We start from the raw sequence: 144,179 nt of genomic DNA on the forward strand, positions 1-144,179 counted from the left end.
CCAATTGCTCAAGATACCCAGATCCATAGAGTGAAATCTTGTCTCCATTGAAGTTAAAAGGAGCTTTGCCATTGACGTCAGTGAAGCCAGAATTTCACCTGGAGATTTTTAAGGCCAGAAGGGCCATTATGATCATCTAGTCTTACCTTCTGCATCCCACAGGCCATAATTTCACCCAATAATTTGTAGATGGCCAGAGCTAATATCTTTCAAAAGCAAAATCACAGAAGCAGATTTGCACACAGCCTTCCAGAGCTGCATTGGACAATGACCCTCAGGCTGAGAGCTTAGGAATTTTAAAGCATGCTATAAAACACACTAGATCAGTGCCTGCTGCCACCCTGAATCACATGAGCTGGGAAAACTCTTTCTCCAGACATTATCAAGGTAATTACTCAGGTGTGACACTGAGTCATTGGGTAGCACACTTTGTTATTGTTCTACCCCTCGATCCCTCCAATAACCATTCCCAGGAGCCCAACTCAGTTGCTTTGTTAGTCTCAGACCAACCTTCTCCTCGGTTTCCACCCCAAGCAACAAAGCAGCTGGAGTTGGAACCAGAAAAAATAGTAGAAAGCAGTGGCTGTAGAAGAGGAAAGGTTGATCCTGACCAAGGAATATTAGCTGGAAATGACAGGGCAGGTTTTTGTGCTACGGCCAATGTGACTGAGAGCCCTGTAAATCGGTTATTGTCTGAAAAGGATCAAGTGTTACCAGAGCCTGAAACTTTAGAAAGACCATCTGTGAAAGAAACTTGTGAGGAAATGGTTTTGCCCTCCCAGCTGCGGAGGATTTGTTTGCAGCATTGGGCAATACACACAACAAACAGATTCTGTTCGAGACAGTACTTCCCAGGTGAGGATTTTACTAAGAAAGAAATAGGAAACTTCCTGGGAGACTTGATTTGCAGAATTGTTTACAGGGAGCAGACAGGAGCATTGCAGATGTACTCCAGCAATTCAAGGGTTATGTGATTCTCCACTTATATGCACAGGAGCTAAACTAAAATCCATGTGAGCTCCTGTACTACTGTTGGCTAGAAGTGCACAGTAAAATGTGACATACTGTTGCAACTACTGTTATATCCTGTCCCGTGTTTGATTAATTTGCAGACAGAAGCTAGGCCGGAGAGCAACTGGAGAACAGTTAGTGAGAAGTGTGCTAGCTTCCAAACTGCCTCAGTCACTGTTTGCTCTCTCACTCTTGGAACTTCTTTCAGAAAAGTGAAGGTTTTTTTTTAAAGGAAGTGTCAAGTACCAATGCCTCCTGATTTTTCAGTACACACAGGCAACAGACAGTCTGCCCCTGCAGCCAGGCTTTGGCTGTAATGAAGTGAAGGGGCAGGGATGCTATTTCCTTCCTAGGGTGCATTTAGGAAGGTATCCCTAGAGTCTGCAGCCTGTAGCACTGAGCTACAACTGGGCTAATCTCAACCAGGGATACGCATACCCCTGGGGGTACATCAACTCATCTAGATAGTTGTCTATTTTTACAACAGGCTACATAAAAAGCACTAGGAAAGTCAGTACAAACCAAAATTTCACCCAGGCAATGACTTGTTTATAGTGCTCTAGATACTGTATGTACACTGACATGTAAATACAATGTTTATATTCCAATGGATTAATTTAATAATTATATGGCAAAAATGAAGAAAATCAGCTATTTTTCAGTAGTAGTGAGCTGTGACACTTACGTGGTTTTATGTCTGATTTTGTAAGCAGGTAGTTTTTAAGTGAGGGGGAACTTGGGGATATGCAAGACAAACCAGACCTTTGAAAGGGGTACAGCAGTCTGGAAAGGTTGAGAGCCTGTGGGCTAGTCCAGGGGTCTCAAACACACGGCCTGCGAGGATATTTCCTGCGGCCCGCAGAGCGGCCCACCCCTGCCCCCCGGCCTACCTCCAGGCCAAGGGTGGACAAACTCCAGCCCCAGGATTGCCCCCCTCGAGCCCTGCGCCGCTCCCTGAAGCAGCTGGCATCACAGCCGTACGGCCAGGGCACGGGACGCGGGGGAAGCAGACGGCTCCCTCAGTGTGTTGCCCTGGCTTCCAGGCACCGCCCTGCCCCAGCTCTCACTGGCCGGGAACGGGGAACCGCGGCCAATGGGAGTTTCAGGGGCGGTACCTGGAGGCGCAGCAAGCAGCATGCGGAGCTCTGCGTCCCGCTCCCCCAGGGACCGCAGGGACGTGGTTCCAGCTACTTCCCGGAGCGGAGCGAAGTGGAACCGGAGCTGGCAGCCTGCCCTGGGCCTGGTGTGCGCCGCTGCCATCCAGGAGCCTGAAGCCCTCCTGCACCCCTCCCCCCAACTCCCCGCCCTGAGCCCCCTGCCTACACCTCAACTCCCTGCCCTGAGACCCCTCCTGCATCCCACACCCCAACTCCGTGCCCTGAACCCCCTGCTGCATCCCATACCCCTTCTGCACCCCAGTCCCCTGCCCTGAGCCCCCTGCTGCATCCCATACCCCTTCTGCACCCCAGTCCCCTGCCCTGAGCCCCCTGCCTGCACCCCAACCCCTTGCTGCACCCCAGTCCCCTGCCCTGAGCCCCCTGCTGCATCCCATACCCCTTCTGCACCCCAGTCCCCTGCCCTGAGCCCCCTGCTGCATCCCATACCCCTTCTGCACCCCAGTCCCCTGCCCTGAGCCCCCTGCCTGCATCCCATACCCCTTCTGCACCCCAGTCCCCTGCCCTGAGCCCCCTGCCTGCACCCCAACCCCTTGCTGCACCCCAACCCCCTGCTGCACCCCACACCCCAATCCCCTGCCCTGAGCCCTCTGCTGCATCCCACACCACTTCTGCACCCTGAGCCCTCTGCCTGCACCCCACACCCCAACCCCATGCCCTGAGCCCCCTGCTGCATCCCACACCCCTTCTGCACCCCAACCCCCTGACCTGAGCCCCCCTGCTGAATCCCACACCCCAAATCCCTGCCCTGAGCCCTCTGCTGCATCACACACCCCTTCTGCACCCTGAGCCCCCTGCCTGCACCCCAACCCCTTGCTGCACCCCAACCCCCTGCTGCACCCCACACCCCAATCCCCTGCCCTGAGCCCTCTGCTGCATCCCACACCACTTCTGCACCCTGAGCCCTCTGCCTGCACCCCACACCCCAACCCCATGCCCTGAGCCCCCTGCTGCATCCCACACCCCTTCTGCACCCCAACCCCCTGACCTGAGCCCCCCTGCTGAATCCCACACCCCAAATCCCTGCCCTGAGCCCTCTGCTGCATCACACACCCCTTCTGCACCCTGAGCCTTCTGCCTGCACCCCAACCCCCTGCTGCACCCCAACTCCCTGCCCTGAGCCCTCTGCTGCATTCCACACCCCTTCTGCAACCCAACCCCCTGCCCTGAGCCCACTGCTGCTTCCCACACCCCTTTTGCACTCTGAGCCCCCTGCTTGCACCCTAATCTCCTGCTGCACCTCAACTTCCTGCCCTGAGCCCCCCGCCACACCCTTCATGCACCCTCTGGCGGCAGGGAGGGGGTGGAGTTGGGGTGGAGACTTTAGGAAAGGGGTTGAATGGGGGCAGGGAAGGGGTGGGAAGAGGCAGGGCCTCATAGAAGGGGTGGAGTGGGGGCAGGGCTGGGGGCAGCGGGGGGGCGGGGTGTCAGTGATGTGGCCCTCGGATCAATGAACTAGCCCTCATGGTCATTTGAATTTGAGACCCCTGGGCTAGTCCATAACAGGGCTCCCTCTAGATATCTTGTTTGAAATTTATTTATTCATATATTTGCCTTATCCTGTTTTCAACAAAGCATTCGCAAGAACATGGCTTTTCACTTATCAGGGGGCAGCCGTGTTAGTCTGTATCCACAAAAACAACAAGGAGTCCAGTGGCACCTTAAAGACTAACAGATTTATTTGGGAATAAGCTGTCATGGCTAAAAAACCTCAGATGCCCAAATAAATGTGTTTGTCTGTAAGGTGCCGCTGGACTCCTTGTTGTTTTTGTGGCTTTTCACTGTGGCTTAACTGAGGTTTGAGTCCTGGGGAGCTGCACAAAAGCTCCTGCTCCCAGGTTTGGTTTTACTGTGTAATTCCTAGCAGTTTCCAGAGATTATGGGCATCTCCATCTCTTTGCTGAGATCTGGCAGCAGCCAATGGAAGCCAGAGGTTTGCTGCTGTCACTGCTTATGCTGGCCCAGACTCAGAGTTTGTTGGAAACAGATAACCAGGCAGGCCCAAGAGTAACTGCTGCTGTCGCTATGCAGCCCATTGCAGCAATCTCTCATGCAGTCTAGCCAGGTATTGCCCTTTAAGGGAGCTGTGAATCTGGAACATCATGGAAATCTCTCACAGTCAGGCTCTGCCCATGGGAACGACACAGTCCCCACTCATGCAGCATATCCAGAACGCTGCCTTTCCAGGATCCCTCTCCAGGGGGTGATGAGCCATCTGTCTCCTGCTATCAGACCCAGGAGGCACAGGAGGCTGTCTGACAAAAACATTGTATACCTGAGCAAGGGGCGCATGTTGACGCAGTTCTGGGTACCTCCAGCTAACCCGGGAATGCTTGCATAGCGAAATCAACACCATTCCAGTGGCCAACAGGTACCAAGGAGAAAGGTGCTGGCTACTACTGGAGCTGGGTTACCAGTCTGGAGGCGTCTGATGAGGGATGGCAAATGTTATGTTCTTTTAAGTACACAGACATACATTAATAACTCATCAGTGCCTTTGCACAGGGAAAGCCCAGGCTTAAAGGGAAACAGCTGCAATAAAAACATTGCTAATAACAGCTCTGATTAGTAATAATGGAAGGAATTTAAAGAAATGAACATACTTTTCTCCTGGTGCACTCATACATTCCTTTTGTACTTTGCTTACATGAGACTGATTGGTTTCACTTCCTATTCACGCGCCATTTCTCAGCCACATGCACTAGCCTAGATGCAGAAAAGAAAAGTTGGTTTTCAGGACGTTTTGCAAATCATGAAAATATTTCTCTTATTCTGTTAGGTTTCGGATTAAGCAGCTGACGCGTGCTGGGGCCTTTGACGGAGGGTTATATAAGCATTTCTGGCATCATTTAGTGTAAATTCCTTTTCTACAACACCAAAAATCTGGGCCTAGATGTGAACCTCTATGAGACAGGGACTGTATGTTCTGTGTTTGTGCAGCACCTGACCCAGTGGGGTGCTGGTCTGGGACTAGGGCTCCGAGGTGCTACTGCAATAAATAATTACAATAATAATACTTAGCAATGGCCCTTTCAATAGAATGGCTGATTCTAACTCAGTCCTCTGTGCTCTGGCTTGCGAGCTGTTGCTGTTGAGAGGTGTTTGGACAGCACCTGGGCCTACTGCAATACAAGTGATAAGTTTATGGTTAACACTTTGTTATAGCAACTTGGAAATATGGGCGACTACATAATACATTGTGACTATGTAATACGCTGGTTTAGTGTATTTGATCATGTTTTCTTCCACTGGCTGGCTTCTGGAAGGATATGACCGGGCTGCTCACTGATCTTGAGTGGAGTGGATCCCATAAGTCACATGCTACAGGCTTATATTTTTGGTGCTAAAAGGTTCTGGATTCAGTTTCCGTACATCTGTATGTATACACCCCAGGTGGGGCTTGGACCCCAATGCACAGCAGAGAGGCCCCACCAGCATATCATGTAGGGAGAATATGTAGTGTCCGTACTAAGAGTATGTGACTGTGTTTCCCTCGAGTGCAGCGGTTTTCAGACTTTCTGAGCTGAGCCCCCACTTTGAGTTGCACCCCCGCAATCAGGACAAAAATAGACACATGCAGAAGTATCCTTGACAGCCTGTTCAGAAACCTAGCGGAGACCTTAGCACAGCTTTAATTACATTACCTCCACCTGGATGTTTCAAATGCACAGATATTGACCAATGGCCCAGCCAAGGCTTCCTCCACAGCGGACTGCTTCTACTTTGCAGCCAGGCTGCACCGCTGAGGCAGGGCCAATACCAGCCCTTCTGTCCTTCCCCACTCGGGTTTTCAGGTGGCAGAAGGCATGTGCGACAGTCTCTGGAGGCGGAAACAGCGCTGGGTGCAGAAGCTGCTGGGAGCGGAAATCAATGCAGCCACAGCAGATGTTGACCCTGACAGACCCACAGGCTGGGTGGCCTGCTAAGGTGAGTCAGGGATGGAGGTGGCGCTCTCTCCTGGCCCCCCACAGGGGCTGGCTCAAGCCGCCTGGCATCACCATTTGCCCGCCTGCCAAAACATTCCTCCACGTCCCCGGGAGGGTGCGCCTCATAGTTTGAAAACCTCTGCGCTACCCGTTAGTTTGAGCCAGGATACAAGCCAGCTACGGACTGGATGCCAAGAAAGTTGCTCCATTACTTCAAGCGACTTGTACTTTTGGTGCTGCGGATCCCATATTTGAGCCCTGCTTTCGCCCATTGTGCCGGTCTGTCACAACACATTGATTTTTAATGTTTTTTCTCTTGCCACAATGGCTGCAGATCACTGCTCTAGGCCAAAAGAAAAGCCTAGCAAAGGGCAGGCTAAAAACTGGCATGTGACGAGTCTATTTCTATACATCCCCTCATACTGTCTCCACAGGGTTTGGCAGCTATGGCGGAGTGAATCAATCAGACTGCTCATGTAAATGAGCACATCCCAAGTTAGATAAGTTCAGTGCAGGTTTTGCTTTGCCTCTGATGAGTTATAACCAGACTGCCGAAGACTACCACTGCAACAGGGCATGCAGTAGGTCGGGAGTGCCTTGTAAGGTACTAGCCCAAAGACAGAGTGCCTGTAACCACTGGAGACTAGCCTGTCTTTGCATCTGCTAGCATGGCTTGTTGCTATTTGAGTATGGCTCTTTTACTGTAAGTGTGACTTCAAAAAATCATGAGTTCTGCAGCTTTTCCTTCCGCTGTGCCTGTGACCCTAGTTGATGGAAAATGGAAAACAGCAGAGAAGAGGCTCTGGATCCCTCTTCTCTACCACTGTAGGCCCGGTTCAAAATCACTCCCTCCCCTCGCAAACCTGCCACACCGGTTATCCATGTCACAGGGACAGCTTGAGCGACTTTAAGTGGACTGGGACCTGGTTCAGAGGTGACAGTTCAGCGACAGGATCCCGTTTGGCCGGCCAGCTCTAGCAATCTGAGTCACGCTGGATTTGGGGGGGCCGCGATGAGAAAGAATTTATATTTCAATTCACAAGTTGCCTCCGCTGCTCAGATGTAACCCAGTGGAGCAAAACTGAGATGTTGCTACCTTAACAATAGGAAGTTGCTACTCACAAGAGTAGGATGTTTGCTCGTGTTCCACACTGAATCTCCCAGACGTGCTACTTCACCTGCCTTTGAGTTCCATTTCTCCTGCTTGTTGGGAAGAGCATGAGGACTGGCTGTTTGCAGAGCAGGTGCATTCACTGGATTTTGTTTAGTCTCACACGCCCTCTGCTGCCTAAATCACAAATTGAGCCAGAGCTGGGTGAGTTTGATGAGGGTTTGGGGTTATAGGGAGTTTTCAGTTTGTGATTCATCGTCCATTCACGGCTTAGGGGATTTTTTATCATTCTGGAGTCTGCACATTCATAGAACTTACTCAACACAACTAGATCATTGGTTTCAGTCCCGCATCCTGCCTTTGTGATACTTCTGTGAAAGGCAACCCCCACCCTCAACATGATGCATGTGGCAACCCCCACCCTCAACATGATGTATGTGTAATCACTTTGTGCCCAGATGCATGAGAGTTGATGAGCTATGTCTAACATGTAATATAACTACCAGTGTTATTGTTGCTCACCAGCTGGCCAGCCCTTCTGAACTCCAGTAACACCATCAGGGTGAGTTCTATAGCATGACTACATGCTGGGGGAGACATATTTCCTTTTGTTTGTTCTATTTTAATCAGCCACTAGCTTCATGGACTGACACCTTGTAGAACTGCAGAGTGCCAAATAGACATCAATCCTTTGCCCTCAGAGAGAACCTTTCATCAGAAGATTGAAAAGTACACAGGAGCTACTTCCAAACAAGGCAAATTCCCGACTCCCACTGATTTCCTGGGAGGTCTGTTAGACCATGGACCATAGTGTTTGGCCCAGCTAGAGCAATGCAGGTGGATCTAAGCAATGTCAGGAATCCTGGGCATATTGTCTCCCCTGCCACTATGATTCCATGCACTGCACCACTTATCTCTGATTCCAAATGCTGACATGATGTGAATTACACACATTGCTTAGTGCATTCTACCCCTGGGTATGTCCCTTACACTCACCTACACCGGTGTGTAAGTTACAAGCCCAATTACCTGGCCACTGAATTGGTGCCAAGGACCTTTTAATTAGACTTAAATTGCCACTTACTGAGTTGCTGGTGAAGCAAGGAAAGTTGCTCATCAGCCCTTTTTTAGATCCCCCATTATTCCACAGGGCCCCCAATCAAACTAAGATATTGGTATGCAAACTCAATGGAAATTGCATCTCCTGGGATGAATGGGTCTGGAAAGCTTTTAAAGATACCAGGGCTCACTTTGCTCCTCTCGGGGATGTTTCTGAGACACAGTGCAGGTGAAGACGTGGTATAGTCCGCGCAGCCACGCTCAGCCTTCTCCTTCTCAGCATCACAGGAAATGAAACAGGAGCCAACTACATCTGGAGAATCGTCTTTAATCCTCAAACAATTGGTGCTGGAATCACCCCTCTTCCCCTTGCAGCCAAATCCAGGAGGGACATTTAGTGACAGCGGGAGGCAGTGCTGCGTGAGTTGGCTGATCCCAGCCCTGTCTGCCGGCAGCACATTGAAAGTGCTGTGGACCCCTCATTGCTGATCAGTGTGACCCATAGGTAGCTCTGATCTGACCCTGTTACAACTTGGTGTGGTGTCACATGCACAGCAAAGGCAGAATTAGCTCTGCTACTGTGCTATGAACCCTAATGGGCAGCAAGGAAAGAAGCTGGCAAGCTTTTGCCTTTATATTTACAAAGCAAAGTTGGTGCCAGCTATACAGCAGTCACCACAGCCCCAGGGGGCATGCCCACCTGCCCCGAGGGAACATGCCCATCAAAGCTAGGCAGTCTTCAATCTCACCAACCCGTTGTTCTTCTTGCTGCTTTCCCCTACCCCCTTCTTCAAACCCTCGTGCCAGCCAAAATGCCAGCTGAACAATGAGCCCTGTTAGAGGCCTCTAGGAAGAAATCCAGCCAGGGATCCCAAGCATGACAGCAAGAAAGGCCAGCTCCCCGCTATGTACTACCAGCACCAGTCGTGTACAGAGACACGCATGATCTGGTATGCCCTGCTCTTGTGGCTGTGGTGTGACCCTGCCTCCTCTCACTTGCAGTGCAGCTGTCACTTGAAGATATGTCTGCACTGAGCCTGGACTCTGACGCAGGTCTCTGCCCAGCTTCCCTCCCAGCCCCATACAAGTCAGCTCAGCAAGCATTCAGGGCCTTGCTAGGGGGATGGGTCAAGTCCTAAGTCCCGTTGTGACCCAGGTCCAAGCCCTGTCAGTTCGCAGTGTGGACGCAGCTCAAGCCACAAACCCAAATCAGAAGGTCTGCCCAGCGCAGAACGGCTGCGTTAGCACAGCTGTGACTCCCAGGTCCAGCACCTGTAAGCCCAGGTTCACAATGCAGTGTGGATGCTCAAGCAGGGGCTTGGAAACACCCAGTCCACAAGCCCAGGTCCTGCAGACCTGGGTTTACAATGCAGCCTACATGTACTCTACCAGCCTGTGCAGCATGTTCCAGGGGGAGACCCCGGCCTAGGTCTGGCACTTCTGAGAGCTAGCACAGCTGGAAGCAACCCTGGCTTTGGTCCCCTCAGTCAGCTCCATCTGCGGGGAGATTTACCAGCTCCCTGACCTGGGGAGGTGTGTTATATGTTCTACTTTATACAGGTGAAGGGAGACGGCATTGCCAATGCAACATCAGGAGGCCCAGGCAGGCTTTCTCATCTACCGATATTGGAGGCAAGAGGGAACACTTAGCCTTTTCTCTGGGGGAGTTCTGGACAGAGCTCTGAGAAGCAGGAGCAGTCACGAGTGGTACACAGACTGTTGCACTGATGCTCATTGGAAAGAAGGCAGGTAAGTGACTGGAAAGAAGATCTTTGCACTGAAATGTTCTGCGTTGCGCCCTGTGTGCGCAGAGATCTCATTCATGTCTCTTGCTCACCTGGTTAATAGGAATGCTTAGCTCCACTCAGAAAGTCCGAGTGCTGTACACAGACAGCCACTCTCATTATCTGAAGGTAACAGACTTCAGACATATAAAAGGCTGCTCTAAAGACGATGCTGATTGATTGTTCTCCAGGGCCACTGAAGGCAGGACAAGAGGTAACAAGCTTAATCTGCAGCAAGGGAGATTCAGGTTAGATTTAGGGAAAACTTTCTAATGAAGGATAGTTAAGCCCAGGAAGTGATTACCTAAGGAGGCTATGGAATCCCCATCACTGGAGGTTGAACAAACACCAACAAACCATCCATGTGGCTAGGCAGAGTTGTACCCATAAGTCCATGATGCAGTGGCACCAAAGGTCACGTGTTGGATGGATGGAGGAGTGCACTGTACATCTGCAAGGAAGAGTGCAGCTGTTTCCGAGAGCAAAGCTAGTAACAAATATGTTGTTCAGTACATGAAACAAGGATGTTGTCTGTTTCTTTGGGAAGCTCTAGCACCCCCGTGCTTTGGAGCAGGGACTTGACATTTGGCAGGGAGGTGGCCTTTGTGTCAGTGAAGTGCCCTTTGCCAGCTCTGTGAAAATTCACCCAAATTTGGCCCAGTTATAAGCCTTTGAAAAATATCCCAGTTCACACATGGTTCGTGGGGACACGCTAGAGCGTTGTAGCTAAATTCCCCAAATGTTCCAAATGCACTGGACATGCTCCAGCCTTGGGCTGAGCAGGACTTTCCCTACATTTGCAGTTCTAGGCTGAGGCAGGCTGGGTGGGGGCCAGACACTGGAATTGAGAGCAGGGAATTTGGCCCCCCCGAGATCTCAATGTCCCTGTGCTACACCAAGGCGGCATGGAGGAGGAAGTTTCCCTGAGTCAAATGCAGAGGGTACAAGGAGCCTGCTGGGAGGAGATTGGGACTGGAGTGGAGACGGAAACGGGCTGGGAGTTGGACGGGGGCAGCTCAGGACTGGCTGGGCAGGGAGCCCGGAAGCCAGGGAGGAGAATGGAGGGGGAGGCCTGGGACCCAGTGGGAATGTGACTGAGATGGGGTGATAAACTGGGAGAAGAGACTGAGACTGGCTGGGCAAAGGTACTGGGAGAAGGAGGGGTGAAGGGGGGCACTGAGATCCACTGAGGAGCCCAGGGAGGGAGACTGGGAAGGCCATGGAGCAAGGGGGGGAGAGATCGGACAAGGCACTGGGATTGGCTGGGCAAGGAGACTAGGGACAAGGAGTCTGGGCAGGAAGGGAATGGCAGGACAAGGAGATTGGGACTGGTGCAGGGGGTGGCAGAGACTGGGACTGGGATGAAGAGTCCTGAGGGGTGAGACGGCAAGGTGAGGAGAACAGGACGAGGAGTCGGGCTTGGGGAAGAGACAGGACAGGGGCAGGTTGGAGTGTGGGGCAAAAGGTCTGAGTTCCACCATTCCTGTGCTGTGAAACCCACTGACAAAATGTCCAGGCCCCCTGTAATCCAAAGAGAGGCTGACAACCTACTACTGCCATCAGTTACTTTGTTAGCTCAAGTTGCAGAAGTCCGTGCAGTGGATTTAAAGGTGACATCCCTGCTGATGACAGTGGGATTTCTGTTTAAAAACAAAGAAACTAGGAAACACACATATAAAACTGTGTTTAAAAACATTAAGACTGCGAAGTCAAGCACTTAGAAGTTGGGAAATGCCTGAACTAAGGTAGCCTGTGCAGCCTTAATTCGGCCTGCTTGTGCATATAACTTGTGGTACTGTCTTTAATTACATGGTCACGTGTGATTTTTTCCAGTTACGAAGGATGGTGATGGGAAGGGATTAGTCCAATCTCTGAATTTCCTGCCTTTGATGGCTCTGTAGCGTCCAGGATCATCTACCTCATGGGTTAATTTCCCAGTGCAACACAAAGAGATTCATGAATAAACCACCAGAGTTGCTGATAGCAAAACCTCACACCTGCACATTCTAATTGGTCTGGAAGGGAGAGAAGGAGAGAAGATGGGTCAGCATAATTGGTGCCCTCTAGACACTGCAAGCCGGGAATTAAGGACTTGGCTGGCAGGAGGTTCCGCAATGAGCCAGAACTGGGCCGTACAGACCTGACAGCAGAAAAAGAGGCTGAATCAGTCACTTGACTCTGGCCCAGCCATCGGCACGCCAGGTAGAAAGAAATCGGAAAGGAGAAGGAACATATCCCTTACTCTTTCCCCTTCTACAGAGAATGTCAGGGGCGAGATTCTGGTGCAATCCTGGTGTGGCTCCACTGAGTTCATGGAAATTACTCAGGGGTTCTCTGGGTTACGGAGATCAGCCCTTGATCCAGAGCTAGGGAACCTCAGCATGACAGAGATAACATTGTCCCAGTGAAGAGTTCTAATAAGGAGTGAAATTCCCACCCATCCGCCTCTGCAGTCTCAGCCTTAATTTCTCATTGCATGGGTGGGAGGGTTAGGAGCACACCTCCCATTGACAATCATGGTGATTCTTGTCTTAAAGTCCTCAGATGCCTTTAAACTCACCTCACCTTGTTCTGAGTATTAGTTATCATTGGTATTGTGGTAGTGCCTAGAGGCCAGGGCCACACTGTGCTAGGCGATGTACAGACATGGACCCTGCCCCAAAGCACTCAAACTTTAAGGGTACATCTCCACTGTTCTAAGCCCATGTCTGAGCATCCTCACCACATTGTAAACCTGAGTTTACAGATGCTGGGCTTAGGTTTCACAGCCGTGCTAATGTGTCCATACAGTGCTGCGCAGACCATCTGACTCAGGGCTGCAGCTTGAGCTGCGTCCACACTGCCAAAGGGACACAGCTGGCCCAGTCCCCGGCAGTCACTGCATGCCCATGTGCCAGGGCTTCTGGAGAATATTGCTTGGGCATGTCACACTGCTCTGATCAGTGTCCTATAGCAAGGGAGCAGTTAGCTGGGAGCCACCTGGCCCCTGCATGTGAAACCCCAAAGTCGCTGCGTGGATCTGAACGAGCCAGTCACACCAAATGTGCCCTCTCCATAGCCAGGCACATTGTGCCCTGGCCTGGTGTCACCAGGCAGGGGCCCAAGGGGGGCGGGTGGCTTAGATGCTGCCTCTTCCCTGCTAGCTCATCCCGGCCTGAAACAGAACTGTCCCATGAGCACTGGGTGAGCCTGCCCTTGCACTCTCCTGCCAAATTGATGGCTGCACTGCCACCATGTGGCTGGCTTTTTCATTACACACAGTCAAAACTACAGCAGCTTTCTGTTCGATTTCAAGCAATGTTTCTCCCTCCCAGAGTCCCAGCCAGCATGTTTTAGATTTTAGCAGTAGTGAGCCCATAGCTTGGTGCATCTCTTCAATCTAGCAGAGAAAGGTATAAATAACACCATGCAACAGCTGGAAGCTGAAGCCAGACAAATTCAGATGGGTAAATTTTTAACAGTGAACGTAATTAACCATTGGATCAATTTACTAAGGGGCAGGGTGAATTCTCGCTCACTAACAATTTTCCAGTCACGACTGGATGTTTTTCTAAAAGATCTGCTCTAGGAATTGTTTGGAAGCAGTTCTCTGGTTGTGTTATACAGGAGGTCAGACTAGCTGATTGCAATGGTCTCATTTGGCCTTAGAATCTATGAATCTATGGTGACTCCCCTTTTGTTTTTTATATGAAAGAGAGAAAAAGAGGCTACAGATGCATATGCTCCCATGCCCCACCTTCCTTCTTCCAACTAACCATGCTTGACAGCCCCATTAATTCCCAGAGAGCAAGAACGAGCACTCTTTTGCCTCACTGGGTTTGAAGGTCCCTCTTGAATTTCACATTTGATCTATTCAGCACTTTATTTAAGTGCTGCCCAAAGTGTGGTTATTTGCAGTCCATGGAGTTTGAGTTTATTTGTAAAATGTTCACACACACACACACACACACACACACACACACACACACACACACACACACACACACACACACACACACACACACACACACTCTCTCTCTCTCCCTGGTGGTCAAGGTGTTGTGCAAAACACAGACTAGATTTTCAGGACTGTGCATGCAAAAATGATGCATACATTTCCACCTGTGATCCACAAGCACCATCATCACGATTGCATATGTGAATTGCAATAACTACACAAGCAACTGGCCTTCCAGATGTCTTCCTGGTCATTTGCACGTGCATTTAATGCAATGGCACGCCCCAGCACAGTCACTGCAGGTGTAAAGTAGGCTCCCAATGCATATGCACAATTACATGTGTAACTGTAAATCTTGGCCATAAAAATACAAATCTGTAGTTAAAACTATTATAAAGTACAATAAAATAGTTGCTTTTAAAATTATTCCACTGAAAACAAGACAAGGGTACGTTGTGTCTAATACATTTGCTACCCCAGTTTTGACATGAGCAGAATCAGCTAGAATAAAAGCTCAGGTCAGTGTCCAGGCTCATTCAGCCTCTGGCCAGTGGCACCAATTCAGATATTTCTTGGGGGTGGGTGGGTGGAAATTCCCGTCTCTGCCCCTCCCCCACTGCTGGCAGGAACCCAATTCCGGTACCCACTCATTCCTGCACTGAGACACCAAGGTTCTCTTGGCTGGGGAATCTCCCCTCTGTCTGACCCACACAGTGCAAGAGCCAGCACCACCAGGAGTCAAGTTCTAAGTGGCTCTGCCATACAGGTACAAACTCTCCATGCACCAGATCACATCTGCATGGAGGAGCAGACGGGTGAAATTGCAGTGGTGCTGCGACCATGTGGTCAGAGTAACAATATGGGCTACTCTAGTACAGGACCACTGCTTAAAAGTGGTCAGTCCACCCCACATCCCCCTCAGCTCTGGGACCTGTAATACTCTGAGCAAATGTGAAAACTTTGGGGAAGGGAGTGTTCCAGCTGCACTCCCTAATTTGTTCCACTGCCTGTGGCCTCTCTGCAGAGATGGGCGACAACAAAGCCCACTGTAATGGTATTTTTCATGATGTGGACACCTGGCCAATGAGCTGAAGCCCCAAACTGATTTCACATCAGTTATTAAATAGTCATCAGGGTGGTAAGAGCATTGTTCACACCCAGCTGGGCTGGGTTTGAACTAGCAACCCTGAGTTGAAATGTTCCATGCTATCTTGTCACTCCCTAACACAGGTAGCTGAATGCCCTGCACTGCAGGTGGGTTAAGGAAGTGGGGCCAGGATGTGGCAGAGTTTGGGGAGTGGTGACACAGACAGTTTCCACACAGAACTAAACCATCCTCCTTCCACTGACCACCACCTCCTATCTCCACACCAGCCTGGAAATTCCCCATTGCATTGTGTATGTCATAAAGAGCTGTATGTCGGGGCTGGAACGTCCACAGTTCCCCAATGGCAATGTCCAAGTCAACCCTGGAAGCAGCATCTTATGTGCATTCACCTACAAACATCAGAGCTGATCACAGACCGGATTCCGTACGCTATGGATTCAGGGTGCTCTTCCATGAAACAAGGAAGTTGTGCAGGGACCTGGAGTGCAGGACACGGTTTGCTGTATCACATCTCTTGGCAACAGGTTAGTGGGTCCACACAGCACTGCAGAACTGTGCTGGTGTGTCCACATATGAAGCCTTCCAATCAGGGATGGACCAGGGCGTTCGTAGTGCTCAGCACCGATGCTGGGAGCAGGAGCTTTTGGGTAATTTCCACATGTGAGATACTGCATGGTGCACAGAGCATTGGCTGAAGTTCTCGTCCTAGGTGTTTCACCGAGTTGCACAACCAGTGCTTGTAAAATGTATGAGCTGGATATTGTACATCTGCTCTAGTGGCTTCTTGCAGGGATTTTTGACTGAGTGTAGACAAGGTCCAGAATAATACAGAAGCCTCTCTCTGGCTGGCCTGCTCACTGGATCAATCATGAGTTTAATGGAACTCAGTTCTGAATCATCTGCCTGGCTTTGGTTTTTCTATAGCAGTGGCTGTACTGGGACTCCCCTCCTTTCTGGCCGGCATCTGGCTAGAACCCCATTCCTGTGCAGTAAACTGGGAAGGCAGAAGGGTCATGAGCCCAGTCTGATTACTCAGCCCTCGTGTTCCAAAGCACCCAGGGATCCAGCTGCCTATAGAAGGTCATCGTCAGCAAGTCTATAGCACGCGGCACATCTCCAAGCCAGGCGATCAGCTGTTCACTCCTGTCACTGGCAAAGGCACCACACAGATACAAAAGCAGAGACCTTGGCGGGCTCCACACTTCAGGCTCCATCCTTTGAGTCCTGCCTGCTGCTGTGACATCTTCTGAGCTGTGCCAAGCCAGTCCCACTGGACAGCAACAAGCTCCGCCACAGCAAATTCAAAACCAAAACCCAGCACGGGCAAGTGGCCACCAGGAAATCGCACTGCAGGTCTGCGGAGCTGGCGAGAAAAGCCAGCCTCCTCTTTCATTGGCAGCAGTAGAGGCAGGGATCTGTTGTGCTCCTCCAAAGGACGGGCCAGCAGCCCAGTTTATTGGGGGAGGCACAATCCCATGGGGCAGCTGAATCATGCAGCTAACGTAGAGCTTGATTTCTAGGCTAGTGTGGAATGCGGAGACACACTGTTGGGTATTTAGCCACACAGAGCTTACCACATCCCTAACAGATCAGAAATGAAATCACTGGAGTAGTTCAAAACCCACAAGAACTGAGCCCACTTCTAGAGCCAGAGTCAGTAGCTTAAGGCTATTCGGACATTACAGATCCAGATCTGGACTTACTTTGTACAGGACTCTGCTGATAGTGGAGTGACTTACTCAGGATCCCCCAGATACTGCTGATGAACACAATGCAGCTCGCAGATACTTCCGTGACCTTCAGCCTGACTAGGGTGACCAGATGTCTCGATTTTATAGGGACTGTCCCGATTTTTGGGTCTTTTTCTTACATAGGCTCCTATTACCCCCCCACCTCCGTCCCAATTTTTCACACTTGCTGTCTGGTCACCCTAAGCCTGACACAGCTCTAGCAATGCACAAACATTATCCCTTCCTTCTCCACACCCCTTGGGAGCCGGATAGGTCTGTCTTTCCCCATCAGTGACCAGAAGTGATTAACCCATGTGTGACTGGAGACCCAGGAGAGTCAACTGAAGTCACTCAATTAGGGTGAACTGCAAAGAATGAGGCAGGAAATCCCCAAAGCTGGTGGATATTCCAATACTTAGATTTACCAAGCCAGAACAAAACAGCTTCTATAATACCTCACTGGTTACCCAAAAGCCAACAACACAGTTCCCTTAATGTAACCCAGCCTCAGGCCTCCACCCAGATACCCAAGTCAAATATGATGAGGATTACTGAAAATCTTATTTATCATTTTTAAAAGTTCTACCAATCCTAAAGGATCGGACACATTACCTCCCAGGTTAATGAATATTCCAGATCTTACCCAAATACATGCCTATAGCCAATTCTTATTAACTAAAGTAAAATTTATTAAAGAAGAAAAAAGAGAGACAATTGGTTAAAAGATCAGTATACATACAGACATGAGCACAATTCTTGAGATTCAGATTCATAGTAGAGATGGTGAGCTTTGTAGTTGCAAAGAGTTCTTTCAGAATTAGTTCATAGATTATAGTACAAATTGTATTCAGAGTGGTCCAGTCAGAGCTGGAATCTCAATCTTGTGTCTTAAGCAGATCTGAGATAAAAAATATTGGGGCCCAGGGGTCTTTTATACAATTTCAGGCCCTATGGGGCAGCTTGGAGTCCTTAGGCGAGCAATAGACACTCATGGGGACTTTGAAGTGGACCCATTTCCTAAGCATCACTAGTAATTATCCACACAGATTAACATAAGGTGATTGCCTGTTTTTCCACCATTGACAGATGATTTGCTATACATTTCAAAGAGAGATGAATACAGTGATATCCTATGTTTACAGTTCATTTAAATGTTAAGATGTCCTTTTGATCTCTGAATTAACAGAATACAGCGTAGACAGGGACTGATTACATTGTTGGCCACTCCCCTGCTGTCCCCTCTACCCCCGCAGTTACGCCACCACGCGGGGAGCATGGCTGGCTCCATTCGGGCAGTGCGGCTGCCAAACATGCTGCTCTGAGCGGCATGGCAAGGGGGCAGGGGGTTATGGGAGGCAGCCAGAGGACAGGGAGCAGGGGGCGGTTGGATGGGGCAGAGGTTCTGCGGGGGGGGGGCGGTCAGGGGATGGGGAACGGGGGGTTTGGGTAGGCGTGGGGTCCCAAGGGGCTTGTCAGGGATGGGGGTGCAGATAGGGGTCAGGGGACAGGGAGCGGGGGGTTGGATAGGGGGTGGGGTCCCAGGGGGCCTGTGGAGGGCAGGGGGGTGGATAGGGATTGGGGGAGGCAGTCAGGGGACAGGGAACAGGGGGATTGGCTAGGGGGTTGGGTCCTGGGGGGGACAGTTAGGGACAGGGGGTCCTGGGAGGGGGTGGTCAGGGGGTTAATTAATAAGCAAAAAGTGATTTTATTAAGTATAATAAGTAGGATTTAAGTGGTTCTAAGTAATAACAGATAGAACAAATTAAATTACTAAGGAAAATTTAAAAAAACACGCAAGTCTAAGCCTAATATGTTAGAAAACTGATTAGAGATGAAATCTCACCTCCAGAGATGTTCCAATAAGCTTCTTCAGTGTGCCCTTGTTGCCAAGAAGGCTAACGGCATTTTGGGCTGTATAAGTAGGGGCACTGCCAGCAGATCGAGGGATGTGATCATTCCCCTCTATTCGACACTGGTGAGGCCTCATCTGAAGTACTGTGTCCAGTTTTGGGCCCCACACTACAAGGATGTGAAAAAATTGGAAAGAGTCCAGTGGAGGGCAACAAAAATGATTAGGGGGCTGGAACACAGGACTTATAAGGAGAGGCTGAGGGAACTGGGATTGTTTAGTCTGCAGAAGAGAAGAATGAGGGGGGATTTGATAGCTGCTTTCAACTACCTGAAGGGGGGTTCCAAAGAGGATGGATCTAGACTGTTCTCAGTTGTAGCAGATGACAGAACAAGGAGTAATGGTCTCAAGTTGCAGTGGGGGAGGTTTAGGTTGGCTATTAGGAAAAACTTTTTCACTAGGAGGGTGGTGAAACACTGGAATGGGTTACCTACGGAGGTGGTGGAATCTCCTTCCTTAGAGGTTTTTAAGGTCAGGCTTGACAAAGCCCTGGCTGGGATGATTTCGTTGGGGATTGGTCCTGCTTTGAGCAGGGGGTTGGACTAGATGACCTCCTGAGGTCCCTTCCAACCCTGATATTCTATGATTCTATGATTCTTTCACAGACTGAACTCTTTCCTAGTCTGGGTCCAGCAATCACTCATACCCCTGTAATTACTGTCCTTTGTTCCAGTTTTTTTCAGGTATTTCTTTGGGGTGGAGAGGGCAACTCTTGAGTCAGCTGAAGACAAAATGGAGAGGCTTCCAGGGCCTTTTACATTCTCTCTCTTGTGGGCGGAAACACCTTCTTTCTTCTGTGCAAAGTCACAGCAATAAGATGGAGTCTGTAGCCACCAGGGCAAGTCACATGTCCATGAATGAATCAGCTTTTTGCAGGCCGACACCATTGTTTACATATTAGTTTGAACATTCCCAGGAAAGCTCAGATGTGGATTGGGGTCTCCCAATTAAGTGTTTCTTGATTGGGCACTTACTCAGAATAGTCCTTTCTCAAGAAACCAACCAAATGCTTCACTGATGCTAGTTAGAATCAAACACATTGAGATACAAGTACAGAGCCAATATTTATAACTTCAAATACAAAAATGATACACACATATAGACAGCATAATCATAGCCAGCAAATTACAATCTTTCCATAGACACCTTACTTGACCTCCTTTGTACAAGATTTGATGTAACCATAGGGCCGTGGTTGCAACAATGATCTCTACGGTCACAATTCATGTAAATAACATCACAGTAACCTGTTATGCTTTCATAAATCAGATGGACCCAGATTTGGGCCAACTCTTCTTTCAGTTACACTGGTATAAATCTAGTGTAACTCAATTGAAACTGATTGAGTTGCTCTAGATTTGCAGCAGTATAAATGAAATCAGAATCTGGCTATATCATCTTCTTGCTCCAGCTAGGAACATGTCATAACTGGCCATGCTCCCTTTCCTTGGAACCATCCCTTCCTCTACCGCTCTGCCAGCCCTTCCACCTCTCCAGTGTGACTCTGCCTTCTGTGGATGCATCCCCTCAGCTGCTGTTCTGTGCCTCCCATCATCAGTGCAGCAGAGGCCGTTGCCTCAAGCACTGTCAGCTCTGAATTCAGCCCGTCTTTAACCTGGTTACAACAGCTCCACAAACCAGACCAAAGCATGATCTGCCAGTAGCATGGTCAGGGCACTACAATATTATAACACAGCACGGCCTTCCTACCACCAGTAGAAAGATCCTTCTTGAGGGTCTATACTCTTCCTTCAGACCTAAGGGGAGACATTTTGTGTTGCCCACCTCTCGTTAACTCACACCAAAGTAAGAGTCAGATAGAAAATGTGGGCAGGGGACAGGGGTTTGTTCAGCTAAATATCCACTTTCAGGTGGAATCCTAGTTCCCTGCTGTCTCTACAACACAGGCGTGTAGGCCCATTGCAGCTACCACAGTCAATGACGCCGCTAGACCCTTGGGAATTGTTGCTGAGAGAGAAACCAGTGCAAAACAAGGCCAGGAATATGAACGGAAAACACCCCACAAGAGGGCAGTGTAGGCACAAGGACAGAGAAAATGGCTGGAGCGGGGAGCTGGAAAAACAACACAGCTCCCTGCTATGCTCATTGTCAATGAACTGGAGTTTGGAAGGAGCAGGTGCCAAAGAACCATTCATCAATGGGCTCAGGATCCCCTCATGAAGGAAACTGGACATGGCTGGAAAACATCTGGGCTGGTCCAGGAGAGTTCCATTTCCTAGTGCAGGGGTCGGCAACCTATGGCACACATGCCGAAGGCAGCATGTGAGCTGATTTTCAGTGGCACTCACACTGTGGGGTCCTGGCCACTGGCATTGGGGCTCTGCTGCCGGCCTGGGGTTCTGTTTGCCGGCTGGGCTTCTGTCCGCTGGCCCCATTCAGCCTGCTGCCGGCATAGGGTTCTGTCCGCCGGCCCCCTGCCAGCCAGGGTTCCATCCACTGGCCCTGCTCAGCCCGCTGCCAGCCTGGGGTTCCATCTGCCGGCCCCCTTCAGCCCACTGCCGGCCTGGGGTGTGGGCCGCCGGACCCCTGCCAGCCGGGGTTCCGTCCACTGGCCCCACTCAGCCCGCTGCCAATCAGGGGTTCCATCCACCAGCCTCCTGCCAGCCAGGTTTCTGTCCGCTGTCCCCGCTCAGCCCACTGCAGGCCTGGGGTACCGGCCGCTGGCCCCCTGCCAGTCGAGGTCCCAGCCGTTGGCCCTGGTCAGCCCGCTGCCGGTCTGGGGTTCCATCCGCCGGTCTAGGGTTCCGTCCGCCAGCCCCTACCAGCTGGAGTTCCGTCTGCCGGCCCCGCTCAGCCCACTGCTGGCCTGGGATTCCATCCACAGATCCCCTGCCAGCCGGTGTTCCATCTGCCGGCCCCACTCAGGCCGCTGCCAGCCTGGGGTTCCGTCTGCTGGTCTGGGGTTCCATCTGCTTGCCCCCTACCAGCCGGGGTCCCATCCACCAGCCTCACTCAGCCCGCTGCCAGCCTGGGGTTCCATCCACAAGCCCCCTGCCAGTCAGGGTCCCGTCCGCTGGCCCCACTTAGGCCGCTGCTGGTCTGGGATTCCATCCACCTGTCTACAGTTCCATCCGCCAGCCCCTACCAGCTGGGGTTCCTTCTGCCAGCCCTGCTCAGCCCATTGCTGGCCTGGGATTCCATCCACAGGCCCCCTGCCAGCCGGGGTCCCATCCACCAGCCCCACTCAGCCTGCTGCCAGCCTGGGGTTCCATCCACAGGCCCCCTGCCAGTCAGGGTCCCGTCCGCCGGCCCCACTCAGCCCGCTGCTGGTCTGGGATTCCATCTGCCAGCCTGGGCTTCCGTCTGCCAGCCCCTACCAGTCGGGGTTCCATCCACCAGCCCCACTCAGCTTGCTGCTAGCTTGGGGTTCCGTCCGCCAGTCTGGGATTCCATCTGTCGGCCCTCTACCAGCCAGGGTTCTGTCTGCTGGCCCTGCTCAGCCCGCTGCTGGCCTGGAGTTCCATCCGCCGGCCCCCTGCCAGCCAGGATCCTGTCCATTGGCCCGGCTCAGCCTGCTGCTGGCCTGTGGTACCGGTCGCCTGCCTCCTGCCAGCCGGGGTTCCAGCTGCCGGCCCTGCTCAGCCCACTGCCAGCCTGGGGTTCCATCCGCCAGTCCCGCTCAGCCCGCTGCTGGCCCCAGGTCCCGGTCACCGGTCTCAGGGGTTCCACTGCCAGCCTGGGGTCCCGGCTGCCGGCCCAGGGTCCTGGCTGCCAGCCCAAGGCTCTGCTCCTGGGCTTGGCCTGGCGCTCTGCAGCCGCCCCCAGCTGTGGCCAACTGGTCCAGCCTGGGGCAGTGAGGGGTGCAGACAGGGCAAGAGGGGGCACAGCTCAGCACCCCAAAAAATTGTTCCAGAGTAACTGGGATATTTTTAAGTCCTGATTTGCTGCTTACATCACTATCACGCCACGTGGAACAGCGCACTGCGTTTGACGTGTGTGCCATCTGTCACGATTTTTTTTTCCGCTGTGAGTTGAGGGGTACATTTGACATAATGTCAGCTCCTAAGAAAGCAAAGTTAGATGTCCGTTCATTTCAGCCTTCTTGGACAAATACATTTGGATTTATTCAAAAGAAGGACTGTGCTGTTAGTGCCTTCTGTTGTGAAAGTGTTGTTTGTCGCACATCAAGAGTTCGACAACATTTTCAAATGAAGCACGAGAAAACCTTTCTTGACGAAGCAGACAAGACTGAATCAATCAAAAAGGCAGTAGAAGAATATGAGAAGCAAGGCAGTGTTTTTAAATGCTTAAGTGTAAGTAAAAATCAAGCAACAGAAGGAAGTTAAAAGATTGCACAGTGCATTGCAAAAAATGGGAAGCCGTTTACAGATGGGGAATACATAAAAGAAGTTTTTTTCAGCAGTTCGGAAGTTTTGTCCAATGATTTTCCAAATAAAGATACATTTGTATCTAGAATAAAAGAACTGCCTGTCTCTGCCAGAACAGTTGTGAGACGCATAAGTGAAATGGCAGAAAACATCAACAAAAAGCAGATGACTGCATTAAAAGACACAGCAGTGTTCAGCGTTGCAACTGATGAGAACGTGGATATAAACAACGTCCCATGTTTGGCAGTTGTTGCAAGATATTGTGCTTCTAATGAAATTCAAGAGGAACTTTGTTGCCTAAAACCCCTATATGGCACAACAAAGGGGGAAGATACAGTGGAAAGTTTTGTAAACCATTTTTAAGAATGAGGGGTTGACATCAGAAAAATATTTTGTGCTCCTGCCATAGTTGGAAAACAGAAGGGATTGGTAAAGTTACTTGAAGATCAAATTGGCTGCCCGACAGTCAAATGTCACTATATCATCCCTCAAGAAAACCTGTGTGCTAACATTTCTAATTCAGAGCTTAATAATGTGATCAATACAGTGGGGCAAATTGTGAATTTCCGTGGTTGCTCAATCTGCTTTGACCCACAGACAGTTTCAAGCACTGCTAGACGAGATGGACAATGCTTATAACAACAATCCACTTCATAGCAACATTCAGTGGCTAAGTTGTGGCAAGATTTTGGTGCGCTTTGTAAACTGTTTTGATGCAATTGAGGCCTTTTGTCAGAAAAAGGACAAAACTACTCCAAACTGGATGATGACAAATGGCTGTGTAAGCTCATGTTTCTAATTGACATCACTGCTCACCTAAACAAACTCAACCTCTGTCTCCAGGATGCAGGGCAAATGGTTCTGGATCTTTATGAAGCCTGGAAGGCATTTGTTGTAAAACTAGCATTTTTTTCTCAGGATATTTGAACTTCGACTTTCCGCTACTTCCAACACATAAAAGAGCTATGGATACGTTGCACTGTCAGTGTTGATGAGATTGGAAAGTACATGCAAGAATTGGAATCAGAATTTTCGGACAGATTTCAAGATTTCCAGCAATTTGGCCCAATGCTTTCTTTTCCAATTAAATCTGAAAAGTTCAGTGAAAGTGACTTGGAGTTGTCTGTATTTCAGTGGATGGGTATTGAAGATTTCAAAATGCAGCTCATTCAGTTAAAAAGCTCAGAATTGTGGACATCAACGTTTGGAGATCTTGAAACTACCAAGAGAGATCATGAGACCTCTCTTCTGACCTGCTGGACATCCCTGCCAGTGAAATTTAACAGTTTGAAGAAAATTGCGTTTGCAATGCTTTCAGCATTTGGATCCACACACCTATGTGAACAGGCATTTTCACACATGAAATCTGTCCTCTGTTCCTCTTGCAGCAAGTTAACAAGTGATCACTCAGAAGCCTGTGTGCAGCTTAAAGTATCCAAATACGTGCCAGACATTGGAAAACTCAGCAAGGAACAGCAAGGACAAGGATCACACTAAATTGATAAGATCTGCATTTTAATTTAATTTTAAATGAAGCTTCTTAAACATTTTAAAAACCTTATTTACTTTACATACAACAATAGTTTAGTTATATAATATAGACCAAAAAACATTAAAATGTATTACTGGCACGCAAAACCTTAAATTAAAGTGAATAAATGAAGACTTGGCACACCACTTCTGAAAGGTTGCCGACCCCTGTCCTAGTGGGTAAGACATTGAAATGGAAGTGGAGTAAATGAGAAAGAAGAAGGCAGGTGAAGTGTGAGCCCTGAACACCCACACTCCATCTGTCTCCCAGCCTCTTCATTGCCCACAGGCAGCTGGCCTTGTGCACCCTAGAGCCAGGCCACCTCTCTGAGCAGCTGTCCGTAGGAGATGGACAGCCTCCTAGGGAGTGGGAGCTTCTACCCACCCTTCTCATCAAGGGGTGCCAGAACGGAAGCGAAACTTGGGGCTCAGTCCACACAGCCCCTTTTTTCCAAAGGGCTTTCTGAGCAATCTCTACAGATCTGTTTTCCCTAGGGTTGTAGGAGGCGCTGATACCACAAACACGCCTGCATAATTTCCCAGCGTCCTGACCCATTCCTGCATTCCCCCAAAGGGGAGGGAGCGCTGGGAAGATGCTGTCAGGGCCTTGTCTACCTAGGAATTTGCCTCAATTTTAGCCAGCAGTGCCCAGCCACCCACTGCTGTCACTGTCTTGTGCAAGCATTAAGGATATGTTGAGTGAACCACTATATGCCGCTAGTTGCACTGAAGCAACTTACACTAGTTTCAAGCTGCATCAGCGCAGCGCACAGCTTTGCCTGTCTGCATTGGCATAGAGTTTGCACCAGAGCAGCAGGGACAGCCACCAAAGGCAGAAATCGGGGTGGATCCCCAGCAAGGAGAGAGTCTCAGAGCCATTGGAGTTTGTTCCTGGAGAAGGAGGGGATTGAGGGATAGGGGATAAAGCAGCTGAAGTCAGGAGATGTTGACCCAGCTGGGCTGTTCCTGTGCTTTTTGAGTTCTCATTAACATCTCTGAAAACCCCAGTCTGTCATTATCCAGGAAGGAGCAGCAGAAGTCCGTGTGGTCTAGTGATTAGGGCAGGGGGGTGGCCTCGGGATCCTTGAATTCTAGTTCTGGCCTTTTTTGTGACCTTGGAGAGGTCACTGCATCTCTCTGTGCCTTGAGTGACCCAACTGAGAAGCTGGTCTGATCACACCTGCCTACCTCATACCTTTGTGATTGTTGCTTACCCAGCCTCCCGAGACCTCAGCAACATGGTAACTGAGGGCCACTTCATGTCTGAACAGCATTGCTCTGGGGAAAGGCAAAGCCCTTTAAAGAGAATGATCTGAAATGGGAGGAGGTGGCACAGAATTTTATTAATAGACAGTGTTACCCTACACGTCATCATGGGTGATATAAATAGGAAGGGAGTCTCGGAATCAGCATCACATGCAAACGAGTACAGCAACATGCCTTTAGCCAGAGTGGCAATCTCCCCAATGTCACTCAGCCTGAATGCCCTTGTGGATCAGGAGGGGGCAGAAATGCAGAGGGATCAAAGATTTTTATCCCGCTCGCATGTGCAGAATGCTGCTGGTGGGTTCAGAAATTCCCTCGGTGACGGATTCTTGAGCAAATGGCACAGAGTGATTTTCCAAAACTCAGACTCAGAGCTCAGCGGTGTTCGTGGTGACCCAGATGTGTAAAGTCTGGAATCGTTAGCTGAAATCGGCTGGCTTCCCTTCAGTTACTAGTAACACTCTGTTATACTAGGCCGGGCACAAGGGGCCAAACAGTAGTGACAAGTCTGAGTCATCAGCAGAGCAAATGACACCAAATAAAAGTAGGCTCCTGAGAGGACAGATGTTAAACAAGGTTTTCCACAACTTGTGGTCATTCAGGATCTCAGCACATGTTCTATTCAGGTTGATAACTCCCATGTCCCAGCCAAATTCCAGGTCAGGTAGTTATATAGTGCATCTCAGCAATTCCAGGTAGATGCAAGATTCTTCTTCACTTCCTGTCCTAGTCTGTTGTATGGTGCAGTTGTGTCTCACTCCAGAGACAGCTGAATTTCAGCGGTGAGTGAAATGATCCCTGCATATATCCAGCACAGTGGTGTTGGGAAGCTTGATTAATTCATTAAGATTTGTAAAGCACTCCGAGATCTTTGGATGAAAACATTTTTAAGAAGTGCAAAGTATTGAATATATTATCTATTCTCAAATGCGCGCTTGTCTACCTTCCAGGAGCTAGTTGCTATGAAATTCTGGCTGTGGGCATCTACATATCCAGTCTTCTATGAAAGATGATAATTTGCAATATGGACCTGTAACTTTTCAATCAATAGAATGTAAAAATCCACATGAAATACCTCCCTCCCCATCCCACCCCTGTGATAATTGTGCTTCTTGCAGGGACTTGGAAATACCCAAACACTTGAGAAATGCTGAAATCTCTCTTAGCTCAGTCCCAGTTTGCAACATCTTCCTGCCCCTGACAATAACTTCACATAAGTATTAAAATTCCTCACCCACACACATTCCTGGGAGCATTGTGTGCAACATACCATTTCCTGGAAAATATATGCATCATAAAAATCTTACCAGCTAAAGATGTGGTTGCCAGTTGTCCCACGCTGAGACTCTGACCAGGTCCCTGGTGGTTTTTCTTTGATCTCAGCACTGACTGCACATCTGTCCTGCTTGTGAAGAGTGGAGCTGGGAAGCCTGGGGGAGCCATGCCTAGTGAGGAATGGAAAAAGGGTTTAACCGCAAATAGCAGATATTTAGAACCCTGCAAATCTGCGGATATCCACTTTGTATCCACGGACCATATTTGGGGCTTGCAGATCAGATGCGGATACAGATACAGATGCAGGGATCTACATTTATTTAGCTCCAGATCAGTGTATATAAGAGCCTTTTACACGCTCATCCTAGAGCTCATGGGCAGGATTCCTCAGAGGAGCACCCTGGCCTGCTGCTTCTTTCTTCTCCCCTATATTTCCCCCTTGTTACTGTCCCCATTCATTGTCCCTCTGAGGAACTGCAAAGGGAACTGGCTCCTGAGGCTTCCTTCAGCCCTTGCGGGTGAAATTCCATTTGCTCCAGTGGAACTGCACTCGCTCCAGATCTGAATCCAGTGCTCGGAGACCATTGGTGGAAGGTGCTACTGGCCTCCAAAGCAAAGCACCATGACTAGTGTAGTGAATGTAATTCATTTGTATTCACATTTGGTGCTAGCTGACATTCATACTCTCCCCAAAGTCTCCCTCTCTGTCCCATGAGGGCTGGTGGAGCCCATGGGTTAGCACTAATGGGTGAAACTACAATGGACCATTGCTGTGTAAGTATGGGGAATTTTTCAGTAGTCTGTGATCCCCATGCCAACCCTCCACTGATTCCTTCACTAGGATCTTATTCAATGCAACAGAGGAATGGGGCAAATCTTTGGCTCTATGTTGTTACCCACCCTGTTCCCTTCAGGATCCTCTCCAGCCCAGGATTCTGGGTTGAGTTAATCTATGGTATTTGTGACTCCATCTGAGCAGAGAGGGCTGTTGTCTTGTCCACACTAAAGCACTAAGCATTTCGTGGCGCAGGTCCCACATCTCCGCTGCTCATAGTAGGGATGATATTGTAGAAGGGTGAAGAACACGGCTCAGAAGAAATTATTAACTCTTTCTGCCCAGGTATGTACCATTCTCAGCCCTTGTACTGTGGAGAACAATCCTTCATTGGCCTTTGCACTTACTGCAGCAAATAGTCGCTTCATCCAGAGATCTCAAAATCCTTCACAGAAGTGGATATCACTGATACTCTTTTTTACAGATGGGAAACTGAGACACAGAAAGGCTTCAAGGATTAGCCTGAGGCTATCAAGCAAGTCAGTGACAGACAGGCCTGGAACCCAGGAATCTTGATTTCCAGCACCATGCTCTAACCATTAGACAGTGCTGTCATAACACGTGTGAGAATGGTCTAGATGACTTTGCTAGAGCTTTTCCATTGCTAGTTTCTGGGACTGAGTGGTTAGACTCACACTTGAATTATTGAGCATCAGTCTGGGCTCCGTATTAAAGGAAGGATATGAAAGAACTGAGAAAAAGAACTAAAATGGGAAAGAAGATGAGACAGAGTCCTTGGGGGCTACAACTATGAGGAGAAATTCAGGGCTAGACAGATACACAGACTTGCACCAAAATAACAAAAGAAGTACATTCAAACCCCTTTTAACTATTTTGATACACACCGGAACAGCCCCAAGAGGTGATGTGTTGGAAGGCTAGAGAGCAGGTGGAAAGGCACAAGCAGGGTCAGAGAGGCAGCAACTGGGTACTAGAAGAGTTCAGAAAAAACTTCTTTATGTAGCAGAGGGGAATGATTACGTAGAAAGGCAACTGAACAGAGACAGCAGAGTTCTGTCTGAACGTTCTTACCTACTGTTGCATCTGAAGAAGTGGGTTTTTCACCCACAAAAGCTTATGCCTAAATAAATATTTTAGTCTTTAAGGTGCCACTGGACTCGTTGTTTTTGTGGATACAGACTAACACGGCTACCCCCTGATACTAACCTACTGTTGTTTCAACTCCTAAGCATATTATCCCCATTGTTCTCTATAACATCTAGTTTATTTTGTGCATTTGACAGCACTTTGCCTGTAGTCAGTTTCAATATTTCTCCTCTAAAGTCAAGTCCATCAGTTCCAATTTTAAAACCACAGAAATGGGCAGAGCTACTCAGAGGTATGTGTAGAAACCAGTGCTGCTAACTCACAAGATTTTATCAGAGTCTTGCAATTTGGGGGTTATTTTAAAGTCTGCAACTCAGTCCTTAATTTGTAATTTGTAAAGAGGTGCTGGGGCTCAAGCAATTAGGTGCTGGAGCTCATGCAGGCCTAGTGGTTCCAGGGCTATGAACTGCCAATTCAGCCCTGGCACAAATTAAGCACTGTCCCAACTACTGGAATCAGGTTATTAACTGAGAATCTCAGCTTTCGTTTTAAAAAGGTAAGTATCTAGGCCTTATGGCTATAGAAAAAAAGCTTGAAAATGTGAACCTTAAAGACACCAAAACCAGGAGACAAATAAAAAGAACCCAACGTATATTATGTTTAAATCACATGGTTTTTAAGCCAATCTTGCGATTTTGCGGGCTCTGGTGTGATTTTTGGAATGCTTGACTTTTAATTTATTTTCTGAAATGGACTAGATTACAAGGTGATGGTGACCTCTTCCCTTAAAATCTTGTCCAGATACTGCACTGTGTTCGTTCTTGAGCAGAAGTGAAACAATTCCATATTGGCTCCATTCTGGAGCTGCTAAACATTCCTTTAGGAAAAGCTTAACATTGTAAAATGCAAGTGTAAACAGGGGTCTCACCATGCTTCACTGTCACTAGAATCTTTTCAGTACTGTTTAAGGAGGCAGATTGCAATTACCAGTGCCCATGACCATGCCTCAAGTCATTGCCTACTTTTGACTGTTCTCAGATGTAAGAACATAAGAATGGCCATACTGGGTCAAACCAAAGGTCCATCCAGCCCAGTATCCTGTCTACCAACAGTGACCAATGCCAGGTGCCCGAGAGGGAGTGAACCTAACAGGTAATGATCAAGTGAGCTCTCTCCTGCCACCCATCTGGCAAACAGAAGCTACGAACACCATTCTTTACCCATCCTGGCTAATAGCTATTAATGGACTTAACCTCCATGAATGTATCTAATTCTCTTTTAAACCCTGTTATAGTCCTAGCCTTCACAACATGTAAATGTTTAATTATACTGGTATAAGTTAAATTGGTTTAAAACCCAATGTAAGTTTAAACCAGTGCAAAACCCTGTATGGATACTCTTATATGGGTTTAAACTCACTATGTTGGTCAAGCTTGCAGGTGCAAGCTAAACTGATATAAGCCAAGTTTAAATTAATATAATAGCATCCCTACATAAACTTGCTCTGTTTTATCTAAATAATTTTAAAATCACACCTTAAGGCTTGTCTATCAGAGCAAGTTGCACTGTTCTAGCTTTCCTTTTTCTGGAAGAAAACCAGTGCAACTTTATGTGTAGGCCAGACCCTTGATTCTCCAGTAGTTGTCCATCAGTGATATGCACAATTAACAGGATCCACAACCCAATTCCTAGCAGGGTTTGTAAATACAAGTTGATTTTATTGGTGAGTCAGAGAGAAAATCACATAGTAAAAGGGGTGGTTTTAAAGGGAACACTCTATTAGACGGATCATAATGCTGTGTCCTTGACCCCAAAGTTAAAGACTTCCTGTCTCCAAACATCCCAGTCTGTCACATGTCCTAAGGAAGTCTGTCTCCCCATCCTAAGGAAGGGCTATAATTTAGAGTCTTTCTCTTAGCTACGTGTTAAATCTAAATTAGTTTTTGGTATTAAATCATAGCCCTGTCACCAGAGCAGGATGGTAAAACCTGTTTGAGCCCTGTACCAATGGCTTCTGCCTTGTTATTCCCACCAGATGAAACACCTTCCATTTTGTGTGTCAGCTAAACGCTTCTCCTGTTCCCAAACACGCAGGAACATTTCAGCAACATTCTGTTTAAAGGGCATTTTTTTTTCTCAGTGCCCAGCTTAGATAACTAGGCTGGGCCCTCTGGGTGTTTATGGGAAAGAGGGGGTATCCTCCTATCTGCCTCACAGAACAAGAGTAGACAACATTGGTTCCTCTGGGAGTGGGCTCTCCACACCTACACAAGCAACATCTGCTCACAAACTGCAGCCACATACATATAGACACCGCCACAGTCTTCAGGAGGATTGTATCAAGATTTTAAGCAATAAAAGTACAACCTCCTACCACTTGACCTATAGAAAGAACTCCATTATCAGGTACTAAGTACAGGTTATTATCCTCACACTGGAGTGAGCCATCAGGAGTCATAGTCATGTGGACCAAGCTAGTGTATTGCATGTAATCATGAAAGTATTTTGTTCAATTGAATGATTTACAATCCATACCTTTGATCTGTTTACCTGGACAAATCAGGAATGCTGCTTGGCCAAGATTAGTGCTCCAATGTATTTGGGTGCAGATTTTCTGACAACAGATAAGTTCAGAAATGTAACACAAAACTCTAAATCACAGATCTGGCTATATGTGGTCTGGCCTGTGGACACGTGAGAACTGTACTTCGCTGAAGAGGAATTTGGGTGGATATAAATAGGGGCATAATTTGGGGCCAAATGTTGAAGAAATGGACTGTAGGTTTCCTCAAGCAAATAGAGAATGTATGTGTGTGCGCGTGCACGTGTGCGCTCATGTAGAAAGAACATGTGTGGTGCAAGCCATGGAACATGTATAGGCAGGTAGGGAGATGTCCGAGTGCTACTAACAGAAATAGTTGCATGTAGGGTGACCAGATATCTTAATTTTATAGGGACAGTCCCGATATTCAGGGCTCTTTCTTATATAGGCATCTATTACCCACCATCCCCATCCCCATTTTTCACACTTGCTATCTGGTCACCCTAGTTGCATGCAAGTAAGTGTTCAGGCAAATAATGGAAAATGTGCAGACAAAAAGGCATGTGTGCACAAGGGGATATATATCTGTGCAATAAACAGAACATGTATATGCACATATAATCCACGGTGAGCCTGTTACATGTACCCAGAGGCTTGGCTCAGGCTTTTGGCTCTGGAGGCTCCCGGTTCAATCCCTGGGGTGTCAGCCAAGATGGCAGGCATCACTAGGGGCCTCGTGCAGCCTTACACAAAAGTGCAAGCCGCAGAATCTGCCACCTACTCAACGCTTGAGCCTGGCACCCCCAAATGTGGCCAGCGGCTGCCCGTTATGAGGGCGCTCCAACCTGGCATGCGGGGTTGCTTGCCACTCTCTGCAGCGCCTACCCTGCCCATTGCTAGAGCTACCGTCTTTGTGCGCGTGCAAGTAATGGGCCGTGGGCGCGCAAATGGGGGGTGCTCCAACCCCGCCTGCAGCCCGGGCTAGGTGTGCCCGAGCACGCACAGGACCCCTGAGGCCGCCAGCGCTGATGGGTCACGGGGTAAGGGACCGTTCCGGCGTGCTCCCTGCTGTGACGCAGCCAGCTCCGCCACCCGCTTCCAGGCAGTCAGGTGACTCCACCTCCTTGTGACGTCAGCTCAGCAGTGGTGTCTGAGGCGGGTGGCGAGAGGGCGAGTGAGAGAGCGAGGAGCGGGGCTGCTGGGCGCGCAGGTACCGCGAGGCGGCTGGCTGAGGGGAAACGGAGGGGGGGCCTGGGGAGGTCTGGGAGGGTGATGGGTGGGTCTAGGGGAGCCCCTGACTGAGGGGGTGAGTTGGGTTTAAGGGAGTCTTTGACTGAGGGGGAGTGGAGGGTGTGGGGTGAATCTGGAGAGCCCGGGGAGAGGGGTGGGATGGGTCTGGGGGAGCTCTGAGGGGAGAGGGGGAGCCCTGAGGGGAGGGAGTTGGGTGGGTTCTGGGGGAGCCGGAGGGGAGGGGAGGGAGTTGGGTGGGGTCTGGGGGGGGAGCCCTGAGGGGAGAGGAGGGAGTTGGGTGGGGTCTGGGGGGGGAGGCCCTGAGGGGAGGGGAGGGAGTTGGGTGGGGTCTGGGGGGGGAGGCCCTGAGGGGAGGGGAGGGAGTTGGGTGGGGTCTGGGGGGGGAGGCCCTGAGGGGAGGGGAGGGAGTTGGGTGGGGTCTGGGGGGGGAGGCCCTGAGGGGAGGGGAGGGAGTTGGGTGGGGTCTGGGGGGGGAGGCCCTGAGGGGAGGGGAGGGAGTTGGATGGGGTCTGGGGGGGGAGGCCCTGAGGGGAGGGGAGGGAGTTGGATGGGGTCTGGGGGGGGAGGCCCTGAGGGGAGGGGAGGGAGTTGGATGGGGTCTGGGGGGGGAGGCCCTGAGGGGAGGGGAGGGAGTTGGATGGGGTCTGAGGGGGGAGCCCTGGACTGAGCAGGAACAGCAATGCTGGACTGAGGGGTGGTGTGGGTCTGGGACAATCTTGGGTTGTGAAAGAGGCTGGTGTGTGAAGGAGCCCTGGGCTGCGGGGGAGCTGCTGGCTGAGTGCCTGGGATGGGGTGGGTCGCTTTGGGAAATCATCCTGGTGGCTTCTCCCCACCTTGGCATGGTGAGCTGGGCAGCATTCCTGTGGTGAGGGGCTGCTTATCTTCTCCCCTCAGGACTTGTGAGAGTCACTTCCCCAGGGTGTTAGGAGTGGTGCAAAGAAAACAAGGCACATCTAGATTAAATATATCAGGGGAAACTTTATAGCTCCAAGAACAGGATCTTGCTGCCTCAGGACGTTGGTGTTGGGATCCTGCAGATATGAAACCAGCATAGAAACTTAGTTGGGGTGGCTTAATTAAACAAACACAGCCATGAGGGCAGGTGGGGCTGGCACTGGTTACTGGTCCCAGAGATCCTATGATGTTTCTGCCCCCTCAGTTAGAACGAGTTATTGACATGAAGTTGCTTTAAAATGTGTAAGCTTTCCTTGTGGGGAGAGAGACAGCTATGAAATTAATGGACTGTTTGCTTTGTGCTGTGGTATGTTCTGTCAGGGTTAATAGCATTTATCTCAAATGCATTTGTTTGTATATATGAGGGACAATTGCAAATGAATTACTAGGGCACCTGGGCATCTTAGACACACCTGTGATAGGCACTCTAGCATTGTCTGAGTTAACAGAGACAGTCTTACCATACCCCACATTAGAGGCTTGCACAGGGGTGGGCAAACTATGGCCTGGGGGGCCACATATGGCCCTTCAGACGTTTTAGTTTGGCTCTCAAGCTCCCATGAGGGAGCAGGGTCCAGGGCTTGCCCTGCTCCGGTGCTCCAGCGGGGTTGGGGGTTGGCCCCCTCCATGCATGCTGTGGCTCCACCCAGCTCCCAGAAGCAGCGGCAAGTCCCCGCTCTGGCTCTTACAGGTAGGGGCAGCCAGGGGCTCCACATGCTGCCCACAGCCCAACTGCAGCTCCCATTGGCCAGGAACTGCAGTCAGTGGGAGCTGCAGGAGCAGCACCTGTAGTTGGGGCAATGCACAGAGCAGCCTGGTGACACCTCCACGTAGGAGCCAGGAGAGGGACATGCTGCTGCTTCTGGGAGCTGCTTGAGCTAAGCGCTGCCGGAGCCTGCACCCCTGCCCCAATCCCTGCCCCAGCCCTGATCACTCTCCTGCATCCACAAACCCTTTTCCCCAGCCCCACCCCAGAGCCTGCACCCTCAGCTGGAGCCCTCACCCCCCACCCCAACCCCCTGCCCCAGCACAAAGCCTTCTCCTGCACCCTGAACTCATTTCTGGCTCCACCCCAGAGCCTGCACCCCCAGCCAGAGCCCTCACCTCGTCCCACACCCTAACCCACAGTTTTGTGAGGCCTGCCATACAATTTCCATACCCAGATGTGGCCTTCAGGCCAAAAAGTTTGCCCACCTCTGGTATAAAATATAGTATAGAAGATCAACCCAGCACAGACATTCTGTCCTAGCCATTGCTCCTAAAAGTGCTGAAATAAAGTTATTTAAATACTTTATAAGCTAAGTCCTCTTTCTGGCACTTCATCTCTCTGTGTATTATACTATATAGCATCGGTGAGCAATTGCTCAGAACAGTAGTTCTAACCTACCTAGATTTGTTATACTGGCTGTGGAGATGTACAGCATTTAAGCAAATACAAGTAAAACTGGAATTTACACAGTTCTTGGGTGAACAACAGAAACTTTTATAAAAATTGAGTATGCAAACAATTAATTTTGGTTTCAATCTGAATTTAAGATACAGAGCTACATATGAATTTGGGATCAGATAAAAATGGATGTTTGGGGTTTATCCAAATATGTGTAAGGCAGATGAGTCCCCTTTCTATACAGAGAACTGAAGTCAGGACTGAAGAGTCAATGGAAGGGATGAAATGAGAATCTCCCTCTTCCTCCAATTCTCCACCTACTGTACTAAAACAGTTAAAACCTGTAAATTCCCCATCTGGATGGTTAGAGACAAGGGACATAAATCTAGGACTTATTCTGCTAACCCAGGGGTGGCAAACTTTTTGGCCCGAGGGCTATATTTGGGTATGGAAATTGTATGGCGGGCCATGAATGTTCACAAATTTGGGGGTTGCAGTGTGGGAGGGGGAGAGGGCTCTGGCTGGGGGTGCAGGTTCTGGAGTGGAGCCAGAAATGAGGAGTTCAGAGTGCAGGAGGAGGCTCTGGGCTGGGTCAGGGGGTGAGGGCTCCGGCTGGGGGTGCAGGCTCTGGGGTGGGGGTGGGGATGAGGGTTTGGGGATGTAGGAGGGTGCTCTGGGCTGGGACTGAGGGGTTCAGAGAGCAGGAGGGGGATCAGGGCTGGGGCAGGGGGTTGGGGTGCAAGCTCTGGCAGTGCTTACCTCAAACAGCTCCCGGAAGCAGTGGCATGTCCCTCTCCAGATCCTATGAGGAGGCGTGGCCAGGCTGCTCTGCGTGTTGCCCCATCTGCAGGCACTGCCCCTGCAGTTCCCATTGACCACGGTTCCTGGCCAACGGGAGCTGCGGGGGCCGTGCTTGGGTCATGGACACATGCAGAGGCCCATGGCTGCCCCTTTGCGTAGGAGCCAGAGCGGGGACTTGCCGCTGGTTCTGGGAGCTGGGCAGAGCCACAGCGTGCGCAGAGTGGGGCCAACTCCGCTCCCCGGCTGGAGTGCTGGAGTGGGGCAAGCCTTGGACCCTGCTCCCTGGCGGGAGCTTCAGGGCTAGATTAAAATGACTGGAGGGCCGGATGCGGCCCCCAAGCTATAGTTTGCCCATCCCTATTTTATGCAGTGAAACCTATAGAAAGCACCACCTTTATTGGTCAATCTCTTGTATTAACAGTCTGCAACAAAATGTTTCTAAATCTATATTGAATTATGCCTCTGCTTAATTTTTCTTACAAGCAACTGATTTTTGTCTGTCTCTTGAGTAGTTTGAGTTTTAACTGGCATTGAAAATCACACATATCCCAAAAATGTTAATGTAGTGTTTCCATTACAGGGATACCCACAGGTGCTTCATTCTGAATTATACAGTACCTTACTTACATAGATGATGTTGTAAACCTGTATTCCAGTGCAATTGATTTCATTATTTACTATTGTGATGAAACTATTCTGTTGAAAATTTAGAGAGAGAGACATTTGATAGGATAGAGAGGCATAGGAACTCTATCATAAATAGTTAAATCTCTTGTTTGCTCCTGGAGAGACAAGGTGGGTGAGGTAATATTTTTTGTTTTCTGTTTGTAGACTTTTTCTAATTCAGATAGAATAAAATAATTATTTAATGTTATATGCTTCTTGTAGAGCGTAACTTGCCTGTGTATAGAATTTTTGTGTTTAACAGATTGTCCTGTATTATTTGTATCTGATCTATCTTTTTGTTGTGTTAGACCCCAGTTTAAACTAGCAATATACTTGCTCAGTATGCCTTAAACATATATTGGGAATCATTACATTGCACAAGAGTGATATTGGAAATAGGCACTTCATGAGACACGAAATATTGTTTCGATGTTTATGTATGTTTGGAAATGAAAAAATGACACTATATGGTTCAGTGAGTGGAAAATAAATTTTGGTCTTCAGGGAAATGGGATAAGATAACAGAAAGTGTAAGTCAATCAAACTGGATTCAAATAAATTGTACTGTTGAGTCATAGCCCAAAACCTGACTCTAGTACAGTTGTTCTCAAACTTTTGTACTGGTGAACCCTTTCAAATAGCAAGCCTCTGAGTGCGACCCCTCTCATATAAATTAAAAACACTTTTTAATATATTTAACATCATTATAAATGCTAGAGTCGAAGCAGGATTTGGGGTGGAGGCTGACAGCTCGTGACCCCCCCATGTAATAACCTCACAACCCCCTTAGGGGTCCCAACCCCCAGTTTGAGAACCCTTGACTTAGTGTCATATGCTCATTTAGCTCTGACACTGGTCAGTCAAGAGGAAGGCTGTAAAGACCCGTCATGTGACAAGAGGAGATCACTTCTTCTAAGGCCTGAGCTACGCTGGCCTATTCATGTAGCTGAAGTTGAAGTATCTTAGTTCAACTTACCTGGCCGTCCTCACGGCAGCGAGTTGACCGCTGTGGCTCCCCTATCAGCTCCGCTTACTCCTCCTGCTGAGGTGGAATACAGGCATTGATTCGGGGATCGATTTATCATGTCTAGACAAAATGCAATAAATCAATCCCCAATACATCGAACACTACCCGCCAATCCGGCGGGTAGTATAGCTGTACCCTTAGGGTTTAGATTTAATTAAGCTCCATTTAATGATCTGTGTAAACAAAAATAAAATTTTAGTATGAAAACTGTTAAAAATTTAACTAAAAATCAGTATTCTAATTTTTGCTGTAGTTGTATATCCTAAAGATAGTACTGTGACATTAGCAATCTACTTATCCATCAGTTCAAATGATGCAACATTAGATGACAAAGTGGGAGACCCAAACTCAGATTTAGACTTTGGCAAGTTCCATACCACATGTAAGAATCTGAGTGTTTATTGAAATAAGCTTCAGACTTGTCAATTTCATTAACTGTGTTGGCATAAGAGTATACAAATGTTGTCAGTGTGGATTTAACTGCACTCCTGTGCCATGTGGCTTGTGAAGCTGTTAAACAGGAATCTTGTGTCCTTCCTCTGGGCTGCAGATAAGGTACCATATTGCAACTGTATATAGGGTATGGAGAGATTAAGAAATGGTAACAGAGAAAGAAGGGGCAGGGAATCCCATTCCAATGGTCAGCCTGACAAGAAAATTCTCCTTTGAGGAATGTGAGTCTTGAGAGAAGAGTGAGCACAAAGACATTTTCTACAGAAATGTCTTTAGTTGTGTGCAGTTTCTTAAGGTCATATGCTGATCCCATTTACTGCCGCGAGAATTCCATTGCGCACCTACGGCAGTACGTGCCGTTATATCATTCCAGCAAAACTTCAGTGTTACTGACATAGGCAATTACTGATGCTGTCTGTCTGGGGATGCTGTCAGGCTGTCATTTAAGTAATAAGAAACATATTTCCTTGTTTTTTTAAAAGGATTTTTAAATTAACTTATGTGCTACTGTGTTAACTATTCATCAGCTTGAACAGTGTGACTGTTCTAGTCAGTTTTACTCTTATTAGTCTTAGATTCTGGTTTTCATGCACCGTTTGTGGTTGAATGTGAATATTAAAATCCAAACTCTTTTCATTATAATTTTAAAATAAAAATCCTAGACCATTTTAAACAAAACCTAAATTTTAGGCTGAAACTTAGTGTCTGTAATGTTGCAACATTAATACTGTACAACTTGGAACTTTAATACTGTGCAAATGTCTTTGTAAAAGAAAATATTAAAAACACAAAAGCTAAGATTCTGTAAAAACAAACAAAATTATACTAAGGCCACAATTCTTCAGTGAGCTCTGCACAAGTGTGGGGTCTGCCTTTCACTCCTTTGCAGGGTTGTGGTATAAGTACCTGAAACTGTAGAGCTTGACTTCAATGGAGCTGTGACAGTTTTCACTGACTGTGATCTGCCCCTGTGACTTTTCCTGTATCAGTGACTTCAGCATCCCTGGTACCAAGCCCCATGTGGTTTTATAAACCCTATAGCATATCAGAGAAACTTGAAGACCTCTTTATATAATTGCAGGTTTGGTATAATTACAGTGGCAACACACTGGATGTAATTTATCTTGATTCAATAAAGCTTTTCTTGTAGGAACCACATACAGCCGCTTTCCAGCTTCTAGCTCTTGTTTGTATAAACAGAGACAGATGGGTATAAACTGGGGAACAGATCACAAGCAGTGAGAATTGATAGTGCAGCCTTAAACTAAGGGGAAGTAACAAAGGAAAAGTGCAATGTGCTTTGGGCCTTCTCCTCTTCAGTGTGTTCCCTAATGATCTAGAAGAAGCTGAAATTCCCTTGTGATGGGAGGATTATAGCAGTGGCGCCCTGGAGCTTGTGGGAGTGTATTGCTGTTGTGAAGTCTTCAGGAGATAAAGAGCAGCAGACTCAGATTCTGCAACTGTACCATGCTCCACAAATGGAGATTTTCCATGGGAAGGACATGATTGAATGTGACATCAATAGAATTGGCCGAAATATTTTCAGCATAACTTTTTTCCATTGAAAAATACCATTTCCTTGAAACTGCCATGTTTCATGGAAACATACTGGTTTTGATGGCCATTTTGTTGGGAAGGTTTCTCAGGTGCAGGATGGACTCTGGTCAAAATGAGTGTGCTGTAGCCTGGTGGTTAGGGCACTGATCTGGGATGTGGGAGTGGGGACTTGAACATGGGCCTCCCACACTTCAGTCTTTCTCCTGCTCCTTCTCCTCCCTCCTTAAGTGAAGACTTCTGAAAAGTCTCTGTTTCATTCTTTAAAGGAACAAAAATGACTTTCAAAACCTCAGTGTTTCATGAAATAGAATTGTTGTCCTTTCTCGTGTTAATTTTTAACTTCTTTGGTGCCTCTAAATTACTCCTTTTCAAGTGGGGACTTGAAAGAGAGAGTCTCTTCATGTAGACAACCTCTAACCAATAGCAAGATTTCTTCATTCACAGGGTGAAATGGGTGCTGGATGTGGCTGGGTTGTTATTGCTCAGTAGTGTTCCTCCAGAGTAGACTGAATTTGAAAGGTCTGTGGGGCAAGAACTGGTCGTATTTTAGCAGCATACTGGTCATAGAATCTTAGGACTGGAAGGGGCCTCGAGGTCATCTAGTCCATTCCCCTAGACTGATGGCAGTACTAAGTATTATCTAGACTATGTCTAACAGGTGTTTGTCTAACCTACTCTTAAAAATCTCCAATGATGGAGATTCCACAACCTCCCTAAGCAATTTATTCCACCCTGACAGTCTGGAAGTTTTTCCTAATGTCCAACCTAAACTGCCGTTGCTGCAATTTAAGCCCATTGCTTCTTGTCCTATCTCCAGAGGTTAAGGAGAACATTTTCCCCCTCCTTCTTGTAACAACCTTTCATTTACTTGAGAACTGTTATAATGGCCCTTCTCAGTTTTCTGTTCTCCAGACTAAACAAACTCAGTTTTTTCGATCTTCCCTCATAGGTCATGTTTTCTAGATCTTCAATCATTTTTGTTGCTATTTTCTGGACGTTCTCCAATTTCTCCACATCTTTCCTGAAATGTGGTGCCCAGAACTGGACCTAATCAGCACGGAGTAGAGTGGAAGAATTACTTCTCGTGTCTTGTAAAAGTTTATAACACTCATGCTAATACATGCCAGAATGATGTTTGCTTTTTTTGCAACAGTGTTACACTGTTGACTCATATTTAGCTTGTGATCCACTATGACCCCCAGATCCCTTTCTGCACTACTTTTTCTTAGGCAGTCATTTCCCATTTTGTGTATGCACCACTGTTATTCCTTCCTAAGTGGAGTACTTTGCATTTGTCCTTATTGAATTTTATCCTGTTTACTTCAGACCGTGTCTCCAGTTTGTCCAGATCATTTTGAAGTTTAATCCTATCCTCCAAAGTACTTGCAACCAGTTTCGTATCATCCAGAAACTTTCTAAGTATACTCTCTATGCCATTATCTAAATCATTGATGAAGTTATTGAACAGAACTGAACCCAGCACTGATCCCTGCAGGACCCCACTCAATATGCCCTTCTAGCTTGACTGTGAACCACTGATGACTATTTTTCGGAAATGATTTTTCAACCAGTTATGTACCCACCTAATAGTAACTCCATCTAGGTTGTATTTCCCTAGTTTGTTTATGAGAAAGTCATGTGAGACAGTATCAAAAAGCCTTACTAAAGTCAAGATATACTACATAACCACTTCCCCCCGTCCATAAGGCTTGCTGTCCTGTCAAAGAAAGCTATTAGGTTGGTTTGACACGATTTGTTTTTGACAAATCAATTCTGACTGTTACATATAACTGTATTATCTTCCAATTGTGTGCAAATTGGTTGCTTCATTATTTGCTCCATTATTTTTCTTGGTACTGAAGTTAAGATGACTGGTCTCTAATTCCCCAGGCTGTCCTTATTTCCCTTATTTGTGCGTAGGCACTACATTTCCCCATTCCAGTCCTTTGGAATCTCTTCCATGATTTTCAAAGATAATCACTAATGGCTCAGGTATCTCCTCAGTCAACTCCTTGAGTATTCTAGGATGTATTTCATCAGTCCCTGGTGACTTGAAAACGTCTAACTTGTCGAAGTACTTTTTAACTTGTTCTTTCCCTATTTTATCCTCTGATCCTACCTCATTTTCATAGAATCATAGAATATCACAGTTGGAAGGGACCTCAGGAGGTCTTCTAGTCCAACTCCCTGCTCAAAGCAGGATCAATCCCCAACTAAATCATCCCAGCCATACCTTTGTCAAGCCTGACCTTAAAAACATCTAAGGAAGGAGATTCCACCACCTCCCTAGGTAACCCATTCCAGTGTTTCACCACCCTCTTAGTGAAAAAGTTTTTTCTAATACCCAACCTAAACTTCTCCCACTGCAACTTGAGACCATTACTCCTTGTTCTGTCATCTGCAACCACTGAGAACAGTCTAGATCCATCCTCTTTGGAACCCCCTTTCAGGTAGTTGAAAGCAGCTATCAAATCCCCATTCTGCAGACTAAATAATCCCAGCTCCCTCAGCCTCTTCTCATAAGTCATATGCTTCAGCCCCCTAATCATTTTTGTTGCCATCCACTGGACTCTTCCCAGTTTTTTCACATCCTTCTTGTAGTGTGGGGCTCAAAAATGCTGAAGAGAGGGGAATGATCACATCCCTCAATCTGCTGGCAGTGCTCGTACTCATACAGTCCAAAATGCTGTTAGCCTTCTTGGCACCAAGGGCACACTGTTGACTCATATCCAGCTTCTCATGCACTGTAACCCCTAGTCCTTTTTTGCAGAACTGCTGCCTAGCCACTCAGTCCCTAGTCTGTAGCAGTGCATGGGGTTCTTCTGTCATAATTGCAGGACTCTGCACTTGTCCTTGTTGAACCTCATCAGATTTCTTTTGGCCCAATCCTCTCTTTTGTCTAGGTCCTTCTGTATATATCCCTACCTTCCAGCATATCTACCGTTCCTCCCAGTTTAGTGTCATCTTCAAACTTGCTGAGGGTGCAATTCACACAATTCTTCAGAACATTAATGAAAATATTGAACAAAACCGGCCCCAGGACAGACCATTGGGGCACTCAGCTTGATACTGGCTGCCAACTAGATATGGAGCCATTGATCACTACCCATTGAGCTCGATGAGCTAGCCAGCTTTTTATTCACCTTATAGTCCATTCTTCTAGCCCATATTTCTTTAACTTGCTGGCAAGAATACTGTGGGAGACCGTTATCAGAAGCTTTGCTAAAGTCAAGGAATAACACGTCCGCTGCTTTTCCCTTATCTGCAAAGCCAGTTATCTCATCATAGAAGGCAATTAGGTTAGTCAGGCATGACTTGCCCTTGGTGAATCCATGCTGACTGTTCCTGATCACTTTCCTCTCCTCTAAGTGCTTCAAAATTGATTCCTTGAGGACCTGCTCCATGATTTTTCCAGGGACTGAGGTGAGGCTGACTGGCCTGTAGTTCCCAAGATCCTCCTCCTTTCCTTTTTTAAAGATGGGCACTGCCTTAGCCTTTTTACAGTTATCCAAGATCTCCTCTGATCACAATGAGTTTTCAAAGATAATAGCTAATGGCTCTGCAGTCACATCCATCAACTCCGTTAGCACCGTTGGATGCAGTGCATCCAGCCCCATGAACTTGCACTCGTCCAGCTTTTCTAAATGGTCCTGAACCACTTCTTTCTCCACAGAGGGCTGATCTTCTCCTCCTCCACATTTTCACTGTCATTAATTATGTTTGATGTCCAATTGCTACTAACCGTTTTGGTGAAAACTGAAACAAATAAGTCATTTAACACTTCTGTAATTTCCACATTTTCTGTTATTGTTCCCCCCTCTGCCCCCCGCAATGGAGTAATGGGCCTACCCTGTCTTTGGTCTTTCTCTTCCTTCCAGTGTATTTGTAGAATGTCGTCTTGTTACTCTTTATGTCTCTAGCTAGTTTAATCTCGTTTTGTGCCTTGGCCTTTCTAATTTTCTCCCTGCATACTAGTGTTGTTTGTTTATATTCATCCTTTGTCATTTCACTTAGTTTCCACTTTTTGTAGGACTCTTTGAGTTTCAGCGCATTAAAGATCTCCTGGTTAAGCCAGGGTGGTCTCTTGCCCTACTTCCTATCTTTCCTACGCAGTGAGGTAGTTTGCTCTTGTGCCCTTAATAATGTCTCTTTGTAAAACTGCCAACTCTCTGGAACTTTTTCCCCTTACACTTGCTTCCCATGGGAGCTTACCTACCAATTCTCCGAGTTTGCTAAAGTCTGCCTTCTTGAAATTTATTATCGTTATTATGTTGTTTTCCCTCCCACCATTCCTTAGAATCATGAAATTAGAATCGTGAGCTCTACCATTTCATGATCACTTACACCCAAGTTACTTTCCACTTTCAAATTTTCAACCAGTTCCCCCCTGTTTGTCAAAATCAGACTTAGAATAGCCTCTCCCCTAGTAGCTTTTGCCACCTTCTGAAATAAATTTTTTTTTATCTCCAATCATTCCAAGAACTTGGATAATCTGTGCCCTGCTGTATTATTTTCCCAACAGATATTACTTCTGGGTAGCTGAAGTCTCCCATCACCACCAAGTCCCATACTTAGGATGATTTGGTTAGTTTAAGTTTCATCCACCTCTTCTTCCTGGTTAGATGGTCTGTAATGGACCCCTACCATGACATCACCCTTGGTTTTTACCCCTTTTATTCTTAGCTAGAGATTTTTCAACAAGTGTCTCCTATTTCCATCTTAACCTCAGTCCAAATGTATACATTTTTAATATATAAGGCAACACCTCCTCCCTTTTTTCCCTGCCTGACCTTCCTGAGCAAGCTGTCCCCTTCTGTACCAATATTCCAGTCATGTGTATTATCCAGCTAAGTCTCTGTGATGCCAACAATGTCATAGTTGTGTGTGTTAAGTAGCATTTCAAGTTCTTGCTTGTTCCCTATACTTCTCATATTAGTATACAGGTATCTAATATACTGATTTGATTTCCCCCTGTGTTTTCTCTTATCCCTGCTGTAACGGCCCATGCTCCCTCCAGATTCTGACCCTTCTCCCAGATCTCCATGTCATGCTCTACCTCTCTTGAGAAATGATCTTGCCAAGAGACTTTGTATTTGTTAGACAACATAGGAGACAGGTTCAATCCCTAAAGGTCACTGCATGTCAATTACTTGGTGGTGAGACACAATTGATCATCATCAACTCACTCCTGTCTCCTAGGTATGCTCTCTGGACAATTCCATGCATGTTAGCAAAGTTCTTTAATCACCAAAGCAGTCATGCATTGTCAATTATATCTAAAATTGTTGAGAAGCCCAGCATGACTAAAATGGCCAGCTGACCCCAACCTAGCAGGAGATCTTTCATCGCCCTTACAGGTGTAGTTCTGTCACAGAAGAGACAGTCGAAACTGTTGAGCATATCAGTAATTTCTGCCTTCTCAATTGACTTCCCTAAAATCATGGAAGTGTAGGACTGGAAGGGACCTCAATAGGTCATGAGGAGTTCTGAGGCTGCAGAGTCATTGGCAAACACTTCAGAGTTGAGGGATGGCTTCTTCAGGAGGAATCAGATCTTTTGCATGTTCAGGAATGGCTAGCACCCTTCATTTGCTAAGTGAGGCATTGATCGTCCCTGTCAGTAGTAGAACATGCTTATTCCATATGCCTTCATCAACCAAAATGAATGAGGCTCAGTGCTGTGAGTGGTGCGCTCCAGGACTTGCAGAAGATCATAGGCGTCCACACCAGAAACAGTCAAACATAACCAGTGGATTGATAAGGCTGAGACCAGCCTGGAACCATAATGTATCTTACCTCCAAGAGTGATGCTGGAGCCAACTGGAGGAATTGTCTTTGGGATGTGGGGCACTCTGGGGTCAGTATGTGCTATCTGAAAGAGTTCATCTGGGTGGGTTTTTGCAACTTTGGCTGAATACAAGCAACATATCTTAGCCTAGGAATTTATGTAACATACAGAAAAGCTATTGCTGAGGCCATCTCCTCTCCACTCTGTGGCTCAGCTGTTCCAACTTCCAGTGATCACCATTGCAATATGCTATACTTTGTCCACTAGGCACAACCAGAGTACTATGAGAAGCCAAGGAGTTGGTCTAGCAGCCATTAATAGCTGGTGGCCTGACTAGCACCCCTAGTGGAAGGAAAGCCTGTGTATGCCTTTTGTACCAGTGCGAAGACTCTAGAAATCCTTAGGATTCCAGCATGTGAGACTATCCTAGCTTTAGCACTGATGCAAGAGTTATACCACAACTGTATTGAAACATATGATGAGATGGCTGGACCAGTCAACAGCGTTGACCTTGACGTGAGTATCTCTGCTATGCAGACCAGCTGCAGAGATTGGGTCAAGCAGCACTGTGGGAGCTTTCAACTTTCTGGGTAAAATCAAGCGAGTCCAGCACTTCCTGGATGTCATGATCCATGCTATGCAACCTGACTGATCTCACAAGGATGTTACCATCAGAGGACAGTAATCATCAGCAGACCAGACACCAAGTCAGGACTCAATCATGAAATCTCTATAAAACCTGGTCATCTGTACACCAGTAGGGCCATGGACATTGGTCCTGTGCCAAGGACACAGGAGACAGATAGATGCTCAAACTTTATGATTGGCCAAGTCATGTACCTCAAACATGATATTGGGTGAGGAGGGGAATTGCAGCTCATCCCCATCCATGCCAAAATTAATTCTGCACAAAGTTGTGGATCACAGTGCTCAGCTGGGACCAACCATAGACTGGAGTGGAATATATATTGCTAAGCATAGCACCTCCTGAGGCAATAAAACAAACTGTCTAGAGGTAAGAATTGCATCACTAGAGATGCCGAAACAGCTGAGATGCAATGGAGTTGGTGGGGAGGAAGGTCAGGGTACAGTTAGGTGACCCATGTTGGGTAAGAACATAAAGACGGCCATACTAGCCCAGCATCCTGTCATCCGACCATGGCCAAAGCCAGGTACTTCAGAGGGAATGAACAGAAACAGGTAATCATCAAGTATTCCCTGTTGTCCATTCCCAGCTTCTGGCAAACAGAGACTAGAGATACCATCTCTGCCCATCCTGGCTAATAGCCATTGATTCACCTATCCTCCATGAATTTATCTAGTTCTTTTTTAGAACCCTGTTTGTAGTTTTGGCCTTCACAACATCATCTGTCAAAGAGTTCCACCGGTTGACTGTGCCTTGTGTGAAGAAATACTTCCTTTTATTTGTTTTAAACCTGCTGCCCATTAATTTCATTTGGTGACCGCTAGTTCTTGTGTTATGAGAAGGAGTAAGTAACACTTTCTCACTTACTTTCTCCACACCAGTCATGATTTTATAGACCTCAATCATATCCCTCCTTAGTCATCTCTTTTCCAAGCTGAAGAGTCCCAATCTTATTAATCTCTCCTCAAACGGAAGCCATTCCATACCCCTAAACATTTTGGCTGCCCTTTTTTGAACCTTTTCCAATTCCAGTATATCTTTTTAAATGGGGCGACTACAGCTGCATGCTTTACGGTGGCCTTTGCATGTTTGTAGAGGCAGACAGCTGATCTGGTGTCAGATTCAGTGAGGAAGGCACAGGTTCTTCGCTACCTATCACTAATGTCTTGAGGTGTGATCAGGTTCAAGGACCAGGTCCAGACAAAGTTTAGATGTGTAAGGGGCAAGTGACCTCACACTAATGACAGTTTTGGGGCTGGCTTAGAATTCTTGAAATTTCAGTGAGCTTCATGAAAATCTTTTCACAAAAATGAGAACTTTCTGATTTTTACTTGGAGGTGGATTAAAATGGACTTGTTGGAATCCAAACACCATGGTAGGGAGAATCTAGACAGAGCAGTTGGTAGCAAACCACAGCTGCCTCTTGGCCTTGGGTGGAAGGGGGATCAAGCATTCAGATTGTTGTCTTCCTCCTGCACTAGACTGGAAATGATGCTCTGAGGTGTACATGGGGTGCGAGACTCCTAGGAGGAAGAACCTGCTGGGGTTGAGGAGTGAAAAATGGTGGCCCAATCCACCTCTGATTGTAACACTGGATATAGCTGTAGAACAGGCCTGCACAACATATGGCAGGCCCGCGGCAGGGAATCAAAGGGCTCTGGGCCGCCCGCAGCCGCAGAGAGCCCAGAGCCCTTTAAATTCCCAGCCGCCGCGGGGATTCAAAGGGCTCTGGGCTGCCCGCAGAGATTCCCAGCCACGACTGAGATTTAAAGGGCTCAGGGCTCCCTACTGCCACGGGCAGCCCAGAGCCCTTTGAATCCCAGCTGCGGCTCCAGTGGATGGGCTGGGGCTGGGATTTAAAGGGCTCGGGCTCCCCTCAGCAGCAGGAGCTCTGGGCCCTTTAAATCCCTGCCCTAGCCCCACAAAGCTCCGGGTTCCCCCAGTCGCCTGAGCACCGGGCCCTTTAATTTGCCCCGACAGCTCCCAGCCACCTCTTCAGCTGGGAGCCCCTGGTTGATTTAAAATCAAGTATCACCTCCCCACCACCAACCTTCCTTTTTGGCCCATAGCTGTTTTGGTGGGGCGGCGCTGGGGAAGGAGGGTTTGTTTCTGCAGGGCTGGGCAGTGCTGGGGCGAGGTGTTTCCGCAGGGCAGGGAGGTCCAGGGGGTGGTGTTTCCACGGGGCCGGGGGGGTTTGGCCCTCAGCTGTTTTCTTTGGAGTAATGTGGCCCCTGCCACTTTACGAGTTGTGCAGGCCTGCTGTAGAACTTACTGTGCACAGCATGGAAAGTAGCTATGAAAAGGGAAAATGTAGTAACAGTGCCATTTAGAAAGCAGACCCTGTGTGTTACTTTCATACAGATATTGAGAGAGACTCTCTATTTGAAACATAATTTAAATTCTAGGCTTGTTGCCAGGAGCTGGGCTTTGTTGATGCTAAGTGCACTTTCCATTAGAGCTCGGTAGTTTTCCAATATCTCCTGGCGCCACAGGCATTGGAAGGTGCTGTTTTGTTACATTGGGATGCTGCAGTTGCAGCTCAGAGGACCTACGTATCTCAGAATGCACTGCTCCATCTTGTTCTGTGCAAAGGCCAATTCAGTCAATATCGAACATCGGGTATAGAGATCTGTAGCTCTAGCTGACTGCACCATCCCATCTGTGCAGTGGCTGCAGTCTGCTCCGCTATATCCAGATTTGGTATGGCCCCTAGCTTCCTAGCAAGCTGCCAACATTGCTGTCTGAGAAAAGGCTGTGCACCCTTGGGTTACTCCTCGGGTTACTCCTCTTTACTGATACATAGAACCTCTTCGTACCCATCATCTCCTCCTTTCCTCTCCCGTTCCATTCCCATAGAACTGATTGTGATGTTTCTTATTACTGTTCTCTATGCAATCTGAGTTTTCATCCGAACTTTTTCAGCACCTCAAGTGACACCGTTTTGAATAGAGAGAACTGGGGTAGAGATGAGGGGTGTGAACATTTCTTCATTGAATGGGAGGAGGAGGTGAAGCCTTTGATTAGTAGCTGTGCATCTTCCACATTAAAAATGTATATAGCTCTTTCATGCTCATGTTCTTTAATGTTCTCTTTGGCGGTGGCAGGGGCAACCTAGTCTTGCTTATATGTGAGGACTAACTTATGCTGATTCTAGTCTCTCAAGGCCAGAAACATGCTGATGTCAAAGAAAAGCTTGTGATAGGTCTGCTTTGTAGGAGCATCCCACAGGGGAGATGCTGCCCTGGAAAATTCAATGCTTGTTTGGCAGGTATTGCTGGCAGGATGAGGAGGCTGCTTTCACTAGGTTTTCTTCGGGAATCTTCTTAATTGAACAGAAGATGACAGTCACTTTTTCTCACTTCCTCCAGTCTTCCTCTGTTCTCTCCTCCCTTCCCTTCTTCTCTTGCACTTCCCTTCACTTAATTCCCCATCGTCTGTTTATTTTTCTTCTTCCTCTCAGACCAAAATTTCAAGTGAAGACATTCTTGGGTACAACCATAGTGTACAGAAGTGTTAAGTCCCAGATCTTGACTACCTTGGACCTCAAGCTGAGTTAAGAAACACTTTCTAAATAAACTAGTTTTTGGCATGCTCTGATTGGCCAATATGTCTGGGACCAAACCATGTTCAAATATAGGATCCTAGCCAAACCGTGTTAAAGTGGATTAGCTAGTTCAGTGTGTCTACGTAGAGACTAATACAGATCTCATTGCTGTAGTAGGATCCTGGTGCCTTTTAAACATTGTTTCCCAGCTTGGTTTGAAGGTTTGCTTGACTGGGCATTGGAGTTAAAGGAGAGAGCCTCTCAACCTATTTATCAAAGTGTTGCAACTCCTGTTTTTGATGCAGGTGGTAACATATCATCAAGAATGAATATACAGTAGAACCTCATTATAAACACCTTGGGAATGGAGGTTGTTCGTAACCCTGAACAAAACGTTCAAAAGTTTACAACTGAACATTGACTTAATAGAGCTTTGAAACTTTACTGTATAGAAGAAAAATGCTACTTTTAACCATCTTAATTTAAATGAAACAAGCACAGAAACAGTTTCCTTACCTTGTCAAATCATCTTTAATCTTTCCTTTAATTTTTTAGTAGTTTTACATATAACACAGTACAGTATTTGCTTTTTTTCATTTCTGCTGCTGCCTGATTACATATTTGCAGTTCCAAATGAGGTGTGTGGTTGACTAGTCAGTTTGTAACTTTGGTGTTCATAACTCTGAGGTACTACTGCATTCTCGGAACCTTACCGAGAAGCATATCTGTTCTGATTTGATGGCTTTGGCCAGTTTTGTTCTTAAAAAAATCTCTTACCAACAAATGAATTCAGAATCCAAGGAGGAGAAACCCATCCATGCTTAATAAGCAAAGCAGCCCACAGGTAGCTAGTGATGGGTAGTCAGGCATTATCAAGTGCGTTATGCCAAGTATACTTCTGAGGAGTAGATGTTGGAGTCTCCCTCCTCCTCCTTGGGGGAGAGGGAATAAGAATTTATTTTTATGGCGATTCCCTTCAGGTGCATGAGTAACATTTCTGCTGTTTACAGCAAATCCAAAATAAAGAACCAGGCAATTGCTGGGGGCAAAAATCCAAGCTGCTGTGAGCCCAGGAGCAGTTTAGAGACCATGGTGAGTGTGGTATTGGCTGAACATTCAGAGAAGATGGGGGTGTGGGAAGAGGACACTTTCCCTCCTGTTCCTCTCTTTGGGTACAAAAATCTTCCCCTCCTTCCTCTCTCAATGAAAGGGGACTCAGTGCTACCATATGGGTGACATAACTGTGAGACTGGCTCAATTACTGAATTTAATGGTTAAATGAGACCAGGTACAACAGATGTGGGAAGTCTGTTTACTTATGAAAATTGATAGAACAAATATATTTTTGCTATCACAACAGTAGACTCCATGAGCACTTAATATATAAAGGGCATGGATAAAAAATCACAAATCTATTTTAAAAAACAACCAGGCTTCTTTATCTATGTTACAAGTGACACCCTACATCATTAAAATAGGAAAACATGGACACCTCATTTATTTGGCCCTATTTATTGTTTGTATATGGTTCATTATCTTAATTTTAGATGATGAAACAGGCCAATAGTCAATCTCATTTGTTTCTGTTTTTCTTTGTTTCATGCATTAGAACTTTCGTGCAATGTTTGTAGAAATAGCAACTCTTGTATAATTTAAAAACAATTATGAAAATTATATCAATAGATTCTGCAAAATCTTTTCCCTACAACCTAAATTCAGGGCTTAAACTTCTTGTGTCTCTTTTACATTTCAAACCCAGCAAAATTTAATAAGCAAATTTTAGTTTTGTTTGAGAAGTGGAACCACATAATGCTTTAGTGAATCTTTTGAAAGGGAACCATTTCAAGAATACAGCAAAAATTAAGGTCACAACAAAAAGCCATGCATTTCTTTGTTTTTTTTAATTTTCTACAAATTCAGAAGGTACTAAATGGGAAACCCAAATGATTTGTATGTATGAAGTTAAAATCGTGTAGTTACTTAAATGATAATCTTGTAGCTAGTTCTGGTTTCAGCTGGAGTGCAATGATTGGTCAGAATGAGATGACAACATATTGTACCTACCCTGATAAATCAAGGCTTGAGATTACTAATGGTTAGGTTCCCGAAGGAAAGTATGTTTTGAGGAGGGAATCTGTTATTGAAAAATACCTGCTTAGTTAATCCTGCAAACAGCTGTGCAAGTGAGTAAATGGGACTACTCAAGTGTGAAGAATTACATGTGCAGCTGTTCATAGAACTGGGACCAAGTAATGAACTCTGTTACGCAGATGAGAAGGAGGAGGAGGGAGAGAGGAATAGGCAAAGGATGGTCAGTCCCTGACTAGAAGGAGGGAGAATATACTGAGGGGTGCAGCTCACGCTTGTTGGAATAGCTTTTCAGTGCAAGAAACGTAGATACAAAAAATGAAAGGAAGAAAACAGAGTGGGGATATCCAAAGGAAAGCAGGATGCTAGCATCTGCAATTGGAGATGTCTGCATGGAGCCTACTGAAGTCAGTGGGGACTCTGCATGGGCACACAGGTATGCTATCATGTTTTCAGGACTGGGGCTAGCTTAGAAACATAAACAGTTTATTCTCTTCCTTTTGCTGCATGTCTCTGTAAAACACCCCATAACCATTAAGTTGGCAGAAAAGAGATTATAGTGAAATAGCACTGATGAAGCCTGAGTCAAACTGCGGTTTATTATTGGTCATTTAATGGCTCATTTGGAGCAGGTGCTTTTAAAAGCTGGTTTGCCTCAATGGCAGAATTTTAAAAAAGCCAGATATGAGCCTATTATTTGGGCAGTATAAGATCAGTTTGGTGCACTGCCATGAAGAAATACCCAGCTCAGGATGGATAGGACAAGAATGACCCAAAATTACCTTTAGCAGAGCCAGAATCTGAATGTCTGTGGCCTACATGGCAAAGCGAGTGTTGGAATGAATTCTCAGATGTAACAATCAACTACAGCACTCCGGCTTTCCCAGTCCTTTCAGCCCATTGACAGTCAAAGGCTTTTCAGTGCTGTTGTAGGAGGGATTTAATCCCACTACCTTGGAGAGTGCATTTCTGAAATTGCTTTGGATTAGTAATAATCATATTGGTGCTGTAATCATCCTGGTTTTTATGGCCTTTAAGAGTCAGTGCTGCAGAGGAATTAAGCAATGTAAGCTGGGACCCTAACATCATAGTGACTGATATCTAGGTAAGAGTAACCTGTAAATAAGCAGAGGACCCAGGGACCAAGCCTTAGAGAGAGAATGTGTGCCTCATTCCCCGAGATGATGAAATAGAGTTGATGTAAACACTGGTTGTTTCTGGTTTGCTATGTCAGGCTCACAACAATTAAACAGAGAATCAAGAAAACAAGTATTTATGGTCTTTCCTCCTGGATGTTGTTCTAGCAGGAGCTGATTCCACATTGATTGTTTTGTCAAATTACTTTGGGTGCAGCTTACTTTTCTTTGGTAAATATTATTTCAGCTGCCTTTAAATGTAACCTGAAAGCTCTGTCACTGACCTGCTGTGTGCCCTGAGCCAAGTAATTTCACCTCCCTGTGCCTCCATTTCTCCATCTGTAAAATGGGGGTGATGCTCATCTCCCTTTGTAAAGGACTTTGGAAGCTATCTGTGAGAAGTGCCAAACCCAGTCTAAATGTTATTTATATGATACGTGGATTGAAAGTCTTTCTAGTTTTGATCAGTATGGTATATAGATGAGGCCTCTTGTTCCCATGGGTAGGGCACTGGCCTAGCACTCAGGAGATCAGAGTTCTATTTGTGGCTATGCTATGTTACCTGCTGTAGAAGCTCGGGGGTGTCAGTTCTCTGCTTTAGTCTAGCACAAGTTATTGGGCTTTCTATGGAGTTAAATAAGTGGGTGAATTCTATGGTCTGTCATATACAGGTTGCCAGACTAGATGATTTAATGGTCTCTTTTAGCCTCAACTCTGAGTCAGTGAAATTTGGTGCTGAATACTGAGCATACAACTTCATTTCCTATTATCTATCCATCCTCCTTTCCAGGGCCATAGGAGGAGAATCCTGGAGATTTATTATCAGTCAATAGTCCAGTCACACTTCTGCTCTGTGGTGCCAACAGCAGCAGTTTTCAATTGATGGAATCATACAGTTCTAGAGGAATGCTAGGAGCTAGTGGAGTTTGGGAAGGGGAAGACATCTAGAACAGAGGTGGGCAAACTTTTTGGCCTGAGGGCCACATCAGGGTTCCGAAACTGTATGGAGGGCCAGGTAGGAAAGGCTGTGCCTCCTCAAACAGCCTGGTCTCCGCCCCCTCCCACTTCCTGCCCCCCTCAGAACTCCTGACCCATCCAAACTCCCCACTCCTTGTCCGCCTGACAACTCCATCCTAGCCCCCCTCACCCCCTCCAGACCCCACCTCCTATCCACACCCTCGCCCCATCACAGGCCCCCCAGAACTTACACACCTATCTTCCACCCCCCAATCCCCTGACTGCCCACTGGGATCCTCTGCCCCTTACCCAACATCCTCCCCCTTACCATGCCGCTTAGAGGAGCAGGACTGGCAGCTGCACCACCTGGCCGGAACCAGCCATGTTGCCCGGAGCACTGGCGGCATGGTGAGCTGAGGCTGCCGGGAAGGGGACGGGAGCTAGCCTTCCGGGCCAGGAGCTCAAGGGCCAAGCAGGATGGGCCCATAGGCTATAGTTTTGCCCACCTCTGATCTAGAATGAGAGTGGTGAAGTTCTCACTCTATCCTGTTAAAGGGGCAGTGTCAGGGTAAAAAATCACTTTAGGAACTCGGGATTGCTTTTTAATGCACAATACTAAGAACACTTCCTAGATTTCTGAAACTGAAGGAATTTTCAAAACTCTAACTTTACATCATTTCTGCTATTGACTTTTTGCACATTCATCACTTTGGAAGGTGCCAGTAGACTAATTTCAATTTCTCATCCATATGCACTAGCATAATGAGGCATTGTGTTTTAAGTACAAACACTGCTGTGACCTCTTCACTAGAGAGAGCCTAATCTTGGAAACATCTTGCTCGGTCATGGTAATCAGGAAAAGGTTGATCAGTCCCTTGGTGTCTGCTGTGTAATAAACAAATTAGATACAGTTTATGAACTTTCAGCCCTCTTTAATGCTGCTTTTGCATGTGATCTGAAAACCAAGGTGTGATCGTTTGCGGTCATTAGTGATCCAGTTTTGGAAGAGTGGGTGTGTTTAAACACAGCAGTATGGCCAAATCCCAACAACAAATTATTCTCCTACCTCTGTTCCTCTATAGCTTCAGTGACGTAAAGGTATTCACAATAGGAGTGAAAATGTAGTTTTGCTGTGTTCCTCCCCAGAAATGGCTGCATTTCAGTGAGATGTGAAGTCATCCCTTTATATCCATTCTCTGCTCCATACATGCTATGAGGCTTAGTGTAAATAAGCAATGGGAAATACTTTTGGCATCTTAGAAGAAAAGTTGATAGAGTGCAAAGTAATATTGTTAAGTGGTTGTGTTGTGATTATTTAATCACATCAGTGGAAGCTTCTCTGATTACTGTAAAAGCAGATTAAATTTCTGTAAGGATGACTTTGTGGCCCAAAGTATGGTATTGGTAAATCTGAGTTCTTTCCCAGCTCTGCCCAGACTCATGGTGTGACCTTAAGGAAGTCTTTTAACATTTTATGCCTTTGTTTCCCTGATGATTGGGTGGGGTTAATACTTTCCTGCCTGACTGGGCTCTTGTGAGGCATACTCCTTAACCTCTGTAAATGATTACAAGGTCCCTGGAAGGCACTGGAGAAGGGGAAATAAAGCATCATCACTGTCTGAATTGGGATTTGTGCACCCTGCTTGTAAGAAACTCAACAGTCAAAAGCAGAATAATGTCTTTGCTTTCTTTTCCCCCCCTTTAGGAAAAATTTTGATTCCCACATGAATTACGAAAACCCTCCACCATATCCAGGCCCAGGCCCGACTGCCCCATACCCACCATATACACAACAACCAGGTGGTCCTCCAGGCCCCAACCCATACCCTGGCTACCCACCAGGACCTGCTGGGCCGTATCAACCAGGTCAGCCGGGTTATCAAGGCTATCCACAGTATGGATGGCAGAATGCGCCTCCACCTCCTGGACCAATGTACGCAGATGGACCTAAAAACACAGGTACGCTAAGCAGCATGGTGCCCTAACAGCATTATATTGCTGCATGCTCTGTTTTGCAAGTTAATTACTTGTTAATGTGCCTTGTGAGTTTGAAATGAATGACTCTGTTCATCCCGGAGTGAGGGGGATCTCTATCCTCTGGCCTTCAGGAAGACTGTCTGCCCAGTGTTCCTGCTAACAGGGCTAGATGAAGCAGGAGACTGCTGGAGGGGAGCTGCTGGTTCTGGTTTCAGCTCCAGTGGCAGTCTCATTTTTCAGGTTCAGCTTGTTTTTGCTATTGTAGCTTCTGTTAATTTTTCTGACTAGAGACATGTGGAGTGTCCCTGAACAGGCTTCATGGGGGATCCTGAGGGGACTGCTTACACTAAGCTATTTTCTGCTGAGTTTTAGCCTCCATTACACCTTTTTTCATTTTTCCTCAGTTAACAGTCATCCAGGCCTAGGCTGAGACTTTTAAAGCCTCTTAAGGATTTAGATGCGCAGTTCTATGGAAATGAATGGGAGTTATGCATGTAAAATCCTTCAGCAGTTTTGAAAATTTCTGCCCTAGTGTACTCGTCCATGTGGCTTTGGAACTGTTTCTAGACCTTTAATTTTCTTGGGCAGTCACCACTATATTTTCCCAATAATTATGCCTGGGGGAATTCTGCACCACTGCACCTGCACAGAATTTATGTACTGCAGATTTCTTTGCTTCCCTGTAGAAAAATGACTTTCTGATGGGGAAGTAAAGAGAATCCACAAGAGGATAAGGAGGTGTTAGTACCGTTATATAAGGCGCTGGTGAGACCCCATCTGGAATATTGTGTGCAGTTCTGGTGTCCCATGTTCAAGAAGGATGAATTCAAACTGGAACAGGTCCAGAGACAGGCTACTAGGATGATCCGAGGAATGGAAAACCTGCCTTATGAAAGGAGACTCAAAGAGCTTGGCTTGTTTAGCCTGGCCAAAAGAAGGCTGCGGGGGGATATGCTTGCTCTATATAAATATATCAGGGGGATTAACGTTAGGGAGGGAGAGGAATTATTTAAGTTTAGTACTAATGTAGGCACGAGGACGAATGGGTACAAACTGGATATTAGGAAGTTTAGACTTGAAATTAGACGAAGGTTTCTAACCATTAGGGGAGTGAAGTTCTGGAACAGCCTTCCGAGGGAAGTAGTGGGGGCAAAAGACTTATCTGGCTTTAAGACTAAGCTTGATAAGTATATGGAGGGGATGTTATGATAGGATAGTTTAATTTGGGCAATTGATCTGGATTATCACCAGATAAGTCTGCTCAATGGTCTGCGGGGAGATGTTGGATGGGATGGGAACTGAGTTACTGCAGAGAATTCCTTCTTGGGTGCTGGCTGGTGAGTCTTGCCCACATGCTCAGGGTTTAGCTGATTGCCATATTTGGGGTTGGGAAGGAATTTTCCTCCAGGGCGGATTGGCAGGGGCCCTGGAGGTTTTTCGCCTTCCCCTGCAGCGTGGGGCATGGGTCGCTTGCTGGTGGATTCTCTGCAGGTTGAGGTCTTCAAACCAATTTTGAGGATTTCAATAACTCAGTCCTGGGTTAGGGGTTGTTATAAAAGTGGATAGGTAGGGTTCTGTGGCCTGCCTTGTGCAGGAGGTCAGACTAGATGATCATATTGGTCCCTTCTGACCTATGAGTCTATGAGTCTATAAGAGCAGTTACGCAACTCTCCCCAGCAGTATGTTTCCGGTGCCCAGCCAGCAGAGAGGTATATCACTGTGGGGCACGAGGCAGGACTGGGGAAGACCCGACTGGTGGCTCCTACCCTGCGCCAGGTTCAGGGCCCTGGGGTGTTTCTGGGGCAGGCCCTGCCCTTCAGCTGTGTCAAGGTTGGGTGTAGCCTCACTGCCAAGTCCCTGTCCCGGGAGGAAGCTGTACAGTCATCTCACACCTCTGTGTAGCCAGTGACCTATGCTTCCCAATGCTATGCTGGAGCCTCCATATTTATTTGACAAATAAAACTTGCAGAATTTTGCAAAATTTTAAAATATTATTCACCAAATTTTAAAGTTTTTGGTGCAGAATGCCCTCAGGAGTAAATACTGTATTGAAATGATTGAAGATGAAGAAACCAGAGAGCTGAATTCCAGGAGTGCAGCATCTTTGCTTGTGTAGGAGGTTGGACATTCTTCTCTTGGATGCTCCATTTCCTCTCAACAGCCTGACTCACTAGTCAGTAGTTTCCAGGTTGTGGCACCACAACTGCCTCAGTGTTCACAGGGCTAAGATCAGGGGTACACAAAGGTCTTCCGGGGGTCCATCATCTCATCTAGATATATGCCTAGTTTTACAACAGGCTACATAAAAAGCCAATCCAAACTAAAATTTCATGTAATGACTTGTTTATACTGCTCTATCTACTGTACACTGAAATGTAAGTACAATATTTATATTCCAATTGATTTATTTTATAACTATATGGTAAAAATGAGAAAGTAAACAATTTGTCCGTAATAGTGTTCTGTGACACTTTTTGTATTTTTATGCCTGATTTTGTAAGCAAGTAGTTTTTCAGTGTGGTCAAACTCAAGACAAATCAAACTCCTGAAGGATACAGTCATCTGGAAAGGTTGAAGAGCCACTGCTTTAGATCTGCACTTAGAGGCAGGCCAGCACCCCGTTCTGCTTTCTCCCCACTGAAAAAAGAGAAGGGCTGCCAGATCTTCTCTCTCCTTCTAGAGAGGAGGCTGACCAAGGGGCCAGCTCTATTCTTTTCAGCCCAGGGAACTGGTAGCTATCTTTACAGGTTACTCTGGCTATAGAGAGTATATAAAGAGCTGGGGGCTGAAGGTGAGGATGACCCCCGCTACTGGAAGGGGGGATGGGAAAGAAGAGCAGGGCTTGCATTGATGGAGGAGTTGAGTGGATATTGGAAATGGGGAAAGACTGAGGGGCAATAGGGAGAAATAAAAAGAGAAGGGGAGGGGAGAAGCCAGTGCTGGAAGAAAGGGAAGCGGGCAAGACGAATGGAATGGTCGGGGGGATGTAGGGAGGGAGGTGAAGGAAGGAAGACAGACACCCAAAGATCGAAGCACAGATAAAGGATACAGACCCGAAGGCAGTAAATGCTTAATGAAGGAAGGGGAAAGAGATACAAGGACAAACATGAGCCACAGCAGCTAGGACGAAGCTCAACTGTCTAATCATTGGCTGGAAAGTTAAATGCCATGACGTTCCAATAAAATAGAGGTAAATAAAGTATGTACATGCTTGTACCATACACAGGCAAGTTCAGCACTGCCTGCTCTGTTGCTTCCTCCTGGAAAGGCTCTTCTGGGACTTGGAAATATCTCCCCTACTCCTTCAGCTTTTTCCAGGATGTGAGTGTGTTAACAGGTCCCTTACCATAAATGGAAATACTCATCTGCTACCTGCATGACAGGTTGATCTAGGCAAAACCCTACAAGCTTGGCACTAACTGGTAAAATCTTTTGGAGATTCAGATATGGTTCCATGAAAGCTTTTAAAAACTGTAGGTTAGAACAAGCAAGATTTGAGAGAGCCAATCCTCTGTTGCAGTGAGCATCTCAACTGCTAACTGGGATGGAAAGATTAGGCTGAAAACAGACATTGAGCTTGAAGTTTTCCAGCTGTAGGATCACAACATGGCAGAGTGCAGGTGGGGGTGGGGGGCAGTTTTGTGCCTCTGCAGTGATGGGAAAGGTCAAGAAAACAGAGGACTTCCTTAGGAGAAATGGTGTCTGCTCATCGTTTTCCATGAGAAGATGGAAATAATATAGTCTAATTTCTGTGGAGCAAATAGTGGGAAACATGGCAAGTGAATGGGAGTTAATGGATAAGCTAGTGAAACTGGGAGCATCATTTGGACAAAAAGGTAGCTTGTAAATTTAAATCATGGAAGAGGACTGGTGCCACACTTAGCACAGTTTGGGTGCTATGTAATAACTCAGACCTGCTGACAATGTGTCCAAGCTCAGTTTCCTGAAAAGCCTTAAGTTATAGGTGTTAGAGAGCCTGCTGAATCCAAAGGATGTGCATGTGCTACAGGTCCCAGGTATTGAAGTAAATATTGACGTACTTAGCTGTCGCCTGGAACACAGAGTGACCTGTGTCACTGAGAGCTGTTGTGGGATTGTTGTGTAGCTCCACTCTAGAGCTGTTTGTGCGTCCTACTGTTATTCAGATTGCCATTCCTGTCTTTGGGATCAAATAAAAGTCAAGTTACTGCTTGCATTGCTGTATCCTGGAGATGCTGCTGTAAGTAGCTCAATGCCTATGTGGATTAGTGGATTAATTTTCTCATTAGTGAGGCCTACAATTTTACTCTGATAAATGGCCAGTAACATAATTGCCCATGTACTGCAAACTGTTTGCAACAACCCCTGTTCTGCATGAGCATAGAGGGTTCTTATTAGATCCCAACTGCAGTTCTGGGTTCAAAGCTGGGCACAGTACAAGAAAGCAGTTGCTGCCACAAATAGTGTAGCAAAGAGCAACAGAAGGGGGATGGCTCAAATGGCTCTATCCCAGAGGAGAGGAGGCAAATTCAAGGTGATCTAGGGGTGGGGAGATTTTCAGAACTGTCAAAGGGAGAGGGCACTAGGGAATCGAGAGGACTAGGGAATCAATAGCACTTGGATCACTTGGCATCTTCAGAGGACTGGAATCTTAATAACTTTGTGTATGATGATGTAACAAACTCCCCCTCTTTACGGAACTGCTTCATCTCTGTCCCCTTTATCCTATCTGTTTTATGTTGTTCAGTGCATCCTGACTCACTGCTGTCTCTTGTAACATGACCACCAGCTTGAAGGATACATCTATACTACAGTGGGGCGTGTGCTTCCCAGCGCAAGTGGCCAGATGCATGCTAGCACCACTCAAGCTAGCATGCTAAAAAAAGCAGTGTAGCCAGGGTAGCACGGGTAGTGGTTTGGGCTAGCCACCCAAGTATGTACCCAGGGGGTCCAGGCAGCTTTGTGCTCAGGTGGCTAGCTGTGGAGCTGCCTCTAGTGCTACTCCCAGCTACCCAGGTATTTTTAGCTCACTAGCTCAAGCAGAGCTAGCACCTATCTGTTGAGCTAGGAATCATGCTCCCAGCTGCAGTATGTATGTAACAGAGACAAAATCTTTGGGCAGGGAAACTTACAGAATCTTTTCCATGGGTTCTAACTGCAGTTCTGCTGATCCAGTATTAAACCCTAGGGAGCCTTAGTGTAGACAAGGCTCTGATGACCAGGCGAGTCTGTGACACCATTTTGATCAGACTTGCTGATACTACCATTTTAGTCAAGGCTGATGAAAACAGGTTCAGCTTCTGCCCTGTGACTTCCAGCAGTTTTAACTTTTCTGTAAATTTCCCAATGTATACATGGCCAAAGGTTACACACACAAGGAAGAAGTGATAAAGGAAGTGACTAAAGCAATGTACAAGTAACACCCCCAGATTCCTCTGTGAGGAGGAAGTGGGATTAAAGTGACCCATAAAGGCCTGCACGTTGAACCATCCCTTTCCCTGTCACTGGAAGCAGCAGTCTGCACATAGTGTAGAAAACTGATTTCAGTGCAGTCAAGCATGAAAGAGCAGCCATTTCTCTCACCTTGTTGCACATTTCAGGATAGTCACCCTTCAGCAAGTGTGTAATTTCAGTTAATGGTGATGAGGTTAAACACATGCACCAAGAGAAGTTACACCTCTTACACAGTTTTCAGTTTGGTTTATCATCCTTTGAAAACATTTTAGTTTCATTTAAAATAAATCTTTCAAAAGCTCCCCCTTCTCCTGACTAGCTCTAGTGAAATAAATCTTATCCGCTCCCCCTTTCTGTTTTCCATTGTGGATAATTAATGAGTGATTGGAGCAGGAGGACAGGACCTGGGGTCTCCCCCTTCCCAGGTGGGTGCCCTAACCATTGGACTACAGAGTCATTCCCCCTCCCCCCTGCCCAATCAGTCTTTAATGGTTTATACATAGTGGAACAGCTTCCACAGGAAAGACTGAGGCAGCCCCACATCAGATTACTAACTTAGTGATGAAAGCACCCTCCTGAAGGTAAGACCCCTGTTCAAATCCTTTCTCCCCATCTGCTACTGAGAGGGGCATTCCCAAGCACTGGATAGACTATTTCACAATGTATACTGTATGTATAATTTTTTATCTGCCGTGTGACTGAGGAATGTTGTGACAGTCATGTGTTATGGTAAAGATGATCTGCATTTCAAAGAATATGTTTTTTCAGGAATTGGCAGCCAAGCAATATTTAAAGACGACATTTTGTAAATCAAATTAATTTAGCCAAGTCTCATGACCTGCCTGCAGGATAGTAATAGAAGTAGCCTGGCAACTAGGAAGGTTTTATCTTGGTATTAGACAAAACTGCTGCTTGCACTCTCTGTGGCTGTGACTTGTGGAAGTGAAACTGCTGGTTTAGGGAATAGGAAAATGAACAATGCCTCAACCAAACTAGTCTTATCTCCTATGCTAATAAATGGTTAGTAAGAGACCCCGGAAAACCATTACTAAGAAGTCCTTAATATGAGCCCTTCAAATAATATTAACCCCCTACCACATCAGCTTTAAGTAGAATGACTTCTGGTTTATATGTAAGAAAAATGAATAGCAAGAATAACAAACCCAAGTGTTATAGTCATGCCCGTGATCAGCAGAGCAAGATTCACACTTTTGCTATGGACAGAAATTCAGACAGTTTTAACCCTGCACAACCTCTCAGAGCATGGCTACACTGGAAACTTCAGAGCGCTGTCGCGGGAACACGAGGGGATTAGCTCCGAGCGCCGGGAGCGTGCGCAGCTTCTAGCACTCGGAGCCTGATTTTTCACATCTCTGAGCCAAGTTAGAGCGCTATAAAATGTAAGTGTAGACAAGCCCTCAGTCACTGCATCTCTGTGACTGACTCATGTTCTGATGGGGATGTGCAAGAATTGGGTCGGAAAGCAGAAAATTGTCTTTCAACATGTAAGAATGCCAGTGACATTTTATGGGAATCAGTTGGGAATCCTCAGTAATGTTGACAAGACAGAGATGAAATGTGAACCTTAAAAGGTGAGGTAATGCATGGAGTTAGAGAACTGTTTGCTGATGAAAATCACTAGGGCCAAAACCTTGCCGTTCAGAAAAAATTCTGCCATAGACCTTGCCCATCCCACAGGTATCCATAATTTCATTTCAACAGCTGCTACTCATTAGAGGAAAATACTTTTTCTTCTTGACCTTCACAACTGATCAGCTTTTACCCTGAAGCATGAAGGATGTTATCCTCTGGGATATCTGATCTAATTTCCTAGCTCAGTGTAGCAGCTTTTGTTACCCTTGTTCACATTTATATCTTGTCCCTCTTCTAAATCCCTATAGACTGTCTGTCTCAAGGATTTTCCATGGTGGTGAATTCCATGAGCACTGCAGGTTTCCTTGTATTTATAAGGAAACTATGCCACTAGCTTCTATAAAATCATGAGACTCTTTGGATAGTTAAAAATAGAAAAACCTGGCTATATCAGTGTGGCTGTATGAGATGCTGTACCAAATTTAGAATGGCTGCTTGGTGCAGAACATAGGCAATGTGTAGGGTGGCTCCTTGAGTCACAGGGTAACTCTTCAGGCGGAAACCATTTCCTGAAATTTTCTCCCTCCTACTCCACAATCCTCCCTTTTTCTTATGAATAGCTCACAGAGAGTTAATGGGAGTATGGAAAATAAGAGAAGTCCCTCCACTGATTAGTTGGCAGACATCTGGTCATTGTAGCTGATAAATTACAGTTGAAATGTAAAGATATCAGTGTTAGCCTGCTGCAAAAAAATGAGCAGGACCAGCCACAGTACAAAGTGCCATGCTAATTTAGAAAGAACTAGCTGATATTGACAATTCAATCTGCTTTAGTAACTTGCCTCTTTCAGTACATAGGGACGTACTGGATCAGACTGTAGCATACCAGAGTAGAAGAATCAGTGTCCAGCAGTGGCCGAAACTTCAGAGGAAAGCAAAAAAAGCTCCATAATGAACTTAGCCACGTATGCAATGCTGTACTTAAAGGGTAGGTTTCCTTCCTTATACACTAAAAACAGAGATTTGATTTTCCTTATCTTAGCCTGCATATCTACAAATACTAGACATGAACTGATCCTGCCCTCCTTTGAATGTCCAGTGATTGCATTTGTCTGGCCAATTGCAGGAGTGAGTGCAGCCTTGCATTATGCAACTTGAACATTGATCATATGATATGTGTGGCTATATTATATATTCACAGGCAGTAGATTGCATTGGATCTAAATGGCCTGCCTTTTCATTTCATTTCATCAGGTGCTCTTTTTTTTCCTCTTATTATGAGACAGGATGGAAAGAGGACTGATTCAGTTCAATAATTTTACCCACTCTCATTTCCTTTCCAGAATAAATAATCATTTCTTCTGAACCTCTTTATGTAAAACCCATCACCCTGTTAATCATGTTTGTTGCCCTTTTAGAACCTCTTTGATCTCTGCTATATCTTCTTTTAGATTATGGCAACTGGAATCGGACTCTGTACTCCAGACTAGCATTTTTCAATAGGTCTCATCTTCTGCACTATATTTTATCCCTTTTTCAATGCCTCTTAGCATCTTATTTGCTTTAACTGCTCCTTCATATCCAACCTTCAAGATCATGCAACTCCAGAGACAATCAGCACTTCGGCAAAAATAAACAAATATACTTTATCTCATATTTATCATAGCTAAATGCCATCTATTCTCTACCTTCCTAACCTCCAATGTGTGTTTAAGCTAGTTAGGGGGTTAGTTTTCCTTAGTTACAAACCAAAACTTTTTAATATAATTGGCTAATTTCAATTCACTCAATAAATAACTTTGGTTATTTGTTCTCAGTACTGACTTGCGGGGTCACCTGATTATAGAATATTCTTCTATAAAGGACTAGATGATTGAGAGGAGTGGATATAGAAATAGAAAGCCTTTCATGTTTTAAAAACAAAACAAAACAAAAACCTGGCTCAGAACAATAGTTACTGAAATTTACCATCTAATGGTAGGTGAGGAGGGATTGCTCAGTGGTTTGATCATTGGCCTGCTAAACAAACCCAGGGTTGTGAGTTCAGTCCTTGAGGGGGCTACTTAGGGAATCTGGAGCAAAATCAGTACTTGGTCCTGCTAGTGAAGGCAGGGGGCTGGACTCGATGACCTTTCGGGGTCCCTTCCAGTTCTATGAGATAGCCAGGCTGTTTGGGGAGGCACAGCCTTCCCTTCCCAGCCCTCCATACAGTTTTGGAATCCTGATGTGGCCCTTGGGCCAAAAAGTTTGCTCACCCCTGCATTAGAGTTTGTCACCATTGTTGGCAGTCTCAACAGAAGGGCCAGTGCTTGACTCAGGAGGCCAGTGTTCGTGACCCAGAGTGATCTGTTCTGCTCAGAAATGAGGCCCACTGTTATGAGAGAAGTTTACTATCCATGCTGATCTTGTTCTATAAATAGAGGATTGAAATATCCAGAGCTGTTAACTGCGCACTTTACACCAGAACTAAACTACTAATCAAACCAACAAAACCTCCACATTGTGAGCAGCTGTTCACTGCATCTCACTGCCAGAAACAACTGGACTTTGCCCCCTTCTCCTATGCTTACGCTATCTTTAGTAGTCACTCAGGAGGCACTGTCTCAGATAGCATGTGCATTATTATGTAAACCTTCTAAAACATGTGGCTCTTACCAGGAAATACTGAAAAGCTTCTTAATTAGAGCCAGTCATATTGCTTAAAGTTTTAGTGGTTGCATGGCTGAAGAAGGGCCATCTTTAACATTTAAAGGAACTCCAGTTAGTAATTCTCATTGACTGCGTACTACATGCAAACGATAGTAATGAAATAGTTATCACAAAGAGGATTTTCAAAGGTTTTTCTGAATTATGTCACTGTTTCAGCATGTCTTTTCAGTGCCTTGGTGTAGTTGGCTCTCCAAGAAGTTGGCTGCATCTCAGCAGTAAGTGCAGGCAGTTTGAAACAGATCAAGATTTAATAAATATTTATCTTAAAATAACTTTTAAAATGCTCTGATTTCCAGTTCTTTCCACTGGGGAAATGAGTTCCTCCATCTTATGAGATGGAGCCTTCCTGTTTGAGACCCTTATTTACAGTGCAATTTAAAGCAAAGTTTAATGTTTTACTCTGTGGTTTGATAGAAGGCTGCTTTTCAGAGGTGCTGAACGCCTGCAGCGGCTATTGACTTCAGTAGGAGTTTCAGCTCTTCTGAAAATCAGGCCCCAGCAATAGAATTGGTGGTTGAAGTTTTCCTGGGGGTAAATGTTTAAACTAAAATGATATACTTTGAACTTTAATAGCATATGCTATCCAAGGATCTCAGTAAACCTAGTAATATAGCTTCCTACAGCCCCTTTGAGATAAGGAAGTATCATTCTGCACACAAGGAAACTGAAGTATGCAGAGCAAGGTGACAATGCATCTGCAGCTGCGCTTGGGAAAGAACTCTGCCTTTGACTTCCCAGTAGTGGGCCTTAGCCATAAAATAATCCTTTGTATTTATCAGCTGTTTGGGATTGGAACAGACTAGTGCCTGGGGATTGGAGGGTAGACCTATTGGAGGGGTGAATCGCAGAGTGACACTGTCCTTGTGGGAGGTCCAAGCAAGTGCAGAGTGATGCCTACAGAGAACACTCACTTTGCAGTCTTGTACATGCTTTGTTTTTCACATTGCTCTCTTTTTTTTTTTTTTTTTAATGCATTGAGGTCTTCAGCTCCCTGTGGAAGTTACAACACCTTTTTAGGTGATCAGAAAAGTTTTCAGTTTGCCTGGAATGTAGGGTTTTCCTGCAGTGCTGGGTAAGATCCTGAAGCCACAAAAGAGGGTAGAGAGGTAATGCTATCAGCCTTGGCATGAGTAATGGGAGATGGTTCCCTTCTCCTTCCCAAGTCAGTAATGACTGATAGTTTAGGATAGTGGTCTCCAACCTTTTTATGCCTACCGGGCTAGGGTAGGCGGGGTTGGGGTTCAGGAGGGGGCGGGATCTGGGCTGGGGTCAAGGGGTTCACAGTGTGGGTGGGAGCTCTGGGCTGAGGATTGGGGTGCAGGAGGTGGTGAGGGGTGCAAGCTCTAAGAAGGGGCTCTGGGCTGGGACCAAGAGTGGGGGTGCAGGAGGGGATACAGGATGATGGCTCTGGGAGGGGGTATCAGATGAGGCTTGGGGTGCAGGAGGAGGTTTGGAGTGTGTGGGGTGCTGGCTCTAGGAGGGGGCTCAGGGATGGGGTGTGGCCTCCCACCTGGCAGCACTTACCTCCGATGGCTCCTGGTCAGCAGCAGGCACGGTGAGGCTAAGGCAGGCTCCCTGGCCCCACACTGCTCCCGGAAGGGGCAAACATGCCCCTGGCGGGCACATGGCTCCACATGCTGCCCCTCTCTGCAAGCACCACCCCCACAGCTCTCCCAGCCAATGGGAGCTGCAGGGGTGGTGCTTGCAGGCAGGAGCCGCAAGCAGCGGGAGACCCCTGCACCCCAGGCCGTGGGCCACGCTAGCCGCTACCAGGAGTGGTGTGGGGCCGGGATAGGCAGGGAGTCTGCCGTAGCGGCAGCCATGCTGCACCTCTGGAGATAGCAATTGACAGGTTGCTGACCACTGGTTTAGGGGCCTATGGGAAATGGAGTTTTTGTGAGTGAAACTAGCTGCTATACTTTTCACTGACAATTTGCATGCACAAATATTTGAATTACCCAGGCAGTCATGGTAACAGAGCTTGTAAATTAGGCACATGATTGCTTGTACACATTTAAAAATTCGGTTCATACATTGTGTGCTCTGAGTGATTTGGGACCTCAAAAACCTTTCCTTTTCCCTTAAAAATAGTCAGTTTATTTCCAGCTGGCTTTGACAAGTGTGTCTAATGTGTCAGAGCAGGCTTGTAGGGGACTTTGGGCCTGGTCTTGCGCACTGAAGGCACAGTGTTTGGGTATGTATGTATGTACCGATGAGGTAAGAAGAGTTGAGTGAGATGGAAGCACAGGGGAACGTGACATTCGTGAAAGTGCTGCTGCTGCTGCTGCTGGGGTATAGCGCTGCTCCAGCTGAATAACTGGAAAGAAGCCTAAGGGGGGCCAAGAGTAACTAACTGCCACTCTTCTGTGGTGAGGATTCTGCTTAATCCCACCACTTCAGACATGCCAATTCCCAATTCACGCTGCCCAGAGCATTTGTGGGTTGAGGCTTACCACCATTCAGTGTGAGAGCTGTAACTTGATGTGCCTGCACTTGTGCCAGAGCATAGCAACCTTTTCTCCCTGCAGTTCACTGCTCAAGCACTGTCCAGAATGGTTCAGAAACACAGTTGTGTTTAAACAAGATCAAGTTGTGTTTAAACATCCTTTCCATTTCCAAAGTACCATAGATAATCCAGTTTTTAGTAGAGATTAGCAACTTCACTATTACCATACAAAATTAAAAACCACTGGCACAGATGAAACAATTCAGTATTTGATTGTCATACTCAGATTAAATCTTCCTTTTGTTCATAGATTCCAAGGCTGAAAGGCCATTGTGAATGTCTAGTCTGACCTCCTGTATAACACAGCCCATAGAACTTCCCTGAATTAATTCTTGTTTGAACTAGAGCAGGTGTTTCGAAAAACACATTCTATCTTGGTTTAAAAATTTCTGATGATGGAGAATCTCACCATAACCCATGGTAAATTGTTCCAGTGGTTGGTTAATCTCACTGTTAAATATGTACACCTTATTTCCAGTCTGAATTTTTCTAGCTTCTACTTCCAGCCATTAATTTTGTCATATCTTTGCTTTTTGTTGATTTCATCCCTTTGAAGCACTCTATAAATTCCTCTCCTACCTTGATGTCTACACCCTTTGCATACTTATGACTGTGCACAATCTCCTCATGTTATTTTCTACCCAAGTAATGTGTGTTTAGTAGGGTTGTCAAGTGATTAAAAAAATTAATCGTGCTGTTAAACAATAATAGAATACCATTTATTTAAATATTTTGGATGTTTTCCACATTTTTGAATACATCGATTTCAGTTTCAACACAGAATACAAAGTGTACAGTGCTCACTTAATATTTTATTATAAATATTTGCACTGTAAAAATAGTAGTTTTTCAGTTCACTTAATACAAATACTGTAGTGCAATTTATTTATCATGTAAGTTTAATTTACAAATATAGAATTATGCACAAAAAATGCATTCAAAAATAAAACAATGTAAAAATTTAGAGCCTGTAAGTTCACTCAGTCCTACTTCTTGTTTGGCCAATTGCTCAGATGAACAAGTTTGTTTACACGTGCAGGAGACAATGCTGCCCCACTTCTTGTTTACAGTTTCACCTGAAAGTGAGAACAGATGTTCGCATGGCTCTGTTGTAGCCAGCGTCGCAAGATATTTACGTGCCAGACAGGGGCGGCTCTAGCCATTTCGCCGCCTCAAGCACGGCGGCACGCTGCGGGGGGCACTGTGCCGGTCACCGGTCGCGTGGCTCTGGTGGACCTCCCGCAGGCGTCCCTGTGGAGAGTCCGCTGGTCCCGCGGCTCCAGTGGACCGCCCGCAGGCGTGCCTGCGGATGCTCCACCGGAGCTGCGGGACCAGCAGACCCTCCACAGGGATGCCTGCGGGAGGTCCACCAGAGCTGCGGGACCAGCGGACCCTCTGCAGGCATGCCTGCGGGAGGTCCACCGGATCAGCCTGCCGGCGACCGGCAGAGTGCCCCCCGCAGCATGCCGCCCCAAGTACGCATTTGGCGTGCTGGGGCCTGGAGCTGCCTGGTGCCAGATGCACTAAAGAGTCATATGTCCCTTCAGGCCTCAACCACCATTCCAGAGGATGTGTCCATGCTGATGACAGGTTCTGCTTGATAACAATCCAAAGCAGAGCAAACTGATGCATGTTCATTTTCATCATCTGAGTCAGATGTCACCAGCAGAAGGTTGATTTTCGTTTTTGGTGGTTCGGGTTCTGTAGGTCCTGCATCGGAGTGTTGCTCTTTTAACACTTCTAAAAGCATGCTCCACACCTCATCCCTCTCAGATTTTGGAAGGCACTTCAGATTCTTAAACTCTGAGTTGAGTGCTATAGCTATCTTTAGAAATCTCACATTGGTACCTTCTTCGCATTTGGTCAAATCTGCAGTGAAGTGTTCTTAAAATGAACAACATGCTGGGTCATCTTCTGAAACTGCTATAACATGAAATATATGGCAGAATGCAGGTAAAACACAGAGCAGGAGCTATACAATTCTCCCCAAGGAATTCAGTCTCAAATTTAATGCATTAGTTTTTTAACGAGAGTCATCAGCTTGGAAGCATGTTCTCTGGAATGATGGCCAAAGCATGAAGGGGGATAAGGATGTTTAGCATATCTGGCACGTAAATACCTTGCAATGCCAGCTACAAAAGTGCCATGCAAATGCCTGTTCTCACTTTCAGGCGACACTGTAAACAAGAAGCAGGCAGCATTATCTCCTGTAAATGTAAACAAACTTGTTTGTCTTAGCAATTGGCTGAACAAGAAGTAGGACTGAATGGACTTGTAGGCTCTGAAGTTTTACATTGTTTTGGTTTTGAGTGCAGTTATGTAACAAAAAATGTACATTTGTACGTTGCACTTTCACAATAGAGATTGCATTACAGTACTTGTATGAGGTGAATTTAAAAATACTATTAATTTTTACAGTGCAAATATTTGTAATAAAAATAATTTAAAGTGAGCACTGTGCACTTTGTATTCTGTGGTGTGATTAAAATCAATGTATTTGAAAATGTAGAAAAACATCCAAAATATTTAATAAATTTCAATTGGTATTCTATTGTTTAACAGTGTGATTAAAACTGACTAATCGTGATTAATTTTTTTGAGTTAATCACGTGAGTTAACTGTGATTAATCGACAGCCCTAGTGTATACATTGTAACCTTCAGAAGCAAATCCTTTCCAATCCCTTAGTCACTTGGGTTTGACACCTCCTAATTCACCCCAACACATTGTATTTGTTGTTCTCAATGCGGAGAATTGAACTTGACAACCTGTGTTCAAGCCAGGTAGGCTTTGTCTACAATAGAGACAGTAGACACATAAGCCTGACCTTAAACTCTACCTTTTCCTAGTCAAAGCAAGGCCGTGGAGAGGGTCTGTCACCTCTCTGCTCCACCCCCCAATGTGAAGCCCCACAGGTATTTTAGGAGTTGTGGCTATCTTTATTTGATTGAAGGCTTCTGTGTTACTAGCTGGCCTCTCTGACTTATGGGGCTCTCGCCATTACTGGAGAACTGTGACTCTCAGCAGCTGCAATGGCTGATATGTAGAGTGATACCTCATTCTTTTTACCTGCTACCAGGGAGTCTAAGTCTGTTCTGGATCTGTTTGCAGCTTTGCATCTGACCTGACATCCCAGTGTCTTCAGACCTAATTCAGGGAAGGTTTTAGATCTACTTTACAGTTTCTATCATAGTTGGATGTGTACCTTGGAACACAAATAAACATAGTGCCAGGGTACACATTCTCCTACTCCCCTAAAAGTAGCTCAGGGTTACCCAAACACCATTTCATTCTTTTTAAAAAACAAAAATCCTGCAAAATGTGAAGATTTGAGCTTTTCATCAAATTGCCAAGTTTTTAGTGTATCTCTCTCACAAGATGTAAACCAAATATCTGTGTACCCATTGTCTCGCAGATGTGTGAGAGGCACTGTATTACATTGGACTATATCTTTCTTGTTTCTGTTTCCTTTCTATATTTTTGTGTTGTCATGCCTGGTGTGTTGGGGAATAGAAAGATAGCACTGGTGGGAGAACCTTTTCCCTCAAGTTAAAGTTTAACTTGAACTGAGGAGTCAGATTCAATCCGTTTCTAGCTTTGGTTCTAAAAAACACCTCCTTAGAAGAACTCATCCCAGTGGCAATCCTCATTAAGCTATCTTTGGGCCAAACCCAATTCCTCCTAATTTTACTCTTAGCTGGACACTAACTCCCTTGCCTCTTGGGAACCTCTTTGAAGCATGCAAGCAGGTTGTAACTTCAGCAGGAGACACTATGTAAGTGGTGCTGCTCCACCTGTCTCAGTCTGGAAGCAAAACAAAAAATACTCAGTGGCCTGATCTGCCTTTTCTACGGGCTTGTAATTCCTCCTCCCCCCACATAAAATTACAGAAATTGTAGTGATTAGCTTTATGCCTTAGATAGCTATAGGAAGGAAGAGTCACTTTAAAAACTGTGTGTTCATGCCGGTCACTATTCCTGTCTCCATGCCAGGGCAGGAAGCTAGTGTCTCTCAGTGAGGTGAGAGCTGCTGTTTTACTGCATCCCAGCAGAAATCCAGTCTGGTTTAAAATCACAGTAATCTCCCCTCTGCTATTGTGACCCAAATGAGAATGAGACCTGCCAGGACGGAATGAGGAAGGGAAGGTGCCTGCTCCTTCCTCTCCCTGGAACGACGTGCCTTCTGCAGCATGCTTCCATCAAGCCCAGCATGGCTAAAACAGAGCTCAGTAGAGCTGGGTGAATAACTCATTTTTTGATTCACTGGTCATTCTGAAAAATAAGAAAAAAAATCTGTTTGGGTCAAACCAAATCCAAAAATTGCAATAAATAAATTTTGGTTAATTTAAAAAAAGTCCGTATCAGGTTGATCCAAAACCTGATTTTTCCAGGAGGAGCAGCTCTCTTATAACTGCCTTATAATTCCAGTTTCTCCTATGCATTCCAACCAGTGGAGAAGCTTGCTGATGGATGCATGTTTACAACTGGAGGAATTATTTAGTTTTTCAGATTTAAATTGCGCTTTTCCTTAAATGGATGTCAAATGTGAATCTGCTGCAGGGATATATCTAGGGCATGTAATGTTGGACAGATTGGTCTAGAATCTTTGATGTGTAGTCCTGCCCAATGTCAGAAAGCAATGCTTGAGTGAAAGAACAGTGGCCTTTTAAAGATCCAGTATCTTGTGACTGTAAGGGCCGTAAAATGAAAGCTTAAATCCCCAGAAAGTGAGTTTACCAGCTGGTGGCTGTGATTCAAATGGACACTTGAGTCACCATGTACTTCATAAACCAGCAGGGAGGGACAACATTATACCTCCTGTCAGAAAGTCCTGCAGAAGTGGGATTGGGTATGTCCCATGAGATGTTCCTAGTGGCCAGCTGCCTAGCAGGAGCATGATTGCAGATGGGCTAGTCTGAATCCTCTGGTAGTGGACCGTCTTGCGTAGTTGCTTGAGGGGCATGATTGGGTGTGGTAGTCCACCAAAGGTAGAATTGTTTAGAGACCTCTGAACAAACAAGCTGTTGGTATGCTGCACAAGCCAGGAAGAGACCTTCTTGCCAAGAGACAACTTCTGCAAAGCTTGCACGCCTTCCACCAATGTCTTAGAGCAAAGGTCCTGGCCAGGCTCAGATGAGACCATGTTTGCCCTGAATAGCCCCCTGCTGGCAGTATGGAAGAGGACTGTTGCCCATGTTTGGGTGAATGTATCTGATTCCATCAGGCTTCAGGTCTAGCTGCGTCTGATCACACAGAAGTAGGGCACCTACATCCTAGTCTGGGCTTCTCCTCCCTGTCAGCATTTCTCCTGCAAGAGTGGAAACGAAGAGGCATGCTTGTTTTCAATCACTGAAAATGGTAAAGGTTACTGTCTGTTGATAACAGGGGCGGCTCTATGTATTTTGCCGCCCCAAGCACAGCAGTCAGGCGACTTTCAGCGGCATGCCTGCGGGAGGTCCACTGGTAACGCGGATTCGGCGGCATACCTGTGGGAGGTCCGCCAGTCCCGCGCCTTCGGCGTACCCTCCGCCAAATTGCCACCGAAACTGCGGGATTGGCAGACCTGCATGCATGCATGCCGCTGAATCCGCTGGACCTCCTGCAGGCATGCTGCCAAAGGCAGTCTGACTGCCACCCTCACGGCAACCGGCTTGCTGCGCCAGGCACACGCTTGGTGTGCTGGCGCCTGGAGCCGCCCCTGGTTGATAAGGTGCAAGTGGCATGTTCCCCACAACACTGCTTGACAGCCATTTTCACCTGTTGGCCTGAGTTGAAGGGCAGGTTCCTCTAAAATAAATCTGGAAGGTTTTTCCAGTCAGAAATGTTCACCATCTGGTTTCTCTGCAGCTCTTTTTTTTTTTCTTTATAGTGGGGTAATAGTATTCTAGTCCAGCTGATGAACTCCTGGCATTGAGTCAGTTGATAGCTCTGACCTCAGATTACTCCCCTGAAAAATCACTTTCTTGATGGCAGCAACTTCACTCTAGAGTGTGTGAATTTCCAACCCTTGTTGCTGATTCACTGTAGTTCCAAGTACTTCATAGTAGTAAGTACAATGCACACATCTTAAATTTCCTCCAAAGGCCATTTTTCTGGTCAGCTTTCCCTCTGTGAGCCCATCTTTCAAAATGGTTTTACACTGGGCCTGTCACTGTAGTACCTGAGTCCACCTCCAGAAGTTTGAGGCCTCTCAGCTCTTGTCTATAACCTTCTCAAGATCCTTCCACTGCCTGTTGTCTCAGATATTATCTTTTCAGATATCCATGAACCAATTTAGTGCCTAGGGGGTGAGAATCCCATTGGGATTGCGTATTTGTAGAGAGAGAAGCGCTTACCTGTAACAGTTATCTGCAGATACACACCCTAATGGGTCCAATGCTCCTCCCCAAAGAATTGGGGCTTCTGTGACTTAATCAAAATATGATAGATTTAATAAGTTCAGGGGGTGCATTTTTATATCTTGCTTTATCACATACTTTGGCTGAGGCAGTTTAGGGTATCTGAGCAAGGGCCTGACCTCAGTGGCTTAGAACTGACCTGTGGGAGCTCCATGGGGATTTGATCAGTCTCTGTAGGTTTCCTTCAGAGGACGGATAAGTAACTATGCCCTGACGCTATGTGCTGCAGTTTGTCAAAAGCTTGAGTGTGTTACTGGACTATAATCTGTGTAGATTTGGGTACAAAGATAGGACCATCCCAGTTTTTAATATTAGCGTCATAACACCAGGTCTACTGTTGAAGTAGGGAAAAGGTTCTGAATACTTTGCATAAAGCCATTTCTCTGTGGAGTTAATCAGTAACACATGAATCAGGTACAGCCAGAAACTGAATGTGTGTGCTTAAGATAAAGCAAACTGTTTTTTAAATGAAAAGGTGATGTAGTATTTGCTTTTAGAACAATACAGTATTGACTATTATTTGCGTTGGATTGTACTGACTGGTACTCCATATGATTAAGAGGAACACCCCGATAATATAAAATCATGATCAGAAAATGAGGGGTCTTTTGTGTGGAAAACTTAGCTTTTGCTAAGGGAAAAAAAATTATCATACTGAAGTTCAGTGACAAACTGAAATATTTCGACTCAGAAATGCTGCCATGGTGCTTTATGGGATTTGTAGCTGAGGTGGCTCATGGTCCCATTGTCTTCCATGGGCCAGGCTCTCTAGTTGGACTACATCTATCATGGTGCATTATGGCTAAGATTTTGTCACCAGGTCACAGGCAATAATGAAAAATTTACAGAAGCCAGCGATCTGTCCCTCACTTTTACTAAAAATATCTATGACAAAATGAGGAGCCTGGGCAGCTGCATGGGGCTGGAAGCTCCGGGAGCCCCCACCACCTGTGGGATTTGGGAGCTGCAGGGGATCCCCCTGGCACCAGCAGCCACCAAGCACTCTGGGATTCCCCCCTGCTGGCTTGGAGCGGCAGTGGTCCCCCGTGATGTCCGAAGCGGCAGCTAGGAGCGGTCCCACCCGCCCACCTGGGTCAGCGGGGGTACCCCACAGCTCCTTGCCTCCACAGGTGGCAGGGGACCCTGCAGCTCCCAGCTAGCGCTGGCTGAAGTCACGGAGGTCTTTGGAAGTCACAGATTCCGTGACTAAATCACAGCCTTAATTATGGTGTCCCTTCTTGGTGATGGGAGTTGTTTTCTCCTTGGCTATGATACATCATAGAAGATGTAGTCTGACCAGAGAGAGTCTGGCCCTAAGAGGAAAATGGGGACAAGGAGCAACCCGAATGACAGCTCCCATGAGGCACTGAGAGCATATCCAAATAAAAATATTTTGGTTTTTAGGCTGTTTAGATTTTTTGACCAAAAAAAGTAAATCTTCTGCAGAAAATAGAACAAAATATTTTGCAACAAAAATAAGTAAAAAAAACTGCCAAAAAAGTGTCAACCAAAATTTTTTTACCAGCCCTACAGGAGCTATTGACAGATCTTCCACTATTGTGCAGATTTGGGATAAAACAAATTTGGTTAGTGAGATCTAGTCCAATCCCCTGATCACAGACACTGGTACTATCTAAGAGCATTGCAGATGGGTTTTTAAAGGTACATTTTCTAAAGAACTATATTTAATCCTTTAACATAGCTGTCTTACCAATGTTTCCAATTTTACTAATGTGAGGTGCTCTTGAAAAACGACTCGGCAATATTTTTGCTGTTTTTTTATATCACAGTCCATCATCAGAATTCAGTTCTGCTTTATTTTTAATCAGTTTTATTTCATAGTTCTCCAACACTGCAGAGGAAAGTCCAAAGGAAAAGAATATCTGGCATTTAAAAAATCTCAGGTGTTTCTATGCATGTTAGGTTTTCAAGATCCCCTTTTTTTATAACCAAAAAGTGTTAGGCTTAAAAACGTCAGTCTTTAAAGGGCTTAATTTTGTTAGCAGCCTTCCCCAGCCAGTGGTATAAAACAACTAAGGCTATGGCTATACTTAAAATGCTTACCCCAAGGATGGGGAAGGATTTCCCATTGCTATCGGTAATCCACCTCCCCAAGAGGTGGTAGCTAGGTCAACGGAAGAATTCTTCCATCCACCTAATACTGTCTACACCAGGAGTTGGGTCAGCTTAACTATGTGTCTCAGTGGGGTGGATTTTTCACACCTCATCCAGTGGAGTGAATTTTTCACATCTCTGAGACTTAGCTTTGCCAGTGTAACTTTTCAGTGTAGACCAGCCCTTAGGGTATGTCTATGGTGTAATGGGAGGTGTGACTGCAGCATGTGTAGACATGCGCTAGCTTTGATCTAGCTAGCTTGAACAACAATATCTGAAGCCGTGGCAGAACAGGCTGTACAAGCCAGCCCAGGACCCTAGGTATGTTCTTGAAAGGCTAGCCCATGCTGCCATGGATTCTTAGCTATTGTTATTGGAGCTAGGCTAAATCAAAGCTAGCTCAGGTATGTCTACATGTGCTGCAGTCACACATCTGATTGCAGTGTAGACATACTGTAAATTGGATTTGCAGCTTCCGTTAACTGCAGTTTCCCCTATAATGTAACATTGAAAAAAACTTCCTGTTTGGGTTGGTCGGGTCTCCTGTGCACAGCTGCCCTTCTCCGAGGGGACAATGGGAACTTTTAGACTTCAGGTGACTTTCTTAGTGCATCTTTCCGTGGAAAGCTGTCTGTTCCATAATGAGCTATTGTAGATGTAACTTCTGTGGTTTAGGAGTGTGGAAGCTCCTCTGATGGAGGAAGTATGACTTGCCCTGTATCAACAGCCAAGTTCCTTTTGAAGATGAAATCTCATGTTGACAGTTCTGAGCTGCTATACTGAAAAGTGACACAGGCAGCATGGAACCAGTTATACCATACACTAAAGTACTGTTACACAGTTCATATGCTCCCCACACATGAGAAGAACCTCAATGTTTAATATTTCAGCAACTGTTTCATATCTAGTGTAAAATGAATAAATACTTCAGTTAGATCCTTTATTTTGTGCTTCTAGTCCTAGAATAATGATGCAGTTTTCTCTGGATTGCATTTAATTCTGCTCTTTACATAATCCTCCTCACTTTATTATTAATTTTAAAGCAAAATTACTCTCCAGTGAAATTTGCAATTAAACTCAATGTGACTGTTTTACAAGCTGTCAACAAAAATTCTCCTCATTAGTTTGCATCATGTGTCGGCTTTTGTGTCTGTATGTAGATTATTGGGAAAGATGTTCCAACATGCCTTTTATATGCTCCCCAGTGCAGGGGATGATCAATACAGAGTGCTTGGTACCAGTGCAGTAGAGACAAAATACTTATTCTTCAGTCTTCATAGGCCACTTTCCCCTTGCAGTAACAGATAATTGTTCTAGGTCTTTATTTGTGAGAAGAGAAACTGCTTGTTCTTGAACAATCTCTCTCTGCCTGAGAGGGGTCAGTATTATTAGCTCCATTTTACCCTATGGAGAACCTGAGTCACAATGATTGTGATTTGGCAAGAGCTTGTAGGGAAGCCTGTGGCAGAACTAGGAATCAAATAGAGGCCCTCTGATTCCCAGTTCTGTGCCTTCATTTCAAGTTGATCCTTTCTCCTGTTTGTGAAGCTCTTCACAAGTGAGTATCACCCCAGTGGCTTACAATAGAGGGGGAAGAAGGAAAAGCAGCAGGAGGGTTATTCATAGAAATATGCAACACAAGACAGAGGGACAGTCCAGTTAAATTGCATGAAACAACACAAATCCGTATTTAATAATTGAGCCTTCTTGTGTTCCATTGGATTTCTCCGGGTGTCTGGGGAAAGTGGAGCAGTGAAGTGGTTTGGCGTGTTTTCTGGTGCAGAGAAAAACTTGCCTGCTCTGTTAACCAAAATGAAAATGCCAGTCTTTTGCTTTTTAGGGAAATTTGAACACCTCTTGTTGGTGCCCAATAGCTTTCAATCCTGTGTGAGCAGCTGAGGTGGAGCAACCCCTTTGTAAAGGTTCAGGGTGGGTACCCTGGCTGGGTTGGTCTAAGAGCATGTGACTGGCAGGTCTGTTAAGTTGACCAGGGACAGGGTAATGTTATACCTGCCAGCAAATTGAAGGGCTGCACACATGTGATAGATCTATTTCTGGGGCTTGGGAGGGTGTAGCGTTTCTGACTGTCTTCTGTTCAGAGGGGATGCAGTAGAGTTTGATGGGACCCCTTCCTGCTGAATTATTTAGAATTTTGTTTGTAAAATGCACTGATCGCAGCTTTAGAATATCACTTAGCTAAACTGGCAATGTGTCTGCCTAGAGCAACAGCCCTGAAGTCACCAAGGGTCCAGTCCCCTCAGGCAAACACCAATATGACTAGAGAAGCCTTATGATATGCCCTGAAGGTCATGACAAGCTCTGTCAGACCAGTGGAGGAAGCCCCTTCCTCCTACTGAGAATGTGCTCCCAGCACCTTTCCTGGCATTCAGATCTGAGCATTCAGGGCATTCCAGCTGATTCCAGTAGCTGGGGTGGGGCATAACGGGAGGTGGACTCAGCCAGGCAGGATGCAGCTCTCTAGAGCTTCAGAGACACAAACAGCTTTAATTGCACCTGGAAAGTCAGTGTAATCTCTGGAACTCAGATGTGATGTGATCTGAGCAAGAGGCCCTGCCCAGTAAGGTGGCAAACTCCTTGCCAGGAAGGGATAGAAGAGGCATTCTGGGTTATTATTGCTCCCAGGAAATCCAGGAGTAGCTGAGAAGCCCTTTAACATGGTCCACAGTCTGAAGGGAAGGTGGGAATCTCCTCTCAGCTGAGGGAGAGGGACCCCCTCTGCCATCTCCTGCAGAGATTTCCGCTGTCCAACTCCTCCACCCTCTATAGGCATCATCCCCTCCTTATTCAGAAAGCATTTCTGCTACTTAGGCTGGACCTCTGAGGTGGTAGGCAGCCTCTGCCTTGGGTGCGAGATATACGGCACCATCGAAGGATCTCCAAGCACTTTGCAAATGCTCCTCTCACCCCTATGAGCAGGGCCATCCTTAGCCATAGGCAGAACAGGCAGCCATCTAGGTCACCACTAGGTCTGGGGGCACCGCTCTGCTGGGAGCCCGGACAGATGGGAAGCAGTGGAACATGTAAGAGCAGGGCTGACGGGTCCTAAAGAGAGATGAATGCAACACAGTCTGAGGGAGGGGATTGGCTGCTGGAGTCTCTGGGAAGGGATGGGGGAAGGAACTCACCTGCAGGGTGACCAGATGTCCCGATTTTATAAGGACAGTCCCGATTTTTGGGTCTTTTTCTTATATAGGCTCCTATTCCCCCCTACCCCCATCCTGATTTTTCACATTTGCTGTCTGGTCACCCTAGGTGGGGGTAATTGGTACCTATATAAGACAAGGCCCCAAATATCGGGACTGGCCCTATAAAATCAGAACATCTGGATCTGGTCATCCTAGCTGGGGAGCACGTCTCTCCCCCGGGCTGGCAGCGATCCATCTCATCCGGGGGGAGCTGCACAGGGCAGGATGAGCTGCTGTGGCTCCATGGGTGCCCCGTCCCTGAGATCAGATGCTGTGCTAACTTCACCAGGGTCTGTTGGGCTGGCAGTGGTGCCCATTGGCATGTGATCAGACCTGAGGGTTTGCTGCTGCTGTTGCCACTCTGCACCCCAAGAGGTGGATTTTGGGGTCCTGCAGTTTTCCACCTATCTCCTCCTCTACTGCAGCTGTTGGACCAGCAGGCTAGGGGGTGAGCCAAGCATGAAAGCAGTACTGCATTGCCATTTAGATTGTCATTTAACAAATTTGTTCTCCAAAAATGCTTGCTAACAATCCTGAATTCAATTTCAATATTTTTTTAAATCAATATTTTAGCCAAAAACAGAAAATTTAAGTTGCTGACAATTATTTGTGACAAGTTTGGTAACGGAGAAGGGAGTGGGCCAGTTTTCATCAGAGAAACAAAATATGTTGACTGACTTTCCTATAGCCCTGTTACTGCTAAATAGAGTCTTCCAACAACTGTAACATGCTCATTTCCTTACTAATGTATAGAGCAGGGGTTGGCAACCTACGGCACATGTGCCAAAGGTGGCACGCGAGCTGATTTTTGATGGCATGCAGCGGTGGGCTGAGTGGCTCAGCCCGCCACTGCTCTGGGGTTCTGGCTGCTGCCCCATTGCCACCCGGGGTCCCGGCCACCGGCCCCACTTAGCACCCACTGCTGGCCTGGGGACCCCCAAGGAACCCCAGGCTGGCAGCAGGCTGAGCAGGCCGGTGGCTGATACCCGGGCTGAGCCATTCAACCCGTTGTCGGCCTGGAGTTCCATTCACTCAGCTGGTAGGTGGGCTGAGCAGGACTAAATTCAACGAAATAGGAAAACACGAGCAACTAATGACAAAGTGCAAGAACCTAGAGCAGTGATCCCCAACCTTTTTCATCTGGCGGTCACCAGACGAAGGACTGTGGCAGTGGACGAGCATCCGCTGAAATGCCGCCGAAATTCGGCGGCATTTCAGTGGCGATGCCTCTGGATGATGCTACTTATTGGTGGCAAGTGGCGTCATCCAGAGGCGTTGCCACCGAAATGCCGCCGAATTTCAGCGGCATTTCGGCGGATGCTTGTCCGCCGGCCAGTACGCAGGTGCACTGAGAGGCCCCTGCGGGCACCGCGTTGGGGACCCCTGACCTAGAGAGCCTCCTGAAGCATGGCGATCGTTTTGATTTAAATGGACTTGAACTGTATGAAGAATTGGGTACACTGTCCTCAATGTTGCCACATGCAAAATCGATAATGGACATTGTACAAGTTTACTCATACCAGCAAACTTGTTGACATATATCCTAATGTGTACGTTGTCACTCGTATTCTACTGACAATTCCTGTAACAGTAGCATCGGGAGAACGGAGTTTCTCAAAACTAAAGCTCATTAAAAACTATCTTCACTCTACATGGAGTCAGGAACACTTGACTGGTCTTGCTATTCTTGCAATCAAACGACATCACTTTGTCATACAATCACATTCTTACTGATTTTGCAGCCAAAAAAGCCAGAAAGATTGCTTTTAATTAAAAACAAATCCTTGTTTCAATACCTCTTCATAGAAATTTCCAATAAAATGTTGACAGATTAAAAAAAATATATTATTTCATCATTCTTTCAAATCAGAATTTTTTCTATAGTGCTGCTTCTTTAGTGCTAGTCCATCAGCATTACAGTGTGCTTAATTAAGTTAAACTGGTTGTAACAACATGTATGAGGCAAGTTTTCCAATAGTGTAAGCTTACGTTTGTGTTGCTAAGAGCAAGGCAGGCTCAGGGGCACCAGTTTAATAATCCCGCCTAGGGCACCATAAATCCTAAGGATGGCCCTGCCTATGGAGGACAGTCTCATGCAGAGGAAACTAAAGCACCAAAAGGAGTAGTGACTGAGTTAGAGAGCTGGGGAGAGAATCCAGGAGTTCTGACTCCCAGCCACTAGAGCACACTGCCTCCCTCTTTGGTATTCACAAGCTGAGCTTGTGTTCTTCTCAAACTTGGCTCCACTGCTCTCCCTCCTCCCTACTGAATAACTCAGTGTTCTCTGGCTGGCTCTGGACAACGGTGCTCTGTGGCACCAGGCTTCCTTTCTTGTTACAGCTCTGTGTGTGATGCCAAGAAAAAAGGCGATAGCTAGAGAATATCTGAGCATTGTCTGCTGTGGGAGGGCTGATCTAGCTTGTTTAGTAGGCTAATTGGAGTGAATCTGAGCTGGATCAAATAGCTAGATCTCTGGCTTCCTCTAACTGCACTCCTCTGCAAAGAAGAGCAGAAACCAGAGAGGCAGTGGGACTGAGCTGGCCTCTTCATTCCTGAAAGGGCAAGACACATGTCCACTTCTCTCTACAGCTCTATTCCCACCCCCTCAGATAGTCTCAGTAGTAACCCTTTTCACTGCTCTGGCACCTTTCATCTGGGGACCTCAGAACAGTCTGCACTCCTTGATTGAGGCTCTCGCCCTTGAGAGGCTGGCAGTGGATCTAGGGGAATGCCTTACCCCACCTCTGAAATTGGGTAGGATACCAGTGCACAAGCGCTCCATACAAGAGGCTTTAGGGAGAGGCTGTCTCCAGAGAGGCTTACTGGCACTTGGCTTGGAGATTTCAGACATGAAACCTAGGTAAACAGAATACCTCAGCTCCAACATACTGACTTTCCATTGTCAATCGGTGCTGGTGAGAAGTCTTGGACTGACAGCCCTGGGACAGAAGCCCCTTTTCCGCAGGACAAGGCAATGTGGTCCCTGGCAGTACAAGCTCTGTCTGTTTCTCACCCCTGCTGCAGTAAAGAGGGGAGGGAAGTTCAGTCTAGTGATCCAATCACTGCTTTTGCCTCTGCTGAGACTGCCTGAGTGGGAGTCAGGTAATGCTAGCTTTGGTTGTGTTTGTGCACTGGCAACCAGCTGCCACAACTTTGTGCTTGAATTACAACTGAGGAAGGATGGTCTGGTGGTTAGAGCACTAGCCTGAGAGAGAGAAGGGGTCAAGTCCCTGCTCTGCCACAGACTTCTTGTGTGATCTTTGGCAAGTCACTTAGTCTCTCTGGGCCTCAGTTCCCCCATCTGTGCAATAGGGTTGACAGCCCTGCCCTGCAAGGATAAATACATTAGATTGTGAGGTGCTCAGATACAATAGTGGTATGTGCTTATCTGGCCTCTGTGAAATGGGTGTGTGCAAATGGATTCTACAAACTGCCTTTGAAATCCCAGCAGTGTATTAGTGTGGCTGGCATCATCTGCCTTGCCAGGGAATGATGGGAGCAGATGTGCTTGAACAAGCTGAGGGGAGGGAAAACCTCGCTTTCCTCAGCCTGCGTTCAGACAGACAGACAAGCTGGAATAATTGTTCCCTTCTACAGCTAGCTCTGTGGGAGGCAAATAGACATGTTCACTTCCTGTAACTGTAGGCTCTCTGGGAGGGTTGCGACAGTCTGTCACCTCTGTGCTAGAGAGACTTCTGTGGAGATCTGCTGGTAACTCTGTCCTCCCTGCTGTACGGTGAAATAGGCTGTAATTACACCCACAAGTGAAACTGCGCGGGCTCCTGGGAGGACGCAGTGTGAACTGCAGTGCTCTGCCTGAGCCCCCGATGGCGCATCTGGAGCTGGACTCTACCTGCAGAACATGAGAGGCTTTTGTCTTGATTACATTCCCAGCAAATGGAGGAGAGGCTGTTAATTGGACTCTGCTAACTAGAGTGGGACATTTCCTGGGGACAGATATTAACTGAGTCAACTCCAGTGTCTTCCTGCAAAGTCCTGTGGTGGTAATAATTCATTCTTAGAGCACTTCACAAACAGGAACAGATCCTCATAATACCATGTGCAGTGAGAGTATTTTACAGATGGGGAAACTGAAACAGAGGTTAAATGACTTGTCCAGGCCAGCACAGTGGGTCTGTGGCAGAGCCAAGATAAAACCTTGGGAGCTCCTGGCCCACTGAGCCATTCTGCTGCTTTCCTGTGTAGAGCATGCACTGGGGCTGCGTACGCTTGTGGCTCAGGCTGTCATACAAGAGAAGGTTAAGCAACCACCTAGGCACTGCAAACTTCCCCTTTTAGCAAACACCCCGAATGTGCCAAATCACTTCCAGGAGCCTCTCCTACCCTCCCAGTTCTCCCCTCACCTGTCTTCAAACAGTGCCGCAGCTGTTGTGCTTCCCAGCTGTGTGCTGTCCCATTGCACTGGGGATAAGCCAGAGGAAGATGACAGTCCAGTACAATTGTTCCAGGTTGCAAGCAGCTGTCCCCACAACAGAGGCTGCAATCTCCATAGTCTGTTCATGGTGCTCATCCCATCAGACTTCTCTTGCATCTGCTGCTGAGTGCTGTGCTTTGCTGCTTGGAGCTATTAGTCCGCTCCCATCTTTTGGACGCTCAGGCAAATAGAATAATGCCGATAATGGCAGGATATGTTGGCTTAGGTCAAAATCATTGGGAAGCTGGACTGGTAGAAACGCACAGCACAGGCCATTCTGACTTGTTCCAATTTACCATCATGCTTTTGACACTCCAGTAAAGCATTTCAGTGTTAATCACCCTGTCTGATGTGGTCATCTGCCTAGGTCTTTCTAGTCTGCCTCGTCTGTAGGTGGCTGAACCTGCATTTTAACAACGTTGAGTTAAAATGCCCTGCTCAGCTGAGTCAGGTTATGTGCTAACATCCTTCTCCACTCCTGACCTCATCTTCTCCATCAATCTGAGGATACCACTAAGTCACTCTTCCTCCAGTCCTGGGCCAGCTCAGTACCAGTGGGGCGGGTGAGAGGAGGGGGCTGCAGAGTGTACAGTGCTGTGTCTGGTGGAAGGTTGCCCAAGCTGCTGAGATGTTTGGTGCAGAGAGGTGCAGCATCAGTGGCTCCACCAAAGCAGCTGCCCCAGAAGTGTAGCAGTGACTAAACTTGAAGGGCAGGACACCAGCTCAGTAAGCTTTCTGCAGATGCACCTGTTGCTCAACTGTTCGGCTGAAGTGATGCCAGGAAACAGCTACATTTTGTAATAAAACACATTTATACCACTGGCAGGGAGACAAATGCTCCAGTGCCATGAGCAGAGGTCTCCTGAGAACTTACCCTTGTGCACTTTTCTTGGTCTTGCTTGTCAGGCTGGGGCTCCTCATTCAGCACAGCTAGAAAATGCCATATGCAAAGCCCTTCACAATGCTGTGATTATGGGTGTGACCCACTGACAGTGTTTGGGCAGGGAATGTTTCCTTTCCATTTATTTGTATTTCTAAATCAAACCACTTCTGATTCTGGAGCCTGCTGGAGTTCACAGGTGGAGACCAATGCCTGTTTTTAACCTGGTTCCCCCTGGGCTGACAATTGCAGAGATGCGTACCATGAAACTTAGTTTTCTTCTTCGAGTGCTTGCTCAGTTCCATTCCAATTATGTGTGCGTGCGCCACGTGCACAGCTGTTGGAACGTTTTTCCCCTAGCAGCTACCTATCGGGTCAGCTCTGGAGTCGCGCCTGCATGGCTCTCAATATATGACCCTGCTGACCCAGTACCCCCCAAGTTCCTTCTTACCGCCCGTGACAGTCATTGGAACTGTGGCGTCTTGCTCTGGTATTCAGGTCTTTGTACCAGTATAGCCTACTTCTGTACAGAAAGGGACCTTTACACCTGTGTATAACTGCATCCGCACTAGGGATGTATCAATATAAAAACATCAGTAAAAACTTGCTTTTCCAGCTGACAGTTAAGCCAAGACACAAGCTACGTATAGACCAGGGCTAAGTATAAGTCAATCCTGATATCAGATTCCACAGCACAAAAACCTAGTGAACGATGTGCCCTGTACATCACCCTGCTCTCTTGTGCCATGGAAAATGGCTGCTCCTGTCAGAGCCCTGGCCTTGAGTGCAGCATGGGACGGCCGAGTTACCTCATCTCAGTGCTTTTCTGGCAGTCCCTGAGGTGATGGTTACAGCACTGCCAGCTGCTGCCATAGACCAACAGATGTAACCCTCCCTGTGTTTGGATAAATAGCCGAGATATTTACTAAACTCTCTCAAACTGGCTGGACAAAGGAGAGTCCAGATTGATTCCAGCTAAACCAGTTTTCTTGCTCAATTATTGTAACAAGAAACTGGTCCTGGCTGGTCTGCTCCTGCTGCACCATTCGGTATGGTAACGTCACAGCAGTGATATTGATCTGGGGCAGGTGTCTGTAAAATTAAGTGTTTAATTCAGGGTCTAGGAAGTGTTGTAAATCTGTGTGGCCCAGAGTGGAGTGATGCTACTGGGACTAGTGGGAATGGATTTTGATGGGGCTTTGTAAGAAGCGTAGAGGCAGGGTGGTCTCAGAGTGAAGGTGCAGTGCTGGACTTCTGGGTTCTGGTCTGGATGCTGCCGTACACTTGCTGGCTGAATGAGGGCAAGTCACTTAAACCTATGCTTTCAAACATGGTCACTAGTTAGGGACCTAATAGAGACACTGGATGTTTTTAATTTTTTTTTTTGAAGCTGCTGAGTCTCCACCTTTCCTCACTGAAGGTGTTGAGTACCTCAGGGTGTGTCAGGTCAGGCTCCTGTAATGAGTACCCTCATTTGCCGAAGTGGGCCTCTGTCTCAGCATCTTCCCCTGTGCAGTGGGAGACCTGAGAGGCAGAGTGTCTTGGGTTTGTAGAGTGCTACAAGTGAGATCCTCCCATGAAAGGTGCTATCACAGAACGGTGTGTTGGCATTTGCTTTCTGTGCCTGATATACAATTCAGTGTGACACAAATCAGAGGCCAAAACTAACTGGCAAGTCTGGCAGAGACCTCAGCCATTGGCCATGCGTTCTCATGCTGCACAATATTTGCACAGACCTGACTAGAAAAGCAGCAAAAAATCCTGTGGCACCTTATAGACTAACAGACGTTTTGGAGCATGAGCTTTCGTGGGTGAATACCCACTTCCTCAGATGCATGTAATGGAAATTTCCAGGGGCAGGTATATATATGCTAGCAAGCTCCTGCTGCTTTCACAGATCCAGACTAACACGACTACCCCTCTGATACAGACCTGACTGCAACCCTTCTGAACTCTCCTCCTATTTCCCCACAGTGTACGTTGTGGAAGAGCAGAGAAGGGACAACACAGGGGAGAGTGCCTGCCTGACAGCGTGTTGGACTGCTCTGTGCTGCTGCTGCCTTTGGGACATGCTGACTTGACTTCCACAGGAAGTCACCACTGTCAATACCTCTAACTCAGAGTGCTATGCATTTTAATGTGATCTCTCTTGTTCTGACGTCTTTCTATCCATGTAATCAATGACCTGCTTTGCACAGCCGACAGTCCATGTCTGATGTAGCTCTAGCACCATGGCGGTGTTTGCACTCCTTGAATTTAGTTCAGGGAAATCCCTTTGTAATGTATGTCTAAGATTTTTATTGTATTTTTAAAGAATATGCTAAATGATGTTTTTTTTGGCCAAAAGCTTCATTATTACGTGATGTGTGTTTATTGTTTAAAATTTTACCTTTCTTGGAAATGGAGAAATATGCAATAATTAAAGTCGATGACTGATTTTTTCTTTGCTAGTTCCCACTTCTGTTTCAATAAATTTGTCAGATACAGATTGGCTGTGTGTCAGGTATGTGGTATGTTGCTTTAGTTTTGTTCCTCTGGACATATTGCACCTACTCTGAAAATACAACATGGCAGTGACGGAGCTCCCTGCTTAGCTGGCCCCAAGAGCCTCACGGGAGTTTGTGCTGCGGGAACTGGTAATTGTCTCCCCTGTTACATCCAGGATTTCTGTACTGCGAGTGTGATGAGCTGAGAGACAATTACTGTGGCACCAGTGCCCATTTTCCATCAACAATATTGCTGTTATGTAAGTAGTAACAGCACAGTAGAATCAGTCTTTAAATGACCACTCAAAGGACTCATGCCAACTGTTTCCAGCAAAGGTGGAGGGGCAGTTTGTGGAGGGAGCTGGGAGATGCTTTGAGGTGATTTCTAGACAGGAAGTTGCCTAATAAGACAACTTAAATATTTCATTTACATTTGTCTCCATCCCAACCTACTGCAAAAAGGCCATCTCACTCCTCAGGTGCCACATCACAACAGCCACCCCCACAACTGACTCAGGTTCAGTCCCCCTGTTGGTAGGCTCAGCAGAGCAGCTGAAGGCTGGATGGGCCTGGAAGACAGCTGAACACCCCCGCCCCCCCAGTGTCACTCTGAGGCTGGGTGAGGCTTGTGAGCTGTAAGCGTGAAGGGAGCTTGTGCTAGATCCACCATGGACTAGCCTGTGACGTTCTCTGGGGCGTGCCCAGCTTTATTTTGGCCAGCACTAAATTCATTCAAAGAATGTTAAATTTCCTGCTGTATTTCTCCAGTGTGGGAGACACTAGAAATTAAATTACTAGCACAAAGAGCATTATCCAGCAGCACTACAAAGCTCCACCTAAGGATGCTGCAGCCTCTTTAGGACAGCTGGTTCGCTGTCCAAGATCCTCTGCTCCTTGTAAGTAGAACGGAGTCAAATTCCTGAGAGTTTTGTGTGGTGATCCCTTGTTAGAAAGTTAATGATGAGGCCAAAGTGGCAAAGACTTACAGAGGGCAGGCAAATCTGTATTTTGAATCTTCCCACTTCAGTCCCCTTGGGCACGGCTCTCCTGCTGGTTGCCTCTTGCCAATCTATCCATATCAACTCCTTGCAACAAAAACTCTCTCTTAGGGTATGTCTACACTGCAATTAAAAACCTGCAGCTGGCCCTGTTTAATTGCAGTGTAGATGTTAAGACTCAGGCTAGAGCCCAGGCTCCAGGACCCTGTGAGGTGGTGGGTCCCAGAGCTCAGGTTGCCTGAACATCTACACCACAATTAAATAGTCCCTAAGCTTGAGCCCCGCAGGTGTAGTGCAGTGTAGACAGACCGTTCATTCCATGTTTGCTCAGGGCCTAGTGCAATGAGGTTCTACTTCATGACGTCCTGATGTCAGGAATTAAAGATAATCTCAGAATACGGTAACCAAACTCACTGCTATTATATTTCGCAGGATGCTGGATCATTTTCATTAGCGTGAGTAGCAATGAAATCATGTAAACTCTTGAGATGTGTAGAGCCTGTGGTGGTTGGATTCGGCCCCAATTAGCATCCTAGCTTAATCACAAACCTTGAGACAATGTTCAGGAGCTAAGATTTTTAAATTTTCTCTCATGGTGACATTTGGCTGGTGCAAAGAACCAGGCTATGGATTAATAGCCCAGGAGGGTTTATTGCCTAAGCCTGATTTTAGTGTTTGGAATTTCAGTTTTTCACCCAAGTGAAATTTTAATTTCAGTTTTTCACCCAAGTGAAATTTTCCTCTCTCAAAAACTGTATCGGCTCAAATATGCCAAAGCCCTGGATCAGTGCCACGCAAAGCAAAAGAATGGATGCTTCAATGGCATGCACTTCCTCAGTTTAAGAAGCTGTCCTGATTCTGTTTACCATTAAAGCAAAACATTTCCCAGTACAGATCTTAATGGTCTTAATTTTTAATGAACTAATAAGTTCAGGGTTTGAATGCAAAGTTGCAGTCATTTATATTGTCATCATCCACATTTAACACATGAAAAGCTTTTAAAGTGATGCTTCCTTCGACTGCTGGGGCACAGGAAATGGCTTTTGTGGTAGGGCTTTGTATTAAAGGCTTGGTTACAGTTTCAAGCCTGCAGTTAGGTCCACGTGGGCCTGATAGTACGATTGGGGCCTAAATGAGCATTTAGGATGTATGGAGCAGAGGTGGGTCTCCAAGAACAGTCTCCTGCATTGCATCTTTTTAAATCCGGATTAGAGGCCTTCAGTAACTCAACCGGGGGTTATTACAGGAGTGGGTGGGTGAGGGTCTGTGGCCTGCGATGTGCAGGTCAGACTAGATCATGATTAGGGCCCTACTTACCAAATTCACAGCCATGAAAAATGCATCATGGACCGTGAAATCTGGTCTTTTGTGTGCTTTTACCCTATCCTATATGGATTTTAGGGGGGAGACCAGCATTTCTCAAACTGAGGGTCCTGACCCAACAAGACATTGCAAGGGGCTCACGGTATCGCCACCCTTACTTCTGCGCTGCCTTCAAAGCTGGGCACCCATCAAGTGGCTGCTGCTGACTGAGGGCCCAGTTCTGCAGGCAGCAAAAGAGAAGTAAAAGTGGCAACACCATACCCGGCCATCCTTCCTTCTGTGCTGCTGCTGGCGGCAGCTCTGCCTTCAGAGTTCGGTTCCCACCCAGGAGCCTCCACTCTCCAGCTGCCCAGCTCCGAAGCCAGCGCTGCCACCAGCAGCTGTGGAGAAGTAAGGGTAGCAGAACTGCAACTGCCCCTACAACAACCTGGCAACGCCCCCACACACCATTCCTTTTTGGGTCAGGACCCCTACAATTACAACACTGACATTTCAGATTTAAATAGCTGAAATCATGAAATTTATGATTTTTAAAATCCTATGGCTGCAAAATTGACCGAAGTGAACAGTGAATTTGATAGGGCCCTAATCATGATCATCTGTCTGGCCTTAAATCTAGGACCAATATTTTTAAAGCTAAAGCAGATTCAGGCACTTGCTGAGGGGAGGCTGTGATCACAGCTGTACTGAAACGTCATTTTTGTTTGGGCCCAGCGCACAGTCCCCTGGATTTATATTGGGTTTTGGCAACTTGGTTGTAGTGAGCCTGGCCCCAGCAAGCCATCTGGGTCACAGAAATAGAACTGCAGCCAGTGATGTTTGCAGCAGAATGCAATTGAGGAGGGGCTGTTTCTGGGCCCTGGGGCTTATAGTAGGGTCTTGGAAGGATTTTTAAAACTCACCTTAACCGCTAAAACAAATGGCACTAAACCCAGTGCTGTGCCCAGGAGGTCGCACAGACTTCGTGTTAGGCAGCCTGCCCTCCCTGGGCGTGCAGTCGGTCTCCATAATGAGGACTAAAGGAGGGAGTCCAGGTCTTTGGCATGCTGACTCCCAGCAGGGGTGTCACTAGGAACTGTCCCAACCCCAGGCAGCAAAGCCGGTCTTTGGCCAGTCTTATACAGCTGCTCTTTGAGAGGTGCAGGTTTGGTTTCTCTTCTAGGGTTAATCCTGGGGGAATTCTGCACCCAAACAATTAAAAATTCTGTGTATAATATTTTAATAGTTTGCAAAATGCTGCATATTTTATTTGTCAAAAGAACAGTATATCATCACGCTCATTTCAGTTATTTTGGTAATTTATTTCAAAATATCTATCAGCAACTATGTAAATACAGACACACACAAAATTCCTCCAGGAGCAGAGTTAAGGAAACCCCTATGACAGGGGTGGCCAACCTGAGCCTGAGAAGAAGCCAGAATTTACCAATGGACATTGCCAAAGAGCCACAGTAATACGTCAGCAGCCCCCTAACAGCTCCCACCACCCACTCCCAGCGTTTCCCACCCACCAGCAACCCCACCAATCAGCACCTCTCCACACCTCCCGATCAGCAGTTTCCTAGAGTGCAGGAGGCTGGGCGGAGCAAGGGGCAGGGCCTGTGGCAGAGCCAGGGGTTGAGCAGTGAGCACCCCTCAGCACACTGGAAAGTTGGCACCTGTAGCTCCAGCCCCGGAGTCGGTGCCTATACAAGGAGCCGCATATTAACTTCTGAAAAGCCGCATGCAGTTCCAGAGCCACAGGTTGGCCACCCCTTTTCTAGCCCACGTGACTGCTGTTAGCCAAGCAGCTGGGCCTTTCTTTCTCTCAAGCCCCATTTAGGTGACCTCTTCCCTCACCTGCAGCCATGTGGGTGCTGGGCACTTGCTATCCATTCCTGTTGTGGAGGGCTCATGTGCTTTCCTGTCACAGCCTAGTCCGAACGGCTGCTCAGATCCTGGCTCTGCTGCGGTGAGAGTGTTTAAGAAGCCGAATTTGGGCAGCATTCAGAGTGAGCACAGGGGATCTATTTATAGATGATAAAGCCAACAACTCCGTGTTCCCTTTCCCCTGAGCCCCATAATCCCTCCCCGTGACACAGCAGCATCTTCATTGCATCTACTAATGGGCTCGGTTCTCAGGCATGCGTATTTCATCCCCACCCCTCTCCCATGCAGAAAAGCATGGTCCTGGCAGCCAACCTTGTAAGCTGATCACCCTTGGGCTTTGCCAGGAACTGAATAGTTCCAGAGCAGCCCTGAGGCTGCAGGCTGGAGGGTGAGATCCCAAAAATGCATCAGAAAAGCTACAACAGCAGGGAATGCTGAGGGCCCGGCCAGAGCACCCACCAAATGGAGCTCATGCTCAGCCTGCCCAGGGCATGTCAGGGAACCCCTGGCTCCTGGCACAATGCTCAGAAAGAAGCCATGTGGTGCTGCCAGTAGTACGAAGCCCCAGGGAGCTGAAGCTCCTATTTAGCAGGGAACACGCTGGAGCCGGACAAATATGACAAAACAGCATCCCACCAAGTTCGGCCTCATTTCCTAATGACTCTGCCCCAGGCACATTCCTGCCCTGGGAGGGAGCGAGTTTCACTGCACAGAAAGTAAATGTCAAAGTCTACCCCCACGCTGTCCAGCCGCTCAGCCCAGCAGTGGCCTGAGACAATACCATGTGACTTCTCAGACCATCCCAGTCCCGTGGGGGGGGGGGGGGGGGGGCTGTAATCACCCAGTAGTAGAAGATGCTCTAGAAGATTCCTGATGAGTAAATGTGCGGCAAGCCCGCTTGCCCAGTGAACCTGACACCAGGAGAAGAGCCAATGTAAATGTTCACAGTGAATTCAACCAGCGCCTGCCTTACTCTCACTGCCCTGCCCTAAATCTCGGCGCATGGCGTTGGCCATTCAGGAGGCATCCAGTGCTCTCCTTCATTAAAATAAGCACCCTGCTCTCCTGGCCCGGCTCTGTTGCCCTGCCCGAGGCCAGCGTCCTGCACAGCTAATGTGCATTCGATCCCCAGCGCAGTGACAGCAGAGTCTCTAGTCTCAGGATATGAAGAGCGTCAGGCTTTTCTTAATCTTGGCAGGAAGCCAGGGGGTGTCTCAACAGACGGGACAGAATTCAGTAAACACCCAAGGGGCTACTGAGGCTCTAGGAGCTACCCCTTGTGACAGTCACGGCTGCCATGGCACCTGGGGCAGGCAGCACAGGGTGGCACTGGAGAGAGGTAGACGCTCCCCAATTTGCTGCAGCATAATGCCAGGGACTTCCATGGAGTCACAGCTGATTGATAGTGGCAGTACCCAGGAGGGAGCCTCTGACAAGGCCTTGTTAAGCTTGCAGAGCTAAGCACTGACATAACATCAGAGGCATTTCCCACTCTCCCCACCCCCTTAACGCCCCTGGCTTTAGCCTGGCCTCCTGGAGTTCATTTCTTGCCCTCCACCCCACCCCTTCCCCGGCCCTCCTGGTTCCAGCACCATTCTCCACACAGCTTTATGTGCATCTCTTGCTGCTTTTAGCAGCACTCAGCAACACCCGATCTTGTACCGAGATGAAGAAATAAGGGACTATTGCCAACCGTACAGCCACCTCACCCTGCCCACCAGCCTTGACTCTGAGCCACAGCCTCAGTGGGGTGTAGGCAGGGACTACCTCCATGGGCCAATCATGCTTGGCTGCTCTGCTGAGCTGGCCAATAGGGGCCCAGAAAGGGCCAACGGGTTGGTGCTAGCGTCCACATGGGCATTCCCACTGCATCTGAGCACCTGGCCGTGGGCGCTGCACTGAGACAAGGTTACAGCCTTGGCCCACAGCCCAAGTGCCAGACACCACCCCTAGCTGAAACGCTCACCCTCAGATGCTGAGCTAGCCCCATGCTGCCCAGCCTGGCAGGGAACAAGGGGTTCCCGGCTAATGTTCAAAGCTGCCGAGGCGTGTCCACTCGGTTCTGGCAGACAGAAAGGGCCCAGCACCTGGCCCCGGCGCCCCACCAAGCAATTGTTCTACTTCCCCAGGGGCTGGACAGCCTGAAACGACTCTCAGCCAACGCCTGATGCCGTCGAGTGTGACCAACACTGCACTGCAAAGCCAAGGAGCAGAGGGGCTCAGTGTCCCTCGTGCCCAACAGGATGGCTGTGTGCCTGCCCCGGCACCACGCTGGCTGTCCAGGGGCTCCAGGGAGCACCGGCCATGTCCAGCAGCTGGGGTAGAAACACCTGACTGCCCCCAGCTCAGATGAAGGACCCACAGCCGGCACTGGGAACCCTGCTTTATTACTGCTGGGTAGTGCAGCCTGCCTAGTACTGTGGGCCTAGGCTTAGAGCTGGCAGCCGCTGGGCTCCCAGGAAGCAGGGCCAGGCCAGAACAAGCTGCAGAATTCGGCCCTAGCGCTGGCATTCGCCTGCAGGTTGTCGGGGAAGCGGTTCACAGCTCTCCTAGTGCTGGGCAGAGCAGATGGCCCCTGCTCCCACTGGGCTCAGGCAGACAGCGAAGCGACACTCTCCTTCTCCCAGGGCCCGGGCACGAGGAGCCGAGCAGGGAGCCCCAGAGCGCTCCCTGCACCCAGGCAGAAGCCACATGATCAACAGAGACCTGGCAGGGGGAGACTGCATTTGCCCCAACACCCCACCCCAGAGAGGAGGGCAGGAGAGACCTCAGTCCCATTCGCCACAGGTAAACATCTACACCACAAAAATCACCCCAACTGGTGCCATCCACCTTCCTCGCTGGCAGCCCCAGCAGAGGCCACAGCGACTAATGCTCCTCCCAGAGCCGGTGGTGGCCCCACCCCAATGACAGGCAGCCTGGAGGCAAAGGGAGCTGCCTGGCCCCTGCCCGGGCAGACCTTGCTCTGGGTCAGATCAACAGGGCTCACGGGCATGTGTTTTAGGAAAGAGCCAACTCAGGGGGTACAGAAGAGAGGAGCCATTCCAGCCTCATCTCAGAGTTGAGTGCTGAGCTCTGACACCTGCCGATTGATCTTCACAGCCTGTTGTCCACTTCAGCCACTGGCTTCCTGCTTCCCGGCCTGCAGCCCCAGCACCCGGGAGCCTCGCTGCAGGCAGGATGGCGCTGTGCTATGGGGAAGCAGTGCCGGAGACTGGGTCCCCCCAACACAGAATCCTGGCAAGGTTACTGACTGATTCCCCATTCCCCCGGCCCACTTCTCTGAGGGGGTGGGAGCATTCAGGGCTGCAGTCCAGGGAAGCTGGGTTTGCTGGCTCACCTCCCAGCTGGGCCTGCACTGCAGGGTCAGGTAAATCCTGAGATGGGGCTTGCACACAGCCCTCTCTGCCCCAGTGCTGAGGGCATCACTCCAGACTTTAACCCTGGGCTCCATTTGTCCTCTGGGCTCCAGTCCCCTCAAATATCCTCCTTTGGAATGAGCTGCTTGCTCTGTGCTAACCTCCCTGCCGGATCCAGGCCCAAGGGGGAGCGTGGGAACCAGCAGCAGGATGCAGCCAGAGAAGCCCTTCCTGGCAGCGAAGACTCTCAGTGGCCACCTTGTAACCCTGGCAGCTGCTCGAGGCCTTGGGGAGAGTTAGTTCCTGGCATGGGACGCAGTGAGTGGATCGTTATTTATTACTGAGCTGGCAGAGGCTCTGCCACATACTGCCCCAGCGGGAGCAGCTATTGCTGAGCACAGCCAGCAACTCAGACTGGAGTTTCAAGAGTGGCAGGTGGCTTTGGGTGCCCAGTTTGAGACCCAGTGCTGAGCACCAACAACTGCTGTTGGAGTCAATGGGAGCGGCAGGTGCCCTGCATAAAGCCTCTAGCCCTGGAGCTACGGCTCAACTACCCAGCAATGGGGTGTGCCAGGGTCCAGCGGAGGGCAGCGCTACACACACTAAGCCTGGCAAACTTTCTGAACAACACAGCTCCTTCATTTCAGCCCTTTCCTGCTGATTCACATGCCTGGAGAAGTAACTGAACGGCAAACAGATCTGTCACCCAGAACACAGGTTGGAATTTTTGGCGTAACTGTCAACCCCCCCGTACCACCGGCCCTGTTCTGCTCCACCCTGGCTTTGGGCTGTGGCTTAGTCCCTCAGAGATGGGGTTTATCACATGAAGGAAACTCCCTATATGTCACTAGCTACTGGTGCTGAGAAGTCCCCACTCCACCTTTCTTTGGCCAGCAACGCGGTGGGGAAGGTTTTACCTGGCTCCCCCCACTGTACTACCCAAGCACCTCGCAATCATAAGGGATTTATCCTCACAGCGCCCAGGGAGGTGGGGCAAGGCTGGTACACAAGACACTACCAGACTAAGTACCCCAAAGGGTAACTGAGTCCAGGAGAGCAGGGGATTGAACCCTTCTCTCCCAAGTGTCAGGCTAGCGTGCTACCCACTGGGCCATCCGCCCCTGCCGGTTCCAAGGGAAACTTTTTGGAGGGTTGGCACAAAGTGATTGACAGCCCTGGGTAACAAAAGCCTCCTGATCCTCCAAACTGGTAAAGGTTTGGCAGCAGCAATGCCAGCTTCTCCCTCACACAAGCATGTGCGCCTCCCTCTGGTTCTCAAGTGACCGACAATCTCTAGGCACCTGCAGTTCAGTCTCCTTAGTGCTTCTGCCCCGAAGATCCCAGCTACTGCCAGCTGTGACGATGGATCTAACAGTGCTCACTGGACATTGAACTAACTTCATTTCCCTGCCATTGCAGGGCCTCGTGTGCCTTGGTCCTGCCCATTCTCTGCCTGTGGCACATAATAGCTAGTTCCCTGGGGGCTGTGATACTTTGGACTCATTGCAGTGGCTGACTTTAGTGTGCGGGTGCTGGGGGTGGCCTGGGGTACACAGGGGATCAGATGAGACCATCTGAGGTCCCTACAGCCTTGGACTCTATGATTATCACTAACTCGGCTTCACTTGTCACAGGCCAACTGTTCAGTCATTGCAAGACAAGCGATTAAAATAAGTCTGGCCTCCTCCTAGCCCTGGGATTATGGCCACGCTGGGGCCACTGTGCTGGACAGAGGGTGATGCTGCTGGAGAGCAACAAGGGAGCACTCACAGGACGGCATCCTTGTGTCTCTTCAGTTTGCCAGTTTCACAGGGCTGCTACGATCCAGGCCTTAGGGACACAATTAACCCTTTGTTGTGGTTCTCCACAGAGAGCTACTAGAGGGGATATCCTCACACAGGCCATTCATGGAAGGATGGCACCAGCATGTTTAGCGAATTAACCCTCTCTGCGCACCTGGGATGTAGGCCTTAGACTCACATTAGTGAGGGGAAAGCTGAGACACTGACAGCTCAGGTGTCTTGTCGAAGGCTACCCAGGAGCCAGTTACAGAGCAGTGACATTTAAAGACATGGAAATATTGCCCTGAAATAAATTAGTGTCAATAACAAACCTGTACCTTGTATTTTGTTTTTTGCAGAATGGGGAGCATTCATTACACACATTATCCACAAGGGGGCACCAGCACAACACAGTAACTCTTAGTGGCTATGAGAGCTCAGAGAGCGGTTGTTTCAGAGCAGTAGCTAACCAGATGCTTTCTAGTGGTAAAGTTTAGTCTCGCAGGCGAATACTGGCCCATTGGCAATGTCCCGTCCTGGCATGCCCTGCTGTGCTGGCTGCCACAGCCCTGGCATCTAGATTTGTTTGTAAGCTCTTTGGGGAGAGGATCATCTTTTACTCCATTGCTAACGCGAAATGGGGCCCTGATTGGGACTCTTAGACACGGCTGGAATCCAAACAACCACCCCAGCAAAGATTCTTACTGACCTCCCAGGCAGTGATCATTTTCCTAACAGCTACATACACAACAGAAACGAGCAAGTGACTTTAGAAGCAGTGAGGTTTAGAGATAGATTAAAGTTCAATCCATGCTCCCAACTCCTTTCCCCCTCCTCCAGTTCAGGAACGGAAAAGCCACGCTGCATGTGTCTGTGTATTTTCCTGCACATACTCGTCCCTTGAGCCAGCCACTTTTTTGCTGCTGTTTGCTTCTGCTTTAGTTTTGCCAAAGGAAACTCCAAGAGCTCTTTCAAAGCAGCATTAAAAAGAAAAACAGAAAGTCCTTTGTTGCTCTGCTGCTCCTTAGGAGACAGTGTGATGCTTTTACCACAGCAACCAGCAACCCACCAGCTTTTGACAGAAGACATGCCTTCCCCTTGAGCACTCTGACTGCGTGCCAGGTCCTTCTGATGGCAGTCACCCTATTTATTGGAGTAAGCAGTAGGCTTGGGAGTAACCATTTGCTACACTGGGCCTTAAATCAGGTCTATGGGCCAGATTTTCCAGTAAGCTCAGCATACTGGGTGCACACTGGGTGGTGCTGAACTCTCGAACATCCAGCCCGAAGTATCGTAACAGGAACTGCTGGGTGCTTTGGGAAATCTGGGCCTGATAGCGTTCTGGACTATTCAAATCTGGCCCACTCTGAGCAAAAAATATGATACCTGAAGCAGCATAAGATTTCCTCCACTGAAAAGCCAAAAGTATGAATGCAACTGGTATAAAATCCAAGCTAGTCTGCTAGACACAGGAGCTGGTTAATACAGCAGTCTTTTCAAGAAGAGTTTATTACAATATCCAGATACAGAAAGGGTGAGATACAACATCCAACACATTCAAACATAACTCCTCCCACCAGCAGGCGGCAGCAAACAGAGCGGAAGGTCATCACGTCTAGAAAACATCCCAGTTCTAGCTAATCGGAGTAGGCACCAGTGAAATGGACCGACTCGGCTGAGGCATGTGGGAGCCAAGCCCCTACTGTGCTCTTCGGGCCATCAACATTTCTCGGATGTTATCTTCAGCATCCTTTACACTCCGCTCCAGGTACGACTTCCTCTGCTGCAAGGTACAAAATCAGAACAGACTCAACAGCCATATCACCCCCACCCGCTGCTCTGTTTCAGAGCAGTAGCTGAATCTGTGCTTTCCTATGGCAAGTTATAGTGCTAGGAGTGAACCCTACAGAATGGAATCAACATTCATATCACCATACATAATGTGGGTGGGGGTGAGGGGGTCACTTGGGCTCCATGCAAATCACGAGTGATTTTTAATGAGTAAAGGTTCCAGAATACACTGGGGCTGTTGAGGGTTATTTTTTAATAGTTTTAATCTTTATTAGACATATTTTTGGCACTGTCATATTTATATGGAAAACGTGTATTTCATTCCTTTACAGACATCATAGTCACAATTGTCATTACATCAGTAACAAAGCACTGAGAAGAGATTGACAAGCTAACTGCAATAAAGTTAAACAGATACATAAACTTAACATCCTGAGCATGAAACAAAGGAAAATAACAGGAAAAAAAAAAAGTACCTCTGTATTACATTATAAAGTACCTCTGTATTTTGTATCTGTATTTATGTACTCACATCTAAAGAATCAACTGACAAAAAACCCACAAAGCTCATAAAATAATCTATTCACACTCAGGTAATACTGGAACATCTATAAAATCCTCTTCTGGCCCCATCAAATTTTCACAAACTGGATCACCTTTTATCCCCTTTCTTTGAGATGCATGTTCTAAAACTCCCTAGCAATCAGAAAAGAGACTTTTTAAAAAAATCATCCTGAATTAGGCTAAACTTGGTAGGGAAATGTATCCCAGAAATAGGTATTCAGCCAGTAGCATTTTTTCCTCCTCGTCTGGGTAACCCTAAAGGACTGGAGTCACTTCTTTTGACTATTCTCTCCGAGTTTCCAACCAGAAGACACTACTGGCACGTCTCCAGCGGACTCCAGAGCCACAGAAAGCATTCTTGTCAGAGTGGACCAAGATCTAAGTACTAGAGGCAGAACTCTAGATCCAAATTCTCTTCATTCACCAGTACAAGGAAACTTCAGGGAGCCTCCCAAGGACCTTGACTTCCAGAGGAATGAACTATGATCTCTGAGGACACCGGTCAGTATTGTAACACTTTGGCAACTGTAAATTCTGTTTTAAAACCCAACAGTGACAGGCATCAATAGCTGTCTTGGTCTCTGTTCAGAGCTGCCTCCCATGCTCTACCCATTCAGAATTAGGGGTCCACCTAGATGACAGGCAAAAAAAATGGCCTGTGAGCATCTTCAGTTCACTATATTGCCTCCGAAACAGATTGTAAGCTCTGCAGGGCAGAGGCTGCACCTACCTTTGTGTCTGTACAGAACCTAGCACACCAGGGCCCTGATCCTGATTACGGCCTCTCAGGACTACATTAAGAACATCTATATTGCAGGGGCAGCCCATGGACAGAGCTGACTGATAAGCCAGAGATTCCTCCATAATGGCCTGGGGAGCTCCAAGTCTAGTCAGTTTCCAAGGAAGACCTCAATACCAGCACTTCTGTGCTGTACGCATTTGCATTTATTATTACATGTAAATTCTAACAGCCAGGCCTCACCTCAGGAGTCTTTACTCTGGCAAGGAGCCCAATGAGGCCACCTGAGTAAGGGCTTGCAGGGTCAGCTCCACTAAATACAAGTGAAGGGCCCAGTTCTGTAAGATGCCAAATCCCACTGCAACCAATGGGAGTTGGAGCTCAGCACCTCACAGATTCAAGCCCAAGGGACAACCACAGCGTTGCAAAGTTTGGAGCTCCTGGCTAAAAGGAAAAAAAAACCCACTAAGCTGCAGGTCAATGGAGTGTATGCTTACACTGCAATGTAAACCTGTGCTTGAGCTGGCCTAGCCCCCCCTTGCGTCAACACTGCAACTGCACTACCCCAGATGGAAAGCGAGGAAACAGAGGGGTTGTATCATATCTATTGCTGTCATGAAAGAACTGATTTATTTACTATGACACATAACTGATCGTTACCACCATCAGTCTGTCTTTATACACTCAATGGGATTCCAAACTTCCATTGGGAGGAAACCTAGCTAAAAAACCTTTAGGTCTTGCTTCCGATGAGTAAAAGTACTAGGCACACTAATCCTACCTGACACATCACTGAAGCATTCGTACTCTGGGTGTTGATGGTAAGACACATTTCTTCAAATAACCCTCCCCACTCCCCACTCAGGGCCTCTTCTCCACTGGCAGAGTGTGGTCTCCTGCTGGTGTATGGCACAGCACTGGAGGTGGAGCTGAATGCCAAAGAGCCACTCCTTGCTCAGATCAGATCAACTCTAAGGTCCTGTGAGCTCAGGATTCAGGCAAGAGCTGCTTGGGGATGGCTGAACACCCTTAAGCTGTGTTCCCACCCTATTAGGTGGGTCGCAGGATCCAGTCTCACAGCGTAGAGGGTCTGCCACCCGTCCCTACTCAGTCCCAAAGTGCCTTTGTTTCTCCCCAACACAAGGATGTCCTAGCATGGGTCAGTCCTCTGCACGAGGTCTGTGCTCTCACAGACAGGGCGACATTGGGCACCCAGTGGGCTCCAAGAAGCCTTCAAGTTGGCAATGCCAGCAGCAATGGAGCAGCAGAGGCAGCCTAGGACTCAGCAAAGAAGGATCCAGGCCAGGTGAAGGCCTCTGCTGCAGGTAAAGGGAGAGGGAGAAGGCTGGGGAAAAGAGGGAGCCAAATATGACCCGAAACAGCTCTATAATGTGCTATCACCAGCAGAGGAAGAAGTGAAGCACTAAAAGCTCAACCCAGAGAAGGTAACCTCACAGATCCCACCACTGGTGAGCAGCCCACAGAGCCAGGGCTCCAGCTGCCTCATTACATTCTGACCAAGGGCCAAGCTCTAAGGACGGGTGTGAAATAAACTATTGCTACATTTTCACTGCAAAGGGAAATCCAGGTGTCCTTTCCCCTCAGAACTGCAGGCTGGTTTCTGTTTAGGTAATCCAGGAGCAGTATCAGGAACCTCCTCATCCCCTAATTACTGGGGCCTAGATGGGAACTCAAAGTGACTCTCTGGTCTTGTCTTCGCTGGGAACAGCAGCAGAGCGTTACACGAGCTGATCTGAAAAACAGTTTGACTGGTCAGATCAGTTTTAAAAACCCACCTAATGAGTTTTGAATACAGTTTTAAGTCATGTTTAAGGCCTACTCTGCTGACATGGCCATATCTGATTGGACCTAATTGGTAGCAGTAAGTGAATCATTAACTGTTAGCGTTATCAGAAACTCTACCGACCTCTTGTGACAACACACCCGTTATTACGTGCTCCCCAGTGGTCCAGTCATATTTCATTTGCATGCTGATGTGCTTTTCATTGCCCTTGTTAACTGAGCACCAACTGATTTTTCTGTAGGCTGTACCAGAATGCGGTTGCAAGGGTTTAAAATTCATAGTCCGGTTCTGCACTTGCATTTCCTGCTACCTGCTGCCACCAGTTAAAGTGATACATTCCATCTGTAAATGTTTTTCTTCGCTGCTCTTTAAAAGGCCAGCACAGTTAATGAAAACCTCTAATATGAGGCGTTCCAGCCATATTGCACCCCACGTGCACACACACATGTGGAAGTCACAGTCAATTTATGCATTTGTATTCATAAGAAAATCAGACAGACTCTTTGCCAAAGTCTCCTCTCCAACTGAGCATTTACTTTAGTTCTATAGTGTTTTTCACCTCAACACAGCTCCCTGGCGCCAATCTTGGCACTGACAGCACACTGGCACACCAGCACGCTCCTGCGGAGCCTCACTGACTTCAGAGCAATCTGGGGAAGCGCAGCAGGGCGCTTATGTGATACCAATTGTAGGACGAGGGCCTACACTTGGTAACCAAGTTCTCAGTACTGGAAATACAGCTGCTGTGTTCTACCTCAGAGATGGCTGCACAACATGGCTCAGTAATATTACCTAGCACAGCAGCAAAGGGAAAATACCCTATCCGATTGAAACTGCCAGTGGCTTTAGCATCAGCAGAATAGAATTTCCCAAAGAGGAAGGAGAGTAACATTGTCCCTTTTTTAAAGAGACAAGAGGTCATGGGCTGGGATTCTACAGAAGGCTGAGGGGGGGTGGAGCCCCATTCCTGCTGAATTTCCATGGCCTAACTCCCTTAGATCCTTTTGAAAATCCCAACCCTGATTAGCCCAACTGATCAAGGCCTCAGTTTTACATCGCATGCAGAAGACAATGCTTTACCAGCACCAGTTACATCAGAATGCAGGTACAAACAGTTATGGGCATGTCTGCACTACACTGGCATAGTTTCAGCTACGCCACTGTAGCACCATAGCGTAGATGCTTCCTACATCAATGGAAGGGGTTTTTCCATCCATCCACCTCCCTGACCAGCAGTAGCTAGGTCAACAGTAGAATTATCCTGTGTACCTAGCTGCCTCCATTCTGGGGGCGAGTTCGGCTTTACTAGGTTGATCTAAATGTTAAGTGTAGAGCAGGGCTCAGTTGCTGCTGTGGCAAACAGGAGGGGGGAGAATAAGGGATTAAGTAGCATGAAAAGATTGGGTTGCCAGCTGATGTCTATGTCTGGAACAGAGAGATGGTCCCTCTCAGAAAGGCTCTCCCCTGCCCCAGTCAGTGAGTGCAAATGACTCCTCACTTAGTGTACTATGTATAGATTTATCAGTCGGGACTCTGCTACCAACATAGATCTTTGTAGTTTTACTGACACTTATTCAGCACAGACTACTGCAGGTAGTTTCTTAACTGCTCACTGCCAAACTGCAACACTCAGCAATACCAGTAAATAAGCTTAAATCGTTTGTCACATAAGTGAATCATCCAGCACTCAAAATTACCAGGGATTCCAGTGCATCTCAGTTACCAGCGCTTACTGGGCTGAGTTTGCAAGGAAATGGTTTTCAGCGGTTTCAGAAATGAGTTTGTTTTTATGGCACTGATATTTACAGGACTTCCAAATATGGAGGAGTGACCTGATGTTACACTCCTCTGGCATGTGGTGTAGTCTGTTAATTATTGTCCAGCTGAGGAGCCGGAAGCAGAAGGCTGCCTTGAAGGCAGCTGAATACACATGTGAATAATTTAATGAGATCTGTAGTTCTAAGTCTTTGGGCAAAGGGCACATTTAATGTTTGATTTAAACAAAAAAAAAAAAAAAAAAAACCAAAAAATCCAACTTGCTGATTCAGAGAGCGGGGCCAGAAGAGATGCCTATGAGGAGCCAACCTGAATGCAGCATTTTCAAGTATTGCTCACTATGCCACTCACACAGATCTTATCTAATCTGCTCCAGGTTTACAGAGCAGGAACTTCGATCACCACCCTAGTCATCTACTCTCTTGCTCAACTGCTCCCACTTCATCAATCCATTTCCCCTACACTAGCATTTGGCGGGAATCTTCCACCATGGCACTATCACCAGTGCTATTTAGAGCAGGTCTAGACCAAATGGTGGTAGAAACATCTTGTCTATACTAGAGCTCTCACCATGGCTACCACCAGCGGGAAATTCCCCAAGATGCCAATGTTCATTATTTTACCTTCAGAGATTGAATAACTACAGCACCTTCCTCCATTTATAGTGCTACTTGGAAGGTATTTACGGACTGATCATGTCCACCCGTTTGCACACACTCTCATTTCCCTACTACATACTGTTACAGATTGGGTTAAAACCTCTTACACTGATTAATTAGCAGACACCTTTCTTTCAGTTTAAATGTAAGAAACAACTGCAGTCTCCAAGACAAATGAAGTTTGCTCAGGAATTCTAACTACCCAGAAGAAGAGGTTTTCATTGGGTATTGTCTTGGGGGAAGAGACAGACACAGCACAACAAGGAGGGAGACATGACAGAGACACTGACAGAGCAGGAAAGAAAGCCACATGGACACCACCTGGAAGCAAGCTCTGTAGCCCTGGGAGCAGCCTAGTGAGAAGTTTTTGGGTCAGAGTACTGGCCAAAAGAGTTTGGGGCTGTAAGTAAGGAAGCTGTCTCTTGTTTTGGAGTCCTCTTGTGTTTGGAGAAGCAGGACTTTGTACATTCCTTGTAAATTAACAAAACTGCATCAAAGAAAATACCTGACTCCAATGTCAATTTCTCCTCCCCACAGTAACAGAAGGGAAATAAGGGAGACTGTCACAGGGCCCTGAACTTTGACTTGCTGCCCTTTAGTTGACATTTTGCCCTATAGTTGCTCCTCCAGTGCCATACCCTTCCGTCCTTGTTCTAAGTGAACTTTCTTTGCCTTTTCCTCCTAATTCTTCTACTACAGGTCATAATCTGGGTGGGATTTCACTACGGCTCTCTCGAGTAAAACTGGTACCTCCCACGTGATCAAAGATGCAGCCAAAAATAATACTGGCAGTTTACACATCCTTGTCATACAGAGAGTTCACATTAACTTCTCTGGCATCAAGATCTGGCTTCCCTTCTAAAGTGCACAGGCCACAAACTGAATTCACATTGGACACTGAGCAGCCATCAGATTGTAAACGCCACAATTTACCTAGGCCACATTTAAACCAGTGATTTAGTGGAAGAAAAGGAATTAGTCAGTCTTCCTCCATGCCTTTCCCTGATAGGAGGGTGTAACAGTCCTGAGCTTCAGTTATTGGGAACATGAACTTGACTCTTCCTCCTTGTTTTGAGGTTATGCAAGTCAGGCTGTGTCCCACGAATGATAACTCTCTCCTGCTACTTACAGTTCATTTAAGAGGCTGCTTTGGTGCTCTGGTTTGTGTCTTGTCAACAGTACAATAAGAAGGCTGTTTTAAATACCTACCATCGTCCCCTAACCTCATGTGTCTACTCCTAAGAGGTGACCTTGTGTTTCAAACCCCTATTCGGGTAGCATGCTGCCACCTTGTTTTCTGAGCTAAGCAATCCTATTTGGTTTCATCATCACCTGTGGAACTGTATTCTATTTAATGCAGAAGTTGCTACAGCTGATACTCCCTCAAGAGGGCAAGAGCTGTGATTAGCACAGACTCTCTCTTTGGCAATCCAGGAATGAATTTCCTGTGTGGTTCAGGTAAATTGGAGTTCAGTGCACTGGATACTCCTACCTTAAGTTTTTATGACACAATCTCCTAATAAGAATCATTGAACTGGTGCCATTCTGAAACAGATATGCAGCATGACACATCAAAGCAATACATTCCTAACAGGTTAAAGAGGTAGCATGCAAGCATTCCACACAGAGGGAAAAAAACTGACTCAGACCCCTCATTGACTAGTTTTAGAAGACTAAAGCAATATATTTCCTACAGCCTTGTGGCTTAGATACTGGCCCTACATTGAGAGAAACTAGGATGGTTTTTGGTTGGATTTTGCATAACTATGGAGAATCCCAATTTCTGTTCTCAGGAGAGGATGTGCTACTGACATGTCTGCTGGGCACCCAACTATTGTGGCACATATTCTTCTTCCATTAAAAAGCCAGTATTACACTCTGCTCTCCAGGATGAATCATGCTGTGAAAGGCAGAACTCTAGATTATGCATATGATTTAAAGATAGTCTTTTATCAAATAATTGTTTATAATTTATTTTTTACCATTTTTGATGTTTCCATTGTGCTTCTCTCTCTGTTTGACAATGAAAACCCAGAGTAGCCAGCTTCAACCTCTGGTTCTCATGCCTTAGCACAATATTTCAATCTGTGGGCCGCAAATACTGAAAGGGAACGTTTGAATCCAGACAAAAAGCTCTTAATAGAAATTTAAAAGTCAGTCATGGAAACTTTCTGCCTAATGTTAGGCTTTGTAAACCCTTGTCCATACAAACCCTAAATAATGGGTCTGAAGCAAGCTGGCAGCTTCCTTTCCTGAGGATGCTCTTCCCCCAATGCCTTTTCCCAAGCATTATATCACATTCTGGAGCATCAGCCTGCTGGTTGCCAGTATTTTATTCTCACAATCAGAAGCCTTTCCTTGAGGAAGTCTCTGAAGTCTTTGGACATGACACAATGCCTCAAATAGCACCCCTGATGTAACTCATCTTGTGACATGGTGTCTATAAACTTTTTGGCCAAGAGTTTCTGTATCTCTAAAGTTAACATGTGTCATTTTTTACATTCCTCAGGGTCTGTGTGGGAATACTCTTTGGGAAAGTGATCAGATCCCGAGATATAGTTGGGTATACAAAATCGTCTGGAGAAACATTTTCCCCAACCCTACAGGCTTCGGCCAACATCAGGATGGTTGAAATTGTCCACAAAGCACAGGCTGGAGGGAAGGAGATTTTGCTGTCTTCAAAAAGATCAGTAACAAAATCTAAAATTTTTGTCTACCCATAGTCTTTGAAAAGGACATAAGAATGGCTCTACTGGGTCAGACCAAAGGTCCATCAAGCCCAGTATCCTATCTTCTGACAGTGGCGAGTGCCAGGTGCCCCAGAGAGAATGAACAGAACAGGTAATCATCAAGTGACCCATCCCATCACTCATTCCCAGCTTCTGGCAAACAGAGACTAGGGACACCATTCCTGCCTATTCTAACTGATAGCCATTGATGGACCTATCCTCCATGAATTTATTTAGCTCTTTTTTTAACCCTGTTATGGTCTTGGCCTTCACAACACTCTCTGTCAAGGAGTTCCACAGGTTGACTGTGTGCTGTGTGAAGAAATACTTCCTTTTATTTATTTGTTTTAAACCTGCTGCCTATTAATTTTATTTGGTGACCCCTAGTTCCTGTGTTATGAGAAATAGTAAACAACACTTCCTTACTGATTTTCTCTACACCAGTCATGATTTTATAGACCTCAGTCATATCTCCCCTTAACCATTTCTTTTCCAGGTCTGAAGTACTCTGTCATTTTGTCACTTACTTGGCCACAGTGAAATCTAATTAGCCAAACAGATTAGCCCATCTAATGCTAGACTGGGCATTTGCTGCTACAGGTATGTCTTGCGGAAATTCAGAACATAGCAATCAGTGGGCTCTTTTCTGAGCAGCTGCATGAGCATACACCATTTCCCATAGTTTAATGAGCCCTGGGCCATCTCACGTTGACTAGAACCTCAGGGATACTCTAAGATTTATACCTTACTGCAACTGATGAACAGTCTGACTTGTTCACAATGAGTCTTCCCAAGCAGGAGATTAATTTCAGGAAATTTTGCTAGAGTCTGCTCAAGGCAGAACACTAAACAGAAGAATCCAACTGGATCCACCCACTTTGCAGGAAAGTATCAGACACCGTCCATGGCTAGACAGTGGCAACACACAATACCAGTACTATAAGAGGAATTACTATGAAACATAAATGATGCCTGTCGATAGGCACTGCCCCTATATTTAGAAACCTACTGCACACAACTATTGTTTCATCTGAACTACAAAATTTAATTAGAGGTGTTTGAAGGTGTAGATGAAGCCTTCCTCAGCTGTATGACAACTATTCCACTGAACTTCTGCACCAAAAACTGACATGAATGACAACCTGAGAAAACTGACCTGTGCAGTGTCAATGTGTGGCTGCAGAAATGCACTCCCTCTGGACTCAGCAGATCGATTACTAGCTAAACTAAACCTCTTAGCAAAACTCAGCCTGTAGGCTGGGATTTTCAAAAGCCCTCAACATTGACCTAGATCTGCTCCTGCTAACTACTGAGCAGAGAGTTAGGTCAAATGCTGAGTGCTTCTGAAAATCCCACCTTGTCATCTGAATTTTTGCTTGAATATTTTCTATGCAAAAGTCCTTTACAAAACAGAGTCCTGAAAAATGTAGTAAGTTCCTCAGTTGCACACTTTAGATCCTAATATATTATTACTGTTAAAGCCAGTAATGCAATCAAAACACTTCCTGTCAGAAAGACCTTTTTAGAGAAAAGTTTTTCTGCAAAGATTTGTATTGTACTTTTCCTGCTTTTCAGTTCTGCCTTCACATTCAATGTCAAATGAAATCTTTTTTAATAATTATTTTCTAAGATTTCAACGCCCAACTGTTTTAAAAAAATCAGAGGCTGATAAGAAATATCCATTCTTCCTAACTCAGACCCTGCTGAACTTCTGTTTGCCTTACAGATATAGAAAGAGAAGTGGCCAGACAGTCACACTGTTACTTAGCACTGATCTACCATAAAAAGTTACTTCGGCATAACTACGTCTCTCAGGGGTGTGACAAATCCATACCACTGAAAGATGTAGCTATGCTGACCTGACCCCGGTACAGACTGTGGTAGGTCAATGGCCAGACTTCTTCCACTTAGTTACCACCTCTTGGGGAAGTGGATTAACTACAGTAACAGGAGAACCCTTCCTCTCACTGCAGTGAGTGTCTACAGTAAAGCACTACAGCAGCACTACTGTAGCATTTTAAGAATAGACTAACAATTCATTCATAAGTTCAGGCATAGTAAAGAGTGAGAGAGGGAAGGCATGTGCCAAGAGGCAGTTATGGCAACACCTTCGAATTCCTGAGAACTGAGGTGTGGTTTAACAATGCTGACTCAAAGCTTGGCCAGTTCTGGGCACAGGTAAGGGTTCTAGACAATATAAACAATTATTTCCTGTTCCCACCTGGGGCGTAGGTGGTGGTAGTGGAAACAGATTAGCACCGCAATAAACTGCATAGAGTAAGGGGCAATGAGGAGTGGCTGGATGGGCCACAGTGACAAAGAGGTGAGTGCAGAGATATTAGTCCCATGAGTAAGGATTACCTGTGTGAGTAATGCTATGCCAGGGAGAGCCCTGAGGAAGTTCTGGCCATTGCCTTGGATAGCGTTTCACTAAAAATTCCAAGCTCTCCTTTTAATGTGTTAATACTGTTTCCAAATTACAAGAATGATTTGGTAACTCAATTTATTCATAAAAACAGGTCCAGTCCTATCAGAGGAAATGGTAGTTGCTCCCCAGGTATTACCATTTCCTCTAAGGAGATCCTGCGAAGCTAAAAATCATATTTTAAAAAAGTGACCAACATTTTCAAACCTGAGTACCTAAAGTTAGGCTCCTAACTCCATACATAGATATCTAATTAGAAGCAGACTTTTTTGTTTCTAGCCTATTTCACATTCTAGTTCTTTGCTAGAACTGAAGGCTGGTAGGTGCAGAGGTAGGTGATCGTTTTTAAAAGCTTTTTCCATTGCAATTTTTAAAGAATGATAGAAACATTTCAATTATAAAGTATATTTTTCACAAAAATCTAAATTCTAGGACAAATTTGACCAGAGACCATCCCTTCAATAAACTAATCGGAAAATTTTTAAATTAATTTATCAACACCAATGTCAATCATTTTCCTAATTTCAAATCTACTACATGTTTATACACCTAAAAAAACAACAACAGGAAAAACATCAAAGGTCTTAAAGACAAAACACAACAGTAAAAATACAAAATGAGGTGGAATTTCAAACTTCTGACTGCATGAAACTTTAGCCCCTGCTGGCCAACCTATGTGTTTATTTTGTACCATTTACAGCTCAGCTGAAGGCTGGTTGAGTGAATTAGTAATATGATAATAATCAAGTAGCTATCTGCACAACTTGCAGGCCTTACAAAAATCACTATTATGAAGATTTATTCCAAATTAAAGGCCTAACCCTGCAAAGACATACACACAAGTCATTGTATATGTATTGGTTGTCCCACTGAATTCACAATGGCCAAAAACATTTAAAATGTATATAATAGCTGAAATTTTAAATCTAGATCTCACGACCTCCTAGGGCTAAGCCAGTGCCAGATCCGATTAGAAAGCTGGAAATCTCCTCTTTTAAATGATCTAATTCTCCTTTTTCTATTCCCTAGGTTTAAGGTCTAATACTTTGCAGCCTGTTACTTGCATACGACTTACTATAAGCCATACTTTGCTGGCAATTTTAAAAGCTCAGACACACTTTTCACCTGTGATCTGTGTTGCAGGCCAGAAGTGATCTAATGCATCAACCCCATCACAGCAGGGCATAGAAACTGACCTCCTGGCTGCATCATAATTACTATAGAGCAGCTGACTCCCTTTCAATTGCAAGGCTGATCATACAGTAAAACTGCTGATCATTACATGGATCACAGGTAAAGCCACCTCTACCTCACTTGTCATGCTCCTGCTGTTACCTGGACAGAGTGAAAAACTGGAGTACATACGCAGTAAAGAAATTAGTGCAGTACACCTCTACCCCCAATATAACGCGACCCGATATAACACAAATTCGGATATAACTCGGTAAAGCAGCGCTCCGGGGGGACCGGGCTGCACCCCCCCGGCGGATCAAAGCAAGTTCAATATAACGCAGTTTCACCTATAATGCGGTAAGATATTTTGGCTCCTGAGGTGTATGAACTTTGTCCCGTCTCTCACAGCACTAACTGACATTAATCCAAATTTGTAAAGCAGCAACCAAATGACAGAAATGCTCTGTAAAAAGGATGGTTTTGTTCTCTTGATCATTCTAGTTTCAGGGTACTCCATATCCTCCAGCTGGCTACAAAATGGTTTTTTTAAGCCAAAAAAGCAGCGAGCGACAACAGGTTTGGCGTTGTTGTGGCTATGGTTTTTTGTTCTGCTTGGAGGTTTTTTTGGAGAGGCTCCAAGTATTTTTCATTTTTAAATGGAAGACTAGAATGTGGATGCCCTTTCCCCACTTTAAAGATCCTAATCTACGTGCTAGACTAAACTTCAGCTACTTTCTTCCTGAAAACCAGCAACTATATACAGGGTAGATTCATGCCAGCAGCTCTCCCTACATGTCCAATGGGCTGCCCTTCCATAGGAGATCCTGCAGCGGTGGAGGCTTAGTAGGTGGCACCAGGGAGTAGTGGGTGAACAGCCGCAGGTTGTTACCACTGGGGAAAAGCTTCTTTATATAACTGCACCCATCCCCAAAGGAAGCAGAGAAATGAGAGAACAGGTTGAAGGGCTTTCACTCCCCATATGCACAGAATTACAAATAAAGTAGGGCTGTTGATTAATCGCAGTTAACTCATGCGATTAACTCAAAAAATTAATTGTGATTAATTACACTGTTAAACAATAGAATGAATACCAACTGAAATTTATTAAATATTTTGGATTTTTTCTACATTTTCAAATATACTGATTTCAATTACAACACAGAATAAAGTGTACAGTGCTCACTTATTTTTTATTACAAATATTTGCACTGTAAAAATGATAAAAGAAACAGTGTTTTTCAATTCCTCATACAAGTACTGAAGTGCAATCGCTATCCTGACAGTGCAACGTACAAATGCAGTTTTTTTGTTATGTAACTACACTCGAAAACACAGAATAGCAGGGTTGGAAGGGACCTCAGGAGGTCAACTAGTCCAACCCCCTGCTGAAAGCAGGACCAATTCCCAACTAAATCATCTTAGCCATACCTTTGTCAAGCCTGACCTTAAAAACATCTAAGGAAGGAGATTCCACCACCTCCCTAGGTAACCCATTCCAGTGCTTCACCACCCTCCTAGTGAAAAAGTTTTTTCTAATAGCCAACCTAAACCTCCCCCACTGCAACTTGAGACCATTACTCCTTGTTCTGTCATCTGCTACCACTGAGAACAGTCTAGATCTATCCTCTTTGGAACCCCCTGTCAGATAGTTGAAAGCAGCTATCAATTCCTCCCTCATTCTTCTCTTCTGCAGACTAAACAATCTCAGTTCCCTCAGCCTCTCCTCATAAGTCCTGTGTTCCAGCCCCCTAATCATTTTTGTTGCCCTTCGCTGGATACTTTCCAATTTTTCCACATCCTTCTTGTAGTGTGCAGATCAAAACTGGACACAGTACTCCAGATGAGGCCTCACCAATGTCAAATATAGAGGAGAATGATCTCATCCCTCAATCTGCTAGCAATGCCCCTACTTATACAGCCTAAAATGCCATTAGCTTTCTTGGCAACAAGGGCACACTGTTGACTCATATCCAGCTTCTCGTCCACTGTAACCTCTAGGTCCTTTCTGCAGAACTGGTGCCTAGCCATTCAGTCCCTAGTCTGTAGCACTGCAGGGGATTCTTTCGTCCTAAGTGCAGGACTTTGCACTTTTCCTTGTTGAACCTCATCAGGTTTCTTTTGGCCCAATCCTCTAATTTGTCCAGGTCCCTCTGTATCCTATCCCTACCCTCCAGCATATCTACCACTCCTCCCAGTTTAGTGTCATCTGCAAACTTGCTGAGAATGCAGTCCACGCCATCCTCCAGATCATTAATGAAGATATTGAACCAAAACCGGCCCCAGAACCGACCCTTGGGGCACTCTGCTTGATACTGACTGCCAACTAGACATGGACATTGTAAAACTTTAGATCCTACAAGTTCACTCAGTCCTACTTCTTGTTCAGCCATTCATTAAGAGAAACAAGTTTGTTTACATTTACAGGAGATAATGCTGCCTGCTTCTTCATTACAATGTCACCTAAAAATGAGAACAGGCGTTGACATGGCATTGCTGTAGCTGGCATTGCAAGATATTTACATGCCAGATGCGCTAAAGATTGATATGCCTCTTCATGCTTCGACCATGCTGATGACACTCGTTAAAAAAAATAATGCGTTAATTAAATTTGTGACCAAACTCCTTGGGGGAGAACTGTATGTCTCCTGCTCTGTTCTACCCGCATTCTGCCATATATTTCATGTTATAGCAGGCTCGGATGATGACCCAGCATGTTGTTCATTTTAAGAACACTTTCACTGCAAATTTGACAAAATGCAAAGAAGATACCAATGTGAAATTTCTAAAGATAGCTACAGCACTCGACCCAAAATTTTAAGAATTCGAAGCGCTTTCCAAAATCTGAGAGGGATGAGATGGGAAGCGTGCTTTCAGAAGTCTTAAAAGAGCAACACTCTGATGTGGAAACTAAAGAACCCAAACACCAAAAAAGAAAATCAACGTGCTGGTGGCATTTGACTTAGATGATGAACATGAACATGCATCAGTCCACACAGCTTTGGATTGTTATCGAGCAGAACCCGTTATCAGCATGGACGCATGTTCTCTGGAATGGTGGTTGAAGCATCAAGGAACATATGGATCTTTAGCGCATCTGTTATGTAAATATCTTGCGAAGTCTACTACAACAGTGCCATACAAATGCCTGTTCTCACTTTCAGGTGACATCATAAACAAGAAGCAGGCAGCATTATCTGCTACAGGAATGTAAACAAACTTGTTTGTCTGAGCGATTGGCTGAACAAGAAGTAAGACTGAATGGACTTGAAGGCTCTAAAGTTTTACATTATTTTGTTTTTGAATACAGCACTTGACCTAAATTTTTTGTACCTAATCCTATATTTATAAGTTTAACTTTCATGATAAAGAGACTGCACTACAGTACGTGTATTAGGTGAACTAAAAAAACCTATTTTCTATTAGTTTTTACAGTTCAAATATTTGTAATCAAAAATAAATATAAAGTGAGCACTGTTCACTTTGTATTCTGTGTTGTAATTGAAATCAATATATTTGAAAATGTAGAAAACATAGAACAATATTTAAATAGAATACCATTTATTATTGTTTAACATGGCAATAAATATTTTTCATCACTTGACTGCCCTAGAATAAAGCCATGAAAGCGAAGGAGCCAGTATGGCGCAATCCTCTTCCCATCCATGCAGCAGATGACTAATGGGTTTTGGCTCTTCCCTCCAGTAGCTGCCATACACAATATGAACAGATGTAGGGAGTAAACCCTAAAAGGGGTGAGCAGAGATTAGATAAAAAGACAGGGAGGTCATATCTGTGCATTCGGCAATCTTTCTGTCCATGCCCAGCAGTACTTCAGATGTGCTTCAAGACACTTTCCTATGGAAGAATTTTTAAAGGTCTCATGGGTGGACAGAATTCTGTTACCAATTTTTCTAATAAACTTCAAAGTGGAGCCTTCACAGGATAGAAGCCTGCAACCATGTTGGTAACAGCAACTGAGAGTTAGCAACGCGTGTTGATGTAAAGAGCTCAGAGCAAGCCCTATTGCCAAACACATACCCTGTTGGCTGCATGAACTCTGTGCCAAGAGCATTGGAACTGCCATCACAGGCATATGGAACAAGTTACGCAGAGCTTTCACCATCTCCAACTTCCTGAACCCTCCAGGCATTTGACCATTCAGATACAATGCAGATAACTCCAAATATCACACAAGGCCATTAAAGCCAAAGTAACACAGCTTTGATTCCCAAGCCTAGTACTGCTAGGGTAGCTCCCCTAAGGGCCAAACTTTATCAAGCCATGGAGAGGCTCAGCTGAGAATCTTAACTTGGGGGGCCAGAATTCTGCCCTGGAGCCTTCCACACCACCATCATAAACAGCAGACTTTGGGAAAGTCTAGAAACAATACAAGATTCTCCCAAAGAGTTCAAACAGCCAAATCTTGTATGCAGCAATGCCATAAACTGGCACAGCCCTGCCCATATGATGGACATATTACAAACTGATGGCAGCACTAGTTCTGCTCCATTAGCATTAACAACCCTGGAGGACACGATACTCAAAATACCAGCAGCTCTACTACACCAGAGCTCCCAATCTTGCTCAAACTATAACTGAACTGGTGTTAGCAATGGTGGGAAACATTTGCAAGATGTCTATAATGCAGCTGGGGCCATAAAGTCAAGAAGACAGAGCTTAAGCAGACCAGCACTTACGGGCACACTTGAAGCAGTTCTTAAAAATGACAGCCTGCTTCTATGCTAAAAGAGAAAAACCACACAACCAAAATAAGATCCATCTAGATTAAAACACAGAGAGGGCAATTCTTGAGAGGATTCCCCTGACAGAAGAAAAACAGGGCCACTCATTCTCTCTCGTTTATTTGAAAAAGCCCACACACTCCAGACCACTGGCCTACTCCATGAATCCACAATGGGATAAGCAGTTTGTCAGTGGTAATTAATGGGATTAAGTGTGGTCCAGCTCAGTAATAACGTAACAGTGTTACCTTCTGGTGGCTGTTTAGTGGCCTGTAAAATGAACCGAGGGTTCACACTAGTTTCTAGGCTTTCGACATAATTAAACTACACTCACAATTGGCACCAATGTTGACAGTCTCAGTATGAAAATCAAGGGACTGCCTAAAGCATGGAGACTGGGCTCCCTTCTCACTTCTGGAGGTGGTCCCTCAAGAGCGAAGTGAAGGTATATAGCCAGGTGGCAATATGCCTCCATTACTGCCTGGACTATACTATCCTGGTAACAAAGAACTTCAGTCTCCAAGCCAATTTGGCACTTTTCATCAGCACTACATTTACTATTTAATTAAAATAGATTTGTTCTCATGGAGCATGGAGTAGCCCTGGCAAATTTCAGAGACTCCTTATCTTACAGATCAGTAGAAAGAGGATGTTGCTAGTATCTTACACCTGCAGTTAGGCCATCCTTTCATCCAAAACGTAACAAACCCATACACTGATTCTGTGAGGGATGCTTATTTTACAGAGGAGGAATGTAAGGCATTGAGATATTGCTAGATCACAGACCATGTCCATGGCAAAGGCAGGAACAAAGCTTCCGAGTCTTGAGACCCAGCCTCCCTATTAGATCCCACTGCCATAGAATGACCCCTTCCTTTTATTCTACCATAAAGGAGCCTTGCAAAGTTCAACTCGCCCTCTTACTCAAGGAGACGAATGGTATTTGATGGACAGGTAAAATATTAGTTTCTACATCATCATGGTAAAGGGTGGGTGAACAGACCTTGAGCATGGGTTGGGACAATTTTACATGGCTTCTCAGAAGCCACATGGCCAAGCTATTGAATTAGAATGCAACCACTTATTTTCCTGTGGTTTTCCAAGATCATAGTTTTTGCTATAGACAGACACTGAAGATTTAGCCCTACAGGAGCAGTCAGCTTTCATCCTCTTGTACATGTGCATGGAGTATTAATGTTTGGGAAATGTGAGACACACAACAATGTTCTTGTCAGCACTTTAAAAAAAGAAATCCCATTCAACAAGAATGGAAGCTGGTTGCTTTTGCCCTTTCTATGAAGGAACTAAATTCAACAAGTGGCACACAGCGAAGAAAGCTGCCACAGAGCAGCCTCCCCCATATTTGTTATTTTTAGCAATTTAGTCTGACAACGCCTGACAACTAAACATGCCGAGAATAGCGGGAGGGAGGGGGATTATCAGATACTACCAGTGAAAAAACACAGCAATAATCACTTCCTCCACGCTGAAGGAAGAATCATTTTCCATGTCTTTATAACATCACAGAGTTTGGTCTTTTTAAAATGCCACATTTAAAAACAGAATCCATCTAGCCCTACAATGGAAACGGATAACATTTCCTGAACAAAGCATTGTTCCACCCCAGCATATCATGTTTCCTTAAAAACAAGGGAAGAAAAACATTACTAGGTTTTTCTCCTAATACTGCACAAACATTGCTGAGCTAAAAAGGGCCTGTGCTCATCCCTTTAGAATGCTTTCAAAATAGATTTCACATACACAACTAATATAGTTAAACATAACAAGAGAATTGATATTATCAAGGCTGGAAAAATCCAATTGCTGCTAGTGAGTTGGAAGCTCCTCTTGTAAGTATGTGAGCACAGGGCATTAATCTCTGCAGAATTTAAGATGTTGCGTTTTTTTGATTTTTTCATTGCCTTATGGTCCCAATCTTGCAAGCACGTACACACAAGAAGTCCCATTGACTTCAGTGGGACTATGCACAAGTGTAAAGTTAAGCACCTTAAGTGTTTGCAGGATTGGCCCCTGCAATGGCAAAGATCATTTTCAAATGACCATTGAATGTAAAGTGCCATTTTGGGGTTTGCACCTAGAGGTCTAGTTCCTCTGCCACTGCTCACAGCTTTGCCATGCAATAGACACACCTGAAATTCAGTGGTTAAAAAGAATCACAGCAATTTCATGGTACTGCTATGCAGAAAGCTAGGAGCAACATCAGACGCAGGCATTGGAATTATTCACAGGGAAGCAGGACCTACCATAATGAGGAGAGAAAAGTAGAATAGCAGAGACCTTTCTTCCTCTCCCTCAATCCTCCCACTAGTAGGGAGGCTTTAGAGACCGGAGGAAAGGCAAAAAATCTCTTCTTCCTTTCCTGCAGGTCAAGGAGTGACCCTCAAGTTTAATCAGATATATCTACTACCCAGGGGCAAATATCTGAGATGGGTCTAGAAACCACAGTTCAAGAACAGAACCCTGGTAGAAATCCCAGCACCTTTGCTCACTCCAATTCTTGTTGTTTGTATCTAACCCTGACTAATGGTTGTTTGTGAATCTTTTTGAGCTCTGGGTATTATTCCACCATTTTTCAGCACCTTAAGACCTGCATAATTTTTCTTTATACAAGTGAATTTCAAGAGGCTGCCTGCAGTGCCCCTAAAGGTGGCTTCCAATGCAGCTAAGTCTCAAAGCCATTTGCATGGCCAGCCATTTAGATTGAAGTTGGTATAAAAGGAGGCAGTTTTATTTTTGATTCAAAGACTGGCCAAATCCCCTTCAAAGTAACCTGCAATTTATTATTTTAAACTGGGTTTGTATCCATTGCTAATAAAAGCAAAAATAGGGCAAACAAGTCCTGAAAGAGAAAGTTAAGTTTTATATTGCAGGCTCAGTGTACAAGTAGTTCACTATAGCAGTGCTGTAAATGTAAAAACATGCAGCTCAAGCCTCTAAAGAACACCAAGAGAGTGATTTCCAGAAGTACTCGGCACCCAGCAGCTCCCATTGCGACACCTATGGCCAGATTTTCAAAACAGCTCAGTAACCAATGAGCTCTCAGTGTACTGAAGACCTGGCCCGGCTTCCCAAGGCTGAACACTTAGGAAAATTCTGCCCTATGTCAGCAGCATACATCTCATGCAGGCCTGATAATAGCTCGGCAATACTAATGTCTCACACTACAAACTCCCAAAAATGCACAGGATCAGGCCCCTTGAAGGTGGGATTTCCCAAAGCACTTATAGGAACTAGGCACCCAACTCCCAGACTGTCAATGGTAGCTGGGCACGTGCTTTAAAAAACCACACTCAAAATGGGCACTATTTTTAGCATGCTACCAAAAAGAGAAACACTTCCAGGATTTTATAATTAAGTGAAGCTAGGAGCACTGCCTATTACTAAGGTATAGCCCAACACTCAGTCATCACAAGACCCTGTTTTCAGTTGCTTAAAAAACATTGCAAACTTTGGACTGAAATTTTCCATGCCACGGCCCAGGCTTACTTTTTTTTTTGGTCCTTTTTTTTTTTGTGTTAAGCCAAACGAATTCAGCTATTTTCAATGTTGTTGGAAATGGGTTGAGTTGGGTATCATTCCAAGCCCTTTCTCCCACAAACACAATCAAACATGGCAAACCTAGAACAATGATGTAAATATATATTTGAGAAAGTGTTAAAGTATAATTTTTTTAAATGATTTTAAATACGTAGTCATCACAAAGTTAAATTGTGGACCTCAAATGTGGGAGGGCATAGGCAGTGTCTAGGCAGTTGAGTGCGAAGACAGCGTCTTCACTGAAGCACTGGAGCTGTGCCACCATAGTTAGGATGGGGAGGTGGTAAAGAAAGCAGCGGACATGGTGGAAGGTAAATCCAACCTTCAAAACCTATCCACATTTAATAATCTGAAGTTGGGGATTTTTAACCTCATCACGTTTCTCTCAGTCTGATATTTTCTTTAGGACGACCTAGTGGAATCACTAAGATCACGTAAGTTTCACATTCTTTCCTCCCTACCATCACTGGTTGGTTTCAGGACCAGAGAAATTCTCTCCCAGCTACTCTTGTGATAAAGTGATGTAACTTGGATTCAGGTGTTCCCCTGGAAATCCTCAGCTCACAGGAAGCATCAATGTAAGACTTCAACCTTTCTCATAAGGAATCCCATGGCTCTCCTGGAACAGCCAGCTGGAAAAGTAGTTAATAGCGGATATGAATCTTCATTTTAAACAAACTGTAGAAGCTTTAGGGAACTTGGCCCCCATATCAATGGTTAAAAAGGAGAGTGCAATCCAACTGGCAGCCACTTTCCCTCTCCCATCAGTTACTGAGATCAGTCACTGCTTTTGTTACAGTCAATTCAGTGCCAATAACGGTTGGCCAAAGGCAGCTGTAAGCTTCAAAGGAGAGAAAACAACGATCAACTGGACAGCTTTGAACCTCTGCCTAAGAAGTAGAAGGTTATAATTTACAAGGAACTCCACCCATTCTGCTTAACCCAGCAATCAAAGTTCAGAAGGTTAAGAACCATTTCCCACCATGAACAGGAACAGATGGAGACATGCAGCTAAAGATTATAGTTGCTGAAAACTGACCACAGTCTGGCAAGACTAGCAGCCTGGGAGCCCAACACTCAGTAGACTAAAGCCTATCAACCAGATTCCATTTGGCTTTAACACTGGGGCTGCATCTAATCAGGATGTTTACAGCTGCCTTTTCAGTCCCAGGGCAGCTCCACCTGTGCGATCAATGGTGAAATGTTTAGTGTGTGGTAAAAATGCCTGTGTCCTGTCTCCACTAGAGCTCACTCATCTTAAAGCACTACTATTACTAATGATGTTAGTCTGAGAGCATGTGTAAATTTGTGGACAAGATAATAAGAGAAAGTTAAGGGAGGTGTCATTTGATTCATAGAAATGTACAGAATCAATTTCAATGCGACCCCTCTGCAGCATGGCGGGAGGACTCGCTGCCCCCAAGTCCTCGCTCCAGGTTCTACAGTTGGCAGAAATTTTCATAATACATCACTGGAAATGGGTTGAGTTGGGTAACATTCCAAAGCCCTTTCTCCCACAATCCTAAAACAATGACGTAGATATATATTTGAAAAAGTGCTATGGTTTTAAAAAATTATTTAGAACACAGGCATGTCAAACACGCAGCCCTCGCAAAGTTAAATTGTGGCCCTCAACTGACAGCACTGTGTTATCAGTTCATGCCGAGAATATATCTAATTAATTTATTTTAATGTTACAAATTACTGGATGTGATGAACTGGGACTGTTCTTAATGTGGTCTGTGAATGCTGAGTGGGGAGTGTTGGCCTGGGAGGACAGTCTGCATTGGGGGATGGCAGACTGGCCTTGAGGGAGGATACCTGAGCATGTAATGTGAGAACCTAGGAAAGGGTTAGAGGCCAGGTGACACCTTTGCCTGGGAAGCTGAAGAAAGGCGGGGGGTGGGGAGGGGGCGGGAAGGAGACGCTAGGGGATGAGAGAGTTTCAGGAGCTGGCTGGGGAATGGAGGGGAGCCCAGACAGGGCTCTGACCCCCCAATGGGGCTGTGGTGCCCCTAGGGCCTCAAGATGGACCTAACTGGGGGGGATCCTCTTGTCCGTGCCTGCAAGACCTGTTCTGGACTGTGGTCCTGTCACCTAAATAAACCTTCTGCTTTACTGGCTGGCTGAGAGTCATGGTGAATCACAGGAAGCCGGGGGTGCAGGGCCTTGTGTCCCCCCACACTCCGTGACAACATAATGGAAGGAGTGCTTAAAACTGATTTGTCATCATCGGCAAAAAAGAAAAGGTTTAGTGGTACTGATTATTAGCTTGGTTTATTATGAGAAAACAGTTGTAATGAGGCACTGGTTAAGACATCAGCATGCAGCCAGAAATTACTGGAATCCATCCACAAACAGTACGTAATGATGTTATATAACGTATGTTAATTACAATCCCAAAGTAATTTATTACAAAATCCTTCTTTTTACTTTGGTTTTGATCATATTTAGAAGTCTATGGGGAGATGAAGAATACCAATCAGTAGCTGAATCTTTAGAGAATACCCCTGCAGAGTACCTGGTTAAATAGTGGCAACTTGCATGCTATAAGAAGCACAGTCAAAAAATGAATTTGGCAAGGTTGGAGGGGAAGTACATAGAGCATTTAAAAAAAGGAAAAGATTTTGGGACAGGTGCCAACTGTGGGTGAGACTTGCCTTATACTAGTTCCCATGGCATGCATTTAAAGAAGAATACCTGCTTCTTCTGCGATAAGCTGGAAGCCCAAAGGCATCCATTAAGTAGAGTTTCAACACATGAAAAAAATGTATGAAGCAGTCACTCTTAGTGAGAATGCTGCTCTTTCCCTGACAACCCCAGAACTCTAGCAAATTTCAAATGAAACATTAACTGTGCTTAGAATGATTTTCCCAGAAGTAACCAAGCACTATTTAAACTCATTAGGTGCTGTTAAATACCAAGAAAGAACTATTTTAAAGTTACAGATGAGCTTACTCACACTGGCTACCCATTCGTGCATCGGAGCTCATTAATATTATGATAAAAGCAGTCTTCAGTGATGAGATAGTTAAAGATGTCACTCAGTTGTATACTCTGGGTCATGATTTGTATGAGGCCTTCAAAATCCAAAGAATTATCCAAGGCTCTGTCAATCTTTGGGATCCCATTAAGAAAAACAGACTAATGGTGTGCTCGAATGCAAAGAGGAAAGTCAGAGTGAAGGAGGCAGAGACGATTACAAAGCTAACTGCAGACAGGTTGTTGCTCATCTACCGGTCAAGTCCAGACCTTAGCATCATGATCATCTACGTGAGACTTTGGGTCTACATGAGTTCTCCATGATCAATGTTCACATATGATGGAACAACCCATATATGCCAGACAAAAAACAAACTAATGTACATCTTTCATGGTCTTCCTAAGCCAGCACCTACTAACAACATGAACAGTACCTTATGCCAGCAGAGGCCTTTCAGGATACCAATCATAGATGGTATGGCTAAGATATAAGCTGTTGACAAAGTAGAAACTATTAACATCTGCTAAGATTTGGCTGAACACTTCATCATTAGGATACAGAGAAAATACTGGATCTATGACAGAATCCATCTCATGCTTGACAAGTATTACGGGGAAATCAATTAAAAATATTACCAGAAAGAAGAGACTCCATTGTACTGCACTTGTGAAATATAAAATCACTGACTCCATGAACATCCTCAATGCCACAGTGAAGAAGTTACTGTTTCATACTCACATGAAGGATGAGTTAACCGCATACCTTGCAGGAAAAACACTCCAGCATGTGAAGAATTACTCGAAGAATTTCATTGGCGTATGACATAATGAAGCTACTGCCTCACAGTGGTCAGTGGAGTTTCTTCATAGTTCGCATGAGGAAGCTGACTAAAATTATCTTGCATGCCATCAACATCACAGAGAGAGGTGCTACTAAATTCCAGATTTTTGCACAAGACACGGCTGTTCTAGTGCTCTCTGTGAGACGCTACCCAAGACTTCTATCAGATATTGTTTTTGTGCCTGCTGCTGGGGTATAGAATCACCGTAACACCTCAGAGATGTGTTCCTATCACTTGGACCGTTAAAAACCACACAAAGCCAGCTGGAAAGACCAAATTATCTTACTGGAAGGCATTTGATTCAGCCTCCAAACAGCATGAACTTGCCCTGAAGGTGCTCAGAACAGCTGAGACAGTCACTGAGGATGTCGTAAATGCACTGGAGGTGCTCCTATGCCCAGTTTACCATTTGAAGATCAACATTACAACACTTGCAGAGGTATGCAGGTGCGTGTTTTCCAAGACGCAAACGGAGAAAAATTTCCACCATCAAGGGATGCATTTTTAACTGCTACCAAGAGGAAAAATTTTCAAGCAATGGAATGGCTTCAGGTTCAGAAAGTGCATTCAAAACAACCCTTTAATAACTGCTGAGGCAGTATGGGGACTCGTGAACATCACTGACATTGGGTTTCATCAGTGACTGTCCCAGCCATGAGGTCAACCCAAGCACTTCGGCTCAGAAATGACAGCTGTAATTTGAAAGTGCATCTTTCACATTATTCATGGAGTGAGAATTTTCTATAAATACAGCATTAATGTTTTTCTCCAGAGCACAGGACAGCACTGTCCAGCTAGACTGCCCTCCCACAACCAAATAGGCCCAGTCCTAGATTGATCAGACCTGACAACGCACACTTCCTAATGTCCAAAATGTAGTTAAAATGTTATCTTGCCTCATCTCATTACCACAGCTGCCCCCTAGACATATCTGTTCTCTCCTTTCCAATGAAAACTGAGACAGTTAAAAACAGATTTTCAAAGGTTAGGATATCTCCCTCACTGTGGATCCTATTTTTATTAGGATACTACTATAACAAAAACATATCCCCACATTAAAGAGTTTGTCATGGTGCCGTTATGGTTGCAGACACACTCCAACTACAGATATGTGCATTGCTTTTCAAAAATATTATAGTTAAAACACCACAAATGTGAACAGTAGATACCAAGGAAACGCAAGCTTAAGGTTGTCCTATTCAAACACAACACTCAAAACTACTTTAAATCTGCCCCATCCTATCATCTGTTCTTTGAATAAAAACACTTTTCACCACATTAAATCCACAGTCTTTAAAATGAAAAACACCTAAAAATGGCACATTCTTATCTGCTCCCTATATCTATTCAGAATCATAACAAAGTACTTTATTGAACAAAATACAAGAACCTGATTTTCAAAAGTAATGAACACAAGCCACATTCGTTGTATTTAATGGGGGTTGGGGTTGCTCAACATCTCTGAAAATCAGGACATGCATTTAAGACTTCCTTTTTTTTAAACACCTTTTAGTGCTATGTAAGGCAGACTAGAATCTAACATGCATCATATCTATCTCCCACTTCATCAACAGAACTGTTAATTAAGTTCTGCCTGCAGATTATTTACTGATAGAGATGCAAAAGACAGAAGCCATTTTGTCTTTCTTACTGTAGGTTGTGCTTTCAGGGCAAACAGAAGAAAAGCACCTATCTATTTACCAACTGAGCAGATTTGCTCTGGAGTAACTGAGTAAATGTAGAACTCCACAGTGCCACTTTTCAGAGTAAAACTGCACTTTAAGCACTTCACATCAGTATTCTTTGTACGCACGCGCACGCACACACACACACACACACACAAACTTACTTGCCTGCTCTGCCTTCCCTATTGTTAATTCCATCTCCAAAGTTCACATTAACATATCACGCTGTTTGGTCAACTCATCATTTGCTTCCCCTAAACATATTCCTAGAGAGTATTTTTGTTGTGAGTTTTTTTTGTGTTTGTTTGTTTTTCAGTTCTTTGCTCAAGATACTAAGGGGCAGGGTTTCATATTATTCACGTATTAGGGACATTTTAAGACATAATGGTAGCACTTTTGGAGCATTTCTATTTGTGTCCCTCTGAAGAATTAAATGTAATGAGCAAAGCAAGTGAACCTGGCTTGTATCTCCTGGACATTTGTCAAGATTAAATGGATCCAAAGCCCTGTTTCAGCAGTTTGAACTTGCAAAAGGGCATTAACTGAAATTACTGTGCATTTCCTATATATTTCTGTATCTCTCAAATACTCAGATTAGGTAATATGTCCAAATCACATTAATTACTTCTAGACTAGATAGGTATTTTCCTATCAGGGGGGTCAGCAGGATATGCACTGCTAATATTACTACCATGACAGCTGCTGCATTCTACCCAAGAGATAGCAATGTTTCAGCAGTGAATAGGAGTTCTAGTGTTTTAAGATCCTTTAGGATGAAAAGCGCTAAATAAACATACTATATATGTAAGGGATGCAACAAAGACTAGCATGTTGATTTTTTTTTTAAGGTCCTACTTTCAATATCACCTTCATTCACTTAAAACTTACCTCAAGTTCTTTAATTTTCTCTTCTGCTATTTTCTGTTTTTCTAAGAGTTGATTGTGAATTACTCCCTTGGTCTGAAGGATAAACCTACAAGTGACAAAGAAAAGAGAAGTAAGGCATATTTACTATGGTTGCAGAGAGCTAAACTACTTCAACCAAATGTTAGTCACTCTCATCCTGTGCTCTGTAAGAAGAGACTGCAGAGAGATTCATTTACAGCATAATAAAAGATAATGGAATTGATCAGTCAATTGGGCTGAAAAAAAACTCAGCTGCATAATGGAGGTGATCATCTAGTGAAAGTCAACCAGACTTCACTCAATTCAAGACAAACTAAACACTTAAAATGGAGTATAGGTGGACACCAACCTTTTCTGCTCCATGCATGTTACCAGCCTTCTGAATAGTCTTAAAATTTAGAGAAGATATGTACTTGCTCAGCTTGCAGATGAAATACTGACGATTTGAACCACAGAACATGTTACATAACTGTTCATGCATATATATTTTGGCACTGCGCTAACCTTTAGGTTTCCATGCAAGTCCTATAATTTCATTATCTCAGTTTAAGAGTTTGGATACAGAGATCCATGAAATACAGATCTAGTGTCACTTGGATATTTCATGGCACATGGCATCTTTGCGAGCAAAGGGAAAAGACTATCTTCAGTAGGCTATGTATCTAATCAAGAATCATTAAAGGACGACTTCTTCCATGGATTGTTTATGCCTGGAGTCTGACTGACCTCTATGGTTAAGATCAGATCTGGCAAAAACTCAGAATTTCCTTTTGTGAGAAATTCTGCCATTTCAAAGAAGTTTTCATTCCGATACAGAACAAACCTTGAAATTTTCTTTTCTGTGGGAAACTGAATTCTGAAATTTTTCATTAAAAAATAAAAAAAACACAAACGTTTCAGTTCCATTTTTCTAAATGAAATGGAACAGCTGGCTGCCCCCACCTCCCAGGCTGCCTTCCATTCCTGGGGATGCCCTGGGATTCAGGTGAGCTCCCCACCACAGAGCAGGGATCCTAAAACCCTGAAAGCCATGGCTCCAGCCAGAGCCTGATCTCAGGGCCGTCCACATGGCAAGGTTGCCCATGAGCCATAGACCCTGGAAGCCCTCAAGTCCCTGGCCTCATGACAGTTGTCATAGAGGGGCTGCCCCGGAGGAACCCTACCTGTGCTTTGTCAGAAGTTCATTGAACCCAAAACATTTCTGAAAAATATTTCAGGTTCAATGAATTGGCATATTCCAATTAACCTTGTCCCCGACCAGCTCTAGTTAATATTAATTAATATTTTGTATGGTCACAGAAGACATGAACCTGCGTAATGGCTGGGATAAGGCAAACCCTGGTCGTTCTCACTATGGAGACAGATTTATGCTTGTTTGGGTGCCCTTAACAGTGCTTTAACAGTTTCCATTGTTTAAGGTTTGTTTATTTGTTTAAAGCGAACTTTGAATTCCAATACTTTCTAAAGTTCCATTTTGTTGCATTCATATTTTTTTAAACTGAAGCTGCAGTCACGAGTGTCTATTTCTTCCTTTTTTCCACTTGCAATCAAATTATGAAAATAGGTTTCTTATGAATTACAGATGAAAGTAACAGCAAGCTTGTACAGCCATCATAAGAAAGCTGCCCCCAAACTGCTCAGAGCAGTGTTCTGAGTAATCACATGGCTCAAGGCTACTCTCAGAATATGACAGACAGCTTGCAAAGAGGTAAAGGCTAACTGAGTTCAAGTAAATTTTAGGAACCTTACATAGCTTTCTTCATCCCCTCCTCTCACACACAAGGAATGCACAAGCAATGGATTAGCCTCTTCCCTACTTAGAAAGTCACCCAGGAGGATTAAAAGGAGCCTCCATAGCTCATACCATTGTGTTCAAGGTCTCTCACAGGGCTAACTAGTGTCTGGGACCATGTCTTCATGCCAGGTGACAAGAGATCATGTTGAACAGCTAAAAGGAATAGCTTTAGACTGGGCAGTGCCAGACTACATGCCTCTTCTGCACAAAAGTTTGAATTCAGTGTGTGGCATAATCTCCCATGACAAATGGATATTATTAACACGTTTATTCAGGGCCTGGAAGATGAACAGAACTGAAGCAAACACAAATGAGGATCCTCCTGCACAGCTTGAAAAACTTACCCAACACTAGCTGCCTGAGGATTAAGCCTGGGTGAACAATACCTGGTGCCATCACAGCCCTGCAATTTATAGCAACAGAAGAGTTGGGTACTGCATTTAATTTTAACAATTCATGCTCTCCTTAGTGTGTTTTCAATCATACTTTACAGTGTTTTCCTTGATTTTGTTACACTTTTTTTTCCTTCCTGGCTTCATTCCACTTTCTCCCTTTTACAATTCACTTGGTAGCTCTGCTTATGTAGTTTTCAACATCTCTCCTCACTTTGTCCCTTTTCTCTCCACTCATCCCCCAAAATTCCTCTTTTTACTATCATATTTCTCTTTTTAATCTAATGCGTCCCCTCAGTTTCTCCTTCTCTCCACCTACCAGCCTCAACCCCTCCCCACCACCTTGTTCAGACACTGGTAACAGTTTCAGGCCCTAACACTCAATAGCCAAGTGACTAAACTAAAAGGAGGGTTCTGTCTCTCTGGGTTCAGTGTCCCTTTGAGAAGCCACAGCCACCTGTGCACCCTCAGGGAAAGGGAAGGTCACTGCATTTGCATCAGGTGCAGTCCTGGATCTTAAGAAGGGACTCCATTTCTCATAGCCTCCAGCTATCAGGTTTTGATAAATCTGAAGCTCTCACACACATCCTTCAGATAGCTGTAAGAGAGAGGGAACATTCCCCCTGCTTCTTTCCTATACTAAGCTCTTTGAGGCAGGGATTCTTTTTGTTCTGTGTTAGTACAGCACCTAACACAGCAAGATCTTCGTCCATGCAGCTCCTAGGCACTATCGCAATACGTATAAATCATTCCTCTCTCACACCCAAGATCATCGTGGCTACTATTAAGATGATGGTGGTGGTGTGTTAGGGGGAGAGGTGGCTCCACTTCCCTAATTTTTTTTTTTAATTTTTTTTTTGGGGGGGGGGACACCACACGAGAACAGACCATAACTGTGAACAGCTCCAGTAACTGCTCATTTGCTGTACATAGCTTTCCAAAGTTGGAGTAGTTCAAGATGACCAACTTCTCTGTTTCACTGCTGCCCACTGTGTTCTAAATATGGAACAGTGAAAACTGACAAGATTCTGGTCAATTTTCACTGCGCTGCAACTTGGGAAATCTCTGAAGTTGTCCATGCAGACTTAGGAAAACTACACAGCATTAGTTTACACTTGGTTTACTCTGGAAGATCTTTGCAACTCTAAGAACTAGAGGATTTTTTTGTTTGTATGTTTGTTTTTAAACGAAAGCTTAGATTCTGCAGCTGTCAACACCATTCAATGGAGAAAATAACCTCCCTGGTGCTTTCCTCAAACAAAAGCTTAAGAATGTACATTGATTACTAGTATTTCATTGATAGCGGCCAAAGATCAAAATTTTCTGACTGAAATCTTAAAGCTAGAAAAGCACATCCATATGTATCCACCTAAGTGGCCTGACTTTCAGAGGTACCAAACCCTCAAACAACTGGGTTACTGATGAAGTAGGTGCCTAACTTGGGGCATTCAACTTAAAAATGTTGGCCAAAGTTTTCATCCAATTGAGGAAAAATGTACCATTGATCAGAGCCACCAGAGAAAACAAGGAGGCCTACTCCATGCAGTTATAGAAGGAGCATTAGAGTAATTTAGCAATTAGTAATTTTGGCTCAGATTTTGAAATTTCAATTAATACAGCTAAATGCTTAGCTAGAATGTTCACTGTTGAGTAGGAGAGAAATCAGGCACTAATGTTTTTGTGCAGTACCTACAGTAGCAGATTACACCGAATTGTATTACTGAGATAATATAGGTATTACATTTCTTGACATTCTAAGCAATGTCAAAGAAACCTGGCCATCACATACAGCCCCCAGCTAAAACCCCTCCAACGCATCATCAAGGATCTACAACCCATCCTGGACAATGATCCCACACTTTCACAGGCCTTGGGTGGCAGGCCAGTCCTTGCCCACAGACAACCTGCCAACCTGAAACATATTCTCACCAGTAACTGCACACCGCACCATAATAACTCTAGCTCAGGAACCAATCCATGCAACAAACCTCGATGCCAACTCTGCCCACATATCTACACCAGCGACACCATCACAGGACCTAACCAGATCAGCCACACCATCACTGGTTCATTCACCTGCACATCCACCAATGTAATATACGCCATCATATGCCAGCAATGCCCCTCTGCTATGTACATCGGCCAAACTGGACAGTCTCTACGGAAAAGGATAAATGGACACAAATCAGACATTAGGAATGGCAATATACAAAACCTGTAGGAGAGCACTTCAACCTCCCTGGCCACACTATAGCAGACCTTAAGGTGGCCATCCTGCAGCAAAAAACCTTCAGGACCAGACTTCAAAGAGAAACTGCTGAGCTTCAGTTCATCTGCAAATTTGACACCATCAGCTCAGGATTGAACAAAGACTGTGAATGGCTTGCCAATTACAGAACCAGTTTCTCCTCTCTTGGTTTTCACACCTCAACTGCTAGAACAGGGCCTCATCCTCCCTGATTGAACCGACCTCGTTATCTCTAGCTTGCTTGCTAGCATATATATACCTGCCCCTGGAAATTTCCATTACATGCATCTGAGGAAGTGGGTATTCACCCACGAAAGCTCATGCGCCAAAACGTCTGTTAGTCTATAAGGTGCCACAGGATTCTTTGCTGCTTTTAAAGAAACCTAGAAAGTACAGACAGATGCTTTCTTTAGTGTGCATACAAAAGAAATATTCTAAACATGTTTATTCAGTGCAGAGTATATGAAGAAACTGGTGATAGCTGGTGATACTGCAGGGACTAGAATATTTAGAGTGTTTCATTTTCACCTAGCATACAATATAATGCTTTAGGGTGTTTAAAAAGCCTGGGGCAGATTCTCAGCTAGTGTAATTTAAATTAATGGACCTATGACAGTATATAAATGACAGAAAAACAAAGCTAGCAGAGCTCAGTTGCCTCCTTCGGAAGTGTGAAGTTGAACTTGTGAGATTAACCTGACTGATATGAGCTAGATAGGGTAAGAAGGCACTGCGCAATATTCCACCATACTCACTTCTAGTTTCCTCAAGTGAAGTTCCGCCGCTCAAGAGTTATTAATATTAATTGTGATGACTGGTTTGTGCCAATGTGTGCATGTTACTGTACAAGACAAACACCATGGCAAACCCTGCTCCAGGAAGCTTTTCACTGAGACATGGATCCCTTAGGAACTGGGATGCGGCCAAAGTCACTTCACGTGCTTCTTTCTTCAGAAGCAAAGCTTTCTACTTCTGATTACTCAGAGCCTTCAGAGCAAAAACCAATTCACTCTGCAGCCAAACAGCACAAAACAACCACCCAGAAAGAGCTGCGAATTCCCCTTTTCAGCTTAATTACCTGTTAACTTTAAAGTCTAATAACTTTCACAACTACTCCTCATACAGGAAATATCCATCTCTCATGTAGTAGGATAGAGTCATCAAGTACTGATGTTCCATTCATTTGAAAGGACAGTCCATTAAAAATAAGGTTGTAAGTTTTTAACAGAAAAACAGCTAAATGTTCTTTTGATGATTTGCATACATAAGACTTCCCAAGGTCCTTAAAAATGGGTAAAAATCAGAAGTAGGGAGTCAGTTAGACTATATTAGGCTCTTCTGGTGCCATGTGTGAGATTCTGTGGATTGTTCAACAAAAACTGGGATGCCAGCAGCACAAGCAGCTCTTTATTACGGTGAGTATTTCTGAGAGAGCATGTGTGAGAGAGAGAATGAGTCTGAGACTCCTCATGACTGGTGACTCTAAAGGCATAAAATGTATTGGAGGAGCAAAAAAGTAACAGTATTACCAAGCACAAGCAGAAAGAAAAAACACCCCAAAAAATCTTTCAAAAATTCCCCCATTGAGTTCTGTTTTCCTCCCAATAACCCTCTGCTAATCCCAAAGCAGGATTTTTGTTTCTTTAAAACAGGGTGGAGGCTATACATTCCCCTTAGGAACCCAGCTGTTTCTTTCCTTCAGAGAGTTTCCCCGATTTCCAGATGTGAGATTTCTAGCATGTCTTTCCATTATTTAAATCTGTACAGATCATTTTATGCCCCTACCACTCCAACATGGTCTTCAGGATCCAGCTACTCATCAGTAATGCTATAAACTCTGCAGGCCCCTTTGTGTCACGCTCACATACTGGCAAACATACCCACATACTGATGTTCACATTGAATATTTAATTCCATAACCCACAGTTTGTTTGTGACAGGATCTACTATTTGACTTACCAAACAGCATTACATTTTAAAATATTTAAACTGTTGCTGGATGAGTTTATGGGGATACTTGCTCACAAATCAATGCAGAGTGTACATTTTATGGTACACAAGTTATGCTGGACTGTGGTGACACCTGTAAGTTTGCCTAACACTTTCCATTAGGAGACCCTGATTTCAGTTGTTTATAATTTTGCCAATCTTTAACCATTCAAGCTGAAATTTTTCATGCCTGAGGCAGAATTTTACATTTAGTAGAAATGATTCAAGCTATTTCTGGGAATGAGATAAGGGAGGAATCAAGTAGTTTTGCCAATGCTAAAAGTATTTTCTACCAGCTTTGGTGTCTCCCAGGTTTGGAGTAGGAACATGAAAACTGGCAGATGGATTATCCTGGCGTCAGAGAGATGCCTTTTGCTGTCCAAATGAGAACCCATGCATATTTGGCCAAATTATAAACCTCTAAAAATTATCATTTGTACATGCTCAGTAGAACTTGTTAGAGGTTTGTGGCTACAATCTCTGAACATTCTATCCATGCTGAGCATAACTCCAGCCCTGCATAACTTCCTACATCCCAACCACATGGCGCATGCTCATGGGCTAGGGACAGTACTGCAGCTGCCACCCCTTTGTCTAGGAGAATGCAGACGTTAAAGTAAGCAGAGGTGGGGGGGGGGTCATATAGATCTGCTTCCTGGTTTGGGAAAGCTCCTCTTTCTGCTTCAATCTGCTTTAATCACAGGGGCACTGGGCACCAGGAGGAGACAAATCCTAGTTTCACTCTTCCACTGACTGTAAAGTGTTAATAATTATTTACACTTCACAGCCCTTATTGTTGAGCAAAGCCTCATACCCCTACCTTAGGAGGTGACCAGAGTTCACTGTCCCATTTTACATATGGGGTAATGGCACAAAGTCATCTCTGCCAGAACTATAAATACAACCAAGAGGCTGCTCTAATTTACTGCAGTCTGACCTGCCTGCCTATGAGCCTCTCCCAAGCCCCCAACTGCTGTAGAGTTCCACAAATCAGCCACTTCCTTTTCTTTCCCTTGCATGTCCCTACATCAGTGGCTATGAGAGGAACAAAATGGGGCTGAGTACACTGGAGCCCAGTAAAGGGGCCATAGCAAGGACTAGAATATGGCCCCAAGTCTCTAGTATGGTAGACCTAAGTCTCATGCACTTGGGCTCACTGCCTTTCAGAATCAATGTGCCAAATTCGTATTTGGCTGTGCTGTCTAACCACTAGGTCACACGCTACCTTCCAGAGACAGGGACAGAACCCAAGATTCTCTACATTCCTTTGCCGTCTAGCAAAGTTTTGTAAGTCACTGGCAAAGTGTACGTCACATGCCTGTAGTGGGTGGTCTACAGACAGGACAATAGCCTAATGCTTCTACTAGTTACTCGTTAAACTGAAGTAGCAAAGGTCTGTGTTATGGATCTAAGGTCTTGGGCTCCAGCCAGATCAATGATTCACGCAGGAAGTAAATATGGTTCCATAAAATGGGAGTTTGGGTTATTCAATTCACTTAAAAAAAAAAATCTAAAAAGTCACAAGTAAAAAACGTTAAAAGAATGTTAAGACTGCAAAAGAAAAGTTGGGAAATGCGAGAATTAACAACTTTAATTCAGTTCCCTTGTGTTCTTAATGTTCTTTTAACACAGCTTTCTGCATATAATATATAATGCAGTAAATACATCATGGTATGCCATGTAAATATAGGTAATGTTCTGGCTAAAATGCTTTGCCTCACACATGTAATGCTGAGGGCCAAGGCCTTTTTCAATCAGACCAAGCAATGCGAAAAGTTAGGCTAAGCCCAGTCATGCCCTCATCTATTTAAAGATGCGTTTTAATGTTGAACTCGTGCTGCCATTCAAGCTTTGAGAGTAACCCAGTATGGGATTAGTGCATTTTAAGTACTGTTCAAAGCCAATAGAAAAGAGGCTTTCAAAGGAGCTGATCTTGTTCCCAAACAATCCATCTTGACTGGAACAGAAGTTGGCTGCTCAAGTTCACAACCACTCAGGACAGACCCCTCTCCCTTCTCTACATATGTCCATTTAAATTCTAATAATAATTTGCCTGGGTACTTCATAACATAGATACTAGTTATACACTCAGCAAGCTTCAGTTTTAATTACTTTATCTAATTGAGAAACATCTACTAGCCACAAATTCCAGTACAAGATTAAAAATAATATAATACTGTAATTCATCAGTGTACATATTTTAAACACTATTTCATACACACTCCCTCTCCATATCTAGATCTTTCATATTTTGTCAGTCTGTTTTTTAACATCTCATTAAGCAGCTTATGTTCTTTGGCTGATGTATTTGAGTCAACTCATCTCAAGCAGATTAGATGGCAATTTGTTCCTATGTTTGCTGCTATGAGATAATAGGCAGCTAAAAATCAGAAAATTCTCAATACAGCTAGACTCAACTCCATTTTTCTCCAATTAGCAAGTATTTTGGATAAAAAATTCATATTGTACATAAATCTCCCATTACAGGCTAACACACTTTAGCCAAAAAAGTTTCTTAGCAAATCTCTGCATTTGTATAGGCAAATCAAATTTTTGATTTTACTACTGTATCTATACACAGGTAATTAGATTCTTATATGCATCAGGTTTAATGAGCCATTTGGCAGTTTTAACTTAAGTGTAGGTGCAATAATGTACACATTGTGCAGTAATATCTGTGCCCCAATGTTGGATGGAAAAAAAGGATTAACTATACTGCAAGTGTTCCAGTTTTAATCTTATAGGGACAACAATGACTTGCATAGATTAACATTTGTAAGTTATATACCTATTGACCTTAAAGGACTGAAAGTGAGGAACAGAAAATGATGAACTACTTACATTTTCAAAACTGTGTGTGGTATGTCAGGAACAAGCACACCTGCCATATCAGATGAGGAAATGTTATTTGTCTCACACCTGTACCATGTTTACTTTAGCTTTCACTTTATTTCAGATCTGTCAACTGCTCCAGCATATTACATTACTTCATACAGAAATAGTATCACAGCTTCTAAACAGCAGTTTCTGCATTGCTAGACACTTAACTAGATGGTAGATTTATACCATTGTTCATACTTAGTTTCTTAAAAAAAGCAAGTAGTGGTTCACCTCTAAATTGGTGATAAACATAGTATGACCAAAAATAATGCTACAGTAGTGAGGGTCAGCTTTTTAAAGGGCACCATCCATTCTTTTCAAAGGCTAGCTCAAGATTTACTGAAATTCCGACTAATTTGTGTCTTCCTGTGATGGGGTATGCCAACCCCACACTGAACAGGCCAGGGTTAACGAACTGCTGTGGGCCCACTCAGCCAAATCCCACTACACCTGCACTCACTGCCAGTACCAAAGGGTCAGTTAAAACGAGAGAAAGAGTACAGTTACTGGCTGACCAGCAAGTAAAGCAGACCTTGCATGTCCTTCGCACCTGGAGGAAAAGACCAGCCCTGCACTCCTGCAGGGACAGTGAACTGTCAGAGCCCTCGGGAGAATGGGAGGTCTGGCACAGGACTAGTGAGTTTGTTTTGTGCTATTCTTCTGTTTTTGATTATAAAAGGCTATTGTCCCAGGCTGGGCTACCTGACAAATACCTAAGACTGTTACAGGGACTGCTGCCCAGAAGGAGTATGGGGAAATTGCTTCAAGGATCTCTTTCACCCTGTAGTTTTTCTTGAATCCTCAAGCGCATGGTCACATTTCCTCTTTGTAGTAAGTTACTTGAGCAAACATTCACAAGCAACTTCCAAAGATAAATCTGTGTCAGAAGTGGAATAAGAATTTCAAATATGATTGGCTATGTTTCCCTTTTTAACAAAGCAGAGTCGGGAATCACCCCACCACAAGCAGTCCCCTAATCATTCTCTTATCTAATTTCCTGTTTAACAAACAATATAAACAATAAACAATTTTTAGCTAGTTAAGCAGAGAAAACGCAACAGACCATAGTGTCTAACAATATGCCAGCGACGTATTTCAGGTAGGTTTATGCAATATGGTTTGGCATAGATTTTCAAAACTGTATGCTACAGAGGCTGGAAACATGCCCTCTTCTCCATTACCACAGGATAGATTTGACAATATAAAAAAGGAATTCACAGTGAACAGACAGACGACAGACAGCACTGCACCTGATTTGGACAGTGGGGGCTGGGATTACTAGCTTTTCACACCGTCATTTTTAAGGTGCTGCTGTCATGTATCCATTCTAATAACAGTAGAATCCATTTCATAAAAGTTTGCACAATTTTCCACAAACAGAACTAAAACAATATCAATTCGTATAGCAGAAGAGCCTCTTGAAATTAAAAGGCTAACAGCCGGGAGAAAGAAAGATAGCAAAGACTAAGATGAATGCCCCCTCATCAGCACAAAGAGTTTTCTCTTGAACACTGTTTCCCATGAAATAATATATAATAAATACTCATGTGATGGAAAGAGAGAATGAATTTGAGAGAATAAAGTATTTCCATTCTACTGCCACATGTCCCTCTCTCCATTTAGGAAGTCCAACACCTACCCAGGCCTTCAAAAAAACATAATGTACCTCTTTTGAAAGGTGAGCCTGTTCCTTATGCCTACAAAAACAAGCTGATGTTTCATTTGTTGTGCATCTTCTGCAGAACTACACAGAGTTGAAACAGAAAATGTGAGGCATAAGGACAACTATGCAAAAGACCACAAGTGAATAAAAACCCCGGCTTTTTATTTGCAGATTTTGGAATGCCCCTACGTTGCATAGTTTTTGCTCTTACATACCATAGAAATTGCTTTCATGATACGAACAGGAAATCAATGTCAGGTAAAGCATGGGAGGAAGTAGTACTGCACAACTTATCACACATGTAGAGGTAAATATAATTAAATGTTCTTTTGACTCTAGAATGCTAACCAACATAACTGATACATAAGATGTGTTTAATTAAAACTACAGAGCACTAAAACAATCACAGTCCAGGTACCTAGTAACTAAAAACCAAAACTTCTAGGGAGAGAATTTGTTCATGAACATCTAAAAAACAAGACTAAGCACTTCCTCCATAGTCAACAATCAAGCTATATTCCAGGGAATAATTATGCAGGTGAAAACTGAGGAAGAAGAAACTGATTCACAAACAAGGATCCAGAGTAAAGAAATAGCTATTTATGACAAGGTGACATTCCCTGGGCAGCTGGCAAATCTGCATCCCCCAGGAACTCTGCAATGTTCAGAAAAAAAGCCTTTGGAGCTTTGGCATTCTGTCTAGTACATGTGTGTGTTCCAACAGAAGTGATATTTTCAGCTCAGAACTAACAATCCAGTCAGGAAGAGACATGCACATTGATACTGTTGCATGTTCTCCATGTTGCCAAATGGCCAAAAATGGACAATGATGTCCAGTCACTTGACGGATCTATTTCTGGACACACCTGAATCTTTGATTGTGTTTAATTCCTTTAATGGAGAGTTCAGCTTTGTGACCAGGAAAAGAATCAACTCAAGAACAGTTTGTATAAAAAACATTGGTGAAGTGCTCTTTATTCTAGAAAATGTGAAGGCTTCCTTGGTCTTCAGGCCTTTTGTGCAAAAGACAAGGGTGGGAAATCTATTCAGCTTTCTAAGAGAAGCTGGATAAATGTTTTTAGTTATAGAATATTAAAGTGATGGTTTAGATGCTTCCAAGACTAAGGAGCTAAGCAAAAACATTCCCCATGCTCTTGTTTTAAATATCCTGAGAAACCTTCTGACATACCACAGCAAAGACAGTAAAGGACCTGAAACAGGAACACTGCAAAGTCAGAAGTTTAGAAGAGAAGCTCACCCAGCACTTCATGTTTGTTTAACCACATATCTTAAAGATCTCTCTGTGCACAACTGTTACAGCCCACATCAGATGAGCTTCATTTGATGACAGCCTGCAGATGATGAGCATAACTGGGGACTAGCTATAAGGTGAGGGATTCAATACTATGGAACTTGCTTCCTGAAGTAGTCTACTACTGGATTGCTGACCTTCAAAGTATAAGACAAGACATCTTTTATGTTCAAGCATTTACATGATAATACACTGTCACTGGACTACAGATGATCAGGCTGTTTACTGAACACATCTTATGCCACAGTGGTAGAGTTATAGTGTGTCAATAAATTACCTTGGAGAGCTACACATGTGGTGTAAAAAGCATATCAGTTAGCTTGACTCAACTTTTCTCACTGCAAGCATGGATGAGAGAACCTGGAAGACAAGCTTATTTTTGATAGGACTGGTTGAAATGTCTATTATTAAGGTTACCTGACACTTGGAAGGACCAATATGTGGACATAAAGAATCACATTACAGGCCAGCCTCAACCTGTACTCTAAAATGTACCTGTGTATATTTTGTGCATGTAATCCGCACATTGCAGTTCCATACAGGTATTTGGGCATGCAAGCACTGGCCTGCTAAACCCAGGGTTGTGAGTTCAATCCTTGAGGGGGCCACTTAAGGATCTGGGGATTGGTCCTGCTTTGAGCAAGGGGTTGGACTAGACAATCTCTTGAGGTCCCTTCCAACCCTAATCATCTATGATTCTATCATTTTACTTACTTATAACTTTGCCAAACTAACCATTTGGACTGAAAATTTCCATGCCACATGTCTGCCTCAGGCTGAATTTTTTTTTTTTTTTTACTTTAAGTCAAAATGGTAGAGCCCTTTCTGAGAACAAATACTCTGTCTTCCCCATGTTAACAAATGCTAGTGACCTTTTATTTAATGTTCTAGTACCACCATGTTTGGGACTCAATTTGGTAGAGGGTCTATGCCCATCAAAATCTGCCTAAATTTGGCCAAGTTATAAACCTTTAAAAAATCTCCATTTCCACATACTCAAGAGAGGCTTGCTAGAGCTGAACAACTAAGACGCTGAAAAGGCGTTGGCTCCTAATGCCAACTGCACTGTGCATGCACCATCCCCACTGAGTGACTGAGCATACCCCAGGCCACGGCCACATGAGTTTAGAAAGGCTCTCTCTGTAATGGCTGCTCCAGGCTGAGGTAGGCAGGCCACTCATCTGGTATGAAACAGGACAGTCAGACTTTTTTAGGGTTTGTCCCCCATTCAGTACTCTGACAAAACCAAACATGGTTTTGTCCGGTATCAGGTAGGGGACACCCTTTTGAAGAGCATGTCACTTTGCCCCCACCAGCACAACCTCTCACACAAGGTCCTGGAGGCGGAGTGGCACACTCTTAAAAGTGACACCCCCTCATCTGCTGTGACCTTGCATGCACCATGCATGTGAGGTCACATGGGGGGGAGCTCTTAAAAATAGCACCTCCCCATGCATCAGGACTTCACCCACACCATGCATCCAAGGTCATGCTAGCAGCAGCAGGTCCATGCTATTCCCAGAAGTACTGGAATGTCCGGTATTCCGGGGAAGAGGTGAGCGGTCACCCTAAATCGGGGTCAGGCCAGGTACTGGGAATGAGAGCAGGGAGCCTGTCTTCAATGCTCTCACTGATCACCCTGCTGGCATCCAGAAAGTGCAAAGGAGGAAGCAGCCTCATTCAAAAACAGAAGGACAAAAAATGGACTGGGGAAAGTGAAAGGAGGAGACTGGGACAAGTAGTCTGGTGAGACTGGGTTGTGAGGGCGAGAGAAGCTGGGAACTGGAGTGGGGATGGGATGCTGGGACTGGTGAGGCAAGGAGACTGGGCCAAGAAGCCTGAGGAGTGCAGACTGGGACTGCGTAGGCAAGGAGAATGAGAATGGGGTAGGGAAAGTTTGTGAGAGATGGGGCAGGAGGGGCTCAAGCCTGGGAGAAAGGACAGAAGAGTCCATACACAACAGAGCCCACGCCCCTCCAGAGACTGGAAAGGATTCCTCAGCCTCACCATTCTTCTGCTGTCAGTAAATATCCATGGACCTTATATCCTCCTGTAGTGCTAGACCACATAGAGGATGAATATTGCTACCAGTTTGTAGCGGGGCTGGGACTGGGGCAAGAAGCCTGGACTGACTGGGGAAAGTAGGCTTAGCTGCGGCCATGCCCCAGTCAGGCCCAGCTGGCCCCTATAAGGGGCTGTGAGCCAGAAGCCCAGTAATTCTCCCTCTGCTTGTAGAGGGAGAAGGGCCTGGCTGCAGGGACCTAAGCAAGACACTTAGGTTGGGAGCAGGGCTGGGGAAGGGCCAGAGGAGCTGGGACCTCCAGGCTGGAAAGCCCCAAGCTGTAGGCCAGATGATAGGCCGAATAGGTGCAGGGTTGCAACGGGGCAGCCCGTGGCGAGGTAGAGGCAGCAGGTCTGAACCCCTTTGCCTGTGATGAGCGGCTTAAACTGCAGTCTGCCCCAGTGAACGGGGGCTAGATGGAGACTGGGCAGTAGCCAAGACTGAGACAAAGTGGAGATAGTGGGTGGGGGTTCCCCTGGGAGGGGGAGACCTAGAACTGTGGAGGTACTGCAAGGGGGCAGCACCCAGTTAAAGGGGCACCAGGGTTCTGGGAGGGACACGGGCGCCAGCAGCGGTGGTGAGGCACCGGCCTGAAGAGGGCGCTCCAGAGGTTGGATGCTAATTCCCAAGGACAACCAGCAGGAGGTGCTGCTGGGTGAGGCTGCGTACGCTTACACAGTTACACTATTAGTTCAAGGGGCAGAGGGCTGTACAGTAAATATAAATATTCCAACCCTCCCGATCAGCCGCAGAGGTGTTAATATGCTGCCACACAACAGAATTGTTTTTTCAGTTTGCTTTTTTAAAATCCTAGTAAATTACACACACACAAATCTATATTAAAACTGCAAAGTCAAGCACTCAGAAGTTAGGACAGGCCAGAATTAAAGTTGCCTTTGCAAACTTTATTTGGTCCCTCTGTGTGAATGCTTTCCGATACAATCTTTAATTACAGGCTCACACACTTTTTTCAACAGGACCCAGGCCTTGTTCAGTGCACAGGATGGATGGTGCTCACTAAATGAACAGTTATTCAACAGTTTGTTTTCTCCTCATTGTTTAATGTGTGGCCCTAGGCTTTATTTACAGTATACTGTTCGGACCCTGCTCTGAAGCCAGAGTTATGAATTTTCTCAGGCATTTCTGTGGCGCTCATCACTATGATACCCAACTGCTCCAGAAACATGAATTTATCGTCATAAAATCCCTGTGAGATGAAGGGGTGGTATTATCCCCATTTTACAAAGAGGAAGCTCAGGCACATCAAGATTCTGGTAAAAAGTATCAACTAATTTTGGGTGCCCAATCTGATTTTTAGGTGCTTAGCATTATATAGCACACACTTCAAGCCACAGCCCCCACTATGCAGTTGTGAGCACTCAGCACTTCTACAAATCAAACCCCAGGGTCTCAAGTTGGGCACCTAGAAATTGAGGAACACGCAGTTAGTGACCACCTGTGAAAAGTTTGGTTTAAGCGACTTGTCTATCATTATACAGGAACTTTGTGGCAGAGGAAGGAATGGACTCTACTTCCTCAGGAGAGCATTCAACTGTCTTAACCATAAGACCCTCCTTTCTGTTCCTGCAGTCCCCTGACTCAAACACAATACACCTTCCAAGAAATGAAGCAGAGGTCTTACACACACTAGTCTGCCTTACCACACAACCTTGATACATCCCCAGAGCAGGTCTGCCCTTTGCATGGATTGCACCAGGGTGTTATGGAAAAAATAGCATGTAATCATGTTATTAAAGACTGTATCATGCCATGTGTGCACAAGGGGTTCCAAATTAAGGTTACCCAGGCAACCTTAAGGCTGACATTTCCCAGCTTTTTAGTGCCTGACTTTACAACCTTCACATTCTTTGAATGCAAGGGATTTTTGGTGTAGTGTTCACAAAATCCCGATACTTCCTGCATCCAAAGTATGAAAAACCTACTTACCAACAGCAAGCCAAAGTAGCTTGCCCTGGCAAGCACAAGTACCTTCAGCATCATTTTTTGCTGAAATTAAGCTATTTTATATATACACATGTGCACACACACAATACACACATACTTTGCCATTAAATGGCAAGATGCCATAAGGCTGGGATATTTTCTAAGCAGCAGAAACGTACAGTATACAGCATTCATCACCTCTTACTATATGGCACTGACTTTCCTCGTGTGACATAAAAATAGCTATATTAGAAGTAAATCTAGCACTACTACGCTCCCTATGCTGAAGAGAGGTGGGGTTGCATGCTACACATAAATTGCAACGAAGAAACGTGAAGTTTGGGAATGACAAATTGATTTTCACATTATGATGATGCAGAGAAGGCACGTCAGAGAGACAATGTGTTCATGTTCACAGCAGGGAAGAGTAAAGACCACAATACTCATTCATGTAGTGCTGGTGAAGAAGTGAAAGATTAAATCACATGCCTCTGGGGCAGCATGTATTTCACACATGTATGGCCACATATAAATGGTTTTTAAAAGTTGTGGTTGCAGAGTGACCTGACACAGGGCTACCCTCCTAACCACAATTCTCTTCCAATGCCCCTACTGCTGCTCGTAGCTTATTCAAACAGATTCTGATCAGTTCAGAAATCTGTGGGCAGCAGTGTTATTGATAAAAATCATGTCCATTACACCCTGCAGCTTTGGAAAGCTACCAGCAATAGAAGCAGTAGGCACTGAAGTAGTTCCAAGAAGCTGAGGTAGTAGAGAAGAGTAACAGACACAAAAACCTCCATGACAGGAGCCAGAAGTCTCAGTAGCAACAAGGGGGCAGGAGGTGCTGCACTCTTCCAGCAGTGAGATGGGAGAATTTCAAAAGCAGCAGGTCCTACCGATCAGAGACTGATACTAAGGTGCTTGTCCTGGTTTACTCTTGTAAACATCTCAACACTTGCCCCCTTCCCAGTATGTGGCACTGAGGGCTGAACTTCTCACCAGAGTACTGCCTCAGAGCTTGATGAGATACCCCACTCACATTTACTACATTGACCTATACGTAGTAGGCGAATGGTAAATTGACCTCTGCATGTCCCTGAGCTCTTTGTGAAATGTGAATATACAGGTCAGCGAGAAGAGCCAGATTTTGCTACTGTCTGTGTTGGCAAAAATGATTGTTGCTGTATGCAAGAGTATTTCTGTATGAGAGAGGAATATATGATAGTGAGGAGACAGAGACTTGTCTTCGCAGTGGCTAAAAATAGGGATCCTGCTAATTTATGACTTTTGACTCTCACCAAGAACAGCACTGAAAGTGGCAACATAGTCAAACCTCCAGTGAAATGGATTAGATTATCTTGGTCTTCTGCATTAGATTATCTTGGTCTCTTGATTCTAACATCAGTTTTCATTTGTGTGGTTAAAAAACAAACCCACACTTCAAAAATCATGATCAAAATCAGATTATTATTAGTTGCCATGCAGACAGAACATTTCTTGGGCACAGTCTTGAAAATGAAGTTGTACAAGGTTATTAAATTTGTTTCATTTTTATAATCAGACTGTTCCTTGGGCATATAACTTCTAAAAAAGTGTCAGAGGAATAAAATTGGAGACAAACTAAATATCAATACCTAATAAAAAAAATCAGTTTTGGCATCCCACAACAACAAGAACTGCAGTGAACCCTATAGCGTGTCTGGCGTAAATAAATGTTTTCCCTTACAACCCTGACTGGATCTATTAATTATCTGAATGTTAGAAGTATGTAAAGGGAAAGATCTCAAATATTCAGACAGCGAATTCTGCAGTTTAAACTTTCATACTAGTTCTCAAAGCAATAGGATGATATCAGTTCACAAACAGCTTAAGTAGCAAAACTAGAAGTTGGTGGTAGTTGTATCAGGCTACATAACAAGTCTTTCAAAAGCATATGAAGTAACAGAACTAAAATGTAGTTGGCACAATGCCACGAGGCTGGGATATCTTCTGAGCAACGGAAACTTACAGTATACAGCAATTCATCACCTCCTACTATGTGGCACTGACTTTCCTTGTATTAAATCAAAAATAGCTATAGCAGAAGTAAAACTAGCACTCCCTATGCTGAAGAGAGGTGGAGTTGCACGCTACACACAAACTGCAACGAAGAAACCCGGGTTTGCGGATGACAAACTGGCTTTCACATTACAATGATACAGAGAAGGAACCTCAGAAAGACAATGTGCTCAAGTTCAGAGCAGAGGAGAGTAAAGACCATAGAACTCATTCATGTAGTGCTCGTGAAGAAGTGAAAGATTAAATCGATTGCCTTCTGCGGTAGCATGCATTTCACACAGGTATAACCAAGATCTTCCACGCTGGTGACATCTAGAGTAATATGTTTTTTAAATCTCTAAGTTACACACATACACTGGGCAAACACTGAAAGATTTTTCTAGACAAAAAGTCAAAATACTGTTCTGGGAGCGAGCTGGGTTTTTAATTTAATAAAGCTAAGCACAGGAATAGAAACATCAGCCTATTTCCAATAATTTGGCAATTCACACAATTAGTCATGGGTGCACTGATGACACTGAAGTCCAAAACTGACTCTGAACAT

The 144,179-nt window shown here is 45.6% G+C and overlaps 2 protein-coding genes across 4 annotated transcripts in view; one reads left to right on the forward strand and one right to left on the reverse strand.

The window, feature by feature from the left end:
- The first annotated feature begins 32,701 nt into the window (after positions 1–32,701).
- CYSTM1 (cysteine rich transmembrane module containing 1) lies at positions 32,702–87,584 on the forward strand. The gene is made up of 3 exons (XM_050962890.1): positions 32,702–32,804; positions 55,554–55,807; positions 87,073–87,584. The coding sequence occupies exons 2-3, from the start codon at positions 55,573–55,575 to the stop codon at positions 87,177–87,179; spliced, it is 342 nt and encodes a 113-aa protein (XP_050818847.1). The 5' UTR covers positions 32,702–32,804; positions 55,554–55,572; the 3' UTR covers positions 87,180–87,584.
- A 10,821-nt stretch (positions 87,585–98,405) lies between these two features.
- Positions 98,406–144,179, reverse strand: part of PFDN1 (prefoldin subunit 1) — a 57,609-nt gene continuing 11,835 nt past the window's right edge. The window contains exons 3-4 of one of the 3 annotated variants that reach the window (XM_050962881.1): positions 125,272–125,356; positions 98,406–98,697 (exon numbers count right to left, since the gene is read on the reverse strand). In XM_050962881.1, coding sequence (XP_050818838.1) covers positions 98,614–98,697; positions 125,272–125,356 — 169 coding nt within the window. In that variant the 3' untranslated portion in view covers positions 98,406–98,613. The other 2 variants (XM_050962883.1, XM_050962882.1) reach the window with 2 other exon arrangements.

The sequence above is a fragment of the Gopherus flavomarginatus genome, chromosome 7 (genome assembly GCF_025201925.1).
Source record: "Gopherus flavomarginatus isolate rGopFla2 chromosome 7, rGopFla2.mat.asm, whole genome shotgun sequence".
Classification (NCBI taxonomy): domain Eukaryota; kingdom Metazoa; phylum Chordata; order Testudines; family Testudinidae; genus Gopherus; species Gopherus flavomarginatus.

Coding starts and splice junctions, on each gene's coding strand:
- CYSTM1 (XM_050962890.1), top strand. CDS start 55,573: ATGAATTACGAAAACCCTCCACCATATCCAGGCCCAGGCCCGACTGCC. Junction 55,808..87,072: donor AGATGGACCTAAAAACACAG/GTACGCTAAGCA, acceptor ATTTCCCCACAG/TGTACGTTGTGGAAGAGCAG.